Source organism: Lucilia sericata, unplaced genomic scaffold (assembly GCF_015586225.1).
Source record: "Lucilia sericata isolate MDLA Ls3-8-SP2 unplaced genomic scaffold, ASM1558622v1 Contig000501F_arrow, whole genome shotgun sequence".
NCBI lineage: Eukaryota > Metazoa > Arthropoda > Insecta > Diptera > Calliphoridae > Lucilia > Lucilia sericata.
The window spans coordinates 30,774-158,330 of record NW_023994515.1 but is presented as its reverse complement, the minus strand read 5'-3'; the positions used below and the strand labels follow the sequence as shown (position 1 = coordinate 158,330).

Genomic DNA, 127,557 nt, shown 5'->3' with positions numbered 1-127,557 from the left:
TAACAAATGCATGTACGTACACGACAGAAAGTAGAATGACAAAAATTTGCACTAACAATAATACACGCATTAACAGACGCAGTATTAACAACAACATAAGGGTATTGGAAAGTACGAACGAAAAAACAAACAAGTAATTAAACAGTCGGTGACAAAAAATATGATCTCCTCCAACATTCTCCCCCCGTTGAAAGGTCTGCGTTTCAAAGATCCTATAAATTAGGTAAAGGTCGCCGACAAGAACCATTAGCAGATTTTAATTCAACTACTCGTACATGTCCATCAGTACCAAAAATTGTTTTTGTGACTCTTGTAAGGAGCCAATTCTGTGGTGGAGTATTATCTTCATGGATAATGACTAGTTGTCCAATATTGATATTTGGTTGTGTTTTAGACCATTTCGAACGTTGTTGTAGCGATAAAAGATAATCTCGGGACCACAGTTGCCAAAATTGATTTTTGAGATACGAAATTTGTTGTTATCGATTTAATGCGGATAACTTTGAAGAATCAAAAGTTTCCTGAGGTATGGACATCAACTATGAACCAATCAGCAGGTGACCGGGAGTTAGTGCTTCTCCATCATTAGGGTCATCTGACATTGGAGCTATAGGACGAGAGTTCAATATAGCTCCTATTTCGACAATTAAAGTTTGTAGTTCTTCAAATGTAAGGCGAGCTTAAGCAACATTTTTTACTAATAGGGTTTTTGCAGATTTAACAGCGGCCTCCCACAATCCACCAAAATGTGGGGCACGAGGATGTTGAAACAAAATTCGAAACCATTTTGAGTATTATGCGTCTTGATTTCTGATACGATTTTATTAGAGAGCAATTTATCTTTTAACTCTTTGAGTTTATTGTGGGCACCTGTAAAATTTGTCGCGTTATCGCAAAAAATGCGTTGCGGTAGGCCACGTCGACTAACAAAGCGATTTAAACAAAGTATAAAATTGTTTGTGGACAAATCGGAAACGAGCTCTTAGGCGATCAACTGGTAAGTTGCCCATTATTTGTCCAATCAACTTTGGTTTGTAGTGGAAGCAATGGACACAATTGCGAACCACTTTTCGAACTACTTCTCTGGCGTTTATTATCCATATTTTTTGACGAAGTATTCCAAGCAATACTTTGGGACCAGCATGTAAGTGAAGACGACGTAAATGCTCAATGTATAGCTTTACAAAGCGATGATTTTTCGGCAATAAAGCGGGAAAGCGAGCATCATATGGGATTGGAGCTTTCGATAATCTTCCACCCACTCGAATCAAATTAATAGTTTTGTTGTCAGTTTCCATTTGATGTACAAATGGAGCCAGTTTTTGCAAGGACGGTTGTACCAAATTATTGTTTAAAATGGCGTTCAACTCTACAACGAAGTTTTTACTTTGTATATGTATGTGCTACTAGTTTCCAAAATGTGTTCTCCAACCTCTGGGGTGGGAGATGAACGATGTCATTGGCTATCAACAAAGAGTCTACCTTGCACCTATTACAAATTCGAAAAATGTATGTAAGTATCCGAAGAATTTTATAGTACGACGAATGCTTATCTATAATTTTATCTATGACGGACTCGGTGATGTCATTTGTAGCGCATTTAAGAACAGTTTTTCTTCTTTCCAAAATTTCTTCGGATTCATCAGTTATATTTCCGGGCCAGTTACTAACATCTTCGAAAATAAATTTGGGACCAATAAACCAAATTGTACTAGGAAAGTCTGTAGCGCTACAACCACGAGACACAATATCGGCTGGATTACTTTTTGATGGCACATGTCGCCATATAACGTCTTGAGCTTGTTCTTATAACTCTGAGACACGATTTGCTACAAAACAATTATGGGTTGATGAATGTATCTTGAGCCATTGCAAAACAATTTTAGAATCCGTCCAAGAGAATATAGAAGATAAAAATTTTTCGTTTTATTTTTACCAAGTTCTACTAAGTAATACGGACGTGCATAGTTCGAGACGAGGTAACAAAGCAGTTTTGTAAGAACCATTTTCTAAGACGCGATAGTAAATACACCATCCATATGAGCGTTGCGAAGCGTCGGCGAAGCCATGTATTTCGCCGAGTATGTTTTCCGAAGTAAAAACATATCGAGGTATTGTGATTTCATTAATATGTTCCAAATCTGCTTTAATTTGGAGCCACATCAATGTCAAACCATTTTTGAGGGGATCATCCCAACCGATGTTCTGGACCCACATCTCTTGGAGCAGCATTTTACAACGAACTATAATAGGGCTCAAGAGACCAGGCAAATCGAAAATTTTTGCTACTATCTATAAAATTGAGCGTTTTGTGGTATTACTTATATCGGGCAAGTTAAAGCGAAACTTGCATATATATCCTGAGTAGGATTCCAGGACATTCCAAGTGTTTTTGTAATATTTTCTTCAGTGGTTTTAATGGCAACTTCTTCGTCGTTGTTGGTTACGAAGTCTGGACAATTGCTATTCCACTTTGCGAGCTGAAGACCATGAATACTGAGAATTTTAATAATTTCAGATTCCTTGAGTTCTAAGATTTCGAGACTATCAGAGCCAGTGAGAACATCATCTACGTATAAATCCTCACGGTCGGCGATAAAAAACAAACTTCGAATAGCCAAAAACGGTGCTGCTGAGAGCCCATACGTAACGGTGTTTAGTTGAAACACGCATAGTTTGTCTTTTGAATTGGATCTCCAAAGAACCAATTGAAATTTACGATCACGTTCATCGACTAAAAATTGGCGGTACATTTTAGATATGTCTGCAGTGAGAGCAAATCTATTCAAACGAAACGAAAAGAGTGCGGTAACTAAATCTTGTTGTATAGCTGGGCCAACCATGAGTATATCATTCAAGAAATGATTCGAAGTTGTGCGAACTGACCTATCGAAAACGACACGAAGTTTTGTTGTTGTACTCTCAGGCTTGAGAACACAATGATAAGGTATGATGTAGTGTGGATGCGAAAGAGGACGATTATAGAGCAACATGTGACCAAGTGCCATATATTCGTTCATTTTAAAGTGGGATCACGTTCCAATTTACGTTCGAGCGACAAAAATCTTAGTTTACTAATTTCGAAAGGCTCTCCTAAACAATTAGGATTATGTTTAACTGGTAACCGAACTTGAATTCTTCGGTCCGAGTTAATTTGGACATTTTCGGTGACCACTTACATATTCCTCAACCTCCCAAAATTTTCTCAATGTGTTATCAAGAATTGAAGTTGAAGAATCTAGGGCCAAATTACATGTAAGGGTCGAGGGATTTTGATGAGCGTTGAATTTTCCACCGACAATCCATCCCAAAACTGTATTAACAAGGCATGCCATGTCTTAACGAAATGCGTCCTTCGAGCAACAAATCGAAAAATATTTCCGTACTAATTAACAAATCAATGCGTTGGGGCTTATAGAAAAGCGGGTCTGCAAGTTGTATGGTTTCTGGAATTGTGAACCTTGTTGTATCTATTTTTTCTCATATAGATTTCGTTACAGCAAATGTTGATGACCACTGAAATGAGCCAATTCGGGATTTTATGGTAGCATCTAATTTTTGTTTGAATTTCACTTATTCCAGAAACATCTTGACAAAAATGATGAATAGATGGCGAAATGATGACCAGAGCTGTTACAATACAAACAAGTTGTGTTTATATTCGAACTAAGAAAAGTATTTGCATTACGAGAAAGTTTGATTTTGGCTTTGTGCCACTAGAACTACTTTTTTGTTCACTTTTCTTTCCAAAAATTGACATCGATGACTCATGATGTCATAACAGGTGTCCCATAAGGCAATGATCTAAAATCTAGTTTTTCATCGTAATTCTGTTTAGAACTATCATCGATAAAACAATATGAATTTTAATAGCATTCATAATGTCTAATTCCGATCCAAGCGATAATAGTGAACCACGAATTGCAGAAACGGTATCTATGATATAACGTAATGAAACACTGTCACCTTTGGACATTTCAGGGATGTTGAAATGTGTTGTAATGTGTTCCAAGATAATTAGTACTTTGTTCCGCTCCTTCAACCTATCAAGGGCCTTCGGGTAATTCTCATCAGTCACTTGGAAAGGTTCCACATCTGATAGGGCTGGACCAGAAAGACAATTTAACAGATAATTGAATTTATCTACTGGCGTTATCGACGAATTATCATGAACCATATTATTTGAAAGTAGTGATAAATCGTTTATAATCTGCCTACTTTCCATCGAAGCGAGACAATTTTAACGAGGGCAAATGAGTTTGATTGGAAAGTTCGATCGAAGATTTGAAGAAACTTTCTTCCATTGAAGTCGAACTACGAGTTTTGTTTAAGATGGACAACAATTTTGCATTGGCTGCAATATATATTTCTTCCAAGTCACTCCTAGTGACATCGGAAGGACTTATTTTTTCAATTTGCCCTTGAATATGGGAAATCTGTTTGAAGTAGGACTCTAAAATTTCGAGCCGACATTACAAAATTGTTGTATCAGCAGTATCTCCATCTTTATCGATTTTCTTTTCTAAACAAGTAATGTCTCTTTTCATTGTGGCCCTTTGTTGTTTCAAAAAGGCCAATTCTGGCATATCTTTGTCCCTGTTGTCCATTTTTTATATAAACTTTCGAAAATTTATAACAAAATGTTTTATAGGAAATCTTCAAAAAAAAAAAAAAAAATACCTATTACAAATCTTGTATCTTTTATTTGTACCAGGTATTTCTTGAACCACAAAAAATATTGAAACACAAAAATTAACTTGTTTTCTTCTACAAAATTTTGTTTAGAAAATAAATTTAATTATTTATTTGAGCCACAAATTATTGTAATTACAAAATAAAGGAATTTATTTTGTTCTACTAAAAAATGTAAATTCAAATAAATTTAATTATTTATTTGGACTACAAATTGGTTTTGAAATTACAGAAAAAAAATTTTCTGTTCTACTAAGGAGAACTACAGCTCTTAAGTTGGCTCTAAGAATTTCTCGAAAGAAATTGCAACAGTATAACAAATTAATTCTGCTGCACCGAAAAGGCAATATTCGTGCAACTGGTCTACACAAATTCAACAAAGATTTGCGGTACATATGATGTTGCTCATGTGCAGGTTCGATTGCTACTGTCTTTAAAATTAAAAAATAATGTTTATAGACCACAAAGAATTTGCAAATTATAAATATCAAGTGGTCCGTTATCCATAAACAAAAATATTCAACTATTGTTGGAACACACATTATGCTTACTTATATTTAAATAAATAACAAATGCATGTACGTACACGACAGTAAGAAGAATGACAAAAATTTGCACTAACAATAATACACGCATTAACAGAAGCAGTATTAACAACAACAACATAAGGGTATTGGAAAGTACGAACGAAAAAACAAGTAATTAAACAGTCGGTGACAAAAAATATGATCTCCTCCAACAGATATTATATTTCGATATTTTATGAAATAATGGTTTAAATTAGCCATTTTTATTCAATATCAGTTGACCAATGTAAGAATGATCTTCATTAAAAATTATTCTCAATTTTATCTTTGTGTTTGCTGGGTTGGGCTAATATTGTCACTTGCAAATAATATTAAAAATTAAAAACAATTGAAAAATTAGTTTTTTTTTCTGAAAATGTTTTCAATAATTTTATGGCAAAAACATATGTTCAATTCACAATCGATGTTGTAGCGTTGTATGTCAGCAGCTGCTACAATGGTCATAACAATGTTGTTGGTATTTTCTATGCAAAAGCTCTATACAACTCCTACGACAATTTTTCATTAGGGTTCTATAAATCGACTTTCGAATAATCGAACAATCGACTTTTTGTCGAAAAAAGTCGAAAAGTCGAAGTCGACTATTTTGTTCCAAAAAAGTCGATAACTCGACTATCGTCTGTGAAAAAAGTCGACATTGTGAATAAAAGTCGAAAAGTCTGAAAGTCGAAATGTCGAAAAAAGGTCGATAAATCGAAAAAGTCGAAAAAAGTCGAAGAAAGTCGAAAAAAGTCGAGAAGTCGTAAAAAGTCGAAAAGCCGAAAAAAGTCGAAAAGTCGAAAAAAGTCGGAAAAAGTCGAAAAATCGAAAATTGTAGAAACAAGTCAAAAATAGTCAAAAAATTTAAAAAAGTAGAAAAAAAGTCAAAAACTCTAAAATAGTCGGAAAAACTCGAAAAATGTCAAAAAATAGTCGGAAAAAAGTAGAAAGAAGTCGAAAATAGTCAAAAAGTCGAAAAAATCTAAAAGTCGGAAAAAGTCGAAAAGTCGAAAGTCGAAAAGTCGACTATTTATAAAATACTTATAGTCGAAAAGTCTAAAAGTCGACTTTTATTTAAATGAAAAAGTCGACTTTTAAATAAATGAAAAAAGTCGAAAAGTCGACTTTTAACTAAATGAAAAAAGTCGAAAGTGTCAACTATAGAACAGAGATACAAGCCGAGACGGCTCAAATCGGCGGCGGCTGGCCGCCGGTAATATTTTGCAAGCCGCGCCGCCGCCGACTTCTTTCGGCTCAAAAGCTAAGCCGGCTTAAACGTAGCCGCTGATAAAGATTAGAATCACACATGTATTTTAGAACATAATTTCACCAGATTGAACGGAGTTGCCACTATTTTAAATTCTTATGGCAAATTGAAAAGAGTTGCCACACAATATTGTGCTAATATTAAAATAGTGAAAACTACTATAAATGTTCATTTTCTGCAGAAAAAAACTTATATAGAGACAGGTTTCTATGTAACAGACTATTATACAAAGACTTTTCAATATAATAAACCTTATAAGGCCAATTTCTAAAGAAAAAGTTAAATTGAGCCGACAATTTAGCCGCCGCCGATATTTTCTGTAATAAGCCGCCGCCGCCGATCATTCCCCATCGGCTTGTATCTCTGCTATAGAACCCTATTTTTCATATGTTTTTCAAATGTTGTAAGAAAGTTTAGTGTTGCCAATTGTTTATTTCAACATATGAACAAAAAATTCAAACGATTTTAGCATAAAACAAGTTAGAGTGCTATATTCGGCTCTGCCGAATCTTAAATACCCTCCACCAGCAAGCTACTTTTCATTGAGACCCATTTAACTATCTAATTTTTAGATAACTTGGCGAAATTTTTGTTTCCTTATTGAGGGTACTAACATTTATGCATATGTCAAACTAATTTTAATTATGTCGAGAAATATGTATGTATATTAATAGGCCAGTTTGAAAACATTTTAATATAATGATATATCTGTACACAGAACATACTCATTTTGAATTTTATCCGGATATAATCATTTAATTACGAATTAAGTGATATTAAGTGATTTTCAGAAGTATACCTTATATGGGAGCTAAGACAACCTATGGACCGATCCGGAAGAAAAAAATCCGTAGAATGATTTATGTATACAAAATAAACATTTATGTCGAATTTTATCCCGATAACTTTGATTATCAAGTGCATTTGAGTAATTTTCGGAAATGGACCTTATATGGGAGTTGTGACCAATTATCAACCGATAAAGAAAAAATTTAGTATAATGATTTAGTATAATGATTACTACAATAGATTTATTAATTAATAAAATATTTGCGTTTAGGTGATTTTCGGAAGTGGACTTTATATGTATAGGAGCTATGACCTTACACAAAACATATTTGTGTCGAATTTTATCAAGATACCTTTATTTGATAATGAAATATGTGCGTTTAAGTGATTTTTTTGAAGTGGACCTTATATAGGAGCTACTACAATATATGGATCAATCCGGAAAAAATTTGGTAGAATGATTTATATGCTCACAAAACATATTCAAGTCGTACTTCATCCCGATAGCCTTATTATTCAAAGAAATATATAAATATGATTTTCGTATGTGGACCCTCTATGGGAGCCTATCCGGAAAAAATTTCGTAGAGTGATTCATATAAAGACAATACATATTTGTGTCGAATTTTATCAAGATAACTTTATTTAACAATGGACCCGGATCGGTCCAATAATGGACCGATCCGGGGAAAAAGTGGTAGAATGATTTATATGTACACATTACATATTCAAGTCGAATTTTATCCTTATAGCTTTAGAATTTAATGAAATATATTCGTTTAATTGATTTTCGGAAGTGGACCTTATATGGGGGCTATGACCTATTATGAGCCTATCCGGAAAAAATTTCGTAGAGTGACTCATATAAAGACAAAACATATTTGTGTCGAATTTTTTCAAGATAGCTTTATTTGACAATGAAATATGTGCTTTTAAGTGATTTTCAGAAGTGGGCCTTATATGGGAGCTATGACCAATAATGAACCGATCCGTAAAAAATTTGGTGGAATGATTTTAATGTACACAAAACATATTTTTGTCGAATTTCATCCCGATAACTTTAGAATTCAATGAAATATATGCGTTTAAGTGATTTTCGGAAGTGGACCTTATATGGGAGCTATGACCAATTATGGGCCTATTCGGAAAAAATTTAGTAGAGCAATTCATATTTAGACAAAATCTATTTATGTCGAATTTTATCACGATAGCTTTAGAATTCAATGAAATATATGCGTTTAAGTGATTTTCGGAAGTGGGCCTTATATGGGAGCTATGACCAATAATGGACCGATCCGTAAAGAAAATTGTAAAATGATTTGTATGTATACAAAACATATTTGTGTCGAATTTTATCCCAATAGCTTTATAATTCATTGAAGTATATGCGTTTAAGTGATTTTCGGAAGTAGACCTTATATGGGAGCTATGACCAATTATTGGCCTATCCGGAAAAAATTTCTTAGAGTGATTCATATTTAGACTAAACATATTTGTGTCGAATTTTATCAAGATAGCTTTGTTTGACAATGATATATGAGCTTTTAAATGATTTTCGGAAGTGGGCCTTATATGGGAGCTATGACCAATAATGGACCGATCCGTAAAAAATTTGGTAGAATGATTTGTATGTATACAAAACATATTTAACTCGACTTTTATCACAATAGCTTTACTCATCAAAGAAATATGTGCGTTTAGGTGATTTTCGGAAGTGGACCTTATATGAGAGCAATGACCAATTGTGGACCGACTGAGATCTGCGTTGATAGTATGATTTCTGTTCATATTATATTTGCATGTACAAAATTTTGTGTTGATACCGATATATTTGAGGGAGTTATTAATGATAAACTAATTTCCGGGAATATATACCTTTGTATGGGGGCTATGGGAAATATTGGATGGATTGTAAAGATTTTGAACATAATTGATTACTGCCCTGAAAAAATAATGTGTGACAAAATTCATCGAAATATCTTTGGTAGTTTCCGAGAAAACTTCAAAAGAATTATGAAAAAACCGTAATTTTTTTCGAGGTAGTCTGAAATTTTTACTCATAACATTTTACATTGTGAACCGATTTTGCTGATTTTCAATACCAAACTGCTTAGGACAATAATGAATATTCTTAGTGAATTTGGCTGATTTCTTTTGCATAGTTTTAACGTGAGCGTGTTTTAACCAGACAGACAGACAGACGGACAGACGGACAGACGGACATAGCTAAATCGACTCAGAATTTCATAAGGATCAAGAATATATATACTTTGTTAGGTCTCAGGTGAATATTTCTAGGTGTTACACACGGAATGACAAACTTATATATACCCTCTATCACCACTGATGGTGGTGGAGGGTATAAAAAGATAAAGTGGTAACACTGAAATCAAAAACAAACAGCTGTTTACCAAAACAAAAAACTTAAATTTTATTAAAAACAGTTTATTTATTAGTTTAAAATGTGGAATAAAGAAAATAAAAGAATTGAAAATTCAAACAAATTAATTTGGTTTATTTCGCATGCTTAATTAATTTAATATTTTTTGTTCTTTTTTACCTATTGGCATTGTTATGTATATTTGTTTTGATTGTTTTTTTTTTTTTCATTGAGAACATAAACTTATGACTTGCTGCAAAGATCTGTTCATAATCACTGTTACTACACTTTAGTAGGTACAATATAAAGACGTGCAGTAGTACACCACAAAGTATTTGTAAAACAAATACACCATGGTGAGTACCTAATACTATAAGTATAAATGAGAGAATGAGTGTAACTGATATTGTATGCTTTTGATTGTGCTCATCCACTCTATCCACAAAAACAATACCAGTTGCTTATGGTTTTGAATTGAATACTGTATTGTATTTGTTTCTTGCTCTCAAATAACTGTTGTACTACAAATATTTTTGACTATTTGTTGTTATAGTAATACAAATAATCTATATTGATGCAGTATGTTTATTTATATCAAATAAGATTATTTCAAAACAAAAAAAAAATATGTAATAAATGAATAATAAATTAGTGAATATTTTTATATTTATTTTTAATTTTTTATTTATTTATATTTTTATTTAATATTCTAGTTCAGTTCTTGTTCAGTTCTAGTTAGTTCTAGTTCAGTTTTCAGCTTTTTTATTTAATATTTATTTAAACTGAAAAACGATTTCAATTACCAAAACCTCGTTTTCAATTATTTTATTTATTGAAGTTTCATTTTTGATTGATTTCAAACAAAATTTTTATTTGTTTCTAATTTTGTTGTTGTTAAATACGTATTTGATTATACATTTTTATGATTTAAACACAAAATGAATTGAACCATTTAAAAATTCTCAATTAATCGTTTAACTGAATTTTTTTAAAATCTGTTTTTTCTGTGATATTTTCTGATAGTAATTCAACATTTTCTGAAAATAATTCTAGTGAACTAATGAGGATATTGAAATTAAATTTTACATAAATATTCTTAGGTGGTCTCCAGAGTTATATTTTTTAATCGACATAAAATCAATAATAAATGAAAAGAAAATATATAGATATTCCTTATCATCATTTATTTAAAAGAACATTTTTTTTTTTAATTTTGAAAAATGTCTCTCAAAAAATCTCAAAAAAAGTCTAAGCCTAATATCTGATCTAAAGAAAAGTGTAACGAGAAACAGCCTTTTGTGATTTAAAGTGGGCACAAGTCTCAAATGATGTGTATTGTCGTAGTGAACTCGAAAAAAAATAAAAAATAATTTTCCCACCTATTGAAAATAATGATCTCAGTACAAATTATAAAAAAGTTTCCTACATTTTTTAGAAAAAATAATCATAAAATTGTTTGAAGTACTTTTATTCCACAGAATTACTTTTAGTGCTTCAGAATTCCTAGATAAATTAAAAAAGTCATTAAGTAAAAAGCTAAATATTTTTGTAAACTTTTCTTAAAATTACGATAATTTTTACATATTTCGAAAAAATTCAAAATCTTTGTGTCCTTTGTAATGCGCTAAATAAAAGTCTTTTTGTGGAACAAAAAAATTTTTACAAATTTTACAATTTAGGGAATATTTGAGATGAATTTCGACAAAATTTAAAAACTTATTTTTTGACAAATTGTACTGAGATCTGGATTTTCAATTAGGAAACTAAGGACCCTTTCAAAAGTTTTGTTTTGTATTTTTTCATTAAAATGTTTTTTTTTTTTTTAATTCGGATCATAAATGCATTTTTATTGATTTTAAAAAAATTTAGTCGAGGTGACCAATTTTAAGGGCCTTACCACTGGACTCCATTGGACCTACGGAGTCTACAGATTGTAAGTAGATACGCAAAGACCTCAGCTCTAACTATGTTAAATTTTGCTACGATATCTCCTATAGATCACGAGATACCGAATATACATTATAAAATAATAAAAAAATGTTTCTAAACAACTGTGTTTTTATACGCTTGCAGCATACAATAAGTTATTTGTTGTACAACCATCATTATCTATTTTATTTGTTTGGCAAAAGTATAGCAACACAAGTATGTTACTCTTATTCAGGGTTTAATATTTAGTTTTTAGTTTTATTTTTTTAAATGTCGACTGAACTGAAGAAAGTACTAGTATTTATTTTTCTCTCACAAGCTAACTGAAGTCAGTCAACTGTGTCAACGCACTGCTGCAATAACTTGCAAGTGGTTTTGTTTTTCTTCAGCAGCCACACACACAAGCAGCGGCCATGTTAAGTTTTTCAACTCAGCCGAACTGAACACAACGACTGAACAGTAAAAACAGTTTTGCGTGTGCTGCTTACGTATTGCTTAGTTCTTGGTTTCGTTTTCTTACTAAGGGACGTAAAAAAAACTGATAGTTTGACTGGTTAGTACAAATCAAGCTGACTGAACAATAAAACTTGATGGGTTGTTTGTTCAGTAAGACTTTGTTATTGTATGCAATTTGTTTTAGTATATTGTATGTTTTTGTGTTCAAATTTGACAAAAGTAAACAAAGTAATTGATAATTATTGCTAATAGAAATTGTTAATTAATTTAAAATTTATAAAATTATAAATTACTATACTTATAAATTTGGATATTTTCTTTAAATAAAAATTGATTTAAATTTAAGCATTTTGATGATTTTTTAGTGAGATTTTGTTATTGTATGTATGTATGTATATTAGGGTGGGTCGAAAATAGGCTTTTCGCTCGGATCAACATCTAATAGTGAAATTATGTTGTATTTTAACGTCAAATGGAAGACTGTAAAATATTATTCAATTATAAATTGGTTAAAAAAGTTTTGATTTATTAAAATTTCCCCCGAGAATTTTGTGATTCTGAAAACATAGGTATAAAAGTAAATATAAGAAAATTTTTGTTAGTTTTGAAAAATTTTACAAAAAAATATTATGTTTATCTTTATAAGGTTCATAAATGTGCTAGTACGAATTTTTGTTCAAATTGGATAACGCTTACTCGGTTTAGTCTGTGGTCAAAAAAGGGCCATTATTTTAACAGCATCTCTTAAAAACTCCATTTTAAAATTTTAAAAAATTTTGTTAAATGGATTATTAAAAATTAAAGTTTTCTATGCTGGATATTATAAAGGATATATATAAGAATTAAACACAGAAAGAATGAGCTTAATACCTCTCATAGTTTTACCGTACCTGCGATGTGAATTTGAAGGATTTCGGGAAAAAGGCAATTTTTGCCAATAATTAAGTAAAAATTATATTATTACCAATTGTTGCTTAATTTTGATCAATTAAATTGCGATTATTATTTCCGAGTCCATGAAAAGTTATTTCTGATAAAATTTCCGAAATTAAAAATCATTAACCCTCTAAAAACCGGGGTCAAAATCAAGTTTTTGTATATTTAATATTCTTCATTAAAAATAGCAAAATATTGTGTATTTAATTATGAATTCATTTTGACAAACTACACGAAAATATATCCAGAAATCTAGGAATCAAACTTCTTCAAAAATTAACCCTCTGTCATAATTGGGGTCAATTCAAGACCGATTTTTTAAACACTACAAAAAACACTTTTAAAAAGGAATTTTCTAAAATTAATTTTCTTAAAGATTTAATGGATATATATCCAGTATTTGGTTTATCGTATTATTGAATGTAGTAAAAATAACTTCTAAGAAGTTTCATCAATATCCATCAACAAATTAACAACATCATGCTCTTATTTCTTCAAGAACATAAAATTCAAAAATTTGATTTTGACCCCGGTGTTTAGAGGGTTAATGATTTTTAGTTTCGAAAATTTGATTAGAACTAACTTTCCATGGACTCGGAAATAATAATCGCAATTTACTTGATCAAAATTAAGCAACAATTGGTAATAATATAATTATACCCTCCACCACCATCAGTGGTGATAGAGGGTATATATAAGTTTGTCGTTCCGTGTGTAACACCAAGAAATATTCATCTAAGACCCAACAAAGTATATATATTCTGGGTCCTTATCAAATTCTTAGTCGATTTAGCTATTATCCTAAGCAGTTTGGTATTGAAAATCAGCAAAATCGGTTCACAACGTTAAAAGTTATGAGTACAAATTTCAAACTACCTCCAAAAAAATTACGTTTTTTTCATATTTCAAAGATATTTCGATGAATTTTGTCACACATTATTTTTTCAGGGCAGTCCAATATTTCCCATAGCCCCCATACAAAGGTATATATTCCCGGAAATTAGTTTATCGTTAATAACTCCCTCAAATATATCGGTATCAACACGAAATTTTGTACATGTAAATATAATATGAACAGAAATCATACTGTCAACGCAGATCTCAGTCGGTCCACAATTGGTCATAGCTCCCGTATAAGGTCCACTTCCGAAAATCACCTAAACGCACATATTTCTTTGATGAATAAAGCTATTGTGATCGAATTCGAGTTGGATATGTTTTGTATACATACAAATCATTCTACCGAATTTTTTACGGAATGGTCCATTATTGGTCATAGCTCCCATATAAAGCCCACTTCCAAAAATCATTTAAAAGCTCATATTTCATTGTAAACTAAAGCTATTTTGATGAAATTCGACACAAGTATATTTAGTAGAAATATAAATCACTCTACGAATTTTTTTCCGGATAGGCCCATAATTGGTCATAGCTCCCATATAAGGTCCACTTCCGAAAATCACTTAAACGCATATATTTCATTGAATTATAAAGCTATCGGGATAAAATTCGACACAATTCTGTTTTGTATACATACAAATCATTCTACAAAATTTTTTACGGATCGGTCCATAATTGGTCATAGATCCCATATAAGGCCCACTTCCGAAAATCACTTAAAAGCACATATTTCAATGTCAAGTAAAGCTATCTTGACAAAATTCGACACAAATATGTTTTGCCTAAACATAAATAACTCTACAAAATTTTTTCCGGATAGGCCTATAATTGGTCATAGCTCCCATATAATCCGAAAATCACTTAAACGCATATATTTCATTGAATTCTAAAGCTATTGGGATAAAATTCGACTTGAATATGTTTTGTATACGTACAAATCATTTTATAAATTTTTTACGGGTCGGTCGATTATTGGTCATAACTCCCATATAAGGTTCATTTACGAAAATCACTTAAAAGCACATATTTCATTATCAAATAAAGCTATCTTGATAAAATTCGACACAAACATGTTTTGTCCAAATATGAATCACTCTGCGAAATGTTTCCCGAATAGGCCCATAATTGGTCATAGTTCCCATATAAGGTCCATTTCCGAAAATCACTTACACGCATATATTTCATTGAATTCTAAAGCTATAGGGGTAAAATTCGACTTGAATAAGTTTTGTGTACATATGAATCATTCTACCACTTTTTTCTCGGATCGGTCCATTATTGGTCATAGCTTCTATATAAGGTCCACTTCTGAGAGTCACTTAAACTCACATATTTCATTGTCAAATAAAGTTAATTTGAGAAAATTCGACACAAATATGTTTTATCTTTACATTAATCACTCTACGAAATTTTTTGCGGATAGGCATATAAAACATTGTACCAAATTTTTTCTGGATCGGTCCATATTTGGTAAAAGGTCCACTTCAAAAAATCCCTTAAACGCACATATTTAATTATCAAATAAAGATATCTTGATAAAATATAAAATATGATGAATCACTCTGCGAAATTTTTCCGGATAGGCCCTTAATTGCTCATAGCTCCTATATAAAGTCCACTTCCTAAAGTCACCTAAACGCACACATTTCATTGATTAATAAAGCTATTGGAGTAAAATTAGACTTGATCTTTTTCTGCATATAAATCATTATATGAAATTGTTTCCTGATCAGTCCATAATTGGTCACAACTCCCATATTCTGTATATAGATACATCATTCTATTAAAATGTTTTCGAACTGGCGTATTAATATACATTTTTCTGGACCTAATCAAAATTAGTTCGACAAAAATTTTGGCAAGTTACCTAAAAATTAGATAGTTAGATGGGTTTCAATAAAAAGTAGTTTGCTGGTGGAGGGTATTTAAGATTCGGCATAGCCGAATATAGCATTCTAACTTGTTTTTACTTAATTATTGGCAAAAATTGCCTTTTTCCCGAAATCCTTCAAATTCACATCGCAGGTACGGTAAAACTATGAGAGGTATTAAGCTCATTCTTTCTGTGTTTAATTCTTATATATATCCTTTATAATATCCAGCATAGAAAACTTTAATTTTTAATAATCCATTTAACAAAATTTTTTAAAGTTTGAAAATGGAGTTTTGGAGATGCTATTAAAATAATGGCCCTTTTTTGACCACAGACTAAACCGAGTAAGCGTTATCCAATTTGAACAAAAATTCGTACTAGCACATTTATGAACCTTATAAAGATAAACATAATATTTTTTTTGTAAAATTTTTCAAAACTAACAAAAATTTTCTTATATTTACTTTTATATGTCTTCAGAATCACAAAATTCTCGGGGGAAATTTTAATAACTCAAAACTTTTTTAACCAATTTTGAGTTTTTCCATCTTTTTGGAAAGACAATTTTGTAGACATTACGATTTTGCTATAAAATGGTGCAATAATTAATACTTAAAGCCTCATTTTGTGAAAATACTCCAAAAAGTGCCATTTTTCCCATATAAACGCATTTACAAACTTTGGCGGCGATGCGCGGGCTCTTACCCTCAAAATAATTGAATAATATTTTACAGTCTTCCATTTGACGTTAAAATACAACATAATTTCACTATTAGAAGTTGATCCGAGTGAAAAGCCTATTTTCGACCCACCCTAATATACATACATACATACAATAACAAAATCTCACAAAAAAATCATCAAAATGCTTAAATTTAAATCAATTTTTATTTAAAGAAAATATCTAAATTTATAAGTATAGTAATTTATAATTTTATAAATTTTAAATTAACTAACAATTTCTATTAGCAATAATTATCAATTACTTTTGTCAAATTTAAACACAAAAACATACAATATACTAAAACAAATTGCATACAATAACAAAGTCTTACTGAACAAACAACCCATCAAGTTTTATTGTTCAGTCAGCTTGATTTGTACTAACCAGTCAAACTATCAGTTTTTTTTACGTCCCTTAGTAAGAAAACGAAACCAAGAACTAAGCAATACGTAAGCAGCACACGCAAAACTGTTTTTACTGTTCAGTCGTTGTGTTCAGTTCGGCTGAGTTGAAAAACTTAACATGGCCGCCGCTTGTGTGTGTGGCTGCTGAAGAAAAACAAAACCACTTGCAAGTTATTGCAGCAGTGCGTTGACACAGTTGACTGACTTCAGTTAGCTTGTAAGGGGAAATTTTAACTAGTTACTATTTTTAAGCATGGTACTAAATTTAGTCAAATATTTAGTACACAGAAAAAAATGGAATTCAAAATCAAACAAAAAATTCATAAACCCAAGTATTTATTTTACTAAAATAGGACCTATCACGAAATTCGTAAAATCAAGTACTCAAATTCGTAAATTCTTTATTGAAAAAATTTCAGGATTTTTCTTATTAAAATAATATACTATTTACGAAAAACATTAATAAATAATCGCAACATTTCCAAACAATTATTTTACTGAAACAATAACACAAGTTATTAGTATTTGTACTGAAATTCAAGCAAATATGTTATCTGAAACAGTTAAATTATTTATTGTATTTTGGCAATAATAATAAGCAAAATTTTTTATTGAATCTATAAAAATTTTGTTAATAAATATATACTAAAAATTTTAACAAAAATTTTACAAAAAATATTTAAAACTAAAAGTAGTAAAAAAATTACATATATACTTACAATATTTTTAAGAAAACGTTTCTAATTCTAGAAACTATTATTTTGTACTGTGAAAACTGAAACACTTATACATTAAATGTTATAAACCAAATAAGAATTATATCAATTCATTTTAGTACATTCGAAAACTGGTTTTATTGTTGTATACCATATGCTGACATAAAAATAAAACTCAAACAAAAACATTTATTGAATCAGTAAAAATATTTACTGAAAATTAAATTTATTTCAATAAAGTGTTTGTTAGAAAATATTTTCCTTCTGTGTGAACATCAAACAAATTCGTTATAAACCCAAATAAAAATATTTATAAAAATCGAAATTAAATTTAAGCAAACGATTGTTAAGAAAAACATTTTGCATATTTTTTTCTGTGTAATTTGCGACTGCAATTAGCAGTTTTTTGAAACCCTGCTCTTATTCTCTTTGTACTCACTCACACAACCTATGTTTGAGAAAATAACAATATCAACTTGTACCAGAACTACTCAACTACTCATCAATACGCACCACAGTGGGGCAGAATGGAATTTTTTTGGAAATAAATCTGGCATTTCTAAACGGCTGATCCGATCGGGATAAAATTTAGCGTGAGCGTAGCCAAGGAGTATTCGAGTTTAAGTTTTGAAGATGAACCCTGCAGATGCCCCAGGGACGGCGCTGTGGCGGCTCAAAGTAGGGTACCTACGACATGTAAAATTTTTAAACTCGTGCCATTTTTTTGTTTTTCACCCAAATACAATAATTTTTATATTTTGTGAAAGCGCTCGACGAGATCTTGAAAAAACATGCTTGGACATACTACTTATCTCTTATAATATCCGAGTTATAGGCATTTAAAAATTTAGTGATACAAAATTTACCATACCTTGGTCCGCCTTTTTTTGAATACCGGGCGTAATTTTGGACCAAATGGACTCAATTTTTCTTGTTAGTTACACAACAAAATTTCCAATAATATACAAAAAAATTTCAGATCAATATTGTTTACAGATCCAAAAATATACGTTTTTTAATTTAAAAATTCAAAAAATTTTAGATTTTTGGCGTTTTTTTTGCCAAAAATGTGTCTTAACTCTTTTATTAATAAAATAAAATTTTTATTAAGAACATATAACAATTTTATAGTTTTCTAAAAGGTATCTTTACGCAGAACGCCTATGGCGTAAAAAACTTGTCCTATTTTTTGAAAATGTTGCCACTGCGTCCTTCCGAATATGACCTATTTTTTATCAAAACTTCAACTTTGGGCGACATGTTCTAAAATCCCAAAGCTGGGATCAGAAAACTGAAAGCAGTTTTGGAAACCTCAATATGTTTTCTATTTACTCCAGAAGTATTTTCCCAGCCCTGAAAGAAATGTGGATCCTATGGGCAAAAAAGTAAAAAATCTCATTTTTGGGATTTTCATTCCTATTTTTGGGAATTGCGGGATGCCCTTTGACATTTTCAATTTACAGTACATAATAAAATTATAATTTTTTTATTTTATATACAATATTATAATAAAATAATTAACTAAATAATTTTTAAAAATTGTCCAAATATTTTATTCAACACCAAATGTATGTTCTGTCATACTTAATACTAAAATATGAAAAAGATGAAATTAAAGGACACAGGTTTAAATGAACATATTTTTGAATGTAATTGAGATATTGGCTTGAAATTTTTTGTAAAGGGTCGAGAATTTCCATATCTAACTAAAAAATGATATTAAGGGATAAATATGGACTAAATTGTTGTAGCTATCTGCGATCCTATTAAAATTTTGATATAAATCATAGTTTTAGAAATTAAACAAATATGTAATATATGACAAAATCTTTATTTATGAACAAAACTCAATGAAATTTTCAACGCTTGTTAAATTTGTCATTTCAAATAAGAATATGCAAAAAAAAAATTGAAAAGGTCAAAGGGCATCCCGCAATTCCCAAAAATAGGAATAAAAATCCCAAAAATGGGATTTTTTACTTTTTTGCCTATAGGGTCCACATTTCTTTCAGGGCTGGGAAAATACTTTTGGAGTAAATAGAAAACATATTGAGGTTTCCAAACTGCTTTCAGTTTTCTGATCCCAGCTTTGGGATTTTAGAACATGTCGCCCAAAGTTGAAGTTTTGATAAAAAATAGGTCATATTCGGAAGGACGCAGTGGCAACATTTTCAAAAAATAGGACAAGTTTTTTACGCCAAAGCGTTCTGCGTAAAGATACCTTTTAGAAAACTATAAAATTGTTATATGTTCTTAATAAAAATTTTATTTTATTAATAAAAGAGTTAAGACACATTTTTGGCAAAAAAAACGCCAAAAATCTAAAATTTTTTGAATTTTTAAATTAAAAAACGTATATTTTTGGATCTGTAAACGATATTGATCTGAATTTTTTTGTATATTATTGGAAATTTTGTTGTGTAACTAACAAGAAAAAATTGAGTCCATTTGGTCCAAAATTACGCCCGGTATTCAAAAAAAGGCGGACCAAGGTATGGTAAATTTTGTATCACTAAATTTTTAAATGCCTATAACTCGGATATTATAAGAGATAAGTAGTATGTCCAAGCATGTATTTGGGTGAAAAACAAAAAAATGGCAAGAGTTTAAAAATTTTACATGTCGTAGGTACCCTACTTTGAGCCGCCACAGCGCCGTCCCTGGGGCATCTGCAGGGTTCATCTTCAAAACTTAAACTCGAATACTCCTTGGCTACGCTCACGCCAAATTTTATCCCGATCGGATCAGCCGTTTAGAAATGCCAGATTTATTTCCAAAAAATTTCCATTCTGCCTCACTGTGCGCACTCACAGTAGTAGACACTACAAAACTTGTGCAAACAGTTGTAACTGTGCACGTCTTTAGTACAATATACAACTTGATTGTGAATTGAACAATAATTTTTAGCAATGTTATTGCAGCAGAATTGTGCTAATGCTTAAATTAACGCTTGATATAAACGATCATTATTAATTTTATAGCAGCCCAAATGTAGTCCAAATACACCCTACACCATACTAATGGGAACGGCATTTTGTTTATGTTTTAAATTTAGTAACACCTGCGTCGATGTAACGATATAATCCGTCCATATATTATCCTATTGAATTTTTTTGAAAGCGGTACATGCTATACAAGAATAGGCTATTTATAAAATTCGACTCAACAAATTTTATATATACGAAAATTTGACTATACATTGTTATATTGAGCAGTACATTCATCAATTAAGAAAACACCTAACTTCTAAATTAAAACGTAAGTCCAGTTAGCAACGAAAAATAGCAACGGCAGAGAAAATTTTGGGAATTAAGTGGCAACACCACAGGGGAAAAATAAATTGCTTAGCTAATAAAAAATACCATGGAAAACTCAATGGAAAGAGATGGGAAACACAAAATGGAATCAAGACTATATATAGTCTTGGAACTATAATTCCTTGTAAAATTAGATTCCTCTAAAAATCGTTGCTGGTGAACTGTATAGGATCTAGCGAGTGTCGCGCCAAAAACTCCTTGGAATATGGTAGGAGACATGGTAAGGATTGAAAAAATCCTTCCGTGCAAAAAATCGGTGGAGCAGATCCTTGGAAAATTGGCTTCCTCCAAAATGGTCAGTAAAATCGTTGCTGGTAAACTATATAGGATCTAGCGAGTGTCGCGCCAAAAACTCCTTGGATTATGGTAGGAGACATGGTAAGGATTGAAAAAATCCTTCCGTACAAAAAATCGGTAGAGCAGATCCTTGGAAAATTGGCTTCTTCCAAAATGGTCAGTAAAATCGTTGCTGGTGAACTATATAGGATCTAGAGAGTGTCGCGCCAGAAACTCCTTGGAATATGGTAGGAGACATGGTAAGGATTGAAAAAATCCTTCCGTGCAAAAAATCGGTAGAGCAGATCCTTGGAAAATTGGCTTCCTCCAAAATGGTCAGTAAAATCGTTGCTGGTGAACTGTATAGGATCTAGCGAGTGTCGCGCCAAAAACTCCTTGGAATATGGTAGGAGACATGGTAAGGATTGAAAAAATCCTTCCGTGCAAAAAATCGGTAGAGCAGATCCTTGGAAAATTGGCTTCTTCCAAAATGGTCAGTAAAATCGTTGCTGGTGAACTATATAGGATCTAGCGATTGTCGCGCCAAAAACTCCTTGGATTATGGTAGGAGACATGGTAAGGATTGAAAAAATCCTTCCGTGCAAAAAATCGGTAGAGCAGATCCTTGGAAAATTGGCTTCCTCCAAAATGGTCAGTAAAATCGTTGCAGGTGAACTGTATAGGATCTAGCGAGTGTCGCGCCAAAAACTCCTTGGATTATGGTAGGAGACATGGTAAGGATTGAAAAAATCCTTCCGTGCAAAAAATCGGTATAGCAGATCCTTGGAAAATTGGCTTCTTCCAAAATGGTCAGTAAAATCGTTGCTGGTAAACTATATAGGATCTAGCGAGTGTCGCGCCAAAAACTCTTTGGAATATGGTAGGAGGATTGAAAAAATCCTTCCGTGCAAAAAATCGGTAGAGCAGATCCTTGGAAAATTGGCTTCCTCCAAAATGGTCAGTAAAATCGTTGCTGGTGAACTGTATAGGATCTAGCGAGTGTCGCGCCAAAAACTCCTTGGATTATGGTAGCAGACATGGTAAGGATTGAAAAAATCCTTCCGTGCAAAAAATCGGTAGAGCAGATCCTTGGAAAATTGGCTTCTTCCAAAATGGTCAGTAAAATCGTTGCTGGTAAACTATATAGGATCTAGCGAGTGTCGCGCCAAAAACTCCTTGGAATATGGTAGGAGACATGGTAAGGATTAAAAAAATCCTTCCGTGCAAAAAATCGGTAGAGCAGATCCTTGGAAAATTGGCTTCCTCCAAAATGGTCAGTAAAATCGTTGCTGGAAAACTATATAGGATCTAACGAGAGTCGCGCCAAAAACTCCTTGGAATATGGTAGGAGACATGGTAAGGATTGAAAAAATCCTTCCGTGCAAAAAATCGGTAGAGCAGATCCTTGGAAAATTGGCTTCCTCCAAAATGGTCAGTAAAATCGTTGCTGGTGAACTGTATAGGATCTAGCGAGTGTCGCGCCAAAAACTCCTTGGAATATGGTAGGAGACATGGTAAGGATTAAAAAAATCCTTCCGTGAAAAAAATCGGTAGAGCAGATCCTTGGAAAATTGGCTTCCTCCAAATGGTCAGTAAAATTGTTGCTGGTAAACTATATAGGATCTAGCGAGTGTCGCGCCAAAAACTCTTTGGAATATGGTAGGAGGATTGAAAAAATCCTTCCGTGCAAAAAATTGGTAGAGCAGATCCTTGGAAAATTGGCTTCTTCCAAAATGGTCAGTAAAATCGTTGCTGGTGAACTGTATAGGATCTAGCGAGTGTCGCGCCAAAAACTCCTTGGAATATGGTAGGAGACATGGTAAGGATTAAAAAAATCCTTCCGTGCAAAAAATCGGTATAGCAGATCCTTGGAAAATTGGCTTCCTCCAAATGGTCAGTAAAATTGTTGCTGGTAAACTATATAGGATCTAGCGAGTGTCGCGCCAAAAACTCTTTGGAATATGGTAGGAGGATTGAAAAAATCCTTCCGTGCAAAAAATCGGTAGAGCAGATCCTTGGAAAATTGGCTTCTTCCAAAATGGTCAGTAAAATCGTTGCTGGTGAACTGTATAGGATCTAGCGAGTGTCGCGCCAAAAACTCCTTGGAATATGGTAGGAGACATGGTAAGGATTAAAAAAATCCTTCCTTGCAAAAAATCGGTAGAGCAGATCCTTGGAAAATTGGCTTCCTCCAAAATGGTCAGTAAAATCGTTGCTGGTAAACTATATAGGATCTAGCGAGAGTCGCGCCAAAAACTCCTTGGAATATGGTAGGAGACATGGTAAGGATTGAAAAAATCCTTCCGTGCAAAAAATCGGTAGAGCAGATCCTTGGAAAATTGGCTTCCTCCAAAATGGTCAGTAAAATCGTTGCTGGTGAACTGTATAGGATCTAGCGAGTGTCGCGCCAAAAACTCCTTGGAATATGGTAGGAGACATGGTAAGGATTAAAAAAATCCTTCCGTGCAAAAAATCGGTAGAGCAGATCCTTGGAAAATTGGCTTCCTCCAAAATGGTCAGTAAAATCGTTGCTGGTGAACTGTATAGGATCTAGCGAGTGTCGCGCCAAAAACTCCTTGGATTATGGTAGGAGACATGGTAAGGATTGAAAAAATCCTTCCGTGCAAAAAATCGGTAGAGCAGATCCTTGGAAAATTGGCTTCCTCCAAAATGGTCAGTAAAATCGTTGCTGGTAAACTATATAGGATCTAGCGAGTGTCGCGCCAAAAACTCTTTGGAATATGGTAGGAGGATTGAAAAAATCCTTCCGTGCAAAAAATCGGTAGAGCAGATCCTTGGAAAATTGGCTTCCTCTAAAATGGTCAGTAAAATCGTTGCTGGTGAACTGTATAGGATCTAGCGAGTGTCGCGCCAAAAACTCCTTGGATTATGGTAGGAGACATGGTAAGGATTGAAAAAATCCTTCCGTGCAAAAAATCGGTAGAGCAGATCCTTGGATAATTGGCTTCTTCCAAAATGGTCAGTAAAATCGTTGCTGGTAAACTATATAGGATCTAGCGAGTGTCGCGCCAAAAACTCCTTGGAATATGGTAGGAGACATGGTAAGGATTGAAAAAATCCTTCCGTGCAAAAAATCGGTAGAGCAGATCCTTGGAAAATTGGCTTCCTCCAAAATGGTCAGTAAAATCGTTGCTAGTAAACTATGTAGGATCTAGCAAGTGTCGCGCCAAAACCTCCTTGGAATATGGTAGGAGACATGGTAAGGATTGAAAAAATCCTTCCGTGCAAAAAATCGGTAGAGCAGATCCTTGGAAAATTGGCTTCCTCCAAAATGGTCAGTAAAATCGTTGCTGGTGAACTGTATAGGATCTAGCGAGTGTCGCGCCAAAAACTCCTTGGATTATGGTAGCAGACATGGTAAGGATTGAAAAAATCCTTCCGTGCAAAAAATCGGTAGAGCAGATCCTTGGAAAATTGGCTTCTTCCAAAATGGTCAGTAAAATCGTTGCTGGTAAACTATATAGGATCTAGCGAGTGTCGCGCCAAAAACTCCTTGGAATATGGTAGGAGACATGGTAAGGATTGAAAAAATCCTTCCGTGCAAAAAATCGGTAGAGCAGATCCTTGGAAAATTGGCTTCCTCCAAAATGGTCAGTAAAATCGTTGCTGGTAAACTATATAGGATCTAGCGAGTGTCGCGCCAAAAAACTCCTTGGATTATGGTAGGAGACATGGTAAGGATTGAAAAAATCCTTCCGTGCAAAAAATCGGTAGAGCAGATCCTTGGAAAATTGGCTTCTTCCAAAATGGTCAGTAAAATCGTTGCTGGTGAACTATATAGGATCTAGCGAGTGTCGCGCCAAAAACTGCTTGGAATATGGTAGGAGACATGGTAAAAATCGGTAGAGCAGATCCTTGGAAAATTGGCTTTCTCCAAAATGGTCAGTAAAATCGTTGCTGGTAAACTATATAGGATCTAGCGAGTGTCGCGCCAAAAACTCCTTGGATTATGGTAGGAGACATGGTAAGGATTGAAAAAATCCTTCCGTGCAAAAAATCGGTAGAGCAGATCCTTGGAAAATTGGCTTCTTCCAAAATGGTCAGTAAAATCGTTGCTGGTGAACTATATAGGATCTAGCGAGTGTCGCGCCAAAAACTCCTTGGAATATGGTAGGAGACATGGTAAGGATTGAAAAAATCCTTCCGTGCAAAAAATCGGTAGAGCGGATCCTTGGAAAATTGGCTTCCTCCAAAATGGTCAGTAAAATCGTTGCTGGTGAACTGTATAGGATCTAGCGAGTGTCGCGCCAAAAACTCCTTGGAATATGGTAGGAGACATGGTAAGGATTGAAAAAATCCTTCCGTGCAAAAAATCGGTGAAGCAGATCCTTGGAAAATTAGATTCCTCCAAAATGGTCAGTAAAATTGTTGCTGGTAAAATATACAGGTTCTAAGATGTGTCGCGCAAAATACTCCTTGGAATATGGATTAAAAGTATTAAGGATTAAAAATCCTTCCGTGCAATATATCTACCGACTAGATACTTGGGAAGGTGGAAAGTCGATAAGTGAAAATTGAAAAGTCGAAGAGTCGACTTTTCACGCACATACTGCAAAACGTCGAAAGTCGATGTTTTATTTTAATTATGGAAGTTGCAGCGTCGTATTTTTTAGTATTACGAAAAAACAGAGTTGCAACCAACGAAATCTAACTACGAAGTATATTTTGTTTGGTATGGGAAATCTAGTTAAAATCAAATAGAATTGTCTCGAAATCTCATAAGTACTAGATTTCATAGTGGTGTATTAAATAATTGCATTAACTTTTTTATACCCTTCACCTTCGTGAGAAGGGTATATATAAGTTTGTCATTCCGTTTGTAATTTCTATAATATAATTTTCCGACCCTATAAAGTATATATATTCTGGATCCTTATAGATAGCGAAATCGCTTAAGCCATGTCTGTCTGTCTGTCCGTCTGTCTGTCTGTATGTTTGTTGAAATCAGTTTTTAGAGGACCCCAGATATCGGCGAGATCCGAATCTTCAATAATTCTGTTAGACATGCTTTCGGGAAGATCGCTATTTAAAATCAGCAAAATCGGTCCATAAATACCGGAGATATGAGCAAAAATCCGAGACAACCTCTGAAAATTTCATAAAAAAGACAATTTGTTTCATATATTGATATAAGGAACAACAACACTGTATTTCGTTTCGTATGTTTGGATGTCTGTTGGTTTTACTGCCATGTGTATTTGTTTTTTTTTTTTTTGTGTGTTTATTTCGTTTAGCATTGTTGTTCGTTTTGCTATTGCTATAATAATGATATTAACGGGAAAATGAAATAAATTAAAATGTTATAGAATTGATATTTTTTAAATACACTGTGGTGAAGGGTATATAAGATTCGGCACAGCCGAATATAGCACTCTTACTTGTTTTTAAATCAACTTTTCATTAATGTTTTCCTATTATTAAATTTTGTCGATATTTTGATTTTTGCCTTTTTTAATACTACTAAAAACTACCAGATAAAATTTCGAACTAAATTTTTTTATGGAAAAATCTAGATTTGGATCGAAAAATGCTACGTTTCCACTGGATAGAAATCTACTAGATTTGCCTTCAAATCTAGTAGATCATACCCCATTTACACTACATCGAAATCTAGTAGATTTCAATCGAAATCTTTCTTCAAATCTTTACCGTTTACACTTCGTATTTTTGACATTTAGGAAGATTTCATTTTTTCTAATATTTCTCCAAATTGTGTTTAATATGAAAAATTAGAAGGAAATATGGAAAATTTACTTGAATTTCATTTAGAATAAAAAATAGATATTTAAATATACATTACCTTCTATTTTAAATTATCTTTTCATTCATGTTTTCCAATTTATTAAAATTTTGTCGCCATTTTGATTTTTCTTTGTTTGCTTTTTTTTTTTTTTTTTTTTTTTTTTTTTTTGAATGGGAAATCTAGTTAAAATCAATAAGGTTTGCTCGAAATCTCATAAGTACTAGATTTCGCTATAAATGGGGTATTAAGTAGATTTGGATATGTCAGAAATCTACATGATTTCAACTAGTTTTGCCCAAATCCACATTACCCCATGTCAATATTCGACAAATCTATGTGTTTTGAGCAAATCTAGTGGTTTAGTAGTGCAGCTCTGTTTATTCTAAATAATTCTTAAAAAATACGACGCTTTACAAGAAAAAAGACAAAAATCAAAATATCGACAAAATTTAATAATAGGAAAACAATAATGAAAAGTTGACTTAAAAAAAGTTAATGCAATTATTTAATATAAATGAAATATACCTCATATTTTTTTCTAATTTGTTATGTCAAACAAAATATTAGAAAAAACAAGTAAGAGTGTTATATTCGGCTGAGCAGAATCTTATATACCCTTCACCATAGTGTATTTAAAAAATATCAATTTTATAAAATTTAGTTTAATTTTATTTTTCCGATTATATCATTATTATAGCAATAGCAAAACAAGATGAACAACAACAACGCTAAACGAAATAAACACAAAAAAAAAACAACATACACAAGGCAGTAAAACAAACAGACATCCAAACATACGAAACTGAATACACCAAGAAAACAAAAACAATATATACAAGGTAATGAAACAAACAGACATCCAAACATACGAAACGAAGTACACAAAAAATAAAAACAAAATACACAACGCAATGAAACAAACAGACATCCAAACATACGAAACTGAATACACCAAGAAAACAAAAACAATATCCACAAGGCAATGAAACACACAATCATCCAAACATACAGAACGAAATACTCAACGCAATGAAACCAACAGCCATCCAAACATACGAATACACCAAGAAACAAAAACAATATACACAAGGCAATGAAACACACAACCATCCAAACATACGAAACAGAATATACCAAGAAACAAAAACAACATACACGTGGCAATGAAACACACAGCCATTCAAACATACGAAACGAAATAATCAAAAAAAACAAAATACACAACGTTTTTACTTATATCTCCGTTGTTGCATGTCTGATAGAATTATTGAAGATTTGGATCCAGAAGATATGTGGGGTCTTCAGAAAACTGATTTCAACAGACAGCCAGACGGACATGGCTTAATTGACTCCGCTAGGGTTGGAAAGTTATATTTCGGAAATTACAAACGGAATGACAAACTTATATATACCCTTCTCACGAAGGTGAATGTTATAATTAAACCTTCTTTAATGTCAACAAGTTAGAGTGCTATATTCGGCTCTGCCGAATCTTAAATACCCTCCACCAGCAAGCTACTTTTCATTGAGACCCATTTAACTATCTAATTTTTAGATAACTTGGCGAAATTTTTGTTTCCTTATTGAGGGTACTAACATTTATGCATATGTCAAACTAATTTTAATTATGTCGAGAAATATGTATGTATATTAATAGGCCAGTTTGAAAACATTTTAATATAATGATATATCTGTACACAGAACATACTCATTTTGAATTTTATCCGGATATAATCATTTAATTACGAATTAAGTGATATTAAGTGATTTTCAGAAGTATACCTTATATGGGAGCTAAGACAACCTATGGACCGATCCGGAAGAAAAAAATCCGTAGAATGATTTATGTATACAAAATAAACATTTATGTCGAATTTTATCCCGATAACTTTGATTATCAAGTGCATTTGAGTAATTTTCGGAAATGGACCTTATATGGGAGTTGTGACCAATTATCAACCGATAAAGAAAAAATTTAGTATAATGATTTAGTATAATGATTACTACAATAGATTTATTAATTAATAAAATATTTGCGTTTAGGTGATTTTCGGAAGTGGACTTTATATGTATAGGAGCTATGACCTTACACAAAACATATTTGTGTCGAATTTTATCAAGATACCTTTATTTGATAATGAAATATGTGCGTTTAAGTGATTTTTTTGAAGTGGACCTTATATAGGAGCTACTACAATATATCGATCAATCCGGAAAAAATTTGGTAGAATGATTTATATGCTCACAAAACATATTCAAGTCGTACTTCATCCCGATAGCCTTATTATTCAAAGAAATATATAAATATGATTTTCGTATGTGGACCCTCTATGGGAGCCTATCCGGAAAAAATTTCGTAGAGTGATTCATATAAAGACAATACATATTTGTGTCGAATTTTATCAAGATAACTTTATTTAACAATGGACCCGGATCGGTCCAATAATGGACCGATCCGGGGAAAAAGTGGTAGAATGATTTATATGTACACATTACATATTCAAGTCGAATTTTATCCTTATAGCTTTAGAATTTAATGAAATATATTCGTTTAATTGATTTTCGGAAGTGGACCTTATATGGGGGCTATGACCTATTATGAGCCTATCCGGAAAAAATTTCGTAGAGTGACTCATATAAAGACAAAACATATTTGTGTCGAATTTTTTCAAGATAGCTTTATTTGACAATGAAATATGTGCTTTTAAGTGATTTTCGGAAGTGGGCCTTATATGGGAGCTATGACCAATAATGAACCGATCCGTAAAAAATTTGGTGGAATGATTTTAATGTACACAAAACATATTTTTGTCGAATTTCATCCCGATAACTTTAGAATTCAATGAAATATATGCGTTTAAGTGATTTTCGGAAGTGGACCTTATATGGGAGCTATGACCAATTATGGGCCTATTCGGAAAAAATTTAGTAGAGCAATTCATATTTAGACAAAATCTATTTATGTCGAATTTTATCACGATAGCTTTAGAATTCAATGAAATATATGCGTTTAAGTGATTTTCGGAAGTGGGCCTTATATGGGAGCTATGACCAATAATGGACCGATCCGTAAAGAAAATTGTAGAATGATTTGTATGTATACAAAACATATTTGTGTCGAATTTTATCCCAATAGCTTTATAATTCATTGAAGTATATGCGTTTAAGTGATTTTCGGAAGTAGACCTTATATGGGAGCTATGACCAATTATTGGCCTATCCGGAAAAAATTTCTTAGAGTGATTCATATTTAGACTAAACATATTTGTGTCGAATTTTATCAAGATAGCTTTGTTTGACAATGATATATGAGCTTTTAAATGATTTTCGGAAGTGGGCCTTATATGGGAGCTATGACCAATAATGGACCGATCCGTAAAAAATTTGGTAGAATGATTTGTATGTATACAAAACATATTTAACTCGACTTTTATCACAATAGCTTTACTCATCAAAGAAATATGTGCGTTTAGGTGATTTTCGGAAGTGGACCTTATATGAGAGCTATGACCAATTGTGGACCGACTGAGATCTGCGTTGATAGTAGGATTTCTGTTCATATTATATTTGCATGTACAAAATTTTGTGTTGATACCGATATATTTGAGGGAGTTATTAACGATAAACTAATTTCCGGGAATATATACCTTTGTATGGGGGCTATGGGAAATATTGGATGGATTGTAAAGATTTTGAACATAATTGATTACTGCCCTGAAAAAATAATGTGTGACAAAATTCATCGAAATATCTTTGGTAGTTTCCGAGAAAACTTCAAAAGAATTATGAAAAAACCGTAATTTTTTTCGAGGTAGTCTGAAATTTTTACTCATAACATTTTACATTGTGAACCGATTTTACAATACCAAACTGCTTAGGACAATAATGAATATTCTTAGTGAATTTGGCTGATTTCTTTTGCATAGTTTTAACGTGAGCGTGTTTTAACCAGACAGACAGACAGACAGACAGACAGACGGACAGACGGACATAGCTAAATCGACTCAGAATTTCATAAGGATCAAGAATATATATACTTTGTTAGGTCTCAGGTGAATATTTCTAGGTGTTACACACGGAATGACAAACTTATATATACCCTCTATCACCACTGATGGTGGTGGAGGGTATAAAAAATATAAGTGTAATAACCAGGGCAACCAAAAATATGCAATATCATATTTTTTGCTGCGCGTCGTATGGACACGCGAGTTGGCTACTTATCCATTTCAGACAATTTTACGAATTTTGGCATCGATTTGTAAGAGCATATTTTTGCATATTTGTTCTTTACAGCATATTTTTGCATAGATTAAATTTTACAGCATATTTCCGCATATTTTATTCATAATCGCATTTTTTTATTGCATATTTCGTCCTTTACACCTAACTTTTTTAAATTTTTTTGTAATTGTGTTTTTAAATAAAAACAAATTGAAACATTTTTTTGGGAAATTAATGAATAGGAAATGTTTTTAATTTTTTTATTATATTTTTTTAGAAAGGTTCATTTATGATCTAAATTGATATTCGAAGGATTGAACGTTATATTTATTATACCCTACACCACTACAGTGGGGAGGATCGGCCCATATTTAACCATAGTTCCCATATAAAGCCTCTTCTAGAAATTTAGTTTTTCATCATATAGTCGGCCATGTCCGACTATACTTTCCTATTTGTTTTTATTTAGGAAGCATGTATGTAGTTACCAAATTTCTGAAATTATGATATTCTAAAAGTTTTTATTTAATTTAAATTTATCTTCTGTCGATTAATTTCCACAAGATTAAACAATTTTCTTCACAAACATGAAGATTTAAGATTTTCATGTATAAAATAATAAAATTTCTGTAATCCCGAAATCCCGTAAAATCCCGGGATTGCAATTTTCAAAATCCCGAATCCCGGGATTTGTAAAAGCCAGTCCCGTTTAGCATCCCTACTATGTATATTGGGGTCCTTATGAAATATTGAGTCGATTTAGCTATGTACGTTTGAATAAAAAGTTTTTAAATTTAGAGAATCAAATTAATTACACTATGCAACAAATTTTGGGTCTTCGAATCTTTCCCGAACAAGGCCAACGGGAAATGAAAGTAGACAATTAATAGACCCAATTGAAAAGTTAGCTTGCATTGTTATTTTATAGCCATTCTAAACTTACCGTTTTTCAGGAAAACTTTCTCATATGTTATATCAAAAAATATTTTACTTTGAAATAAAGCAAAATTATGGTACATCAAACATAATTTTCAAGAAAAAACCTTTATGAATAGAATCCTTGAAGAGTACAGATCACGTTAGCTTAAACAAGTTAGGCCCATTATTATAACTTGGCAATAACTAAAGATAGGATTTTATAACTTGTATAATTTTATAATTTGTATCTCGTTAATATATGTATACGGGAAGGTAAGCTGGCGGAAAGGTCTCCGTGTGCTTTACCGATGTCCTTTAACTAAAGTACAATTCAAATGACTAGAAATGAATTATCTGCATTATAAAATCCTACCTTTAGTTATTGCCAAGTTGTAATAATGGGGTAAATAAAATTTTAAACCCATTCCCTAAAAATAAATTCATAAAGTTAAATTACTTTTTGATGACACAAGAATGAAGATTGTTTAAAATGGTTGAAATCGGTCTACAACCGTACCCCTCGAATTGGCCTCTCGAGCTCAAAATTATGTTAAATGTTTCTGTATCTCTACAAAAATCGACAGAACTTAGTTGCGTTTAAGTCTAAATGTTACTTACAATTGTCGTAATGTTTGGGCCTTATTTCATCCTTGCCCCCATACAAAGTCCCCATCAGAAAGTCAACAAATTGTTTAAATATTAACCTACTCACTGGTGTAGGTTATCATATGGTCGGTCATGCCCGACTATATATTTTTTACCTGTTTGTCTTTCATATATAAAAGTTTATTTTAGAAATTAAATCAATGGAATGTAAAGCAAAAGAATTAGGCATCTAAATCCTTTCCTAGAAAATTATACAGGTCGGCAAAATTTGGAAGAGAAACCAAAAGACCAAAGTTTACTTTTCTGAATTATTAGCATCGCTTAATCTGAATCCAATTTCTTTGTCACATCGTGTCCTAAAAACTGAAAAATCCTGTTTTTTGGCCATATTTAAAACCTTATAAAAGAGGGAAGACACCTTCATTTATAAAATCCGTTATGTGATTCGAAAGTTCAATCTGTCGGCTTTAACCCCCGTATTCAGTATATTAGACGGACATTTTATTTTTAAAATTTGTATGAAAATTACTCAGTTATTAAATATTTTTGAGTGCTTTTCATATTAATATTGAAAATAAAATTTCCGTCCGAGATACTGAATACGGGAGTAAAATAAAAGTTTAAAAAATTGAAACAAATAAGTTTGTCATAGAATAAAGGCAACCTTGAGTTTTTGTAAGTTTATGGTTGTTCCAAGCTTTAGGTTAACATATCTCGAAGAAACATGGATATATGACGGAGGTTAAACTTTTTTTAAGTCGACAAATTAGACTTTCAGATAACATAACGGATTTTATAAATGAATGATTCTTCCCGCTTATATATGGTATCAAAAATGGTAAAAACGGTGTTTTCATTTGGAAAATGGGAAATTTTAAGTGCATATTTTGTATATTTTTAGAGCATATTTTTAGTTTTTAAGAGCATTTTTTATACACATAAAACACTTTTTTTAGAGCATATTTTTGGTTGCCCTGGTAATAACCCATTTACACAACTATGAAATCTAGCATTTATGAGATTTCGAGCCAAATCTATTTGATTTTAACTAGATTTCCCATACCAAACAAAATATACTTCGTAAGTAGATTTCGGCAAAATCTTCTCAAAATCTAAATGGTTGCAACTCTGTTTTTTCTTAAGTAATACTAAAAAATACGACGCTGCAGCTTACATAATTAAAATAAAACATCGACTTTCGACGTTTTGCAGTATATGCATGAAAAGTCGACTCTTCGACTTTCACAATTTTAACTTATCGACTTTCCACCTTCCCAAGTATCTAGTCGGTAGATATATTGCACGGAAGGATTTTTAAATCCTTAATATTTTAATTCATATTCCAAGGAGTATTTTGCGCGACACTTCTTAGAACCTGTATATTTTACCAGCAACAATTTTACTGACCATTTTGGAGGAATCTAATTTTCCAAGGATCTGCTCTACCGATTTTTTGCACGGAAGGATTTTTTCAATCCTTACCATGTCTCCTACCATATTCCAAGGAGTTTTTGGCGCGACACTCGCTAGATCCTATATAGTTTACCAGCAACGATTTTACTGACCATTTTGGAGGAAGCCAATTTTGGAAGGATCTGCTATACCGATTTTTTGCACGGAAAGATTTTTTCAATCCTTACCATGTCTCCTACCATATTCCAAGGAGTTTTTGGCGCGACAATCGCTAGATCCTATATAGTTCACCAGCAACGATTTTACTGACCATTTTGGAAGAAGCCAATTTTCCAAGGATCTGCTCTACCGATTTTTTGCACGGAAGGATTTTTTCAATCCTTACCATGTCTCCTACCATATTCCAAGGAGTTTTTGGCGCGACACTCGCTAGATCCTATATAGTTTACCAGCAACGATTTTACTGACCATTTTGGAGAAAGCCAATTTTCCAAGGATCTGCTCTACCGATTTTTTGCACGGAAGGATTTTTTTAATCCTTACCATGTCTCCTACCATATTCCAAGGAGTTTTTGGCGCGACACTCGCTAGATCCTATACAGTTCACCAGCAACTATTTTACTGACCATTTTGGAGGAAGCTAATTTTCCAAGGATCTGCTCTACCGATTTTTTGCAAGGAAGGATTTTTTCAATCCTTACCATGTCTCCTACCATATTCCAAGGAGTTTTTGGCACGACTCTCGCTAGATCCTATACAGTTCACCAGCAACGATTTTACTGACCATTTTGGAAGAAGCCAATTTTCCAAGGATCTGCTCTACCGATTTTTTGCACGGAAGGATTTTTTCAATCCTTACCATGTCTCCTACCATAATCCAAGGAGTTTTTGGCGCGACACTCGCTAGATCCTATATAGTTTACCAGCAACGATTTTACTGACCATTTTGGAGGAAGCCAATTTTCCAAGGATCTGCTCTACCGATTTTTTGCACGGAAGGATTTTTTCAATCCTTACCATGTCTCCTACCATATTCCAAGGAGTTTTTGGCGCGACACTCGCTAGATCCTATATAGTTTACCAGCAACGATTTTACTGACCATTTTGGAGGAAGCCAATTTTGGAAGGATCTGCTATACCGATTTTTTGCACGGAAAGATTTTTGCAATCCTTACCATGTCTCCTACCATATTCCAAGGAGTTTCTGGCGCGACACTCGCTAGATCCTATATAGTTCACCAGCAACGATTTTACTGACCATTTTGGAAGAAGCCAATTTTCCAAGGATCTGCTCTACCGATTTTTTGCACGGAAGGATTTTTTCAATCCTTACCATGTCTCCTACCATAATCCAAGGAGTTTTTGGCGCGACACTCGCTAGATCCTATATAGTTTACCAGCAACGATTTTACTGACCATTTTGGAGAAAACCAATTTTCCAAGGATCTGCTCTACCGATTTTTTGCACGGAAAAAATTTTTTAATCCTTACCATGTCTCCTACCATATTCCAAGGAGTTTTTGGCGCGACACTCGCTAGATCCTATACAGTTCACCAACAACTATTTTACTGACCATTTTGGAGGAAGCCAATTTTCCAAGGATCTGCTCTACCGATTTTTTGCAAGGAAGGATTTTTTCAATCCTTACCATGTCTCCTACCATATTCCAAGGAGTTTTTGGCGCGAATCTCGCTAGATCCTATACAGTTCACCAGCAACGATTTTACTGACCATTTTGGAGGAAGCCAATTTTCCAAGGATCTGCTCTACCGATTTTTTGCACGGAAGGATTTTTTCAATCCTTACCATGTCTCCTACCATATTCCAAGGAGTTTTTGGCGCGACACTCGCTAGATCCTATACAGTTCACCAGCAACCATTTTACTGACCATTTTGGAAGAAGCCAATTTTCCAAGGATCTGCTCTACCGATTTTTTGCACGGAAGGATTTTTTCAATCCTTACCATGTCTCCTACCATAATCCAAGGAGTTTTTGGCGCGACACTCGCTAGATCCAATACAGTTCACCAGCAACGATTTTACTGACCATTTTGGAGGAAGCCAATTTTCCAAGGATCTGCTCTACCGATTTTTTGCACGGAAGGATTTTTTCAATCCTTACCATGTCTCCTACCATATTCCAAGGAGTTTTTGGCGCGACACTTGCTAGATCCTACATAGTTTACTAGCAACGATTTTACTGACCATTTTGGAGGAAGCCAATTTTCCAAGGATCTGCTCTACCGATTTTTTGCACGGAAGGATTTTTTCAATCCTTACCATGTCTCCTACCATATTCCAAGGAGTTTTTGGCGCGACACTTCTTAGAACCTGTATAGTTCACCAGCAACGATTTTACTGACCATTTTGGAAGAAGCCAATTATCCAAGGATCTGCTCTACCGATTTTTTGCACGGAAGGATTTTTTCAATCCTTACCATGTCTCCTACCATAATCAAAGGAGTTTTTGGCGCGACACTCGCTAGATCCTATACAGTTCACCAGCAACGATTTTACTGACCATTTTGGAGGAAGCCAATTTTCCAAGGATCTGCTCTACCGATTTTTTGCACGGAAGGATTTTTTCAATCCTTACCATGTCTCCTACCATATTCCAGGGAGTTTTTGGCGCGACACTCGCTAGATCCTATATAGTTCACCAGCAACGATTTTACTGACCATTTTGGAAGAAGCCAATTTTCCAAGGATCTGCTCTACCGATTTTTTGCACGGAAGGATTTTTTCAATCCTCCTACCATATTCCAAAGAGTTTTTGGCGCGACACTCGCTAGATTCTATATAGTTTACCAGCAACGATTTTACTGACCATTTTGGAGGAAGCCAATTTTCCAAGGATCTGCTCTACCGATTTTTTGCACGGAAGGATTTTTTCAATCCTTACCATGTCTCCTACCATATTCCAAGGAGTTTTTGGCGCGACACTCGCTAGATCCTATATAGTTTACCAGCAACGATTTTACTGACCATTTTGGAGGAAGCCAATTTTCCAAGGATCTGCTCCACCGATTTTTTGCACGGAAGGATTTTTTCAATCCTTACCATGTCTCCTACCATATTCCAAGGAGTTTTTGGCGCGACACTCGCTAGATCCTATACAGTTCACCAGCAACGATTTTTAGAGGAATCTAATTTTACAAGGAATTATAGTTCCAAGATTATATATAGTCTTGATTCCATTTTGTGTTTCCCATCTCTTTCCATTGAGTTTTCCATGGTATTTTTTATTAGCTAAGCAATTTATTTTTCCCCTGTGGTGTTGCCACTTAATTCCCAAAATTTTCTCTGCCGTTGCTATTTTTCGTTGCTAACTGGACGGACGTAAAACTACTATATAACTTATTGCAACTTTCTCGCAATGTAGAAGCACAAAGTATACAGAGGTGTCACTTTTGACATTTAAAAAAGTCTAAAATCAGCTTTTGTTTGATTTTGAAATTGTTTGGTGAGAAGAGGTATATAAAATACAGCTAAAAAAATTATTGAATTCGTTTTGTGCGAAAGAGAGGGAAATAGTTTTTTGCTCGTGACGCCTCTGTATACCCTGTGGTAGAAGGGTATGATTTAATCGGATACATTTTGTGCTTTCATATTTTTGTTATTTTATGTAAACAAAAATAAAAATACTCAAACAAGTGTATTAAATTTACACAGAACCTGTACATGTGAAAGAGTAATATTTCTTACTGTCAGTAACAGTTCTATTTATTTTTCTATGGTTGTTACTAATTGTTACAAATTTTCACAAAAATATTTGAAATTTGTATTGAAAAAAAAAAACAATTTGTAACAATTATTTGTTATTGAGCAGACATAATATACATAATTTTTTGCGGCTTATCTAATCTATATCTATGTACAATGTACATATATTAAACTGCATGTGTGTTTGTATGTTTATATGCATACATATACAGTGAATCAATTTGCCTATGTAAAATTTTATAAATTTTAAGAAAAAACTTTATCTGAACAATTATTTTTAGCAAAATAAAGCAATTTGTTGTATTTTTTAAAGAATATCTTATATTTTAATTTTCTACAATAAAAAGTAAAATCGTGATATTAATTAACGAGATTTTTGATAGGTTTTTTGTTAATTTTTTTAATATTGCTGCATTATTTTATAAAATTTAATATTTTTATTACTCCTATATATTAGTTTGTTTTGGACATTTCTTAACCGATTTATTATCCTATATATCTATAAGAATTTTTCAATATTTGACTTAACATGAAATCTATCGTTTTTTTGAATTGGACACAAGATATATTAGGAAATCAATGGATTTGGACCTAGAAAAAAATTTTAGTGGGGTATAAATCTATAGATTATAACAAAAATAATCTGAGTTTTTGGTCATTTTGTATTGATAAACAAAAACTACATTACGGAAACCCCATCTATTTAAGAAGTACTGTGTGAATTTTATTAAGAATTGTATAATATTGATTCTTATTCAATAAAGCTAACACTAAGTACCATCCTAGCCACTCTAAGTATGGGGATAACACCGTATACCACTATAGAACTATTACATGCTAGAATCTTGATTTTCTACCTCATATTTTGAATGCTTTATTTTATGAAAAAAATACAGTAGGCGTAGTTGGATTTTTATAGTTATTCTTGATTTTTCTAACTATATATAAGAGTATGTATTAGCTGAAAAATATTGCTTTTGTGGATCTTAGGTGTAAATATCTAAATTAATTATTTTTCCGTACCACACGATAGTTCACTTTATATTGTTTTCCAGCAACCTAAGGTTTGTTTAGAGGTCTAAATTTAAACATAGTGTTCTTTTAAGTTCGTATATGGAGAAGATACATGAGGACTTCAATCAGTGATGCCAGGAGATTTTTTTCAGAAATCCCTACGCTTATGAGAAAAAATCCCTTTTTTCCCTACACCCACTTTTTATTTTCCCTACATTTTTCCCTACACTACATTTTTCCAAGTTTATCTTAAAAAAATACAAAAATAACATAAAAAACTTAAATATTAGCTCCGTTTTATAATATACATATACATATATGTATTTTTTTTTTAATTTTTAGGAATGAAATTTTTAGAATTTAAATTTTTTTTCTTTTAATTTTACATAATACAAATCTTCCAAGCCTGACTCTTCAGTTAAGATTAAAAAAACAAGACAATTGATAGATTTATGGCAGTATCACGATTCGATGTTAAAAATTTATTTTATGTTTTTTTAAGGTTTACTTTCGCGTTTACTTTTGCGTTTTCTTTTTGCGGTTTACTTTTATAAATTTTCAGAACATTAAATCTATATGAAATATTTTAGTATGTCGCATGTTTTGTAGACCTCAGTTCAAGAAACCCGAATTTTGGATTATGCCAGTCTTGTAGCGATATGTAGGTACATATATTGTAGAAATTACAAGCGGAATTTTTACTAACGATACACTTAAAACTGATTTCATTTTTAATTTTAAAGTTTAATACATGAAAGGGTATATTTTTAGTTGTTAAAAACTATGAAATTGAAAAATCCCTACAATTTGACAATAGTAAGAAATCTTTCCCTTTTTCCCTACACGTGAAATTTTTGAAAAAAATCCCTACAAAAAGGGAAAAATCCCTACACTTGGCATCACTGACTTCAATGGTTTTTGCTTGGATTCAAGTCGCTCTCCTTTGTAAGTTAAAGATTTTGAAAGACAACTCAGTGCGTTTTTTTAATAATTATTTGTGTTATTTCATCAATGTCTATATTTTTTAATGGTTGATTAAACATCTCATAATTGAATTTCATTGATTTATACTTGTTCTAAAAATCTAAACTAATTTTTTATATTGTAATTGCCTCATTATTTCCCTTTAAACATTTTTAATGCAAATAACTACACAGTTTCACACAATAAGGATATGATTTTTGAAAATTACAATTGAAAAATACTTAACACGTGTCCTTTTAACAATAAAACAATAAATTCCAAAAAGCAATTAAAAAATAATATGAAAAACCAAAACAACGAAATTAACTGGAAATTTCAATATGCAAAATACTTTATTGACGTGCAAATTCTGATGAAAAATAATAAAATGCAACAACAAATGCACCAAAATTTTTATTTTAATATTTTTTTCTTGGTTTTCCCATTCTACACAATCTCTATTTTCAATTGGAAAACATAAATTTACTTTTTACCTGTTTTTTTTAATTTTATTTATGAACAAAAAACAAAATTCTCTTAAACAAACAAAAAACATAGTTGATTCACTGTATATGTTTTTGAGCTCAACATTGGTCCTGTACCTTTAATTTGATAATTAAAACGCATTTTCAGTTTTTTCTGCGTGCTTCAGGAACACACGTTTATAAATATTACAAACATTATATGAGAGTTTTGTGCATATATTTATAAATTTAATTATTTTGTTGATATTTAGTTTAAATATTATTTTTGTTGATATTTAGCGAAATTTCAGTTGGGGATATATTTAAATTAATTAAACAAGTAAGAGTGTTATAAAATTCGGGTGTGCCGAATCTTAATACTCACCATCAAATCATAAATACGAAAACTACCCTATAAATAAACTTTGATATTTATGAATCAGTCCTTTTATTATTGTCATTTATTAGATTTATGTTGAATTTTACAATCGAGATTAATGTAAACATCAGAGTGATATTTGGAATATTACTTTTAATGAGGGCTTAAGTCAATTATTGACCGAGCTGTTTCATATTAAAATATATAAAAACTAAAAAAAAATGTTGATCTAATTTTTCTAACCATAAACTTTTTTCTGGAAGTGAGGTTATATGGGGGAAGGCCAATTACACTGTGTGACATTCGAAAACACTCATTACGCGATATAATGCTTTTTATAGACCTAGATGGGTAGATCATTTTACCATTTTTATAATCTTCAATTTACTTTAGAAATGAGAGATTTGGTAAATTTTTGTTTTTACGAAAAAATTCTATTGCCAGTTTTTATCTGATTTCAACGTTTCATATCTTTTTTTATTCATAAAAGTATGAGCTAAAATAAAAAATGATCTTGAATTGTAGAAACATTTTAAAAATATAAAAATTTGTATTTATTTTACACATTTCTTTAAAAAATATAAAAGTGTGTGTACTTTTTGAAAAGTACAAAAGAAACTTTTTCCGAGACAGTTTAAAAATATTTTCACCACCTGCAGTTATCATTTAACTGTCTACCAAAACTGTCCAATATCTTTCGATTTTAGGGTATATTGAAGACTCTTATCTACTCTACTAGACTTACAAAATTCACTAGGTCTCGCGATGAGTGTATTGGTTTTTTGTAATTTTGTCATACCGTGTTATGAATTGATCCTTATAAAATTTAGAACACAAATTTCGGTTGGTTTTAAACTTATAGTGTTTGTGTCGGATTTCATCGCCGGATTTTTAATTAATGGGTATAGGGTCAATCAAGGACCGATCCTCATAAAGTTTTGTACATAGAAGTTGATCTAATTTCGCTATACTCGTATTTTTAAGCCAGTGATGAGACTTAAAGTCAAAGAAGGGGACCTTATATGAGTGGCAGGGTTAGTGGGGGAACGATAATCATACAATTTGTTAGGGAGATTTCGGTTAGTATAAAACACGTCGATTTTCATCATTGCACCAGTAATGAGCAGCAAAATCATTTTCTGAAGTGGATATTATATGGGGTTGGGGTTAATTATGGACCGATTCTCACAAAATTTTGTACGTTTAAAATTCATCGCAGTAATGAGCGTTAAAGTAATTTCCTGAAGGGTACCTTATATAGGGTATATGGTCAATTATGGACTGATCCTAATAAAATTTTTAAGCCAGTAATGAGCTTGAAAATCATTTTCTGAAGGGGACCTAGAGTACACATATGTATATAATTTTGTGGGTCAATGATTAATCTTTCGATGTGTTACAAACGGAATGACAAATTCAAAATATGTAACAAATTATTATATAACAAATTAATTGAAATATGTAATTTAATTATTAAATTAATATGAGCAATTTCATAATTGAAATTCATTTTTATACCCTTCACCTTCGTGAGAAGAGTATATATAAGTTTGTCATTCCGTTTGTAATTACTATAATATAATTTTCCGACTCCATAAAGTATATATATTCTGGATACTTATAGGTAGCGGAGTTGATTAAGCTATGTCCGTCTGTCATATGCATAAATGTTAGTATCCTCAATACGGAAACAAAAGTTTTGTTCTTTATGTTATTTCATCAATTTCTATATTTTATATTTTTTATGATTGATTAAACATCTCATAATTGAATTTCATTGATTTATACTTGTTCTAAAAATCTAAACTTTTTTTATATTGGAATTGCCTCGTTATTTCCCTTTAAACATTTTTAACGCAAATAACTAGTTTCACACAATAACTAGTTTCACACAATAAGGATATGATTTTTGAAAATTACAATTGAAAAATACTTAACACGTGTCCTTTTAACAATAAAACAATAAATTCCAAAAAGCAATTAAAAAATAATTTTAAAAACCCAACGAAATTAACTGGAAATTTTAATATGCAAAATACTTTATTGACGTGCAAATTTTGATGAAAAATAATAAAATGCAACAACAAATGCACCAAAATTTTTATTTTAATATTTTTTCTTGGTTTTCCCATTCTACACAATCTCTATTTTCAATTGGAAAACATAAATTTACTTTTTACCTGTTTTTTTTTTTTTAATTTTATTTATGAACAAAAAACAAGGTTTATAGACTACTAAACGGCTGAACCGATTTTCTTGAAATTTTCTCAGTGTATTCCTGTATATCTGGAAGAGGTTATAGGCTACTTTTTAATGGGGGCTTGGCACCTCCCATATGAATTAATTACAGAATTTCGTTTATCTGGGAAACTAAACTAGATTCTTCAAAATTTTCACGAAAAACTTTAACATTCATCAGAACATTTTGGAGAAAAAAGGGCGGACTTTTATCTGGAGGGGCTTGGCACCACCCATATGAATTAAATACAAAATTTCGTACATCTGGTAAACTATTAGATTATAAAAATTTTTCATAGATTGCATTAAAATCTTAATTAACGTTCGGAAAAATTGGCGAACTTGCAATAATTTGCGTGGCATCTCTCATATATAAAAATTGTATATGTGGAAAACATTGTAGTATGAATCTTCCAAATCGTTAAGTGGGGTTTTTATTCATATTGCTTTAGGGTAGCAAAGCACACTGGATATAGTTAGTTTTTTATAAAAATGTAAAAAACATATATCTTAAAATTTTCAGTGTCCACTTTTTGTCTCAAAATGTTTATTAAAAACTAGCTTACCCCGTGTGCTTTGCTACACTAAAAACCATATTCCCATCAGAGAACTGCAAAAATCACCTTTTTTCTTGACTGAATCATATAATAAAATATTTAATCATATTTAGTCTTTCAATAAAACTCAATATTGAATAAAATCAAAATCGTTCTGGCAAACACTTCATTTCAATGATTGTGAATAGTACAATCAAACGTGTTTTATTCAAATTTTTGAATAAAACTATTTTTTGTTTTGGAATAAAAACAAAACGTAATTATACCCTACACCACTTTAGCGGATTTGTGCTGATGTTTGTAACATACAAAAATATTCGTCCTAGACCCACCTTACAGTATACCAATCGGCTTAGAATCGTTTTCTGAATCGATTAAGCTATGTCCGTCCGTCCGGCTGGCTGGCTGTCCATGTAAACCTTGTGCGCAAGGTACAGGTCGCAATTCTAAAGATAATTGGATGAAATTTGGCACGCACAAATTTGGCAGGACGAAGCCTATTGAAAATGGTTAAAATCGGTCCATTATTTCACCTAGCCCCCATAGAACAGAACCCCCGAAAAGGGCTTCTGAGCTCATAATTATGTTAAATATACAGATATATCGATAAAATACGGCACAACTAAGTTTTATAGAAGTCTTGATGACGCTGCCAAATTTCATAAAGATCGGGCCCCATTTGACCCTAGCTCCCATACAAAGTCCCCTTCAGAAAATTACTTCAATGTCCCAAATTAACTTATAAACACAAATATCACGATGAAATTCAGCACAATAAAATATTATGTAAATATAAATATATTCACAAAATTTTATCGGGCTTGGTCCATATTTGCCCCTAGCCCCCATATAAAACCTCTTTCAGAAAATTAGTTTTTCATCCATAAATTGCTTAAATGTATCGGAACAAGGGAATATTGAAGATAAATGCTTTATTATGAAAAATAAATCACATTTAATATTCATAACTGGTGTAGGGTATCATATGGTCGGCCACGCCCGACTATACTTTCTTACTTGTTTTATACTCATACACATTGTCAATGATTCAAAAAAAAAATTACTAAAAAAAACTGATATTGAATAACATAGAATATTACCGTAGAAGGCCAACTCTCCCGGAAAAAACCTAACTCTAAATATGTATTAGTATGATTTTCTTTAAAAGTGTTAGTGTATAAAAGCTTTTTACCACACATAACTTAGTTGTGCCGTATTTTATCGATATATCTGTATATTTAACATAATTATGAGCTCAGAAGCCCTTTTCGGGGGGTTCTGTTCTATGGGGGCTAGGTGAAATAATGGACCGATTTTAACCATTTTCAATAGGCTTCGTCCTTGGGTCAAATAAAACGGGCGTGCCAAATTTCATCCAATTATCTTGAAAATTGCGACCTGTACCTTGCGCACAAGGTTTACATGGACAGCCAGCCAGCCAGACGGACTTTAAGGTGGGTGTTTAAGTACAAATCGATTATTTGCGGTATTTTTCCTCTAAGTGTAAATCCTAATGATTTACAACTTTAGTTTACATCTTTGATGGAAAACTATTACTAATTCAACGAATAAACAGCTAACTGTATTTAAACTTTGTTAGCCTCCATACTTAGAAATAAGTAGTTGTTTAACATTCGTCATATAGAAGCCTTAAAGAGCACTTCTTGTTGTGCATACATGCTTAAGGTAATATATAAATAAAGGAAGACAAATCTTCTCCTTTTATAAAACTAATAATTCTTTGTGTTTTATTCTTTTTGTGCATTTACACTGAACCAAATCGGATTGACGCCGAAACATTGGTCGCTTCGAACCGGATTAATTAAATTGTTGCTTCGAATCGAGGATAATCTACACATCTTGATCTTAATCTAGCGGATAAAACACGAAGAAGTTCATCCTCCAGCATATGAAAGGAAGACCCCTTGCCAAGGAATTTTAAGTGCCCTTTTGTTTGGAGAGTTTTTAAGATAGCTTTTTTTAAAAGGTTAGTAAATTGATATAAAAGTGATTGTGTCAAAGGAAAAGTACATACATATACATACCACAGTGGGGCAGAATGGAAATTTTTTGGAAATAAATCTGGCATTTCTAAACGGCTGATCCGATCGGGATAAAATTTGGCGTGAGCGTAGCCAAGGAGTATTCGAGTTTAAGTTTTGAAGATGAACCCTGCAGATGCCCCAGGGACGGCGCTGTGGCGGCTCAAAATGGGGTACCTACGACATGTAAAATTTTTAAACTCGTGCCATTTTTTGGTTTTTCATCCAAATACAAAGATTATATTTTGTGAAAGCGCTCGACGAGATCTTGAAAAAACATGCTTGGACATACTACTTATCTCTTATAATATCCGAGTTATAGGCATTTAAACATTTAGTGATACAAAATTTACCATACCTTGGTCCGCCTTTTTTTGAATACCGGGCGTAATTTTGGACCAAATGGACTCAATTAGACAAGTTAGACAACAAAATTTCCAATAATATACAAAAAATTTCAGATCAATATCATTTACAGATCCAAAAATATACGTTTTTTAATTTAAAAATTTCAGATCAATATCATTTACAGATCCAAAAATATACGTTTTTTAATTTAAAAATTCAAAAAATTTTAGATTTTTGCCGTTTTTTTGCCAAAAATGTGTCTTAACTCTTTTATTAATAAAATAAAATTTTCTTTAAGAACATATAACAATTTTATAGTTTTCTAAAAGGTATCTTTACGCAGAACGCTTTGGCGTAAAAAACTTCAACTTTGGGCGACATGTTCTAAAATCCCAAAGCTGGGATCAGAAAACTGAAAGCAGTTTTGGAAACCTCAATATGTTTTCTATTTACTCCAAAAGTATTTTCCCAGCCCTGAACGAAATGTGGACCCTATTTCCATTTTTGGGATTTTCATTCCTATTTTTGGGAATTGCGGGATGCCTTTTCAATTTTTTTTTGCACTTTCTTATTTGAAATGACAAATTTAACAAGCGTTGAAAATTTCATTGAGTTTTGTTCATAAATAAAGATTTTGTCATATATTACATATTTGTTTAATTTCTAAAACTATGATTTATATCAAAATTTTAATAGGGTCGCAGATAGCTACAACAATTTAGTCCATATTTATCCCTTAATATCATTTTTTAGTTAGATATGGAAATTCTCTACCCTTTACAAAAAATGTCAAGCCAATATCTCAATTACATTCAAAAATATGTTCATTTAAACCTGTGTCCTTTAATTTCATCTTTTTCATATTTTAGTATTAAGTATGACAGAACATATTTAAATCTTATATTTACCTATTTTCTATTTGTTTGCTTATCCTTATAATTGAAAGGTCCTATTATGCTTAAATTTTCAAAAATTTATAACTATTTTTTACCTAAATTTTTTCGACAGATCATTTCGTTGTTTCGTTTATGAACATGTAGGTAAAAATATACAGGTAATGATAATTTCGATTCATTCACTAATAAGAAATATTAATGACTGAATTACAGGTTATAGTAATATAGTCCTAAATGTTAATAGGTAGACAATTCGTAATTTTTTACTTTGGTATATAAGTAAACTTCTTAGATTTTAAGTACCATATTTAATAAATCTACAATGAAGATTACATTAAAGTACGAAGAGTTGTGTTCCGTTTTATGGAGTGTATCTTCAAAAGGGCCAGAAAGAATTGAAGACATTTCAAATTATATAAAAACTACATATAGTAGAAAAGTAGACAAAACAGGCATATCAAAAATTTAAAACTTTTTAAAACTTTTTGATGTAAAAAGTAAGTCTGTGGATGGAAATCAAAAGAAATTTCGATTAAAATTTTGTAGTTGGATGGAAACTACTACGGAAATCTCAACTTACAACACATCAACAGGAGCGCCTTGCAAGTCATACGAAGACTTATGTTCAAGGTCAAAAAAAAGAGGGTCACACAAAAACTTTTTTCAATCTCAAATGAGGAAATTGCTGATACATTTAACGAAATGCTGAAAAAGGAAAACCAACCTATGGATGCCGTACATATTGCAACTATTCTTCCTAATACATCACCAAAACGACTTAAGCGAATTGTGGAAAGTATATCAACTCCAACATGACAATCAAATTTTACTGAAGAGGAAGCAATAGCGCTTATGTTGGAACTGGGTCTCAGTCGAAATAAGTACCAAATATTAAGGAAAGCTCTGCATGAAAAAGGACACAATATATTACCATCATACAAGGCGATCCAGGAAAAAAAACAAACTATCCTACCATCACCTATTGCTGTTAATGATGTGGAAGCTTGTATTGATATATCATCTTTGCTCGAAAACACAGCATCAAGAATTGTGTCAGACTTTTCAGAAGACCAACTAAGGAAAATTCATAACTGTGATGTTGTCTTAATGTGTAAGTGAGGATGTGACGGTTTATCAGCACTTCCAGAATACAAACAAGCTTGTGGAAGTCGGACATTAGCAGACTACAAAAGTGTGTTTATGTCATCATCAGTGCCATTACGAATTCGTTCATATTCCCTTAATCCATCATCGTCAAGCATCGGAAATTCATTTGAAGATATATGGATCAATACAACTCCGGGTTCAAAAAATTTTTGTAGACCCATTGGATTTGAATATATAAAGGAGTCAAAGAAAACAACAAAAGATTTAGTGGAATATTTAAAAGATGAAATAAATGCACTGGAGCCCATTTGCATAAAAATAAAGGAATTCTCTATTAACGTATCATATCAGCTAAGCTTAACAATGATTGATGGAAAGGTCAGCAATGCCATAACAGAAACTTCTTCCTTCTGGAGATGCTCAATATGTAATGAAAAAAAATCGCAATTCTCAAATATAAACAAAAGCAGAAGTATTAATGAAGAAGTCCTGTCTTTTGGAATTTCACCACTTCATGCCAGAATACGATTTTTGGATTACTTTTTACACATAGCATACGACCTCAAATATAGAAGTGTGCCAGAGAATCTTACTAAATCAACAAAAAATAATGAAGAATTGAAAGAACTGAGAGCTGTGGAAAAAAGCAGAATCCAAGAAGAATTTAAAGTTCAGATGGGATTAAACATCGACAAACCACTTCCAAGTTGCGGTAGTACAAATGACGGTAATACGGCGAGAAGGTTTTTTCGTGATTTTAAAATTACTTCAAAAATAACTGGAATCGACAAGGAGTTGCTTCGAAGAGTTAACACTATTTTAATGGCACTGAATAGTAAACATAAAATTAATGGAAATCGATTTGGGGAATATACATCTGAAATTTCTAAATTACTTGTATCTCTGTATCCATGGAGGGAACTAACACCAACAGTACACAAAGTATTGTGTCATGGTCAAATAATAATTGAATCGAATATTCTTCCACTTGGAGAGTTAACAGAAGAAGCCCAGGAAGCGAGGAATCGAGATTTTAACCATGTTCAACTATTCAGCTCAGCAATCAGCAATCACAGAATGAAGATATTTTTAATAGTTTACTTCTATCTTCTGATCCTGTTCTTTCAACTATGCGAAAAAGATGGATTTGTTATGAAACTCTATCATCTCAAAACAAGGAAGATTAAAAGGACTTATATTACCTTCTGGATATGTATACCGATATGACAGATAATTTTATAGAAAATAAGTAGTGTTAGGAATTAACTATATAAGTAGGTTGTAAGAATTAATTGTATTATGTTTAAGATAAAGAGTTCAAATAAAAATAGCTATTATACTAACTGATGATATTGTATTAAATTGTGTTTTATGTTTCGGTGGGCGGGAAAGGTGGTTTGTGTGGGGTGATTTAGGTGTTGTTGTGCGTGGCTCATAATAAAATTATAATTTTTTTTGTATATACAATGTTATAGTCTTTAATAAAATAATTAACTAAATAATTTTTAAAAATTGTCCAAATATTTTATTCAACACCAAATGTATATTCTGTCATACTTAATACTAAAATATGAAAAAGATTAAATTAAAGGACACAGGTTTAAATGAACATATTTTTGAATGTAATTGAGATATTGGCTTGAAATTTTTTGTAAAGGGTCGAGAATTTCCATATCTAACTAAAAAAAGATATTAAGGGATAAATATGAACTAAATTGTTGTAGCTATCTGCGACCCTATTAAAATTTTGATATAAATCATAGTTTTAGAAATTAAACAAATATGTAATATATGACAAAATCTTTATTTATGAACAAAACTCAATGAAATTTTCAACGCTTGTTAAATTTGGCATTTCAAATAAGAAAAATCCTAAAAATGGGATTTTTACTTTTTTGCCCATAGGGTCCACATTTCTTTCAGGGCTGGGCAAAACTGCTTTCAGTTTTCTGATCCCAGCTTTGGGATTTTAGAACATGTCAGAAAATAGGACAAGTTTTTTACGCCAAAGCGTTCTGCGTAAAGATACCTTTTAGAAAACTATAAAATTGTTATATGTTCTTAAAGAAAATTTTATTTTATTAATAAAAGAGTTAAGACACATTTTTGGCAAAAAAACGGCAAAAATCTAAAATTTTTTGAATTTTTAAATTAAAAAACGTATATTTTTGGATCTGTAAATGATATTGATCTGAAATTTTTTGTATATTATTGGAAATTTTGTTGTCTAACTAACAAGAAAAAATTGAGTCCATTTGGTCCAAAATTACGCCCGGTATTCAAAAAGGACCAAGGTATGGTAAATTTTGTATCACTAAATTTTTAAATGCCTATAACTCGAATATTATAAGAGATAAGTAGTATGTCCAAGCATGTTTTTTCAAGATCTCGTCGAGCGCTTTCACAAAATATAAAATTTGGGTGAAAAACAAAAAAATGGCACGAGTTTAAAAATTTTACATGTCGTAGGTACCCTACTTTGAGCCGCCACAGCGCCGTCCCTGGGGCATCTGCAGGAGTCATCTTCAAAACTTAAACTCGAATACTCCTTGGCTATGCTTTCGCCTTTTATCCCGATCGCTTTTTATCCCGATCGGATCAGCCGTTTAGAAATGACAGATTTATTTAAAAGTTTTAAAAAGTTTTCAATTTTTGATATGCCTGTTTTGTCTACTTTTCTACTATATGTAGTTTCTATATAATTTGAAATGTCTTCAATTCTTTCTGGCCCTTTTGAAGATACACTCCATAAAACGGATTTATTAAATATGGTACTTAAATTCTGAGAAGTTTACTTATATACCAATTCTTGTCATTTCCGATACAGGTATTCCAAAGTAATAAATTACGAATTGTCTACCTATTAACATTTAGGACTATATTACTATAACCTGTAATTCAGTCATTCAGTCTTTATTTATGAACAAAACTCAATGAAATTTTCAACGCTTGTTAAATTTGTCATTTCAAATAAGAAAAATCCTAAAAATGGGATTTTTACTTTTTTGCCCATAGGGTCCACATTTCTTTCAGGGCTGGGAAAATACTTTTGGAGTAAATAGAAAACATATTGAGGTTTCCAAAACTGCTTTCAGTTTTCTGACCCAGCTTTGGGATTTTAGAACATGTCAGAAAATAGGACAAGTTTTTTACGCCAAAGCGTTCTGCGTAAAGATACCTTTTAGAAAACTATAAAATTGTTATATGTTCTTAAAGAAAATTTTATTTTATTAATAAAAGAGTTAAGACACATTTTTGGCAAAAAAACGGCAAAAATCTAAAATTTTTTGAATTTTTAAATTAAAAAACGTATATTTTTGGATCTGTAAATGATATTGATCTGAAATTTTTTGTATATTATTGGAAATTTTGTTGTCTAACTAAGAAGAAAAAATTGAGTCCATTTGGTCCAAAATTACGCCCGGTATTCAAAAAGGACCAAGGTATGGTAAATTTTTAAATGCCTATAACTCGGATATTATAAGAGATAAGTAGTATGTCCAAGCATGTTTTTTCAAGATCTCGTCGAGCGCTTTCACAAAATATAAAATTTGGGTGAAAAACAAAAAAATGGCACGAGTTTAAAAATTTTACATGTCGTAGGTACCCTACTTTGAGCCGCCACAGCGCCGTCCCTGGGGCATCTGCAGGAGTCATCTTCAAAACTTAAACTCGAATACTCCTTGGCTATGCTTTCGCCTTTTATCCCGATCGCTTTTTATCCCGATCGGATCAGCCGTTTAGAAATGACAGATTTATTTAAAAGTTTTAAAAAGTTTTCAATTTTTGATATGCCTGTTTTGTCTACTTTTCTACTATATGTAGTTTCTATATAATTTGAAATGTCTTCAATTCTTTCTGGCCCTTTTGAAGATACACTCCATAAAACGGAACACAACTTGTAGATTTATTAAATATGGTACTTAAATTCTGAGAAGTTTACTTATATACCAATTCTTGTCATTTCCGATACAGGTATTCCAAAGTAATAAATTACGAATTGTCTACCTATTAACATTTAGGGCTATATTACTATAACCTGTAATTCAGTCATTGATATTTCTTATTAGTGAATGAATCGAAATTATCATTACCTGAATATTTTTACCTACATGATCATAAACGAAACAGAACGAAATGATCTGTCGAAAAATTTTAGGTAAAAAATAGTTATAAATTTCTGAAAATTTAAGCATAATAGGACCTTCCAATTATAAGGATAAGCAAACAAATAGAAAATAGGTAAATGAAATTAAAGGATACAGGTTTAAATGAACATATTTTTGAATGTAATTGAGATATTGTCTTGAAAATTTTTGTAAAGAATCGAGAATTTCCATATCTAACTAAAAAATGATATTAAGGGATAAATATGGACTAAATTGGTGCTTTCAGTTTTCTGATCCCAGCTTTGGGAATTTAGAACATGTCGCCCAAAATTGAAGTTTTGATAAAAAATAGGTCATATTCGGAAGGACGCAGTGGCAACATTTTCAAAAAATAGGACAAGTTTTTTACGCCGAAGCGTTCTGCGTAAAGATACCTTTTAGAAAACTATAAAATTGTTATATGTTCTTAAAGAAAATTTTATTTTATTAATATCTATTTTATTTTATTAATTTTTGGCAAAAAACGGCAAAAACCTAAAATTTTTTGAATTTTTAAATTAAAAAACGTATATTTTTGGATCTGTAAATGATATTGATCTGAAATTTTTTGTATATTATTGGAAATTTTGTTGTCTAACTAACAAGAAAATATTGAGTCCATTTGGTCCAAAATTACGCCCGGTATTCAAAAAAAGGCGGATCAAGGTATGATAAATTTTGTATCACTAAATTTTTAAATGCCTATAACTCAAGATCTTGTCGAGCGCTTTCAGAAAATATAAAAATCTTTGTATTTGGGTGAAAAACAAAAAAATGGCACGAGTTTAAAAATTTTACATGTCGTAGGTACCCTACTTTGAGCCTTCAAAACTTAAACTCGAATACTCCTTGACTACGCTCACGCCAAATTTTATCCCGATCGGATCATCCGTTTAGAAATGCTAGATTTATTTCCAAAAAATTTCGATTCTGCCCCACTGTGGAGTGGTGAAGGTTAATCTGTAATACCTGCACCATCTCCTAAGTCAGGATCATAAACGACGGTTACGTCGACATCTTCCGGATCAGTATCCGAAAGAGTGTCGCCGTCCTCCGCCACTTTCAGATAGCCGAGGAGTTCTCCCAATTGACCTGTGGTTGATTGAAAGTTCTCCCCGCCTTCTGAAACAGCGGGATCGTCGATGTTTTCATCGTCCTTCTTGGGCGGAACCTCTAGCTTAACCCTAGAGGCGGCAGCATTGCGTTTATCGTCACTGCGGTAGATACGGAGAGTAATACTATCAAAGCCATAGTATACTTTGCTTCCGCACTCTCGCTGTGGCGATACGGTCTCCTTATTAAGGACCACAATCGCCTTTCTGATCGTTCCTATCGGTTCGGAAACCTTCACCACCTTCCAGTCATGGGTAGGTAGATGAGGGTTTCCGCTCTGAAGGAGCGCCAGAATCTCCGCCGGGTCATGAGGCTCGGTCCTTATGAAATTCTGAGTCGATTTAGCTATGTTCGTCTGTCTATCTGTGAAAAACACGCTCAAGTAAAAACGAAGTGAAATGAATTATTGAAATTTGGCCAAAATATTCCCTATTGTAATAGGCAGTTTGGTATTCAAAATGAGAAAAATCGGTTCACATCGAGAAAAGTTATGAATCAAATTTAAAATGTTTACACATTATGATGTAATTTTCACGAAAACTATGCAATATAATTCCATGAAAATCATCATACATTTGTTTTTACACGAGAACTTTATTCCTGTTTAAAATTGGCGGAATCGGTCCACAATTTCTTATACCTCCCATACAAAAGTACATCTTCCCGGAAAATGAGTTTATTGTTAATAACTTCCTTCAGAATCTTCACAAAATTTTACAAATTAAAATTCTACGTCAATAGAATTCATTTAGAGAAAAAAATTCTGGATCGGTCCATCATTGGACATAGCTCCCATACAAGTTCCCTTCCCGAAAATAACTCATAACTCATTACTAAATTAACATAACTCATTGCTAAATATTGATATCGAAACATTTAGCACAAATATTGCTCTTATATACATAAATCACACTATAAATTTTTTTCACGATCGGTCCAGATTTGGCCATAGCTCCCATACAATGTCACCTCCAGAAAATCACTTGAATGCACAATATTCATTACCAAATAATGATATAGATACAGAATTTAGCCAAAATTTTGTCTTTATATACATTTATGTTAGTGTGGAATTTTTTACGATCGGACCATAATTGGTCATAGCTCCCATACAAGGTCCTCTTACGAAAATCTCTTAAAAGCACATTACTCATTGGCAAATAAAGCTATTGATGCAAAATTTTGCACAAATATTAGTTTTGTATACAAAAATTATATTTTAAGATATTTTACGATCGGTTCATAATATGGGTGCGATCGGTCCCATACGAAAATCACTTAAACACAAATTACTTATTACTAAATCACGCTATATAGATACAAAATTTGACTGAAATATAGTTTTTATATACCGAAATGTCACTTAAAGATTTTTTTACGATCGGTCCATAATCTTGCAATTGTAACAGATTTAAGCTGTTTAAATCTTGGGTTTTTTCTATTTAAGATATGAGAAAACTTATTTCTACAAATATTTGATGAATTAAAAAAGTATTAATATAAAAGTTGCTGGTGGAGGGTATTTAACTAACTTGTTGTTATCTCGATTTAACAACAAATATAAATTTTATATTTTTGATATAAAACTCGATTTGTATGGAAAATATTAGTGATTACGGATCATTGAGAGTTATTTATAGTAAATTTTTAAAGAGTTATATAAATAGAAAGGGGAGATAGGAATGATTTTCTAGATAGATTTAAGTGTTATATAAGGATCCACAGCCGATTTAAAATTCGAACTTTTGTGACAATGTAATATGAATATATTATTTACCCTATTTTAGAATCGTAGGAAACTACATCCGATTCTGATTTTAAATAGTTATTTTTTGAGGATATACAGCCAATTACAGGTTTTGAAATAAGAATAGTTTTCCGGTGGAAAATATAAGTGATGGGAGCATTATATACGGATCTACAACCGATTTTACGCTTTAGATGAAAATCGATTTTTGATAATAAATTAAATTGATTACAGATTTTTATTTTACCTAATTGTAAAGTTAATTAAGGATCTAAGAATATTTTAGAATTTTCAAATAAAAATAGATTTTTGATTAAAAATTTAACTAAATAATAATTCTCATTTACTATAACATTTAAATATCATGACCTTTAGCATTATAAATGTAACAAAAAGTGGACGGAAAAAGGTCATTGAATTTCAATAAGATCACAACAGGCCTGAAATTAGTGGTATAGGTGCATTTATTCGGATTTGATGTATTAAACATTCTCTTCTTCAAACTAACCTAACCTTCCACGATAGAACTATTGTCATGTTTAGTAGTTATGTAGTGAAAGTGTAAAAAAGAGTCTCATATATATTTATTACTATATATTATACGTTTTGAAGATGTAATGTGTCATACGGTTCATTCCACAACATTCATTATAACATGAAAATCGGATAAGTAGTTTTTTGTAAATTTGGTATAATAATTGTTTTACAAAAAGTTGACGTAAAAAGCGGCGTGGTGTTCGATCCAGATCCTGAGGTCAGACCTATCGGTATACCAAATTTTATGTAAATCGGTTCAGAAGTTTTCTGTAAGTCTCGAATGAAAATTTTGTACAACAATTATATAGAAAAATGTGAGCATAAGAAGGATCGTGACGTCCAATCATGATTTTATATAGCCTATTCCTCTTTAGAATAGAACTATTAGTGTTCTAAATTTCATGTAAATCGGTTCAGTAGTTTGGCCGTGAAAGCGTAACAAACACACATTCTCTATCATATAATTATATGAAAAGATATAGGTAAGGATAGTTTTATAAAAAGTGGGCGAATAAAGGCGAGGGCATCGGATCATTATCTTATATATAGCCTATAGTTATTTCCAAGCTTATACCTATCGGTATGCAAAATTTCAGGTAAATCGGTTTAGTAGTTTTTGCATATTGTGATTGCTAAATTGGTGTAATAATAATTTTATAAAAAGTGGGCGTAAAAAGGGGCGTGGCAACCGATTAAGATCTTATATAGCCTATTGTTCCTTTTGGGGTTAGACCTATTAGCGGTCCAAATTTCATGTAAATCGGTTCAGTAGTTTTGTCGTGAAAGCGTAACAAACAAACACACAAACAAACAGTCTGTTTTATATATATACATATATAGGATTCTTCATTAAAAATAGCAAAATATTGTGTATTTAATTATGAATATATTTTGAAAAACTACACGGAAATATATCCAGAAATCTAGGAATCGAACTTCTTCAAAAATTAACCCTCTGTCGTACTTGGCGTCAATTCAAGACCGATTTTTTACCCAAAAAAAATTACTTTCAAAAAGAAATTTTGTAAAATTAATTTTCTTAAAGAATTAATGGATATATATCCTGGATTTGGTTTATCGTATTATTTGTATATATTAAAAATAACTTCTAAGAAGTTTCATCAATATCCATAAAGAAATTAATAACATCATGCTCTTATTTCTTCAAGAACATAAAATATTCAAAATTTTAATTTTGACCCCGGTTTTTAGAGGGTTGGTGATTTTTAATTTCATCAATTTTATAAAATAACTTTCCATGGACTCGGAAATAATAATCTCAATTTTCTTGATCAAAATTAAGCAACAATTCGTAATAATATAATTTTTACTTAATTATTGACAAAAATTGCCTTTTTCCTAAAATCCTTCAAATTCAGATCGCAGGTACGGTAAAACTATGAAAGGTATTGAGCTTTAATTTTTTACAATCCATTTAACAAAATTTTTTAAAGCTTGAAAATGGAGTTTTGGAGATGCTGTTTAAATAATGGCACTTTTTCGACCACATACTAAACCGAGTAAGCGTTATCCAATTTGAACAAAAATTCGTACTAGCACATTTATGAATCTTATAAAGACATAATATTTTTTTGTAAAATTTTTGAAAACTAAAAAAAATAATTTCTTTTATTTACTTTTATGTGCCTTCAGAATCACAAAATTCTCGGGGGAAATTTTAATAACTCAAAACTTTTTTAACCAATTTTGAGTTTTTCTATCATTTTGGAAAGACAATTTTGTAGACATTACGATTTTGCTATAAAACGGTGCAATAATTAATGCCTAAAGCCTCATTTTGTGAAAAAACTGCAAAAAGTTCCATTTTCTTCCATATAAATGCATTTACAAACTTTGGCGGCGATGCGCGTGTTATTACCTCAAAACTCAAAACTTTTTTAACCAATTTAGAGTTTTTCTATCTTTCTGGAAACACAATTTTGTAGACATTACGATTTTGCTATAAAACGGTGCAATAATTAATGCCTAAAGCCTCATTTTGTGAAAAAACTGCAAAAAGTGTCATTTCCTTCCATATAAATGCATTTACAAACTTTGGCTAATTGAATAATATTTTACAGTCTTCCATTTGACGTTAAAATACAACATAATTTCACTATTGAAAGTTGATCCGAGACGAAAGCCTATTTTCGACCCACCCTATTTTACTGGCCTTTAATGTCTACTTAGTATCCAGTGTCCGGTTATCGCTGCCATCAAACTCGTTACATCCAACATATTTCTTATGATTTCAACATTTATTAATTCTTGATGTTCGTTATATATAGAAAAATAATATAAAATCATACTTGACGGACTGAAAAAGTAGTTCGTAATAACAAAAATTCGTTATAACCGAGTTCGTTTCAAAAGGATATGGCTGTATACTAGAGTGGGTCGGTCTCTATGGACAAAATAAAGTTGTGTACGATAGAGTACGAACAAGAAGAGCTAAGGAGCTGAAAATTTGCATAAATATTTTATTTTTTTATATTATAGAGATCGGCCCATAATTGACCCTACCGCCCATATAATGTTCCCCTCAGAAAATTACTGTAAAGCTCATAACTTTCTTCAAAATCCCAGTAAATCAACGAAAGTCAACATAAACAAGTTTTAGAAGAACTAAAAACTCTCTGCCAAATTTTATGAGGATCGGTACATAATTGTCCCTACCCCTTATATAAGCTCCCCTTCAGAAAATGACTTTAACGCTTATGACCAATATTAATAGGATCGTTCCATAATTGATTCTACCCCCATATAAGGTTGCCCTCATATAATGGCTTTAATCCTCATAACCAGGGCAAGGATTTCTATGCAAATGCATGTTTGTAGTCAGTAAATCAAAATAACAAAATGGCATCGATTTGTTGTTACATATGTTGTTATAAATGCATAAATTGCATATTTTGCTTAAAATGCATATATTTTGCATATTTCTAATATTTCATAGCATATTTTTTAATTTTTCGAACACAAATTATATTTAAAGTAAGAGTGTTATATTCGACTATGCCAAATCTTACATACCCACCATCAAACCATATGCCGTAAATAGAATGCTCCTAAACATTGATATTTGAAATAGGGCATAAGTCAATTATGGACACATCCCTTTCGTATTTACAAAATATTAATTATTAAAAACAAAATATTTTTGTCCAACTTTAGGGTCAATTATAAAATTTGGTAGACAGACTTTGGCTTGTAAGAAACTTACTTCTGTATATCGAATTTCATAGCTATACTCTCATTTTTAAGCCAGTAAGCGTTAAAGTCATTTTCTGAATGTGGGGGTAGGGTCAATTATGGACCGATTCTTATAAAATTCGGTAGAGAGATTTGTGCTTGTAAGAAACTTACTTTTGTCGAATTTCAGCGCTATATTCGCATTTTCAAGACAGTAATGAGCATTAAAGTAATTTTCTGAGAGGAATTTCAACTATTTACCTCTTTCTGTTCGGACTCTATCGTGCCTTCAACAGACAGACGGACAGACATGGCTAGATCGTCTTAGAATTTAATAAAGACCCAGAATTTGTTAGCAATAAAGAATAAAGAAAAATGAATATATATCTAAACTCCTTTTTGCAATTTTTGCTAGGACCAATAGGTGAAAAGTTACAATAGTACTAGTGCAAATTTCATCCAAATCGATTTATTGAGTTGAGTCACTTGACTCGTGATCGTGATTCTGTAAAATTGGTATTAGAGTACATAAAGCGGTATCTCTGTCATATATATGTATATGTTGTCAAAAACTAAAGTTCTAAATATCTATATAAATTTACTCAAATATGATAAAAGGAAAATTATTGATAACAAATAAATTTCACAAGGAAATATTTTTTGGTGCATATTTTCCACATATTTAGTGCATATTTTCCCATTGTATAGTGCATGTTATAAGCGCATATTTTTCATTTTTTTTTGTGCATGAAATCCTTGCCTTGCTCATAACTATAACTTGCTTCAACATTACAAAATAGCAACGAAATTCGACATAAACAACTTCTTCAAAATTATAGTAAAGCATTGAAATTCGACATAAACAAATTTTATAGGAACATAATTCTAGCTGTTTTTTGAGGATCAGTCCATAATTGACCTTTGACATTATCGGCCATAACTGGCTTAAAAATACCAGTATAGCGATAAAATTCGCCATGAACTAGTTTTATAGGATCTAATATCTTTCTGTCAAATATTATGAGCGTCGGGCCATATTGAATCAAAGCATTCATATAAGGCTTAGAAAGCATTGATATTCGACATAACAAGTTTTATTGAAACCAAAATCTTTGTAAAATCTTAGGAGGATTCGGTCCAAAATCGGTCCGTCCATGTAAACCTTGTAATCAAACTACAATTCGCAATTTTCCAGATAATTTGTTGAAAATAGTTTCATTTTACCCAAGGACGAAGTTGTTTGGAAATGGATTAAATCGGTCCATTATTCCCCCTAGCCTTCATACAACCGTACTCCCCGAATAGGGCTTTGTGAACCCTTAATTATGGATTCAAGGTCGTTAATTCCCTTTTAAACACTACCATTATGATGAAATTCTGCATATCTAACTCCCATATGAACATAAATAAATCCCTCCACCAAATTTTGATAATACGCCCACATGTAGCTAGTCTCTTTTTAAATTTTTCATCAATAAATTGCTTAAATAGTATATGGAAATTAAGACAAAATTCAATATAAATGCTATATTAAAAAGAAATCATTTTAGATATACTCATAACTGATATCATATGGTCGGCCATTCCCGATTCCTTTTGTATTAGTTTTAACTATTTAAAGAACTTCTTTAACAAGTAAGAGTGTTATATTCGGCTATGCCGAATCTAATATACTCACCATCAAACCGTATACCAAAGTATAACAAGTAGTCCGACTCTCACGTACACGAAATTCCACCTCAACATTTACGGGTGCTCTGTGAATTCAACACCTTGGTGAGAAATATTATTGTGTCAAAATACTTCAAATCTCTACTTACATTTTCGAATTAATAGCGGGTTCTACGCGATATTTCACCTATCCACATAAAAAGTAAAATTTTTTAAAATACTTTTACGAAATTTTTTCTTTAAAATTCCGTTTATTTTGAGCAAACTGAAAATTTTATTTTTTATTTATTATTGACATTTATTTTTTGTTGTGGTAGAATTTTAATTTAGAAGCAGAGTTACATTTTTTTGTATTGAAAATTCAAACAAATAAAATTTTATGAATTTTTATAAAACTCTGTATGTCTGGTGAAAATTTTAAATGCTCAAATACATGTACATTTTTGTTACTAATACAAATTTAGAGTTAGGTACTTTTTCACTAACACATGCTTAGAGTTAGGTACTGCTGTCAAAGAGTCGGACTACTTGTTATACTTTGCCGTATACCTCTTAAGCCGGCTACACACTATAATATTGTCAAAATTTTCAAATAAAATTGAAAATATTATAGTGTAGATATAAAATGTAATAAAACTTACTAAAAATACGGATGGAAAATTGAAAATCGTATGATTTTTAAAAATTTTTGAAAAATTTCAAAACGATTGGATTTTTTCGTTTTACTGGAGTTTTATTATTATTTAAACAAAGAAAAAAATAACAAGTAAGAAAGTATAGTCGGGCGTGGGCGACCATATGATACCCTACACCAGTTATGAATATTAAATGTAATTTATTTTTTATAATAAAGCATTTATCTTCAATATTCCTTTGTTCCGATACATTTAAGCAATTTATGGATGAAAAACTAATTTTCTGAAAGAGGCTTTATATGGGGGCTAGGGGCAGATATGGACGGAGCCCGATAAAATTTTGTGAATATATTTATATTTACATAATATTTTATTGTGCTGAATTTCATCGCGATATTTGTGTTTATAAGTTAATTTGGGACATTCAAGTAATTTTCTGAAGGGGACTTTGTATGGGAGCTAGGGTCAAATGGGGCCCGATCTTTATGAAGGGCAGGGTCATCAAGACTTCTATAAAACTTAGTTGTGCCGTATTTTATCGATATATCTGTATATTTAACATAATTATGAGCTCAGAAGCCCTTTTCGGGGGGTTCTGTTCTATGGGGGCTAGGTGAAATAATGGACCGATTTTAACCATTTTCAATAGACTTCGTCCTTGGGTCAAATAAAACGTGCCGAATTTCATCCAATTATCTTGAAAATTGCGACCTGTACCTTGCGCACAAGGTTTACATGGACAGCCAGCCAGCCAGACGGACGGACATAGCTTAATCGACTCAGAAAACGATTCTAAGCCCAAATCCAATATACCCTCCCCACTAAAGTAGTGTAGGGTATAAAAACAGAAACAAATTTCAAATAAAGAGTGTGTGCCAATCGGTAACAATTTACTTGAAAATGAAAATTTTTGATAGATATGAGGTGAATAAAATTTTACTAGCTCATAGGGCTATATAAATTTTTGACAAATGAAAAGAAAAATTTGAAAATACAAAAAATAAAATATTTTATAATTTTAGTTTATAATACATTTGCGATTGTAGAAATTTATTTTAATAATAAAAAATCAATAAAAGTGTTTCTTTTATTAAAATAAAAGCAGATTTTCTTGTAAAATTAGTGACAATTGTAAAATTACATAGGAAAATTTCAATCCACCATAGAACTTTACTATCATTTGGCACGCTCAAAAACAGAAACGAAATGAAAAATTTACGTTTTTTCTTTGAACTTTTATACCCTCCACCACCATCAGTGGTGATAGAGGGTATATATAAGTTTGTCATTCCGTGTGTAACACCTAGAAATATTCACCTGAGACCTAACAAAGTATATATATTCTTGATCCTTATGAAATTCTGAGTCGATTTAGCTATGTCCGTCTGTCCGTCTGTCTGTCTGGTTAAAACACGCTCACGTTAAAACTATGCAAAAGAAATCAGCCAAATTCACTAAGAATATTCATTATTGTCCTAAGCAGTTTGGTATTGAAAATCAGCAAAATCGGTTCACAATGTAAAATGTTATGAGTAAAAATTTCAGACTACCTCGAAAAAAATTACGGTTTTTTCATAATTCTTTTGAAGTTTTCTCGGAAACTACCAAAGATATTTCGATGAATTTTGTCACACATTATTTTTTCAGGGCAGTAATCAATTATGTTCAAAATCTTTACAATCCATCCAATATTTCCCATAGCCCCCATACAAAGGTATATATTCCCGGAAATTAGTTTATCGTTAATAACTCCCTCAAATATATCGGTATCAACACAAAATTTTGTACATGCAAATATAATATGAACAGAAATCATACTATCAACGCAGATCTCAGTCGGTCCACAATTGGTCATAGCTCTCATATAAGGTCCACTTCCGAAAATCACCTAAACGCACATATTTCTTTGATGAGTAAAGCTATTGTGATAAAAGTCGAGTTAAATATGTTTTGTATACATACAAATCATTCTACCAAATTTTTTACGGAACGGTCCATTATTGGTCATAGCTCCCATATAAGGCCCACTTCCGAAAATCATTTAAAAGCTCATATATCATTGTCAAACAAAGCTATCTTGATAAAATTCGACACAAATATGTTTAGTCTAAATATGAATCACTCTAAGAAATTTTTTCCGGATAGGCCAATAATTGGTCATAGCTCCCATATAAGGTCTACTTCCGAAAATCACTTAAACGCATATACTTCAATGAATTATAAAGCTATTGGGATAAAATTCGACACAAATATGTTTTGTATACATACAAATCATTTTACAATTTTCTTTACGGATCGGTCCATTATTGGTCATAGCTCCCATATAAGGTCCACTTCCGAAAATCACTTAAACGCATATATTTCATTGAATTCTAAAGCTATCGTGATAAAATTCGACATAAATAGATTTTGTCTAAATATGAATTGCTCTACTAAATTTTTTCCGAATAGGCCCATAATTGGTCATAGCTCCCATATAAGGTCCACTTCCGAAAATCACTTAAACGCATATATTTCATTGAATTCTAAAGTTATCGGGATGAAATTCGACAAAAATATGTTTTGTGTACATTAAAATCATTCCACCAAATTTTTTACGGATCGGTTCATTATTGGTCATAGCTCCCATATAAGGCCCACTTCCGAAAATCACTTAAAAGCACATATTTCATTGTCAAATAAAGCTATCTTGAAAAAATTCGACACAAATATGTTTTGTCTTTATATGAGTCACTCTACGAAATTTTTTCCGGATAGGCTCATAATAGGTCATAGCCCCCATATAAGGTCCACTTCCGAAAATCAATTAAACGAATATATTTCATTAAATTCTAAAGCTATAAGGATAAAATTCGACTTGAATATGTAATGTGTACATATAAATCATTCTACCACTTTTTCCCCGGATCGGTCCATTATTGGACCGATCCGGGTCCATTGTTAAATAAAGTTATCTTGATAAAATTCGACACAAATATGTATTGTCTTTATATGAATCACTCTACGAAATTTTTTCCGGATAGGCTCCCATAGAGGGTCCACATACGAAAATCATATTTATATATTTCTTTGAATAATAAGGCTATCGGGATGAAGTACGACTTGAATATGTTTTGTGAGCATATAAATCATTCTACCAAATTTTTTCCGGATTGATCCATATATTGTAGTAGCTCCTATATAAGGTCCACTTCAAAAAAATCACTTAAACGCACATATTTCATTATCAAATAAAGGTATCTTGATAAAATTCGACACAAATATGTTTTGTGTAAGGTCATAGCTCCTATACATATAAAGTCCACTTCCGAAAATCACCTAAACGCAAATATTTTATTAATTAATAAATCTATTGTAGTAATCATTATACTAAATCATTATACTAAATTTTTTCTTTATCGGTTGATAATTGGTCACAACTCCCATATAAGGTCCATTTCCGAAAATTACTCAAATGCACTTGATAATCAAAGTTATCGGGATAAAATTCGACATAAATGTTTATTTTGTATACATAAATCATTCTACGGATTTTTTTCTTCCGGATCGGTCCATAGGTTGTCTTAGCTCCCATATAAGGTATACTTCTGAAAATCACTTAATATCACTTAATTCGTAATTAAATGATTATATCCGGATAAAATTCAAAATGAGTATGTTCTGTGTACAGATATATCATTATATTAAAATGTTTTCAAACTGGCCTATTAATATACATACATATTTCTCGACATAATTAAAATTAGTTTGACATATGCATAAATGTTAGTACCCTCAATAAGGAAACAAAAATTTCGCCAAGTTATCTAAAAATTAGATAGTTAAATGGGTCTCAATGAAAAGTAGCTTGCTGGTGGAGGGTATTTAAGATTCGGCAGAGCCGAATATAGCACTCTAACTTGTTTTAATTCGAGTTTTATGTAATAAATTTTGGATTTAAAGACATTCTGAATATAGGGATTTCTTAACCTAAATATTATTACTGAAACCATATATTATTAATACATTCTCATTGAGATTTATTTTTAAATGCTCTCTTTTGGAATTATACTTGTGAGAATTGACTAATTTACCAATTTTGATCATTTAAATATTTTTTTTTGTTTATTTCCAAATTTATCGTTAAGATAACGCATAATCGAGATTTTTGTAAATGATGATTGTCGTTTATTTACTTTTATGCCTACTTAACGATTGGTGATTTTTTTTGTATTATTATGAGATTTTTGCATAAGTTAATTGTTATTTTTGCAAACTTATTAATGATACCAAAGATTAAATTTTATTTTTTTTTAAGTTTAAATTGAAACTTATTTTTTTACTTTTATATTGACTACCCTTTTACACCTAAACTTAGTAATGAAATTATAACTTAATAATATTTTATTAATAATTTATCGTTAAAATGCCTATAACCAGAAGTCGAGAGAATTTATCTAACATTGAAGAACCTACAAATGTCAGTTTCACTGTAGATATCGGTACAAACAATACTCCTCAGAGAGTACAGAACAATTCTGATAGGGCCACGAGTAATAACACAACTAACACAGTCAATCTCTCAACTCAAGTGGCACATTGTACACGTTCTAGAGCACAGTGGGGCAGAATGGAAATTTTTTGGAAATAAATCTGGCATTTCTAAACGGCTGATCCGATCGGGATAAAATTTGGCGTGAGCGTAGCCAAGGAGTATTCGAGGGACGGCGCTGTGGCGGCTCAAAGTAGGGTACCTACGACATGTAAAATTTTTAAACTCGTGCCATTTTTTTGTTTTTCACCCAAATACAAAGATTTTATATTTTGTGAAAGCGCTCGACGAGATCTTGAAAAAACATGCTTGGACATACTACTTATCTCTTATAATATCCGAGTTATAGACATTTAAAAATTTAGTGATACAAAATTTACCATACCTTGGTCCGCCTTTTTTTGAATACCGGGCGTAATTTTGGACCAAATGGACTCAATTTTTTCTTGTTAGTTAGACAACAAAATGTTCAATAATATACAAAAAATTTCAGATCAATATTGTTTACAGATCCAAAAATATACGTTTTTTAATTTAAAAATTCAAAAAATTTTAGATTTTTGGCGTTTTTTTGCCAAAAATGTGTCTTAACTCTTTTATTAATAAAATAAAATTTTTATTAAGAACATATAACAATTTTATAGTTTTCTAAAAGGTATCTTTACGCAGAACGCTTTGGCGTAAAAAACTTGTCCTATTTTTTGAAAATGTTGCCACTGCGTCCTTCCGAATATGACCTATTTTTTATCAAAACCTTAACTTTGGGCGACATGTTCTAAAATCCCAAAGCTGGGATCAGAAAACTGAAAGCAGTTTTGGAAACCTCAATATGTTTTCTATTTACTCCAAAAGTATTTTCCCAGCCCTGAAATAAATGTGGACCCTATGGGCAAAAAAGTAAAAAATCCCATTTTTGGGATTTTCATTCCTATTTTTGGGAATTGCGGGATGCCCTTTGACCTTTTCAATTTTTTTTTGCATATTCTTATTTGAAATGACAAATTTAACAAGCGTTGAAAATTTTATTGAGTTTTGTTCATAAATAAAGATTTTGTCATATATTACATATTTGTTTAATTTCTAAAACTATGATTTATATCAAAATTTTAATAGGATCGCAGATAGCTACAACAATTTAGTCCATATTTATCCCTTAATATCATTTTTTAGTTAGATATGGAAATTCTCGACCCTTTACAAAAAATTTCAAGCCAATATCTCAATTACATTCAAAAATATGTTCATTTAAACCTGTGTCCTTTAATTTCATCTTTTTCATATTTTAGTATTAAGTATGACAGCACATATTTAAATCTTATATTTACCTATTTTCTATTTGTTTGCTTATCCTTATAATTGAAAGGTCCTATTATGCTTAAATTTTCAAAAATTTATAACTATTTTTTACCTAAATTTTTTCGACAGATCATTTCGTTCTGTTTCGTTTATGATCATGTAGGTAAAAATAAAAATACAGGTTATAGTAATATAGTCCTAAATGTTAATAGGTAGACAATTCGTAATTTTTTACTTTGGAATACCTGTATCGGAAATGACAAGAATTGGTATATAAGTAAACTTCTCAGATTTTAAGTACCATATTTAATAAATCTACAATGAAGATTACATTAAAGTACGAAGAGTTGTGTTCCGTTTTATGGAGTATATCTTCAAAAGGGCCAGAAAGAATTGAAGACATTTCAAATTATATAAAAACTACATATAGTAGAAAAGTAGACAAAACAGGCATATCAAAAATTGAAAACTTTTTAAAACTTTTTGATGTAAAAAGTAAGTCTGTGGATGGAAATCAAAAGAAATTTCGATTAAAATTTTGTAGTTGGATGGAAACTACTACGGAAATCTCAACTTACAACACATCAACAGGAGCGCCTTGCAAGTCATACGAAGACTTATGTTCAAGGTAAAAAAAAGAGGGTCACACAAAAACTTTTTTCAATCTCAAATGAGGAAATTGCTGATACATTTAACGAAATGCTGAAAAAGGAAAACCAACATATGGATGTCGTACATATTGCAACTATTCTTCCTAATGCATCACCAAAACGACTTAAGCGAATTGTGGAAAGTATACCAACTCCAACATCATAATCAAATTTTACTGAAGAGGAAGCAATAGCGCTTATGTTGGAACTGGGTCTCAGTCGAAATAAGTACCAAATATTAAGGAAAGCTCTGCATGAAAAAGGACACAATATATTACCATCATACAAGGCGATCCAGGAAAAAAAACAAACTATCCTACTAAATCAACAAAAAATAATGAAGAATTGAAAGAACTGAGAGCTGCGGAAAAAAGCAGAATCCAAGAAGAATTTAAAGTTCAGATGGGATTAAACATCGACAAACCACTTTCAAGTTGCGGTAGTACAAATGACGGTAATACTTCGAGAAGGTTTTTTCGTGATTTTGAAATTACTTCAAAAATAACTGGAATCGACAAGGAGTTGCTTCGAAGAGTTAAAACTATTTTAATGGCACTGAATAGTAAACATAAAATTAATGAAAATCGATTTGGGGAATATACATCTGAAATTTCTAAATTACTTGTATCTCTGTATCCATGGAGGGAACTAACACCAACAGTACACAAAGTATTGTGTCATGGTCAAATAATAATTGAATCGAATATTCTTCCACTTGGAGAGTTAACAGAAGAAGCCCAGGAAGCGAGGAATCGAGATTTTAAGCATGTTCAACTATTCAGCTCAAGAAAATGCTCCAAGCAATCACAGAATGAAGATATTTTTAATAGTTTACTTCTATCTTCTGATCCTGTTCTTTCAACTATGCGAAAAAGATGGATTTGTTATGAAACTCTATCATCCCAAAACAAGGAAGATTTAAAGGACTTATATTACCTTCTGGATATGTATACCGATATGACAGATTATTTTATAGAAAATAAGTAGTGTTAGGAATTAACTATATAAGTAGGTTGTAAGAATTAATTGTATTATGTTTAAGATAAACAGTTCAAATAAAAAAAGCTATTATACTAACTGATGATATTGTATTAAATTGTGTTTTATATTTCGGTGGGCGGGAAAGGTAATTTGTGTGGGGTGATTTAGGTGTTGTTGTGCGTGGCTCATAATAAAATTATAATTTTTTTTATTTTATATACAATATTATAATAAAATAATTAACTAAATAATTTTTAAAAATTGTCCAAATATTTTATTCAACACCAAATGTATGTTCTGTCATACTTAATACTAAAATATGAAAAAGATGAAATTAAAGGACACAGGTTTAAATGAACATATTTTTGAATGTAATTGAGATATTGGCTTGAAATTTTTTGTAAAGGGTCGAGAATTTCCATATCTAACTAAAAAATTATATTAAGGGATAAATATGGACTAAATTGTTGTAGCTATATGCGATCCTATTAAAATTTTGATATAAATCATAGTTTTAGAAATTAAACAAATATGTAATATATGACAAAATCTTTATTTATGAACAAAACTCAATGAAATTTTCAACGCTTGTTAAATTTGTCATTTCAAATAAGAATATGCAAAAAAAAAATTGAAAAGGTCAAAGGGCATCCCGCAATTCCCAAAAATAGGAATGAAAATCCCAAAAATGGGATTTTTTACTTTTTTGCCCATAGGGTCCACATTTCTTTCAGGGCTGGGAAAATACTTTTGGAGTAAATAGAAAACATATTGAGGTTTCCAAAACTGCTTTCAGTTTTCTGATCCCAGCTTTGGGATTTTAGAACATGTCGCCCAAAGTTGAAGTTTTGATAAAAAATAGGTCATATTCGGAAGGACGCAGTGGCAACATTTTCAAAAAATAGGACAAGTTTTTTACGCCAAAGCGTTCTGCGTAAAGATACCTTTTAGAAAACTATAAAATTGTTATATGTTCTTAATAAAAATTTTATTTTATTAATAAAAGAGTTAAGACACATTTTTGGCAAAAAAACGCCAAAAATCTAAAATTTTTTGAATTTTTAAACAAGTAAGAAATTATAGTCGGGCGTGGCCGACCATATGATACCCTACACCAATTGCGAATATTAAATGTGATTAATTTCAATAATTAAGCATTTCTGTTAATCTTATATAGGTTCCAAATAATGTCTGTTCATGTTCTGTTGTATGCTGACTAGGAAAAATAGAAGACCGATTTTAATCATTTTCAACAGCCATCGTCAGTGGATCAAGAGAATAGTATGTGACACATTTTAACAAATTATATTCAAAATTGCGATCTGTTGCGTGCACACAAGTTTTACACGGTCACAAAGACGGGCATAGCTTAATAAGGACAAATATTTTTGAGTGCTACAAACATCACCATATTGTGCCGACTTTTGGATAGATAGTAGTATATTAGACGTAGTTAAAAGATAAACGACCGAAATCGGAAGGTCCGGATGTATGGAGGCTAAGGCAGAAATTGAGCCGATCCTTATAAAATGTATTATTGGGAATTATCTATATACATATATAAAAATGAATATAGACATATATAAAAATGAATGTGTGTTTGTTTGTATGTTTATATGTTTGTGTGTTTATATGTTTATATGTTTGTATGTTTGAACGTTATATACTACTAAACGGCTAAACCGATTTTCTTCAAATTTTCACAGCACATTCGTATGTCTGGCAATAGGCTACTTTTTATTTCCGATCATGGCGAAAAATGACAGTGTTATTTATAATTACATATCAAACTTAGTTGTGCCAATTTTTGTGAAGATAGTAGTATATTTATCGTAGTCATGAGCTAAGAGGCCCTAATCGGTAGGTCCGGTTGTATGGGGGCTAGGGCAAAAATTGGTCCGATCCTTATAAAATTTAATGTCGACATTTTATATAAAATGTTTATATAAAATCTATTTGTGGAAAATTTCATATTGATACTAGTGTTTATAAGTGAATTGTGGACATTCAAGTCATTTCCTGAAGGGGATTTTGTATGGGGGATAGGGTCAAATAATGCCCGATCATTATAAAAATCGACAGTGTTATTTATAATTATATCCAACTTAGTTGTGCCGATTTTTGGAGAGATAGTAGTATATTTGACAAAGTTATGAGCTAAAAGGCCCAAATCGGAAGGTACGCTTATATGGGGGCTAGAGTAAAACTTGGTCCGATCCCTATAAAATTTATTGTTGGGAATTATGTTTATATAAAACTCATTTGTGCCAAATTTCATCGTGATACTACTGTTTATAAGTGAATTGTGGACATTCAAGTCATTTTCTGAGGGGGACTTTATATGGGGGCTAGGGTCAAATAATGCCCGATCTTTACGAAAATCACTAGAATTATTAAGACATATATAAAACTAAACTTTTCCAATTTTTGTAGAGATAGCAGATCATTTAACATAATTATGAGGTCAAAAGCCCTATTCGGGGGGTCCGGTTGTATGGGGGCTAGGTTAAATAATGGACCGATTTCAACCATTTTCAATAGCGTTCGTCCTTGGACCAAGAGAACTGCATGTTCCAAATTTCATCAAATTATCTCAAAAATTGCGACCTGTAGAGTGCGCACAAGGTTTACATGGACACACAGACAGACAGACAGACAGACAGACAGACGGACGGACGGACGGACAGACGGACATAGCTTAATCGACTCAGGAAGTGATTCTGAGTCGATTGGTATACTTTAAGGTGGGTGTAGGACCAATATTTTTGGGTGTTACAAACATCAGCACAAACGCATAATACCCTCCCCACTATAGTGGTGTAGGGTATAAAAATCTTTGTATTTGGGTGAAAAACAAAAAAATGGCACGAGTTTAAAAATTTTACATGTCGTAGGTACCCTACTTTGAGCCGCCACAGCGCCGTCCCTGGGGCATCTGCAGGGTTCATCTTCAAAACTTAAACTCGAATACTCCTTGGCTACGCTCACGCCAAATTTTATCCCGATCGGATCAGCCGTTTAGAAATGCCAGATTTATTTCCAAAAAATTTCCATTCTGCCCCACTGTGTAGGGGTAGACAGCAAGTGGATTTAGGGAACGTACAGTGTGATAGAGACGATACGATATTTAGACAAATGATGACAGAATCCTTAAGTAGTTTTAGAAATGAAATTCAAGGTTTTATTTCAACTGAATTAAGAGCGATAATGCAAAATATGACAATTTCTAATAACGCAAGTTCACCAGCGATTAATAATCATAATACGAATAGTACTGGAAACAACTCTAATAGTTCGAATAATGGAGTTTCAGATACACCTAATTCCTCTTATCACGGAACTTCTCAGGATCCCTTTTATGCGGAAAAGGTATTGAATATTATTCGAAATTGGCGCATAAAATTTTCTGGCCACGATAGTCAAATATCCGTAGATGAATTTATTTATCGTGTCAATATTCTTACAACAAAAACTTTAGGTGGTAATTTTAGAATTTTGGATGACTATGCTCATTGCCTATTTGAAGGTAAGGCCTTAATGTGGTATTGGAGGTATAACCGTACACATCTTGACATTAATTGGATGTCATTGACTAATGATTTACGTAATGAATATAAGATCGACCATAGTGATTTTGACATATTAGATGACATACGAAGACGCAGACAGAGACCAAATGAGACATTTGACGAGTATTTTGAAGCGAATTCGGAATTAACGGACAAATTGAAATTTCCAATATCAGACAATGACTTATGTGAGACGATGTTAAGAAATTTAAAGCATGATATACGTCACGAATTATTGCATTTACAGATAAATAGTGTTTCACAACTTCGTAAAGAAGTTAAAAAGCATGAGAAATTCATGAAAAATCTATTTGCTACTGAAAGTCGGAAATTGACAAATGCTCGTGTGGCTGAAATGACTGAACAGGACGAAAGTTTAAATATGACAGATACTGAGGTTTGTACAGTTCGACATAGTTTAAAATGCTGGAACTGTGACAAAATAGGGCATTCGTACATAGACTGTATGGAAACAAAAAGAATATTTTGTTATGGCTGTGGAGTCAAGGATATTTATAAACCTACATGCCCCAATTGCAACCGGAATGGAACGGGAAATGGACAGAGGGATGTCCGACGGAAGTAGTACGGACATCCGTAGATAACAATTCGGACAGTAAGGATAAGACTAGTAACTTTGTACACCCTTTAATGAGGCCTACCACATACGTTTAAAAGAGTACGAGAAAACACGTGCAAGGATTTTTGGTCAGAATAGATCAGTTTCTAGGTCATCTAAACGTATACGTGATTATTATCGTAAACTGAAATCATATAAATCATGCGTTATTTCATCTATAGTCAATAGAGATTTGGATAGCAGGCCATATATTAATTTGAAAGTAGAACAAACTTTTTATTTAGCTTTACTAGATAGTGATGCTAATAAAAGTGCAATAGGAGGTGAATTAGCTGTAAAGATTCAGAGTAATAGTGGCTTTGAGAGATGTGTAGGCAATGTTAAAACAGCGGACGGTAAACGGCAAGGCTTATTGGGAACTGTTAAATTAAATATAACTTTTAAGGGACAATCTAAATTATTCCAATTTTTAGTAGTACCAACGATTCAACAAGACATTATTTGCGGTTTTGCTTTTGGAAGACATTTGTACTTAAAATTAAAGTTAACGACATTGCAGAAATTAATTTTACAGAGACAAATACAGATCCAGACAAACTTAAACTGACTCTCGCTTGGGGTTATAGAGGAGGCACCAAGTTCACCGTGGTCTTCTCCAACAGTAGTAGTAGTTAAACCTGGCAAAGTGAGGATGTGTGTGGACAGCAGGAAGTTAAACTCAGTGACTGTTAAAGACGCTTATCCGATTCCGAACATTGACGGACTAATAGCGAGACTTCCTCCAGTTTATATTATTTCAAAGATAGATTTGAAAGATGCCTTTTGGCAAATAAAACTGGAGGACAGCTCTAAACCAAAGACTGCTTTTACAGTTCCTAATCGGCCATTGTATCAATTTATAAGAATGACGTTTGGACTGTGCAATGCACCGCAAATGTTGTGCAGACTGATGGACATGTTAATTCCGTTTAATTTAAAGACGCACGTATTTGTTTACCTTGACGACCTATTAGTAGTTTCTCAAAATTTTGAGGAACACATGACTCATTTATTGGAGGTGGCAAGCCAGCTTAGGAAGGCTGGTTTAACTATTAATGTACAGAAAAGTAGTTTTAGATTGAACAAAGTCAAATACCTCGGATATGTAGTTGGAAATGGACATTTACAGGTGGACGAAGACAAAGTTAGGGCCATACGTGACTTTCCCGTACCAAAATCCATCAGACATTTGCGACGATTTCTTGGAATGACCGGATGGCACAGACGCTTTATTCAAAATTATTCCAGTTTGACCTTTCCACTTACTGAACTGCTGACGAGAAAAAAGACATTTACTTGGAACAGTGCACAAAAGGCTTTTGACGAACTTAAAGACAGACTAACATCTGCACCACTACTCATCCATCCAAATTATGAAAAACCATTTATCCTACAGTGCGATGCAAGCACATACGGGGTGGGTGCAGTTTTGGCGCAGAAAGACAATGACGGGACTGAAAGACCAATTGCCTACATGTCTCAGAAATTGAATAAAGCCCAAAGAAATTATACGATTACAGAATTAGAATGCTTAGCTGTAGTCTTGGCCATAAAAAAGTTTCGTTCATACATCGAGGGACAAGAATTTAAGATAATTACAGACCATGTAAGTCTGAAATGGTTGATGAATCAGAGAGACTTGTCAGGGCGACTTGGAAGATGGTCACTGAAACTGCAGGATTTCAACTTTAGCATTGAACACCGTAGTGGAAGAGAGAATGTTGTGCCTGATACCTTGTCTCGTATGTATGAAGGTGAGGAATTTGTAGAATCTATCGAAATAGAGAATATTCCAGCCATTGACTTAGAATCAAATTTTTTTAATTCTGAAGAATATGTGAAATTAAGAGAGAACTTTCAAAATTCAAACCTGCCGGATTATAAGGTTGTCGATAAATATATTTACAGACGCAGCGACTTTTCATCTGGTTCCATAGACGAATCAGATTCATGGAAATTATTAGTACCTTCAGAATTGAGACACAATGTAATTTATTCTGCACATGACATTCCGACATCTGCACATGTTGGTATAGATAAAACACTCGACCGGATTAGACGTTATTTCTTCTGGCCTAGAATGGTAACGGACGTTAGGGAACACATTCAAAATTGTGAGTTATGTAAGACATCAAAAACACCGACTTCTATACTGAAAGCACCATTAGGACAAATGGTTAAGACGGACAGACCTTTTCAGAAACTATATATTGATTTAATAGGACCATTACCGAGGACTAAGACAGGAAACATAGGAATTTTGATAATACTTGACCATTTTTCTAAATTTACATTTTTAAAACCTATAAGGAAATTTGACTCCAAACATATAATAGAATACCTTCGGACCGAAATTTTCAATTGTTATGGAGTACCACAAATTATATTATCGGACAATGGGACACAATTTTGAAGTAAGGAATTTGAAAAGTTCTTACAAAGAAATGGTGTGAAACATATTCTTACTGCAGTTTATAGCCCACAGGCTAACGCGAGTGAACGTGTGAATCGCTCTATAAACGAGGCACTACGTTCATACGTGAGAAAGGATCAACGTGATTGGGACAAATATTTAAGCAGTATAAATTGTGCATTACGCAATAAGGTTCATCAAACCATCAACAAAACTCCATATCAGATTATTTTCCGACAAACAATGATAACACACGGAAAGGACTACGAATTATTAGAAAAACTTAAAATTTTGGAGGAAACGGACACACAAATTGAAAGACAAGACGAATTCACTTTACTGAGGGACTCAATTAGAAAGGCAATAGTAGAGGCTTACAACAAAAACAGAAGACAATACAATTTACGAACCCGAGAAAACGATTTTACTATTGGCCAAAAAGTAATTCGTAGAAATTTCGTTCAAAGCTCAAAGACAAATTATTTCAACGCAAAATTAGCACCAGTAGGTATAAGGGCAATAGTCATACGTAAATTAGGGCATGTTAATTATGAACTCCAAGATTTGAATAGCAATAATAAGGGAGTTTATCATGCTAAGGATATTTGGACTTAGTAAAAATATTATACTGCAAATTTTTAGCCTTTTACAGATCCAGTTTTTGGAGATAACATCTCAAAACTTTATCTGTTTTGTGAGGCATGTTTAAATAATTAAATCATAGTGGCTATGAAATTTTGATTATTTGCTTCAAAATTTTTAAAATCAAATTTTTTCATTACGATAAAAATATTCATACTTATAATTTGTTAATTTTAAAATACGTAATAAATTTGGTACAATTTTTGAATCGGGATAATATTTGATTTTTTTGCCTTGAACGGCGATTGTATTTGTTAACTGGACATTTATGTATATTGTTTTGATTTATAAGAAAGGTAAGAATTTCGCATTAGAATGTTGGATATTTGGATAGTTTTTAAGGAATATTTTGTTTTAGAATAATAATAGTTGGCAATTTTAACGAAAAGGAAGCGAATACCGCATTTATGGCTATTGCTGAGGCTGGTATCAGTAAAACTCGAATATAACAAGTCACCAATCAAAACCAACCTACTATTATCCTGGCAAGCAATCACACATTACAACAATTAACTCGACAACAACAATTAACTCTGAATTTTTCGAATTGTACATAAATTTTCTCACAGATTCGTCCATATATTTTTTTTATAAACCAGACTTACCTATCTTTCGGGAAACTATAAGCTAATAACCAATAATATCTTTATTATACCACAATAATTCTAAGAAAGTTTATATATTATATAACGTTACTTAAGTTTTTTTTTTGTTGTTCATCTTTTCGCGTTTTGATTTTTTTTATTGTTTAATATTTTCGTTAATTTAAATAGTAATATTTCAATAATTTGCAACATTTAAATAACACAATTACACAAATTCTAATTTTGAGTGAATATAACTAAAACCTTTGAAAAAAACTTAACATTAAACTTCTTCGAGGATCAGGCCTGTCGTCGTTAGAGTATGTAAAAAAATGGTGAGTTAAGAAAAATTTTTAAAGTATTTAAAAATAAACACTCAAAACCAGAAACACTCAAAAATAACAAAAAATAAAAAAATTAAGAAACATATAAAATATACTTTAGTTCAATAAAAAAAAACCTTGATATATAAATATATATAAAAGAAAATGTAATACACAATAATAATATATATTTTTTTAACCAATTTATTTAATTTTTTTTGATTATAATTATTTTTTTTTTTTTGAGAACAAATATTTATATATCAATTATTAATTTTGCTACACTAACCACTTTGTTATGCAAGGAACATAAATCTAATTATTTTGTGACAAAGAACCATCCCCAATTTCCCTGAGCACGACCGGAACATAGGTAGCCCGTCTCAGAATAGTTAGAACCTTTAAGGTCCGTCCGTCACATGGCTATCCGAAAACGTGGACCGATGTTCAATAGAGAACATTTGTGGAAAATTTCAACCCTCTAGCTCATTCCGTTCGGACTCTATAGTGCTTTCAACAGACAGACAGGCTGGCATGGCTAGATCGTCTTAGAATTTAATAAGGACCCAGAATATATATACTCTTGTGGGCCTACAATCGTCTTAGAATTTAATAAGGACCCAGAATATATATACTCTTGTGGGCTTACAATCGGAATGGCAAAATCAATATACCCCCATCTTTTTTGATGGTGGGTATAAAAATATGTAACTATGTACATATTTAAAAGAAAGGTTAATTTATCATAAAATAAATTTATCACATTTTATAAAAAATAATATAAACATTTTTCGAAATTGTTAGAAAAAAAATATGCAAGTAGTTGTATGGAAAATTCTTAATTTTTTCATCGAATTTTGAAAAATAAAATGTTTAGTTTTTATGTACCTACGTGATTTTGTTATTAATTAATAAAATTATCTTTATCTTATCTAAAATAATCTTTCTTGTGTTAATAAGATAGGGGTGGATGCAATTTTTGTATTGTAAATTATTTTGAAAAAATTGTTTTCGACAATATCCCTAGGAAATTAATTGTTTGTAGTTAGAATGCGACGTCGAATTAAAAAATTGTCTAAGAGTGAAATATAGCTACAGTCAAGCCATAAATATTGATATGTATATTATATGTTACGATTGGACTTAAAAGGGCGACGTAATATATAAAAAACAAAAAGGGCGGCATTTCTAGGCGTGATAATAAATATTTTTTATATTTTTAGAAATGTTATTAACATATATTTAATCGTGGGGGTGACTGAGTCATTTTTTTCGACCCACCCTACTGTATACCCAGCAAAATATTTGCTTACAAATTCACTGGAAAAAACACCAGAACTCATCAAGTAAAGTACTTACAATTCTACTAGAAAAAATACTTATTTCTGTTTGAGATGTAAATCAATATTATTTGGTCGGAAATTAGTTGTTTTGTTAGTAGAGTTATTTACAGAATATTTATGTAAAAATAAAAAAGTGACACAGACTGGGATTGAACTCAGCACCTTCCGTCTGCCAGTTGAACGTTGCACTCACTACACCACTGCTTGTTTTGTTGTGCATCAACTAATAGTTTTCACACACAAATACTGTTTTCTGTTTGTCTAAAAATAGACATACATATAAAATAGAAAAAGTAACTGTTTTATTTTTTTTCTTTATTTGGTTTTTTTATACTTCCCCCTTATTCACAAACAAAATTTTTATTTTATAAACAGTTTATAAATTAGATTTTGTATGGAAATTTTGTTTTATAAACCTTTTATAAAATACAAATGTTGTTTGTGAATAAGGGGATTGTCTACAAAGCAAGTTATTAAAAAAGTATATAACGGTAGTCATTGTAAGCAAAAATTTTGAAGAGAATTTTAGGGTATGAAAAAGTGTGACATTTTTTTGATGACACTTAATGTCCTTTTATACACGTGTTGACTTTCTCTCAACTATGCCTAAACTATTCGCGTGAAAGTTTTTCAAGAAGTTATTGCGTTTTTTTAAATGTTTCCTAAAAAATTGTCAAGAATAAATTTCTCAATATTACTAAAGACTAAGAAATCGATAATACACACTTAACTAGGGCTAGAAACCTGTGTAAAAATCTTTTTCAAATTATGTAATAACATTTAGAGATAGAATTTTTATAAAAATAACTTGGAATTGCGAACTTATTGTGCACAGTATTCAGAAAAAATAATTAAACAAGTTAGAGTGCTATATTCGGCAGAGCCGAATCCTAAATACCCTCCACTAGCTACTTTTATACTAATATTTTTTTAATTGATCAAGTATTTGTAACATGAAAAACCCCAAGATTTAAACAGCTTAAATCTGTTACAATTGCAAGATTTCTTGAACAGTACAAACGCCATTTTCTTTTATATTTTTATAGTGATATTTAATAATTTGCATGTATGCATGTGTGTGAAAGATTTAAGGAAATTCGAAATATATATAATATTATTCTACACAAATTGATAATGCAACTAGTTAAATACGGTTAAAGTGATTTTCGGGGCAGGATCTAATATGGGAGATATGACCAATTATAGACCGATCGTAAAAAATTCTTTAAGTAACATTTCTGTACATAAAAGATATATTTCATATTTTTTTGTCTATCTAATCTATATCGTAATTTAGTAATAAGTAATGTGTGTTTAAGTGATTTTCGGAAGGGAACCTTGTATGGGACCGATCGCACCCATATTATGAATCGATCGTGAAAAAATCTTGAAATATAATATTGTGGCACAAATTTTGTATCAATAGCTTTATTTGGTAATGAGTAATGTGCGTTTAAGAGATTTTCGCAAGGGGACCTTGTATGGGAGCTATTACCAATTATGGTCCGATCGTAAACAAATTCCACAGTAGCATTAATTGTATATAAAGGCAAAATTTTGGCTATCTATATTATTATTTGGTAATGAATATTGAGCATTAAAGTGATTTTCTGGAGGGGACCTTATATGGGAGCAATGTCGAAATATGGACCGATCGTGAAAAAATTTCCGTATACAAGAGCAATATTTGCACCAAATCTTGTATGGATTTTTTAATTTATAAATGAGTTATGTATGTTTATGTGGTTTTCGGGAGGGGACCTTGTATGGGAGCTATGACCAGTAACATTTTTGCATATAAGAGTAATGCTCGTACCAAATTTTATTTGGATATCTTAATTAAGTAATGAGTTATCTGCGTTTAAGTGATTTTCTGGAGGGGACATTGTATGGGAGCTATGACCAATTGTGGACCGATTATATGGATATTTTAATTTAGAAATGAGTTATATGCGTTTAAGTGATTTTCGGTTAGGGACCTTGTATGGGAGCTATGACCAAATATGGACCCATCGTGAAAAAAATTTAAAATAACATTTCTGTATACAAAGGTAATATGTGTGCAAAAGTTTGAATGAATATTATTATTTGACAATTAGTTACGTACGTTTAAATGATTTTCGGAAGGGGACCTTGAATAGGAGCTATAACCGATTATGGACCGATCCGGAAATTTTTTTCTTTTGGTGGATTCTACTGACATAAAACTTTAATTTGTAACATTTTGTGAAGATATCGACATTCAAACGGAAGTTATTAACAAAAAACTCATTTTCCGGGAATATGTATGGGAGGTATATGAAATTGTGGACCGATTCCGCCAATTTCCAACAAGAATAAAGCACTTGTATAGAAACAAATGTGTGATGATTTTCATGGAGTTACATTGCATAGTTTTTGTTCGGAGTTTTTCAAAAGCGATTTTGCTCATTTTCAATACCAAACTGCCTAGGACAATAATAGATATTTTGGGTGAATTTCATTAATTTTTGTTGCTTCGTGTTAGCATGAGAATGTTTTATATAGACAGAGAGATAGACTCAGAATTTCATAAGGTCCAAGAATATATATCCTTTGTTGGGTTTCAGTTGAATATTTCTGGGTGTTAGACACGGAATGACAAAGTTATATATACCCTCTATCACCACTAATGGTGGTGGAGGGTATAAAAATCTTAAATGGTTTAGAAGATAATGAAATTTAAATAGGAAATTCCTAATAAAATTAACATAATTCTATATGAAAAGCTAAGCATTTTTTAAATAAGAAAGGAAAATTGTATATATTAAAAAATTAAAGCTGCTGCTGCTGCAACTTGAAAATTAATTTGACGTGCCTTTAAGATAAAATTTGATAACGAGTAATGATTATCGCGCACTTTCATCATTTTTAATTTATAAGTTCTGGTGCAAAATTTAAAAAATCTAAAACTAAATTTTATCAATTCTTTTGCGAATAAAATTTGAAACATGTGGCATCGATTTTAAATAGGAAATTAAAAATATCACCACTGACAGGCTAGCACACTACCAACTAAACTACCGGGCACCCAATAAACAATTTGTTATACCCTACACCACCATAGTGGGGAGGGTATTATACGTTTGTGCTGATGTTTGTAACACAAAAAATATTGGTCCTACACCCACCTTTAAGTATACCGATCGACTCAGAATCACATTTTGAGTCGATTAAGACATGTCCGTCCGTCCGTCTGTCCGGCTGGCTGGCTGTCCATGTAAACCTTGTGCGCAAGGTACAGGCCGCAATTTTCAAGATAATTTGATGAAATTTGGACCAAGCATGTTTTTTGGCACAAGGACGAAGCCTATTGAAAATTTTTCAAATTAAAAAAAAAAATATTTGATGTTTGTAACATACAAAAATATTCGTCCTAGACCCACCTTAAAGTATACCAATCGGCTTAGAACCGTTTTCTGAGTCGATTAAGCTATGTCCGTCCGTCCGTCCGTCTGGCTGGCTGTCCATGTAAACCTTGTGCGTAAGGTACAGGTCGCAATTTTCAAGGTAATTGGATGAAATTTGGCACGCACGTTTTATTTCACACATGGACGAAGCCTATTGAAATCGGTCCATTATTTCACCTAGCCCCCATAGAACAGAACCCCCGAAAAGGGCTTCTGAGCTCATTATTATGTTAAATATATAGAGATATATCGATAAAATATGGCACAACTAAGTTTCATAGAAGTCTTGAAGACCCTGCCAAATTTCATAAAGATCGAGCCTCATTTGACCCTAGCTCCCATAGAAAGTCCCCTTCAGAAAATTACTTGAATGTCCCAAATTAACTTATAAACACAAATATCGCGATGAAATTCAGCACAATAAAATATTATGTAAATATAAATATATTTACAAAATTTTATCGGGCTTGGTCCATATTTGCCCCTAGCCCCCATATAAAGCCTCTTTCAGAAAATTAGTTTTTCATCCATAAATTGCTTAAATGTATCGGAACAAGGGAATATTGAAGATAAATGCTTTATTATGAAAAATAAATCACATTTAATATTCATAACTGGTGTAGGGTATCATATGGTGGGCCACGCCCGACTATACTTTCTTACTTGTTATGCAATAATTACGTCAAATATACTATTATCTCTCTAAAAATTGGCACAAATAAGTTTTATATAAGTATAAATGACACTGCAGATTTTCGTAAATGACACTACAAACCCCCCTTCAAAAAATGTCTTAAACGTCTAAAATTGACTTGTAACCATTTGTATCGCAATGAAACTCAACATAATTAACTATTATTTAAAAATATATCCTTTTCCCAAATTTAATGAGGATCGGCCCATTTTGACCTATACTCCTATATAAAGCCTCATTTAGAAAATTTGGTTTTTATAAATAAATTGCTTAAATACTTTGGAATTAAGGAAAAATTCAACATAAAAGTTTCTTTGTGAGAAATAAAAATTTTTAATATATACTCATGGTGTAGGGTGTTATATGGTCGGCCATGCCCGACTATACGTTCCTACTTGTTTTTTGTTAGAAATTTTTAAAATTTTTATTGTGTTCATTAAGAAATAAAATTATAAATTTCGAAATTCGAAGTCTGTATAAAAATCATGTGTGCCCAGCAAAAAAAGTGAGGAAAAAGAAGTAGAATTTTCACCACAAATAACATACATGTACTTCAAATTTTGGTGAAAAACCTATGAATTTTACATTAGCGTGTCATTGGAGGGATGTTGTTCATTTTTGACAACTTTGAACTACATCTAATCTTATTCATAGATGCAGTAAAAATCGGATATTTGGATGTCAAAAATAATCCACATTCTTTCAATGACACGCTATTGTAAATTTCATTGGTTTTTCACAAAATTTGATGTACTTCAAATATGTTAGTGACTTTTCAACATCTCTTTCCTCACTTTTAACTCGGTTTTTATTTGTAAGGAAATATTTGGTTTATAGAAGCGAAAAATATGCAATCGCATTTTTAGATGTGATTAAGATGTCGTTTGTAAATTATGACATCAATTATTTTTTGCTGGGTGTGTATTATTTTCCTAAAAATTGATTTTCTTGAGATCCCTTCATTGTCCCACTCTGAAGTTTTGGTGAAGAAAAACAGAAAATGTAAGATATCTTTTTTGAGTTATCCTTGATTAAAGGACGTTTTTTGATATAATTATCCTTATGTTAAAACTGTAATATTTTAAACAGGGTATGGTAAAATCCTGTTCGAAAAATCTTGTAGTTCCCCTTTATTAAATAATATCACAGTAAAAAACAACATTCACATACTGAAAAGTGTGGATTCGTTAAGCGGGTTTAGTCTCCTTAAATCTGTTTAGTTTGCACCGGGTTAGACTATTTTTTAATGCCAAATATTTGGCATTTACAAAGACTATTTATGAAAAATTCCATCCCCAAGGATCAGACGATGAACATCGAATATTTGTTCCGAATTTATCACTCTTAGGCCTATTATGCTCTCAAAAATCAGGCGGAAGTGAAAAAAACAGTATATAATTCCACTATTTTGAACATTTATAAATATAGTATGTATGATGAGTTCTCCCTTTATTTTGCTATGTCGTTGGTGTAAACATTTATTTAGCTGTTAAGTATGATTTTAGTGTGTATTAATATTTATGACTAAAATTGTAGAATTCTAGCCCCTCGTGCAGTGTTAAGAACAAATCTGATACACGTATGTTAATATGATAATGTGTTTATGATTTACGTATCATTAACATATTAAAGTTGGAGGATATGTGCGCGTCGCCATGATAGAATACTCGTCATATTAAACACTGTAAAATAACAACGTATTTTGTGACACATATTATAAAATTATCATTCTTTTCAAAATCTCAATTTTGAATATTTGCCTTTTTGTGAAAAATTAGGTAGAACGTATTTGACTGAAAAGTGAGCAGTAAAAGCAGCATATTATTAATTCTGTTTTTTTCTTTTTCTTCTGCTTTATTGATGATTACAGCCAATCGAATAACTTTAAAACGTCGTCGTTTGTTGATAGACTGACATCAATCATATTCTTTACATACAATTGTATATTTATCAAATAAAAAGTACGTCTCGACGAACACGTATAAAAGCTTATGTAGAGAATGAATTACGACCAGTTAAGAATTTAAACTTTTCAAAAAAACACACGCAAGTAAGCGCTACATTCACCGACAAGTGAATTGATTAAAGAAAATCACTATTTTCGGATATAAACTATTTGTTAGAAATTGTGTGTAAAGAAGTATTTGAAATGTTAACCTTACCCCTCGTAATGATTATAATAATTTTGTCCTATGTTGTGGGACTATACATTCGGATGCTGTACAATTTTGGAAGGAAAGTGCGCATTGTGGATAGTAGTAAGGAAAATAAAGTTATTATACGAGAATACAAACAAGCACCTGGTCCGGTTCCTTGGCCTATAATTGGGAACTTGACATTGTTGGCACGGTTTAGAGTGCCCTTTGAAGGTTTTACAGAGCTGTCAAAAGAACTTGGCGATATTTATACCCTAACACTTGGATCGACACGGTGTTTAGTGGTCAATAATTTGGAACTTATACGTGAAGTACTCAATCAAAATGGAAAATTTTTCGGAGGTCGGCCAGATTTTTTCCGTTACCATAAATTGTTTGGAGGAGATCGCAACAACTGTAAGAGGTTTTATAAAGTTGTAAGCAATGGTATTACTGTTATTAATATATCATTTTTATTTATTTTACAGCTCTAGCATTGTGTGATTGGTCGTCGCTTCAACAAAAACGTCGTAATCTAGCACGTCGTCATTGTTCGCCCAGAAATTCATCATCATATTTTTTAAAAATGTCCAATGTGGGTTCATTTGAAGCTAGTGAACTAATGGAAAAAATGCATGAAAAAGTTCCTCCTGGCGAGGAGTTCGAAATTAAACCACTAATTCAACAGACTTGTGCTAATATGTTCACGCAATATATGTGCTCTATGCGCTTTGACTACGATGATACAGATTTTCAAATGATTGTCAAATATTTTGATGAAATATTTTGGGAAATTAACCAAGGATACGCTTTGGATTTTTTGCCCTGGCTGTCACCGTTTTACAAGAAGCACACAAACACTATAGTTGGCTGGTCTAATAGTATTCGAAAGTTTATACTGGAACGCATAATTAATGAGCGTGAACAAAATTTAGATTTAGACGAACCAGAGACAGATTTTACAGATGCTCTTTTAAAAAGTCTGATTGAAGACAAGAATGTTTCACGAGACACTATTATTTACATGCTGGAAGATTTCATTGGTGGCCATTCGGCAGTCGGAAATCTAGTTATGATGGCATTGGCCTATATTGCCAAAAATCCATTAATTGGAAAGCAAATACAAATGGAAGTTGATGGTGTATCTAACAACGGCCAGAGAAAAATTAACCTATATGACATGGAAAACATGCCGTACACAATGGCTACAATTTTTGAAGTTTTACGTTATTCTTCATCTCCTATTGTACCTCATGTGGCAACAGAAGATACGGTAATTGCAGGATTCGGAGTTACTGAGGGTACAGTTGTATTCATAAATAACTATAAATTGAATACGAGTTCTCAATACTGGAAAAATCCTGAACTATTCCAACCTCACCGATTTCTGGAAACATTAGATGATGGAGAATTTGCAAACACCCAAGCTTCAACAAAAAGTTCAAAAAATACCACTGATAATACAAAACGACGCAACTCAGAAGGTTCCGACTCTGGTATAGAATATGACAAAGAAGCCTTAACTATCAGCTCATCGGTATCAGAGAGTTCCGTATTAAATTCATCCACGAAATTTCAAAATGTAGCAAAGGCTAAGCATTGGCGTAGTGAGAAGGTGCAAATTAAAAAAAATATACCACACTTTCTTCCTTTTAGTATAGGAAAACGGACTTGTATAGGACAAAATCTTGTGCGTGGTTTCGGCTTTATATTGCTGGCAAACATTATACAGCAATACGATGTTACTTCCAAAAACTTGTCAAGCATTATAACAGTTCCAGCATGTGTTGCCTTACCAACTAAGACTTTTCCTTTAGTATTTATCCCTCGCAAAAATCACAAAAATAATTAGAAAAAAAAAATTTGCTAGTTAGGAAGATATAACAGGTTTTATTTAATTTATTTGGTCTTTGATAGTGGTCTGGACATTTTTTCATTTTATCATATCTATTTATTATTTCATATTATATAGTCAGAACGATTTCATTCACTCATTAAATATAATTTAACAGTATATACTCTTATAGTCTATGAAGCCTTTGGATTTCTGTAAGACAGAATTTTGGTTTATGTATGTGTAGGGCTACGATATTTTATTTATATAAGCTATTATTAACTTAGAATTTTCTTTTCTCATGGCAAATATTTTTTTCAATAAAAACCGTTAATCTCTACTTTTAGATCGCAATCTGTCGGTTTTCACATATAAGACTGAAAATGTATCCATGTAATTTATACTTATTTTATAAACTGTTATGTATACAAATTTAAAAATAAAAAATACAATTGAAACGAGTATTTATATAAAGCACATACTTCAAATTAAATTAAACCATTAAGTCATGATACAACCATAGAAAGGTAGAATCAGTAGGGAGAGTTGTCAATTCTCTGCCTTGTTAAGTCAAACAAAAAAGAACTAAAAAGAGAAAAACTTCAAAATCTTCAAATGAAAAACCACGAAAAATACCATGAAATGTTTATTGAACGGCACACGCCATTAAGTAATACCTAGGCGTCTGTTAAAATTATTTGGAAACTCTCAATATATCTTTACGAAAAAAAATAATAAGAACTTTAAGTTGAATAATAACGCTAGTTTACAAATTGATGTTTTTGTTTGTTCGTGAAACAAGACATATACATTAGGCTTCACGCAATATTTTTGAAATTGTAATATCATACCTTTTATGACAGTTTTTGGAACAGCGCTAATATTGGCGTAATTATTTTGTTAAAATTTCAACTCCTTCATCTGGATATCTGCGGCCAAAATACCGATTTTGGGCGAAATTTTTTTATAGTCCGAAAACTGCTGTACATATTTCAAATCTGACTTTAGTATACTATTCTACAGGAAAATTTAAGATATATAAACTTAATTTGACAGAATTTAGATGCACTATAAATGCATAAGAGCAAAAGAAAAACTGCAATTAAAAAAAAATTCAAAACCTGATTTTATCATTCGTAAATATAATATTCAATGCCCTTAACAAAATAGTGTTAAAATTTTTAATTTATTGTAATCCCTTTAGGAGTTATGATGGTTATAATGTTGGCTTGTGGTTTAATAATTTCCCATCAAACGATGGTGTTTTTCATCATCATCTCCGAATTTAATAAAACTCCATTCAATTAATGTTCCATATATAACATGTATAATGACAAATTTTGGGTCTTATAACTTTCGTGGTTTTCGAAAAATAGCGTTGTAAAGTTTAAAATCTGAAAATTTAAAGTCTCATCACATCTAAAGGGTTAATGATAAAATTTTTGTTTTTGCACCATTTGTCTCAGCAAAAAGCATACTTTGGTTATGCACAAAGAACAAAATTTTTTGAAATATTTTTTGAAAAAAGTGCATCTTTGGATAATACTAAATGCACTTTTGAAGCATTATAAAAGTGTGAAATTAAGCTCATTCTTATTGATTTTTCCTATAAAAGCATGATTTCCTACAAATTCTACAGTTTCTGCTCTGTAAAAAATGTCGCTCAAAATAGAGGAAGGAGTTGGAATTTTGAAAAAATTATTACAGCATACTAATTACTGATACAAAAACCTTCTAAAAAGTTGTGATATCACAAAAACGGGAAACATTTTATTTTTTGAAACGAAGCCTAATATACATACATGTTTAGTTTTGAAAAGGGTTATGCCCCATGGTAATTTAACATTTTTGTTTTCTTATATGTACATATGCCCAGCTAGCATTTTTTGAAAATGTTGATCACATTCAAGTAATTTATAACTCTTCTGCACGATTAAAATAATCATATATGCTTCATTTTCTGATCATAAATGATACTTTCGTCGGGAGAAAAATGTGCCCTATCCGCTTCTAAAATAGTATTTTATGATCACGTACAACTCATTTTTTAATCTTTATTTGAGTCATTAATGAGTCGAATTACAGGTCGTTTTATAGTAATACTTTAGTAATTTTTTAATCTTTTTATGTCTTTTACAGACAAATTAATAATACAGAAAACAGTTTTTGATCTTCCGACTATGCGAAATATTATTACGAAATAAATGTATAAAAAATCATATTTCGAACACCTCGATGACCTATTTATGATTGTTGTCCATTTTGTGACTAATCACTAAACTTAGTTTAGAGAGTTGCAGATCTTGGTAATCTATATATATATATATATATATATATATATATATATATATATATATATATATATATATATATATATATATATATATATATAAATTAATGTGTGTTTGTATGTTTGTTTGTTAGGACTTTATTGACAGCTAAACTGACAGCTGAACCGATTTTTCTGAAATTTTCACAGTCTTTTGGAACTATAGGCTACTTTTTACTTCAATATTTTAAGTGGGCGACGTGCCACGCCCACATACAAAATAAGTATTAAAAGTCGCATATCTCAGAAACTGCAAGAGCTACAGTCCTCAAATGAACTGCAAGAGCTACAATCCCATATAAACACATGAGCCTAGCTATAGTGGGCGTGGCACCTCCCATATAAAGAAAATCTTGAATTAGTATATCTGAGAAAATATAACAACTAGAGTCCTCATTTTTTTCTGAGGAACTTTAGTATCAAATTGAATGTTTAGGACAAAAAATGGGCGGACTAGCAAAAGGGGGCGTGATACCTCCTCCGTCGTTGATCTGGGAAACTATTGTAGATAGAATCTTAATCTTAATTTTTCACAAGGACCTTTAACATCCACGTGAATATTTATGAGAAAAATGGGTGGACTTTCATAAGGGGGTTTTGGTACCTCCTATATGGATCTATATGTATAAAATATTAACATATGTATAAAATTTAATATTAAGTGGTGATAGAGGGTATATATAAGTTTGTCGTTCCGTGTGTAACACCAAGAAATATTCATCTAAGATCCAACAAAGTATATATATTCTGATCCCTTATGAAATTCTAAGTCGATTTAGCTATGTCCGTCTGTCTGTATGTCTGTCTGTGTAAAACACGCTCACGTTAAAACTAAGCAAAGGAAATCAACCAAATTCACCCAAAATATTTATTATTATCCTAAGCAGTTTGGTATTGAAAATCAGCAAAATCGGTTCACAACATAAAAAGTTATGAGTAAAAATTTCAGACTACCTCGAAAAAATTAAGTTTTTTTCATAATTCTTTTGAAGTTTTCTCAGAAACTACCAAAGATATTTCGATGAATTTTGGTACACGTTATTTTTTCAGGGCAGTGATCAATTATGTTCAAAATCTTTACAATCGATCCAATATTTCCCATAGCCCCCATACAAAGGTATATATTCCCGGAAATTAGTTTATCGTTAATAACTCCCTCAAATATATCGGTATCAACACAAAATTATGTAAATGCAAATATAATATGAACAAAAATCATACTATCAACGTAGATCTCAGTCGGTCCACAATTGGTCATAGCTCCCATATAAGGTCCACTTCCGAAAATCACCTAAACGCACATATTTCAGTTAAGAATAAAGCTATTGTGATAAAATTCGAGTTAAATATGTATGTTTTGTATACATACAAATCATTCTACCAAATTTTTTACGGATCGGTCCATTATTGGTCATAGCTCCCATATAAGGTCCACTTCCGAAAATCATTTAAAACTCATGTTTTATTGTTAAATAAAGCTATCTTGATAAAACTTGACACAAATATGTTTAGTCTAAATATGTTTTGTATAATTAGAAATCATTTTTACGGATCGGTTCATTATTCGTCATAGCTCCCATATATATAAGTCCCACTTCCGAAAATCACTTAAACACACATATTTAATTGTCAAATAAAGTTATCTAGATAAAATTCGACACAAATATGTTTTGTCTTTATATGAATCACTCTACGAAATTTTTTCCGGATAGGCTCCCATATAAAGTCCACTTACGAAAATCACTTAAACGCATATATTTCTTTGAATAATAAAGCTATTGGGATAAAGTACGACTTAAATATGTTTTGTGAGCATATAAATCATTCTACTAATTTTTTTCCGGATTGGTCCATATATGGTAATAGCTCCAAAAAAATCACTTAAACGCACATATTTCATTATCAAATAAAGATATCTTGATAAAATTCGACTTGAATTTTTTATTTTTGGCATATAATACATTATACGATATTTTTCCTTATCGGACGATAATTGGTCACAACTCCCATATAAGAACCATTTCCGAAAATTACTTAAATGCACATTGACAATCAAAGTTATAGGGATAAAATTCGACATAAATGTGTATTTTGTATATATAAATCATTCTACGGAATTAATATACATTTTTCTCGACCTAATTAAAATTAGTTTGACATATGCATAAATTTTAGTACCCTCAATACAGAAACAAAAATTTGCCAAGTTATTTGAAAATTAGATAGTTAAATGAGTTTAAAGTAGCTTGCTAGTGGAGGGTATTTAAGATTCGGCATAGCCGTATATAGCACTCTAACTTGTTATTTGTTTGTTTTGGCCTTTATAGACAGCTAAACGGCTGGAGCGATTAATTTTTATAGTGTCCTTCTGTACGTCTGGAAGGAACTATATGGTACTTTTTACTTCAAAATTTAAAGTGGGCGACGTGCATCGCCCATTTACAAAATAAGTATTAAGAGTCGCTTATCTCAGAAACTGTAAAAGCAAGAGTCCTCAAATTTTGTATGGACAACAACAAATTAGCAGCCTAGATACAGTGGGCGTGGCGCCTCCGATATAAAGAAAGTCTTAAATTAGTATATCTGAGAAAATATAACAGCTAGAGTCGTCATTTTTTCCGGAGGAACTTTAGTATCAAATTGAATGTTTAGGACAAAAATGGACGGACTAGTAACTTTTAGGCAGTCTTGGTACCATATGAAATAAGTACAAAAATTCGTGTATATGGAAAGCTATTAGAGCTAGAATCCTCAATTTTGCATTAAATGCAAAAATTCGTGTATCTGGGAAACTGTAAGAGCTAGAATCTTCAAAAATCGTAAAGGAAGTTTTTTAATTATTATAACTTTAGGATAGCAAAACACACTTGGTATAGCTTAGAGATATGAAGATAAAGAAAATACTTAAATTAATGTATCTTGGAAACTAAAAGAGCTGGAGTGTCAAATTTTGTGAAGGTCACTTTAGTAAGTATTCATATTATTATTTAGAGCAAATTACCAAGATCTGCAACGTGAAATGGGTTACAATCCACAAGATTTTGAGAATTTGGTGGCAGAAAATTACCGCATCTACAACTAGAGCAGGAAATGGCATACAATACAATAATTCCAGCAATTACAAGCCAACAAGGAGGATTTTACTTCATTGATGCGCCAGGAGGAACCGGAAAAACCTTTCTTATCTCATTAATTTTAGCTAAAGTTCGATCACAAAAGAATATTGCCTTAGACATTGCGTCATCAGGTATTGCAGCAACACTTTTAGATGGAGGCAGAACTGCACATTCTGCACTCAAATTACCATTGAAAACTCAATTTTCTAAAGATTATGCATGTAATGTTAAGAAAAATTCTTCAATGGGTAAAATCCTGCAAACATGTAAAATAATAGTGTGGGATGAATGCACCATGGCCCACAAAAAATCCTTAGAAGCACTTGATCGCACTTTAAAGGGCATCAGAAGTAATTCTAATTTATTTGGAGGTGCAATAATTGTTTTAGCGGGTGATTTTCGCCAGACACTTCCTGTGAAACCTTGTTCAACACCGGCTGATGAACTCAATGCTTTCCTAAAATCATCATATCTCTGGCAACATGTTCACACGTTAAAATTGACAACAAACATGCGTTACAGTTGCAAAATGATGATTCAACTTCAGGTTTTGCAAAACAATTGCCAAATTTAGGAAATGGAAAAATGCCAATTGACCCAACTACAAATTGTGTAAAGTTCAGCATGATCACACAATCAAAGGAAGAGTTAATAAATTGTGTTTTTCAAAATGTATTACTACCTCGGATCCCAATCATAACATCGGAAATGCCATTCGACTTTAAACGGTTGCAATTCCCTATACGTTAGGCAAATCTCAGGGTCAATTCCTGCAAGTGTGTGGAATAAATCTCGAAAATCCATGTTTCTCACATGGTCAACTTTATGTTGCATGCTTGCGATTTGGGAAACCTTCAGATTTGTATATCTACGCGGGTAAACGAAAAATATTGTATATCCCAAGGCTTTAGAATAGGAAATAATTATTAAGAAAAATTTTAATTGTGAATATTAAGTAAATTTTATTTTTAGGAATAAGAAATAATTATTAAGAAATAATATACATAAATCAATAAAATACTTTAAATATCAAACTTTCTTTGTCTTATTACTTTATGGTTTTTGAGAGTGACAAACAAATATTAATAAAATTTTCCTAAACAAAAAATGTATTTCAATATATTTTGACGGGTTTTAGCTAGTTTGCTCAAAATTATAAGAAATAATTATTAAGAAATAATATACATAAATCAATAAAATTAGGGATGCCAAACGGGACTGGCTTTTACAAATCCCGGGATTCGGGATTTTGAAAATTGCAATCCCGGGATCCCGGGATATTTCGGGATCCCGGGATTTTTCGGGATCCCGGGATTTTTCGGTATTTCGGGATTTTACGGGATTTCGGGATTACATGAATTTAATTATTTTATATATGAAAATCTTTAAATCATCATATTTGTAAAGAAAATTGTTTAATTTTGTGGAAATTTAACAGACAGAAGATATATTTAAATTAAAACAATCCAATTAATTCCAATTTTTAAATAAAAACTTTCAGAATTGCATAATTTCTGAAACTTTTTAAATACATACTTACTTCCTAAATAAAAATAAATATCAAGTTCCGAAATTAGACATAAGCTCTTTTTAAAACCTCATACTGTTCCATGTGAACTAATAATTATAACAGATACCAATTCAATTATTCGAACATCAATTTAGAACCTATTCTTTGAAAAATATTTGGAATTTTACTCAAAATACATATTAGTTTTGGAACATATTATTATATTCGTAGTATTAATTTAAAATTTTAGGTGCATTCAGAACAAGGTAATTTACCTTTACCGGTATCATTCAGATTTGTAGAAATTTAGAAATGTAAAATCCTCTAGTATTGAAAAATAAAGTTTGTATTCGACTGTGCCGAAATTAAATACCCACCATCAAAATATTGTAATGTATTGATATTAATATCAGCATCAATGTGATTTTCAGAGGAGGTCCAATTAGGTTTTTTTGTGTCAATTTTGGTCCACAATTTTTGGCTCGTGTTTTCAGCTTACAGACACAGAATGTGTATACTTTTTGGGTCGGTCTACGACCAACATTGCAATGTGCTAACAAGTAAAAAGTTATAGTTGGGCGAAGCCTACCATATAATACCCTACACCAGTTATAAAAATAAAATGTGATTTATTGTTCATAATAAAGCATCTAAGTTGAATTGTACCTTGCCTCAGATATAATTTAGCTATTTTTTGTTGAATAAAATTGTGTACATTTAAGTCATATTTCGAAGGGGGCTTTGCATAGGGGCTAGGGTCAAATGAGGCCGCATCATCAGAAGAACTTGGTTTTGCAGCTTTTTGTCGAGTTACGAGTATATTGAACATAATTATGAACTTAAAAACCCTATTTGGGGGGTTCAGTTGTATGGGGGCTAGGTCAAATATTGGACCGATGTTATCCATTTTCAATAGGATCCGTCTCTAGTACAATAGAAGATCATGCAACATTTCATTGAATTATCTTCAAAATTGCTGTAGTTTGATTACAAGGTTTACACGGACGGACAGACGGACGGACATAGCTAAATCGACTCAGAAAATGATTCTGAGCCGATTGGTATACTTTAAGGTATAGGACCAATATTATTGTGTGTAACAAACATCAGCACAAACCCAATATACCCTCCCCACTAAAGTGGTGTAAGGTATAAAAACGAAGTGAATAAATAAATTTATATGTGCTATGTGTATGGACTCATACCACTTTAAAAAATAAAAGGTTCAAATATGTATAAAATTAGCTCTGCGGAATTTTGTTTTGCATGAGTCAAAAATAAGAAAAAAAAGATCGTAATTTTCAAATTAGTGAAAATTATGGCTCAAAAAAAGAAAATAAAAACAGTTTTTTGAAACAAATCCTAATCCCGAAAAAATCCCGGGATTTATTTTCCAAATCCCGGGATTCGGGATTTGCCAATCCCGAAAAATCCCGGGATTTTCGAGATCGGGATTTCGGGATTGGCATCCCTAAATAAAATACTTTAAATATCAAACTTTCTTTGTCTTATTACTTTATGGTTTTTGAGAGTGATAAACAAATATTAATAAAATTTTCCTAAACAAAAAATGTATTTCAATATATTTTGGCGGGTTTTAGCTAGTTTGCTCCAAATTATAATATGAATTCAGTGACCTTCACAAAATTTGAGACTCTAGCTGTTTTAGTTTCCAAGATACATTAATTTAAGTATTTTCTTTATCTTCATATCTCTAAGCTATACCAAGTGTGTTTTGCTATCCTAAAGTTATAATAATTAAAAAACTTCCTTTAAGATTTTTGAAGATTCTAGCTCTTACAGTTTCTCAGATACACGAATTTTTGCATTTAATGCAAAATTGAGGATTCTAGCTCTAATAGCTTTTCAGATACACGAATTTTTGTACTTAATTCATATGGCACCAAGACTTCCTAAAAGTTGCTAGTCCGTCCATTTTTGTCCTAAACATTCAATTTGATACTAAAGTTCCTCCGGAAAAAATGACGACTCTAGCTGTTATATTTTTTCAGATATACTAATTTAAGATTTTCTTTATATCGGAGGTGCCACGCCCACTGTATCTAGGCTCCCATGTATTCTGGATGTTAATGTTGTCCATACAAAATTTGAGGACTCTAGCTTTTACAGTTTCTGAGATAAGCGACTCTTAATGCTTATTTTGTAAATGGGCGTGGCACGTCGCCCACTTTAAATTTTGAAGTAAAAAGTACCATATAGTTCCTTTCAGACGTACAGAAGGACACTATGAAAATTAATCGCTCCAGCCGTTTAGCTGTCTATAAAGGCCAAAACAAACAAACAAAAAATAAATAAACATACAAACACGCATTCATTTTTATACATATAGATCCATATAGGAGGTACCAAAACGCCCTTATGAAAGTCCACCCATTTTTTGTCCTAAACATTCAATTTGATACTAAAGTTCCTCAGAAAAAAATGAGGACTCTAGTTGTTATATTTTCTCAGATATACTAATTTAAGATTTTCTTTATATGGGAGGTGCCACGCCCACTATAGATAGGCTCATGTGTTCATATGGATGTGAAAGTTTTGCATACAAAATTTGAGGACTGTAGCTCTTGCAGTTTCTGAGATATGCCACTTTTAATACTTATTTTGTATGTGGGCGTGGCACGTCGCCCACTTAAAATATTGAAGTAAAAAGAAGCCTATAGTTCCTTTGAGACATACAGGAAGAGACTGTGAAAATTTCAGAAAAATCGGTTCAGCCGTTTAGCTGTCTATAAAGTCCAAACAAACAAACATACATTCATTTATATATATATATATATATATATATATATATATATATATATATATATATATATATATAAATATATATAGATGTTCCAACTCTACCGTTACTTTAGTGAGAGAAAAACACATAAAAAACCAACAAAATACGGAAAACAAAGAAACCAACATACAACCACACAAACACTTTTTCAATAAGCGTATGTTGTTGTTGTTTTTTTTTTTTTTCAAAGTATACACTAAAATTCTCTTCGGATTTTACTGATTTTAAATAGGAAGATTTTGATCTCGAAGAACATATACACAGACACACAAACGGATATGGTTAAATCGACTCCGCTATCTATAAAGATCCAGAATATATATACTTTATAGGGTCTGAAAATTATATTGTAGTTTAACAATATATATGTAGTACTGTATCATAATCACAATAATTTGAAAATTTCCATAAAGCGACAGCCAAATGTCCACAACTGTGTAAATTCCAATTAATCAGGATTTTCTGTTGAGGTACTTTCCCTATAAGTACATACCGTCATATGAAATCCAAAAAGCCCTAAATTACATTGAACAAATCTTTCAGGAGAAGCAAAAAACTTTCTAAAATGATAAATAATCCAAAAATGTTCAAAATTTTCTAAAGTTAAGCTTTTTTTTGGGGGGGTTCTTGTTTTACTTACGGAGATATGAAACTTATGCCCTTGAGAATTTGTTTTTTCTAAAAACCAAAAGAGCGTAAGTTACATTACAAAATAGTAAGTTTCAACATTTTTAACTAAATTAAAATCGGGTTTTGTTGGCCAAATATGCCGAAACATGGAAAGCATAAGGCTTCTTTGTTTTCATAAAGATTTTCGGAAATTGGGATTTTTCTTTGAAAAAATTCTAAAGCTGTTAAAAAAATCCACAAATCGCAAGGATTCGCTTAAAGTGCCATTTATGTTTTATTTGATGCCAACTTAAACATTTTACAATTTCGATGTTAAAAATTCAAAAGAATTTAAAAATTTTCATGTATTTTAAGGTATTTTTAGAAAATACATATCTTTTAGAATTTCGAAGATAGGGACGTTGAATTTAACTGTAGGAGTGTAAAATTTAGCAGGAACATGTATTTTGAACATCGATTTTGATTTTTTTGTAACTTAGGGCCTTTTGGATTTCATATGACGATACATATGTATGATACTAACCTAATTGTTTCATATATTACATAAAATATATTTTGGTACGGTTAATCAAAAATTGTGATAAATTAAAATTACAATTGGAGCTAGGGTCAAATGGGGCCCGAACTTTATGAAATTTGGCAGGGTCATCAAGACTTCTATAAAAATTAGTTGTGCCGTATTTTATCGATATATCTGTATATTTAACATAATTATGAGGTCAGAAGCCCTTTTCAGGGGGTTCTGTTCTATGGGGGCTAGGTGAAATAATGGACCGATTTTAACCATTTTCAATAGGCTTCGTCCTTGGGTCAAATAAAACATGCGTGCCAAAGAAGTCTTGATGACCCTGCCAAATTTCATAAAGATCGGGCCCCATTTGACCCTAGCTCCCATACAAAGTCCCCTTCAGAAAATTACTTGAATGTCCCAAATTAACTTATAAACACAAATATCGCGATGAAATGCAGCACAATAAAATATTATGTAAATATAAATATATTCACAAAATTTTATCTTTCAGAAAATTAGTTTTTCATCCATAAATTGCTTAAATGTATCGGAACAAGGGAATATTGAAGATAAATGCTTTATTATGAAAAATAAATCACATTTAATATTCGTAACTGGTGTAGGGTATCATATGGTCGGCCACGCCCGACTATACTTTCTTACTTGTTTTTAAATATATTTTCTGGATTGGTTGGAGTGTTACTATAAAGTAAATAAATTCACTTTCAACAATTATTAACATTTTTTTTCTAATTGTTTGCCCAAAAAAATCGCTTTGAATCCATAGTGCAATCTATGGTTCAGAATATGTTTCATGAATGCGAGGTCCGACTTCTAAATGAAATAGATAAAAGACTAAATATAACTAAGATGGATTTAAATATAGGAAAGAGTCGAGTCATTGGAAAGCCTAGTCCATGAAGTGAAAAATATGGCGAATACACACAAAAAATAATAATCTGATCCACCGATTATTATAAAGTTCAAATCTCCTTATGAACGGAACTTTGTCCTAAATCTATCACTACATATATTAAAACTACAAAAGATGTTTTACGCCCTTTTATGTTAATGAGAACCTTACGCCTGAAAATCATCGGATTTTTGTACAGGCATATCGCTTGAAAAAACAAGGCCTTATTACGGCAGCGTTTACTAACCGGGGGTTAGTTTATATAAAACAACCTAGTGATGATGAACCGAAATGCATAAATGATGTCAAAATATTGTGCCAGTTGTTTCGAATCAACAACGCAAACGATGAAATTATTCCTAACACAAATAATGAAAATATATCTATATGCCATGATAAATCTCAACAAAACGATATTCACCAAGATAACTCTTCAAGCTTTTCAAATTAAATTTATAAATTCATGTATCTTTATTTCATGTATCTTCATTTTTTCTCTAATATGTTTCTTAAATTATTACACCGTGTAGCAGTCATTTTCACACATGAAAAAATCTATGGGTACAAGAAACTGTGAACCATTAGTATTAACCCTGTATACTCAGTTTTTCATAATCAGCTCTTATGCCCCTGTAAAAGGACCTTAAAGTTTAAAGGACATACGATTTCAAAAGATGGAATTCCAAATTTATATAAAAAAGTTGGTATTATTATTATTAATATTAAACGAAACTGAGAACCTCTGCTTCAAAATAATGTTATTTATTTAAATTCATCAGGATTAAAAAATAAAGGGAAGCTTAAAGAAATTTTTTTACAAAAAAGTAGTTAAAATTTTTGTTTCGAAAATGAGAACATTTTTAAATTTAATTTGTTGTTCGATTTTTTGTCTAAGTTAGTTAAATAAATAATATAGATAGAATGTGCAGATTCCTAGCTTTCATTTGATACTAATATAAGCATCATAGAACATACATACATATGTATATAAATATTTAAAATATTCGTTTGAAAATGTAAGTCCTTTAAACTTTGAAGCCCTTTTATACGGGCATAAGAGCCGATTATAAAAATCGGAGTATGCAGAATTACTCTAAATGGACTCTAGTTTTACATACATATCAACTTTTCTAAGTTTGAAAGCTTTTTTTTCAAAATTTTTACAGGGTGTTATAAAATATTTATTACTATATTAAATTTGTTTACGAAAATCTGTATTAATGCTTTAGCTACCTCTAATCTAGGTATTATTGGATTAATAGATGAATATTTGACAATATTCCAGCACTATTTTTAGGCAATTTGATGACCAAATGATGGCCAAAATAATTTTATTTTCCTTCTTCATAGTGTATAATAGGGCATTCAAACGATTAATCGCCGATCGGTTAATCGATAAAATTTTAACGATTAATCGTTCGTAAAGAAAATTTATTTGAAGATTTCAGTAACAATACTTCAGAAATATTTTAGTAATATGTTCTGATTTACCTACTTCTAGAATGTTTTCATAAAGAAGCACTTCAGATTCTTGAAAAGCAATCTTAGAAATCGCCTTTACTTCTACAACCAGTTTTGTGGAACATTGTTGTGGTTTTTAAGAATTTCTAATAAGTTCTTCAGCAATTAGTGTATAATTAAATGGAACGTATGAATTCTGAAACTCGTTGAAAAATCTCAAAAACATAAAATTAATTAACTTAAATTCTTTATATAGAATAGGATGTCACATAAAAAGAAGTAATATCGAATATTTGAGAACTCAAAGAAGTGGAGAATTACCCAGCAAAATCTTTACTTACCCGGTAAGTAGGCAAGTAATACTGGAGCAAAGTGTAAGTACTTCCTTTTTGGGTGAATAACTACTTATTTTAGTTTGACGATGACCAAAAAATAACTGGTTGTAAATGTGCTTACCCAACTTTTCCGGATTTAAAACCAGCTTTACAATTATTCTCTGTGTTTATTAGTCTATTCTATTACCCAATGCTCATATACCAATTCCATTTAGTTATAGTCCATAGAGTACGAATATATTTTTAATTTTTCCCGATCACTTCGTTTAGTTGCTTTTTAAGAGCAAAATATTTAAAAAAGAGCTAAATTTGAAGTTGCAAACTATTGGTAGTTTGCAACCGATTTTCAAATTGGATATTTTGTTTTAAAGATACAAGTGTTGCCTTTTAATCCAAAAAAATAAATCCAAAATTTATGATCAAATGTCTGAGTTACGGCCATTTAAGTAAAAAAGCTCACACTTTTTTCACAATTTTATACAAAAGTGAAGAAAAATAAAATGCAGGCGTTCTCATATACCATTTCCATTTCGTTATAGTCCACAGAGTACGAATATATTTTTAGTTTTCTCCTATCACTTCGTTAACTCACTTTTTAAGAGCAAAAGATGCGAAAAAGAGCTATTTTTGAAGTTTTAACTTTGAAAAATCATAAGTTTAGTAGTTTTCAACCGATTTTCAAATCTGTTTATTTTGTTTTAATTATACAAGTGTTGCCTTTTAATCAAAAAAAAAAAAGAAATCCAAAATGTATGGTCAAATGTCTGAGTTACGGTCGTTTAAGTAAAAAAACTCATACTTTTTTAGCAATTTTTCATTTCCATCATGCTCTACTTTAGCCATGAGGCAGTAAGTGCATCTTTTATTACCTTCATAAAGAACCACATAAAGGAAGGTTTCTAAAACTTGTCATTTCATAAAAATTTATGAGAAACTGGATGATTTATGCTAATTTTTCTAATAGGATGTTCTTCGAATTTTTGGTTTTTTCCGTACTAATTAATTTTTGTATAAAAATGTTTATACACATTTTTTAAACTTGTTATAAACAAAACCAGAAACATGAACGTTTTTGTATGGAAAAAATATGCAATATTTGTATTAAACTTAGCACAACTCATAACTTTTTTCATCGATTTTTATAAATTGACCAGCATTGGAAACTCAAATTAATGAGCTTTTTGTCAAAGGTAATAAAAGCTAAAGTTACTGCTTCATGGCCAACGTAGAGCATTATGAAAAATAAAAATTGTGAAAAAAGTGTGAGTTTTTTTACTTAAATGGCCGTAACTCAGACATTTGATCATAAATTTTGCATTTATTTTTTGGATTAAAAGGCAACACTTGTATCTTTAAAACAAAATATCCAATTTGAAAATCAGTTGCAAACTACCAAACTTATATTTTTTTTAAATTAAAACTTTAAATTTAGTTTTTTTTTTAATATTTTGCTCTTAAAAAGCAACTAAACGAAGTGATCGGGAAAAATTAAAAATATATTCGTACTCTATGAACTATAACTAAATGGAATTGGTATATGAGAACCCCTGCATTTTTTTGGTGTATCACTGTGTAATTTGTGATCTCGCTTTGAAATTTTAAAAATATGTAAAAATTGTCTAAATGTATATACAATTTTGAAATTCCTTTAAGTGCAGGATAATTGATTTCGTTTTAAAGCCAAAGATATTCGCTTGTATTTACAAAAAATCTTATTTTGCTTTTAATGCACACAATAGTTAAAGCACACTTTAGCCTTAGAAACCATTAATAGAATTGTGATATTCATAAACAAATAATAAACCTATATTTACTAGTTTGCTGTAAACGAAAATTTTTAATACAAAATTGAAAAATTAGGAAAAAAAGAAAAAGGAAATTGAAAAACGAAAATAGGAAAAAGGGAAACAAAATATTGAAAAATTGAAAAATCTAAATAAAAACTTGTAAACTGCAGCAAGATTTAATAGATGCTAGATTTTATCGATGTTAAAAGTTCATATTTTTTAAGATTTTTTTCAACAAGCATTAATTTTGACATGGTATATTTTCTAAACTAAGTATCTTTGCGATTTTAATCCTTTAAGTCCCTAAATAATTCCAATGTCTTGTAGTTAAAAAATCTTGTTAAAATAATGTAGTTTTAAAATAAGGATAATGATATTAAAAAATTTCCTTGAGCCAAATATATCTTAAAAACTGTATCTCCATTTTCTATATTTCTTCACCAAAAACAGTTTATAGAGTACTCAACAAAATATAAAAAAATTAGATTGGGAAAATTAGGGGGTCTCTTGTAAATCAACTTTTAGTAAAATAAACCACTTAATTTCCATAAAATTTAACAATTTTGAACTCTTTGATGAACACAAAAATTAATTGCGTTATTATATATCGGGCCATTTCAAAAATTTTCGAACGGATTTTATACCCTACCCTTTGCGATTTTGATGAAACTTGGTAAACATTCTTTGTTATAAAGTTATATGTAACAAAATTCTCCAAAATTTCGAAATTCATTACGGTTTAGATCTTATTGAGGTTCAAAATTCATATTTTTTTAAATTTTTTTCAATAAGCATTAATTTTGACATCATATATTTTCTAAACTATTTATCCGATTTAAGTCTTTTTAGACCCCAATGAAAGAGTATGTCATTTAGTTTGACCATTTTTTATTTAAAATATTATAGTTTTAACATAAGTATAATGATATCGAAAAACGTCCTTCAGTCAAGGATATCTCATAAAAGGTATCTTCCATTTTCTTTATTCCTACTCCCGAAAAAGCTTATAGTGTTCTTAATAAAATATGAAAGTTTCAGAAAGGGGTTCTCAAGTAAATCAACTTTTAGTAAAATAATCCACATTATTTCCATACAAATTTCAAAATTTATAATTTTTTTCTTGATAAACAAAATAAAAGTCTGAAAATTTCAAAGAAAAAATGAATATTTTATTAACAAAGACTTATATTTTTTTCTTTATAAATTTGTATGGAATTGAGGTGACTAATTATACTAAAACATGATTTTCTTGAGATTCCCTCATTGTCCCACTCTAATTTTTTTATCTTTTGTTCATGACACTATAAGTTACTTTTGGTGAAGGAATACAAAAAAATGGAAGGCACTTTTTTTGAGATATCCTTCATTCAAGGACATTTTTGAATATATAATTATCCTTGTATTAAAACTATAACATTTTAATAATATAACTAGTAATATTAAACTACAAGATATAGGCTTTTATTAGAGACTAAAACGATTAAAATCAGATAAATGGTTATAAAATATACGATGTCAAATTTAATGCTTGTTGAAAAAAGTTCTAAAAATATTAATTTTGCACCTCGATAAAATCTAAACCGTAACGAAATTTTAGAGAACTTTAAATTTTATATTCATAGGAAGAATGTATGTACCAAATTTCAGCGAAATAGGAAAGGGTCATGTTCAAAATCCAACTTTTGTGTTCGAAATTTTTTGAAATTACCCTATCTTTAACATTATATATGCAATATATAATATAATTTTAAATGTTATGCTTCTTAAAAAAAAATTTAAAAATATAAACTTTAATCCTCGATAAAATCTAAATTGTATTGAATTTAGAAATTTTGGAGAACCTTAAAATTAATATTTATACAATGAATGTGTGTACCAATTTTCATAAAAATCTAAAAAATCGAGAATTTTTGAAATGTCCCGGTATTTTAACTAAAAACTAATACAAAATCTTCAAAAAGTTTCGATTTTCATATCAAATATTGCGTATTGTCATCAAAATCAAGTAAAATCGTCACTACCAAAATATACATATACTGACCGAAAAAAAGTACCCCGCCTCCAAACGCTTGAGAATTTATTAGATACTATTTGATAAAATTTTATTAATCTTAAGATTATATTCCAATTACATTTTTATAAATACAGCCGATTGTCTTTAAAATCGTGTAAATAGAATATTTACTTCGAAAAGGTTAAAGGTCAATTTTCATAGTGTATAATTCAATGTCAAATAGGTCAGTATGGGGATACCTAAACTCTCTTCTCCATTTCTAGTTAAATTTTTTCGATGGAGACTCGTTTAGTTCAGGAGTTATTCACCAAAACGTAATTTAAAGGAAGTTTTTTTATACAAAATCGCATGAAAAATTACACGAACAGAAAAAATACACAGTGGAATAAATTTCAATTTATATGGAAAATATTATTTATCTATTTAACCGCAGGACCAATTTAAATAAAATGTACAGGAAAATTATTAAGGACAATTTAGCTTTACTGAAAATTTACTTTGTTACCACCCGGTTAAAATACAAGATGAGGTACGTGGTGTTAAATGAAAGTACTTCGATTATAAAAATATATTAAAGCTATACAAATCTGCAAATAATGACCGATTTGGCTGAAGTTGAATTTTTCTTGTAGTAGACATCGCGGGTATTATAAAACTTAATGGTAGTACTAAATTATAAATAAAATTGAAAAATTATTTTAGTTTAATTGTTTAACTTTTGTCCACTACTTTATTTAAATTATATCTCTGAAACCCTTAAATTTAATTAGTATTGCAATATGGATTTAGCTTTGCTGTATTGTATAAATTGCGTAATGCTTATGATCAGTTCAATTTGATCTCATTTATAGATGCTAGAAGCTTAAAATAATTTTTGAAGTCGAAGAGTTACTTCTAACATGCTGTTTTCCACCTTTTATTTTAATATCGTGATTTTTTTTTTATTTTTATTATTCTGCGACTAGTCTAATTTGACTAACTAGCAGATTTTTTCGATTAAATACAATGATTAGTAGTAAGAATAAGATATAACACTAAATATATCCAAAATACTGTTTTATTTAAACCAGATGATGTGGTTTAATGCGTTGGAGTCTATTTGGTTGGCTTCGGATGAAGTAAAGTCTGCTGGCTTCACTGTTCACATGTGTTGATAATTTTTGGTGGTGTGATATTGCAAATTTTTTCACTACGTCTCTGACAAACTCTACGCCTAAATCACGGTGAAGGTCATGATTTCGAACGTACCATGGTGCATTGACCATGTGTCTTAAAACTTTATTTTGAAAAACTTCAATGTGTTTAATTGTTGAATTTTTGGCACATCCCCAAAGCTGGCATCCATACGTCCAAACTGATTTCAGGATTTGTTGGTAGACAAGTATTTTATTTTGTATTGACATGGAAGAAGTTTTACCTATGAGCCATTTCAGGCTTCTGTACTTAATTTCAAGTTCTTGCTTTTTCTTTAGTATATGGTCGAGCCAAGTAAGTTTATAATCTAGCGTAAGACCGAGGTATTTTGCAGTTTTTGATAATGGAATTGTGGATTCTTGCATTTTGAGAGGAACATAAGTTGTATTTTTTTTTAGTGAAAAGTTTACATGTATAGATTTTGAATTGTTGATTTTTATTCTCCATTTTGAAGCCCAAAAAGAAATATTTGTTCAATTCACAATCGATGTTGTATGCGTTGTATGTCAGCAGCTGCTACAATAGTCATAACAATGTTGTTAGCATTTTCTATGCAAAAGCACTATACAACTCCTACGACAATTTTTCATATGTTTTTCGAATGTTGTAAGAAAGTTTAGTGTTGCCAATTGTTTATTTCGACATATAAACAAAAAATTCAAACGATTTTAGCATAAAAAACGATAAAGTGGTAACACTGAAATCAAAAACAAACAGCTGTTTACAACTAAAATTTTATTATAAACTGTGTATTTATTAGTTTAAAATGTGGAATAAAGAATATAAAAGCATTGAAAATTCAAAGAAATTAATTTGGTTTATTTCGCATGTTTAATTAATTTATTATTTTTTTTATTTTTTCTCTTTTGACATTGTTATGTATATTTGTTTTGATTTTTTTTTTTTCATTGAAAACATAAACTTATGACTTGCTGCAAAGATCTGCTCACAATCACTGTTACTATACTTTACTAGGTACAATATACAACTTGATTGTGAATTGAACAATTATTAATAGCTGGTTGGATATATTTGGCTGCTTCTGTAGTAGATTTTCCAATCGCAAGTACAGCTGTGTCGTCGGCAAATGTTGCTATTGTAGTGTTTGGTGTGTTAGGAATGTCATTTGTAAATAACAAATATAGTAGAGGGCCAAGAATGCTCCCTTGAGGAACGCCCGCTTTCATATCCTTCAGCTCCGAGAACTCATTTTCGAGTTTTACATGGAAATAACGATCTTCAATGTATGATTTTTTGATTTGTAATACATTGTTGGAAATATTTTGGACAGCTTATATAACAGGCCTTCGTGCCATACCTTATCAAATGCTTGAGCTACGTCTATAAAAACAGCAGAGCATATTAACCTTTTGTCGAAAGCGTTTTCAATTTTTTCAATAATACGATGAATTTGCTCAATCGTTGAATGTTTTTCTCGAAATCCAAATTGGTGTTTAGGGATACAATTGTTTATGACTATAAACGGATAAATACGTTTTTATATAATTTTTTCAAATATTTTTGATATTGCAGGTAATAGCGAGATTGGTCTATATGATGAAACATCATGTGGATTTTTGCCTGGTTTTAGTATCATGATTATGGTGGATACTTTCCAATAGGATGGTACATATTGTAGCTGTATAGCAGATTGGATTAATGTTGTTAGAAATACAATTGCCTTATAAGGTACTTGTTTTAGTATTTCAGCTGTTAAAAGATCATAACCCGGGGATTTTTTATTTTTAAGCTTGAAGATTTCTCGTTTAACTTCGCTTACAGAGATTTTAATATTCGATGAAGATATATTGTTTGCTATGTTACAAGAGTTGTTAGTATTACATAAATCGGGTACATTTGGTTGAAAGACGTTCTCTAGATGGCTTGAGAAAAGGAGAAGTTTTTCTTTGTTCGATTTGGCTCATTGTCCATTTGGTTGTTTAATGGATGAGAATGGTTTTTGGGTGGGTTTATGGTTTTTGTCGCCTTCCAAAGGGAATGGTAGTTTTGTTTGGTACTTGAAAGGTTTTGAAGATACTTTTCCATAGTTTGATTTTTTATTTGTTTGAGCTTACGCCTTAAATACTGTGAAGCTCTATTGTATTTATTTTTGTCATCTGGACATCGGGTTTCATGCCATTTTCTCCTAAGTTTTCTTTTATGTTCCAGCAATATTTTTATTTCTTTTGGGTAATTTATACCTGTTTGTTTTATTTTAATATTTGGCGTACTAGACCACGCTGCGTTTTGGATGTTTTCCGTAAAATTATTAATATATTTTTCGAGTTCTTCAATAGAACTAATAATATTTGGCACATTCATTTTATTGAGGTTTTGTCTAAAGTACTTCCAGTCAGTATTCTTATTATAACGAAATGGATTGCTTTCTGGTTGAATTATATGTTCACATACTGTTAGAAGAATTGGAGAATGGTCAGAACTTAAAGCTATACAATCTTCAATGTTTATGAAGTTTTTTGATATTTTATGAATAATAAAGAAATCAATGAGATCGGGTATCTTAGATTGGTCAGTGGGCCAATATGTAGGTTTACCAGTGGAAATAAAATCACATCCTAGGGTATTTGCCGCTTTATACAATTCTCTGCCTTTTGTTGTTGTGAGACGGGAACCCCAAAAAGTATTTTTGGCATTAAAATCGCCTCCAATTATGAATTTATTTTTATACAATGTCAAAAATTCATTGTAATCGCTAAATTTGATTGAATGTCTCGGTGGACTGTAGACCGATGTTATAGATAGAGGTCCATTTGTTGTTTGTACGGTTACGGTTGTAGCTTGAAACATTTCTGTACAAAACTTTTTATCTTCTATGTGTTTAATACCATTTCTGATTATAACAGCACTACCTCCTCTAGCTTTATTTTGTGGATGAATAGTATGATACATAATGAAATTTTTTATATTCATATAGGATTGTGTTGTAAAATGTGTCTCGGAAATTAGGCAAATATCTACTTTTTAGTTTTTTAATACGAGCTCTAGTTCATTTTTGTGGTTTTGCAATCCGTTTGCGTTCCATTGTAATATTCTTTAAGTGTGGGCCATTTTTTATTGTTTAAGAATGGAGTTTTCCAAACGCTCTAGTCGGATTTCTAGGGAATTGTAAAATGTTTCTTGCTTTTTCAGCATTTCCATTATCTGGTTCATGAGGTAGCTTTCGGAAGTGGCAATTTCTTTGGGTCCAACATTATTGATAGTTTTATTTTTTACAATATCTGCAAAGCTAGCTCCTGAGGTAGTGGGCTGAGGTTCTTTATTAGTTTCTGGGACCTCTTGTAGTGCTGATCCATTTCTTTTCATTTTAAGTTGTTCAGTTCTTTTCTTTTGTAACTGTTTTGCAACTTTACATCCTCTGTAGTTCGCTGGATGAGAGTTTCCGCAGTTACAACATGTTGGTTGCGTTTTGGGGTCTTTCTTGCACTCTATAGTTGCATGGTCTCCTACACATTTGACGCAACGAGGGAGTCTTGCACAAAAATTACGTGTATGTTCATACGACTGGCAATTTTTACATTGTGGTATTAAATTCGATTGTTTAAGTGGTTGAACTTTTATTATACAATTTAATATAGATTTTATTGCATAAATTTTTTCTATATTTTCAGTGGATTCGAATGAAACCATAAACATATATTTTAGCTTAGGATTTACAGAAATTACTTTAAAACCTTGTGATTTCAAATCTAACTGAATTTCAGACGGTTGACAACTATGGTGAATATTTTTTATCATAACTTTAATTGGCCGTGATTGCTTATTTTCGTAACTATACCATGGAATACATTTTTCGGATAACATTTTTGTAAGGTTTCTGTAATCTTCACTATTTAAGGTATTTATTTTTATTCTATTGTTTGGTAACACTTTTACAAGGGGCTCTTTAGTGCTATTAGTTTTCAATAAACTTAAAAAATTATTAAAATTTTCTATGCCAACTGCCATAATGGGGGGTGGCTGACGATTTATGGTAGTTTTATTAACTGGAGATTTTGTATCATTAATTTCATTTTCTGGTGATGTGTTTGCCTTTCTCTTTTTTCTATTTCCTGATTTTTGAACAATCCATTCTGTTTCTTGTACCAACTCCTCCTCGTCGGTTGCATATTCATTTTGTTCATATACGGTTTCATCGTGATGACAAAAGATACTTTCAGTAAGGCCTGATCGTTCTAAATAATTTTCTCTTACATTTCATTTAAATGGGATCAGTGGTTTATGAGATACAATGTAATTTACCATATAAATTGAAATTGATACTAATGTGTATTTTTTCTGTTTGTTTAATTTTTCATACGATTTTGTATAAAAAACTTGCTTTAAATTACTTTTTGGTTAATAACTCCTGAACTTTATGAGTCTCCATCGAAAAATTTCACTAGAATTGAGAAGAGAGTTTAGGTATCCTCATACCATGTATTTTTATAATTTTTAACACGGAGCTGTCTGACCTATTTGACATTGAAATATATACTATGAAAGTTGACCTTTAACCTTTTTTCAATTTTCAAATCATCAGAATTTGCAGGTCAATAAAGTATTTTGCATTTTTAGAATTCGAGTTAATTTCGTTGGGTTTTTCAAATTATTTTTTTATTACTTTTTGGAATTTATTGTTTTATTGTTAAAAGGACGCGTGTTAAGTATTTTTCAGTTGCAATTTGCAAAAATCATATCCTCATTGTGTGAATCTGTGAAGTTATTTGCCTTAAAAATGTTTAAAAAATTTGTTTAGATTTCTAGAACAAGTGTAAATCAATGAAATATAATTATGGGATGTTTCATCAATATCATTAAAAAATATAAAATAGAGTAATTGATAATATATATGATTCAAAGAATTATTAGAAAAACCGTACTTAGTGGTCTTTCAAAATCTTTAACTGCCAGAAGGGAGGCGACTTGTATCTAAGGAAAACAATTGGACTCCTGATTTATCTTCTCTAAAATCCATATACGAACTAGGAGGAACACTATGTTTAAATTTAGACCTCTAAACAGACCTTAGGTTGCTTGGAACCAATGTAAAGTGAACTGTCGTGTAGTACAGGAAAAATACCTAATGTAGATATTTTAAAATAGAGGAGGTTATCATCACCTTAGGTTAACAAAAGCAATATTTTTTAGCTAATACATACACTTATACATATTTAGAGCCCAAATCAAGAATAACTATAAAAATCCAACTACGCCTACTGTATCTTATTCATAAAATAAAGCATTTAAAATATGAGGTTGAAAATCAAGATTTGAATTGTTCTATAGTGGTATACTAAAATATCTAAAAAATGTTATTCTAATATATAGGAGTAATAAAATATTAAATTTTATAAAATAATGCAGCAATTTTAAAAATATGAACAAAAAACCTAAAAAGCAAAATACTTTATTGACCTAAAAAATTAACAATACGTTCACATTTTATCAAAAATCTTGTTAATTAATATCACGATTTTACTTTTTATGGTAGAAAATTAAAATATAAGATATTCTTTAAAAAATACAATAAAAAAATTGCTTTATTTTGCTAAAACAGAATTGTTCAGATAAAGTTTTTTCTTAAAATTTATAAAATTTTACATAGGCAAATTACTTAATTGATTAGGTGTAATCATGTCTATAGACAAATATTCTATAGAATCGCTATTTAAGGACTTCAAAGATAGTTTGAAAGTGAATGTACTAAGCTCAAAAAGGCAAATTCGACTATAAGAGGTTTCGATGCCTTTGTCATGCATAAATTCAAAATGCTTTAAAGTTATTAAATTTTGATTAATATATCACTGTAATGAAAATTTTTAATAAATTTTCGGCATAAAAAAGTCTGCAAATGTGAAGGACATGTTTGAATGTTTAAATGGTCCGTAATGCTCGGTCATGTAGGTACCTATTCGATAGCTTTATCCAGTCCCTCTGTGAACGATTTTTAAACAACCATTCTTATTTTTCGTAGCAGGGTGGCTAATTTTTCGAAAATGAAGTATCTGAGGATGTTGGAAGAATGACAAATTTGAATAACAGAGTAAAAGTTGTAACGTTTTTGTAACAGTTAGAGATAGAGAATTTTTTTTATTTTAGTGGATATTTTTCCATAAAAAGATATCAAACATATGTTCACAACAAATGGTTGATATTTGAAAATGTAAACAAACCAAACGAAACAAAAATTTGGGAAATTTTAACTTTTTAAAGAAAATACATATATAAATTAATAGCACACTAATATTAAAAAAGATTTGTAATTGGATTAATTTTATTGTCATAAATTAGTTTTATATAAGTTTTTTGTTAAAAATCATAACAAGCAATGTCAATCTAGCGTTTTTAGAACAATTTAATGTAATTAAAAAAAAAACATTGTATTGCTTTTTTAACTACGATGTAAGTTTTTTGTTGATTTCAAATCTGGCATCAAATAAACTGCTATCATTCCATAATTAGCAAAACTAAGTTTGATATAATTATAAATAACACTGTCATTATTCGTAATGGTCGGCCCTCATTTGATCCTAGCCTTCATACAAAGTCTACAGAAAATGAATCACATTTAATATTAGTAATTGGTGTAGGGTCGTCCAAGCCCGACTATAGTTTCTTACTTGTCTTTTTTTTTTACTTTGTATTTAAATATAATTTTAGCGCGTTTTGAGTGAATGGACGGCACGTTTAGGTATAAAATAGTTGACAACGCTGCATTTGAACCCAACATACGACGTTATCAAAACGACAGATAGACCGCATGCACTGTTAGTTTTTTCCAATGAGAATGAGTTAGCTTTTTTGTACATACATATGTATGTATGATTCATCCAACTGAATTTAAAGTTAACTCAAATTGTTTATCTATATAAAGGGTTTTTCATAAATAACCGGCATTTTGTTCATGACATTTCTTAAATATGATTGAAATGGGCTTCTTATTCTTTCACAATTTGAAACATTAGTCTATGTAATTTGATTATGGAAAGATGCACGCTTCAAGAATATTTGTAAATTATTAAATATTATTATCTAAATATTATTATCTATTATCGAAAATATGTACATATGTATGTACGTATGTACATTAGGATGGCCCCATAATGGAAATGGCTGATGTTCCGAACGAAGACTTAGTTCTGAAAAATTTTGTCCTGACGTTAATATTTAATAAGATTTTTGATTTTTTTCATATTTCTGACAAATAAACTATGTGTATGGAAATTTAGTATCGTATGAAATGTCTTTGAGGCGCGATTTCAATGACATTACACAATTTCGTATATAACTCCAATATTATTACAAATATTGTAATTTTTCTGAAAATTTTTAGATTTTTTAAATTTTTGCATAGAATTATATAATGTGATTAATTGAAATTATTATATTATAAACCTCATATTATTTCTCCAAAACAGTTTTTTCTGTTTTTCGAAATTCGATATGTTTTGTATTTTATTTTATAACTTATTTTTCCCCGACATTGTGCTCGATATATTTATCTAACGTACTTAATATGTACAGCAGTATACGTGTAATTTCATTAAAAACAGTATAAAAAAAATGCACTTTCAGATTTTTGAAGATTCTATTTCTATTAGTTTCCCACTTGTACGAATTTTTTATTTAATTCATATGGGAGGTACCACGGCCCATATTGCTAGTCCGTCATTTTCCCCCAAAATGTTCACATAGTGTTAAAGTGCTTTGTGCAAAATTTAAAGATTCAAGCTCCAATAGTTTCCCAAATAAACGATTTTTTTATTTAATTCATATGGGAGGTGCCACTCCCCCTATTGCTAATGCGCTAATTTTTTGTCATAAGTATTCATGTTGTTACTAAAGTGGCTCCAAAAAATTAGAGGACTCTAGCTGTTATATTTTCTCAGATATACTAATTTAAGGTTTTCTTTATATGGGAGGGGCCATGCCCACTATAGCTAGTCCGCCCATATTGTCCCCATATGTTTATGTGGATGTTAAAGTTGTCCATCAATAGAAATAAAGCAACTAGCAAAATTACGAACGTATAGCAAAAGCAATGTCGAAAACCCCTCAAATTACGATTCGTGCGTGTTTTGCTACTTTCCTTTCTTCTTTTCCCCCTTTGCCTACAAACTCGACATGCCTGCGTGCTCACCCTTGAGAAAAAGTCTCGATGTAAACCGGCACTAGCAAAAAGTTTGCCGATTATTCTGTAAAATGTCTAATTCACCATTTACACATACACGAAATCTAATAGATTTCATTTAATATCTTTTTACAAATCTATACCGTTTACAACTGAACGCCAAGAAATCTCTCTCTCAAAACGTCAAAACTTTGTCGCGAAAATTTGTGACTTATAGAACTTTAAAGTATTTTTTATAACATAACGTTATATTTTATTATTTTTTGTACACTTTAAATACATTTAACATCCCTGCATTACATTGTAGTTAGCAAAGTATAACAAGTAGTCCGACTCTTTGACAGCAGTACCTAACTCTAAGCATGTGTTAGTGAAAAAGTACCTAACTCTAAATTTGTATTAGTAACAAAAATGTACATGTATTTGAGCATTTAAAATTTTCACCAGACATACAGAGTTTTATAAAAATTCATAAAATTTTATTTGTTTGAATTTTCAATACAAAAAAATGTAACTCTGCTTCTAAATTAAAATTCTACCACAACAAAAAATAAATGTCAATAATAAATAAAAAATAAAATTTTCAGTTTGCTCAAAATAAACGGAATTTTCAAGAAAAAATTTCGTAAAAGTATTTTAAAAAATTTTACTTTTTATGTGGATAGGTGAGATTTCGCGTAGAACCCGCTATTAATTCGAAAATGTAAGTAGAGATTTGAAGTATTTTGACACAATAATATTTCTCACCAAGGTGTTGAATTCACACAGCACCCGTAAATGTGGAGGTGGAATGTCGTATACGTGAGAGTCGGACTACTTGTTATACTTTGGTAGTTAGCTTATAGTCAGTCTGTAAAAGTAAACTAGAAGTGAATTTTTCTTGTAGTCGACTACAAAATTGCTTTCACTTCTAGTTTACTTTTACAGACTGACTATAAGCTAACTACAATGTAATGCAGAGCTGTCCCGAAATTTTGTATTTGGCAACGTAAAGAACCGACTTTTAAATACTAACTACAAGCTAACTTTAATGTAATGCAGAAGTGCCTCAAAATTATCTGGAGAGAATTAATTGTATTTCAACATGTTTTCTCTTGTTTCCCTATTATTATGATTTTATTTGTTAACTTTAGTAGACTGACTATAAACGAACAACAATGTAATGCAGAAATGTTCCAAAATTTGGTATTTATTAACGTAAACAACCGACTTTTAAAGACTAGCTACAAGCTAACTATCATATTATGCGGAAGTACCCCAAAATTATCTGGAGAACATTTTTTTTCGACATGTTTTCTCATGTTTCTTTATTATTTGGAATTTTATTTTACATTTTTGTCATTTTGTTGTATACGTTGTGAAATTAGAGTCAGTAAATTGGAAAAATTAATCATAAAAGGTTTAATATTTCAAAACTCGGTCCCTAAATTATAAATTCTGCTGATTAATACTGTAAATATAATACATTAACAGTTAACATTACACATAACATTTTAAATTTTTTTTAGATTTGGATCAATGGGAATCATGGAAATAATGAACAAATCATTCATAATTTTATGGATACCGGTGTTATTATTAGTTCCCCTGCAGAAAACTGATGTCTATTAATATTAACGAACTAATATCATAACTTGTATTAAAGCGAAATGTAATTTAGATAAGTAGTAGTGAAATTTTAAATATATTTAAATAAAATGTAATTAATTATTACAGTAGGGAATACAAAAGAAAACTATAACTTGACTTTTCTTCAACTAACTTTTTAATAATTTTTTAGTAACTAAATTTAAGCTAGTTGAAAAGTCATGCAGAGTCGGACAATTGACTACTGCGTAGGACATCGCCATGTTAAAATAGTCAGTTGGCTCCATTAAAAATAATCCAAGAATCAACCATAACTAGTTGATGAAAAAGGCGGCTTATAATGCATTTAAAGTTAGTTGAGTTGCTGGCAGGGAGAGTCCACCCGCAATCATGAGAAATGTCATCATTTCATTAAAATTTCGAAAACTGTGGCAACCCAACAGCTTTAAAAATGCTTTAAATTTTTTTAAAAAATGCCATAACTTTTTACACGTTGATCAAGTGCATTAAATTCTTCAAAACAACCATTTTGTTATATTATATAAAAAATTAATTTAAAATTTTAAATTAAATCATTTAAGTTTTTTAACATTGTGGTAAATATATATTGACATTTTTGCACATATGTGTCTTGAAAACTAGTAGGATTTACAATTTCAAATTTTAAGGAAGGTTAGAAAACCAATGTTTTTTCTTTTATATGATTTTTAATTTAGTTTTTAGAAAAAAATGTAAACAATTTTTTAAATTAAAGAATTTTATGCAAAAATAAAATTAAATTTTAAGTTAAAAAATGCTAATTATCGCCCTCGTAGACCTAACTTTTCGTGTTTACAAATGTTTTTCCAAATAGGTGCCTATGGAAAAAATCTTTTAATTTTAAAATGGAATTTCTTTATAATAACATTTTTTCACTTTTTAAAAAATTTACCATTTCTGAAAGTTTATTCAATTTAAACAAACAGAAATTTTGCCAGTTGGGTTGAAACTGCTGATAATCAGCTGTGTGGAAACAGTTAACTACTATCCATCCATTGAATGTTGGAAAATTTTTATATTTTTTCAAAAATAGTTTCATTACACATTAATATGATTCGTATTTCAGCCCATATTTTTTTCTTTTCTTTTGAGAGTTTTGGTTTTACATGGTGGAGTACCAAAAACACATTTAATTAGTAACATAAGCTGGTCGTACTTGCAATAATTGAAGTTGTGATTATATAGACCAAATGATTCCAAAGCAAACAAAGGAAATTAAAATTGAACAAATTAAATTTAAATGCAAATAGTGGGTAAAGAAAGTTAAAAATGTTAATGTCTAATCATCATTTATATCAGCTATAAACTATTTATAGAAAAAAGAAAATCTATTTTTCATGGCAGGTCTAATGCACATGTACATATGTATGTACATACATAGGTATTAATGTACGTACATAATATTTTATTTATCAATAGATAGCGCATTTAACGTATTGTTTATTAGTTTATTTTTTTGATATTAGTTTTTACAAACATGATAACTATAACATTCTTAAAATCATATCTATTTGAAATACCAAAAAAACTTTAATCTAGTATTTGTTCAACAGCCAAAACTAAAAGACATAATATCGCAAAAGAACATAAAGTTCGCTTTTTATAAAATAAGTTGCAAAATATTACAAAAATAATAAAAAGGCATATTAAAAAAAAAAACAACAACTAATCTAAACAATACGTATGTGCATAAAACGTGATATATGTATGTATTAAAGTGCATTTTGATACATGTGTACATTATAATTACGGGCATTTTGCATTTCCAACGAATCAAATCATTGAAATAAAGTAGCATAATTTTATATGTATATATGTGTTTAAAAAACAGGACTATTTAGGAGAGCTTCAAAGGTTAGTATGTACCGTCTACATATATATAACATACATACATATGTATGTATGTATGTAAGGACATTTAGAATAACCGCTGATTAATCAGCAATTCACAGGTAGTACTTGAATATAAAAACAGCGACTGAGAACTGTCAAAGAGAAAAAATAATCAAAATAAACTTGGAAGAGTCAAGAGACTTTTTATTTATATCTTATCTTTGTAATGATGATTAATCTGTTTCTTCTCTTTGACAGCAAAATAACTTATAAAAGCATAAAGAAATAACCACAGATGGCAACAAAACTCTCTTAAAATAAGGGACCGTAACTGTTATGACTTTTATTATAAAAAACACAAAATAAGTGTTATTTTTATTTCTTTGAGCAGAAATAAAATTTTTTTACTTTTATTTTTTCGGGCAGAAATAAAAGTTATTTTTTGACTTTTATGTTTTCGATCATAAATAAAAGTTATTTTTTGATTGAGCAAAAATAAAAGTTAGTTTTTGATTTTTATTTTTTCGATAAGAAATAAAAGTTATTTTAGACTTTTATTATTTTGAGCAGAAATAAAAGTTATTTTTCGCGCAGTTAAAAAGTTATTTTTTGATTGTAGGAAAATAAACTATTCTATAAAGAAAACTTTTTTCTGCTCAAAAAATAACTTTTATTGCTGCTCAAAAAAATAAAAGTAAAAAAATAACTATTTTTTTTTTAATGCCTTTATTCATAATAATTATGTACAAAGTAGTAGAATAATTAATAGAATGTTCATGTGGTAGAACATAGGGCACCAACAAATCCTCTCCAATTTACAAGATCAGCTGCAAGTGCTTTGATCTGGTTCCAAGATTTATTTAGTTTTTGGCACTCTCTAAACGTTATACGTTGCCAGTTGCGGCAACGGCAGGGCGACGATGACCTTGGGGGTTCCATTCCAGGGCATTTCTTGCGATGTCATATATTGGTCTACGAAGTATGTGGCCTATCCAAGTCCATTTGCATCTAAGTATCTCCGTAGCAACAGGAGACATGTTCGAGATCGCTAGTAGCTGTTCGTTTGTCATCCAATTGGGCCAGAATATTCCGTATATTTGCCGGAGGCAGCGATTAATGAATGTTTGTACCCCAGGTAGTGCAAGCGTATAGCAGTATCGATATGACACTACAGTTGAATAGGCGTATTTTCGTCCTTCTAGTTATATGTCTAGAACGCCATACCTTATATAAACTGTTGAATGCCACTCTCGCCTTATTTATCCGATTGTTTATATCATTCTCAGAGCCCCCATCTTTGTCCAGAATACATCCGAGGTAACAAAAGGACTCGACGTCCTCGATAACCTCATTATATAATGTGAGGGGAGATGTGTTCCTTGAACCGATACGCATTATTTTGGTCTTTCCGATATTATTTTCAGACCCACTGCTGCGGCGTTAACAGCGAGTTTTTGGAGTTTATCTTCGATATCGGAGAAACGATGGGCCAGTAAGCATAAATCATCCGCATAATCAATATCGTTGAGAGATTCATTTAAATTCCAGCGAATACCACGGGGGGAGTCGATATTGGTTTGTCCCATAACAGAATCAAGTAGAATCAGGAAAAGTGTAGGTGACAGAACACAGCCCTGTTTTACGCCACAGGTTGTTTGGAAAGGTTGGCTCTCATGTCCATTAAAACGGACTACGGACTTTGAATCTGTGTATAACTCCCTGATTATGTTTATTATTTTCCCTGGTATTCCTTTCATAGCGAGCGCACTCCAAATAGCGCTATGAGATACCGTGTCGAAGGCTCGTTCGAAATCTACAAAAAGAAGGTACAGTTGTGAGTTGTGCTCAATGGATTGTTCTATAATTATGCGCAGTGTGTTAATGTGATCCACACAAGAACGGTTCGGTCTAAAACCAGCTTGCTCCTTACGTAACATTGGTTCAATAACCGGGCTGATTCTTCTAAGTATTAATAGCGACATAACCTTACAGATGACATTTAACAGTGTTATGCCTCTCCAGTTCCTACATTGGGATAGGTCGCCTTTTTTTGGGTATTGTTATAACTACTCCTTCCTTCCACTAATTGGGTATCGTGTCAGTCAACTTGAAAAACAAAATCAATTCAGTTGCTGATCAGCACTTGACATGTATGTATGTATGTATGTATGTATGTATGTATGTATGTATGTATGTATGTATGTATGTATGTATGTATGTATGTATGTATGTATGTATGTATGTATGTATGTATGTATGTATGTATGTATGTATGTATGTATGTATGTATGTATGTATGTATGTATGTATGTATGTATGTATGTATGTATGTATGTATGTATGTATGTATGTATGTATGTATGTATGTATATGTATGCATATATACTAGAGTTAATCACTTTGCACTTTCTTGTGAAGGAATCGTAATATGGACATAGTAAGCATTTCAGAAAGATATAAATAGAGTTTGGGAATTCCCGAACTTTATATATAAAACTTAATTTTTAACTATAATAATAACAACGTTTTTTTTTACAAAAAACAGACTACTCTTTTTATAAATTTAGCGAAATCAAACCATTTTTTTAAATTTTGCCAACGAACAATTTTTAAACATATGTACTTATTTAAATTAAGCCTGTAGGGTACTACATGATCTCAATATTCGAGGAAACATACATTCTTTCACTAAGAATATTCGCAAGAATGATCAGTCCTTGCTTTGTTTGGATCCCTGTGCATAGGGGCTTTTATGGAAATGAATAGCAGATGAGTTTGCTAAGTATAACGGGATATCTATATATATATATATATATATATATATATATATATATATATATATATATATATATATATATATATATATACATATATAGTAGCAACTCCGTTAGGTATTAAAAAGAGCAGAATCCTCACATTCTTCCTTCAGAATGCTGAAGATAGATGGAAGGCATTATGGCCTTCTTTCAATGAGAAATGCACAAGAAACATTATATACCCGAAATACACGGTTGATAGCAGTAATAAGACACTGAGTGTTAGGCAGATATGCAAGTCGGCTTGAGCTACCCTGCAATGAGTACTGTCGCAGTTGCAGGGAAAAGGAAGAAACTGTACTCCATCTTCTCTGTGAATGTCCTGCTCTAGCCGCTAAGAGAAACTGTTTCTAGGCAGTTACTTCATAGCCAACCTTGGTGAGATAGTTTGCATACAAAGTGCATTTTGGCGACACCCTCAAACTACTTTGTTTACGTGCTGCGTATTGTCAAATTGTGAACAGCTTTGTGGTAATAACTAACGATTTATTACATAATAAGATATCGGTGTGGTTGTTTTTAAAAACAGTTATTGATGACCTAAAGTCTAACAGTCTTATGCAAAAAAACTTACAACATGCTTACTAACTAGGGTTGCCAGATTCCGATTCACAAAAAACTGGACATTGGGTTTTAAAAAGCTGGACAAAACAAAAAAAAGCTGGACATAAAAAAACTGAGAAAATGTTAATTTTGGTTTTGTATAAATAATTTCACAGTGATACACCAACATACTTTTGTCATATCGCGACTCATCACTGTCTATATCTCTGGACTTTTTGATTTTTATGCAAATATACTATTTGACATCTCTTAATCAAAAATTCTATAAAATATAATTTGTTAATAATTTTTGTTTTGACCATATCTCCGATTCTTATAGACCTATTTTACTGGTTTTAAACAGCTAAATTCTTAAAGGTATATCTAATTAAGTTAGTTAAAATTTGGATTCCCGAGATTTATGGAGCGTAGTTTCTCACATTTTTTAATGGTCTATTCGACTATGCTATGCCAATTTGCATATATGCAACAAATGTCAATATTTATATTCCTAATATACATATCGTCCCTGTTTTGAATATTAGTACTATGTGAATTTTAACAAAGTTTTCAGAATAACAAAAAACGCTTTAATTTAGCTATTATTTTGACATATAGCGATACTTTAGAAAAATATGCCTCTTCGCTGATTTGTTTACTAATATATTTAATACGTATTTTGAAAAATTACTCAATTGTTTACGCGCTTTAGCGCAATTCAAAAAAAAAAATTCCACATAGGACTTTTTGGAAAACAGTTTTTATATTGAAAATTTTTCCCATTTAAGCACAGATTTGAAGATTTCTTTCGAAATATGAGTTAAGAGACTTTATGGGGTATATTTGACCAATTATAATAACGTGTAGCGAATGTAAGCATTGCATCCATAACTTCAGGGCTAAATCTTTGCATGTATCGCGATTATTGATCGTCGTACGATTTTAAATGTTATTACAACTTTTGTAGGGAATACAATTTCCAATATTTTGGTAATGATTATTTTCGCGAGTCAGCATTTGATTTCGAATTATTTTGATTTAATTTTCCTTAGCTATGTTACTTAAGAATATCAGTTAGATTTATACTAATAAATATATTTTGCTTTATCTCAGAATTTCGACTTATTATCACAGCATCTGTTTATTCAGAATTTTAAATTGGTATAGAAATTGCAATTTTACTTTCAATTTGAAATTTAATTTTCTGGACTTAATTTACTCCCACCAAATTTCATAAAAATCGGAATGGTAAATATAGCATACTTCGTTTTTTCATATAAGTTCCATAAGTGCTTTAACTAACAAGTTCCTATAAAAATATTAACGGAAGGACGGACAAGATTTGTTCGCCCCATAAAGTGATTTTAAGCTGATCAGTGCACCAAAAGGTAGTAGTAATAATATTTAAAACAGGGACGATATGTATTATTATTTACAAATATTACAATTAAATGAATTCATTGCATTCTTTAAAATTTAATTATCTAAACTTAAATTTTTTCGGTTCAGTCTGTCACATACATATTTGCATCTGCATATGTATGTAAGAATTAAAATTAAATACTAAAAACCAAACAAAAAAAAACAATTTAGTCTAGTTAGAGGGAAATCATAACGTAGTTGTATAACATAAGTACAACATACAAATTATTGCCAAGTTATTGTACTATACTAAAAAATTTCTATTTGGCTGGACAAATTAAATTTTAGCTTGAAACTGGACAAGCACCAAAAAAGCTGGACAATCCAGCCAAGTCCAGCCAGACTGGCAACCCTATTACTAACCGTTGTTAAGCTAAATTCGATAAAAGTATATCCAAAAACGATAATTAGCTTAAAATACCTGTAGTAAACCATTGTAAAATATACGAAAGTTAATAATGGTCCAACCGTACTTTAAACCTATATTAAAGTCAATTGTCATTATTTTATTACAATTTATAACTGTTGACGTTTTGTGAAAAATATTGTTGTGTTAATTTTTTAAATAAATTATAAAAAAAAAAAGTAAATAAAAAAAATAAAAAACAATATGAATACACTTGTCCTTTTATTTTCAGGCTTTTTCTCCATATTTTTATACCCACCATCAAAAAAGATGGGGGGTATATTGATTTTGTCATTCCGTTTGTAACACATCGAAATATTGGTCATAGACCCACAAAAGTATATATATTCTGGGTCCTCATTAAATTCTAAGACGATCTAGCCATGTCTGTCCGTCCGTCTGTCTGTCTGTCTGTTGAAAGCACGATAGAGTCCGAATGGAAAGAGCTAGAGGGTTGAAATTTCACATAAGTATTTCTTATAGGTAAGGTTTGTTTGGTATTGAAAATGGGCAATATCGGTCCACGTTTTCGGATAGCCCCCATACAAGTGGCCCCTCGAAAAGCAGCTTTAACAGTCAAAAATCTATCTAAAAAATTTTATAAGGATCGGTCCATGATTGACCCTACCCCCCATATAAGGTCCCCTTCAGAAAATGACTGCAACGCTCAGTAATGACTTAAAAATACGAGTGTTGCGATAAAATTCGACACAAATAAATTTGATACGAACCAAATTCTATCTACAAAATTTTATGAGGATCGACCCATAATTGACCCTACTCCCCTATTTAAGGTCCCCTTCAGAAAATTACTTTAACGCTTATAACTGGCCTAAAAAGTATATAGATGAAATTAGATATAAGTAAGTTTCATCCGAGTCAAACGAGGCTTGATGGTGGGTATATAAGATTCGGCATAGCCGAATATAACACTCTTACTTGTTTCTTTTCTTTTTGCCAAAAATATAAATTTTGTTTATAAAATAGTTTAGTGATGTGTAAAATATCAATGCAAATTTAAAGAAAACGTTACTCGATTACTTTCTTTAATCAAAATATAATATTGCAATTACAATAGTTGTTTTATTTGATTTATACGTTGTTTTTATTAAATAAACAAATACAACCCCATTTTTATGTTATTAAAAACAATTATTTTATATAAAAGCATACAAAAATAATATTAGACACGAATACCAAATGAACTAATAATCGTTCATATACAACATTATGAAAATATTGACAGAATAAAATAATGGTATTGCCTGCATCAAATCTAAAAAAAACATTAAAATGTATTTTAGTTAAAATACTGTTTTTGCATATACTTTTTTAATAATGGATTATTAAGCTAAAAGTCGTGGTTAACTAATGTACACTTTAAGGTCATATAAGGTTTTTTTTTTTTGCATAAGACTGTAAATACCCCAATTTGAGAAAAATTACGACTTTTTCAGATGGATGCGCAGCGCAATTTAAAAACAGGTTTACCTTTTCTAGTGTATATTATAGTATGAAAGACTGGGGAGTTAAAATTGAGTGGGCTTTTTTTGCCACTAGCCATGGAAAGGGAGCAGTCGATAGCTTGGGGGCAACTGTGAAAGGTAGACTCTGGAGGGCAATAAAGTCTCGATAAGCTTTTCTCAACACAGCCAGGGACTGTTATACCTCCAAAAGGCGTTAAATAGCATTTTGTTGACCAAATGGACATTAAAAACCGTGAGCATGAGTTACTTAACCGATGGAAAAATATAAAATCTTTACCTCAACTACAAAAACATCACTATCATCACTACTTAGGAGGAAATCAAATATTGTATACTCTTACCGGCAGTTTAAAGATTCAAAAATGTCTTTTGGTCAGATTCAGAAAGCAAATAAAAAAATCGTCAAAAAAATTAGAATAAAAATAAAATCTTAAAAAATTATTAAATAAGACAGTATTAAGATTGAGCACATATAAATAAATTTTTTACAAATATAAACTAAAAAAATATTAAAAATTTTATTCAATTCGTACTCGTAATGACCGTCACAAAATTTGTAGCAACCGACACAAAATTCTCTTATAAAAATAAAACATAAAGAATAAAATATCAACAAAACACTTAGCATTATTAAATATGATGATTTGGTTGCTATCTATATAGATATTTAATTTGCGACAAAAATGTCTGGTTTAGCTAAATTTTGATGATTTCTTAACAAAGTCGTACATTTGGTAAAAGTACTCGTAGCAACCGCCACATAGTTTAAATTCCTTATTGCATAAAAATGGTTGACAAATTTAATTTTTTTCTTTAAAATCTTTAAAAGGACTATACATAGTACGCTTTGGAATAAGCTTAAACTGTATTAATTTCTGTTTTCATTTCGAAATTATAACAGTTCTAATGTGTACAAATGAAACGACCGTCACCGTGGAATGACCCCTAAACAGATCATATACTCCATAGGCGGAAGAATAGTTAAGCATTAAATTAATAAGATTCATTCATACTTCTTAGTATTAATCCATCTATATATGTATATAAAAATGAATATGTGTTTGTATGTATGTTTGTTTGTTTGTGCTTTATAGACAGCTAAACGGCTGAACCGATTTCCTTGAAATTTTCAGAGTGTATAGCTATGTCCGGAAGGAACTATAGGCTACCTTTAGTTTTGGAATTTCAAGTAGACGAGGTGCCACGCCCACCTACAAAGTAAGTATTAAAGGTCGCATATCTCAGAAATTGCAACAGCTACAGTCCTCAAATTTTGTATGAACAACTTTGACATTCATATGAACACATGCTGACAAAATGGGCAGCATAGATACAGTGGGCGTGGCACCTCCCATATAAAGAAAATCTTAAATTAGTATATCTGAGAAAATATAACAGCTAGAGTCCTCAAATTTTTTCGGAGTATCGACATGAATATTTAGAACGGACTACCAATAGGGGGCGTGACATCTCCCATAGGAATTAAATACCAAAATTCGTAAATTTTGCACGAAGACCTTTAACATCCATATGAATATTTGCGAGAAAAATGGGCGGACTTTCATAAGCGGGGCTTGGCACCTCCCATATGAATCTATCTATCTTCTATATATATATAAAAACTAGTTAAACCCGGCGTGCTTTGCTACTCCTGTCGATATAAAATAACAAATTTTCAAAATATATTGATATACATTTTTTGTTTATAAAAATTTAATTTTTATTTGTTTGTCACTATCCAAAATATTATTTCTTACAAGGAGGATTTTATTTCATTGATGCGCTAGAAGGAACCGGAAAAACCTTTCTCATCTCATTTATTTTAGCTAAAGTTCGATCACAAAAGAATATTGCCTTAGCCATTGCGTCATCAGGTATTGCAGCAACACTTTTAGATGAAGGCAGAACTGCGCATTATGCACTCAAATTACCGTTGAAAACATAATTTTCTGAAGATTATGGTTAAGAAAAATTCCTCAATGTGTAAAATCCTGCAAACATATAAAATAATAGTGTGGGATAAATGCACCATGGCCCACAAAAATCCTTAGAAGCGCTTGATCGCACTTTAAAGAACATGAGAAGTAATTCTAATTTATTTGGAGGTGCATTAATTCTTTTAGCGGGTGATTTTCGCCAGACACTTCCTGTGATACCTGGTTCAACACCGGCTGATGAACTCAATGCTTGCCTGAAATCATCATATCTCTGGCAACATGTTCACACGTTAAAATTAACAACAAACATGCGTGTACAGTTGAAAAATGAAGATTCAACTTCAGGTTTTGCAAAACAATTGCTGGATTTAGGAAATAGAAAAATGCCAATTGAGCCAACCACAAATTGTGTAAAGTTTCCCTCTAACTTTTGCAGGATCACAGAATCAAAGAAAGAGTTAATAAATTGTGTTTTTCCAAATCTTCAACGTAATTTCAAAAATAGGCAGTGGTTATGTGAGCGTGCTTTACTGGCACCCAAAAACATTGACGATAATTGTATCAATAATATTATTTTGAATAGAATCGATGGTAATTTAAAAACATATAAATCCATCGATACTGTTACAAATAATGATGATGTCGTCAATGTATCCCCACGAATTGAAGTTGAAAATTGGCGTTCCAATTATTTTATTGCGAAATATTGATCCACCACGTCTTTGAAATGGTACTCGATTAACAGTTAAGAAATTAATGAACAACTTAATCGAAGCAACGATATTATATTTTAGTAATTTTGTAATATTTTGTAAATTTATGCTAATGAATAGGAATAAGAAATAATTATTAAGAAATAATATATGTACATAAATATCATTAATTAATAAAATACTTTAAATATCAAACTTTCTTTGTCTTATTACTTTATGGTTTTGGATAGTGACAAACAAATATTAATAAAATTTTTATAAACAAAAAATGTATATCAATATATTTTGAAAATTTTTTATTTTATATCGACAGGAGTAGCAAAGCACGCCGGGTTTTAGCTAGTATCATATATTTTTTAAACCAAATCCGCGTCCATGAGCATTTAAGGGTTAAAATATGTACTTTTCTTTGGAAACTATAATAGGAAGAGTGCTCAGTGTATCTTCTAAAATACAACCTGTTTTTTTAAAAATACTACATATTTATTTTTTTTAAATGAGGACGCAGTTCATTTTTTATCACACAATTAAATTTGTTTAATTTATATATGTTTTTAATATGTACTTTTCTTTGGAAACTATAATAGGGAGAGTGATCTGTGTATCTTCTAAGAAACAACCATTTTTTTTAAATACTAAATTTTTTTTACAAAATTGAGGACACAGTTCATTTTTTATCACAAAACTACATATATTACATATTTTTTAAACCAAATCTGCGTCCATGAGCATTTAAGGGTTAAAATAAAATGAAAAAAGGTAAATTAACCCTTTGAGGCACTTGAGAACAATTTAACACCAAAGTTCAAAAATTTCAAAAATAATTAGAGGAATAACAAAAATAAAACAAAAAATTTTATACATTTAGTATAAAAACATATGAATTAACCCTTTTTGACCATATAAAGTTTGTAGTTTTAGACATATTATATTGAAAATCGACCGTAAAAAATTATTACATAAATTATCAGTTTTAAAACAAAATTTTTCTTTTGAAAATGTTCACCTCAAGTTTACTCCATAGTCAAAAAGGGTTAAAGTATAATTTTTTTTACTTAATATAAAATTTTTTGTTTTATTTCTGTTATTCCTCTAATTATATAGAGCATTATTAAAATAGATAGTGTTTTTTTCGAATTTTTGAACTTTGGTGTTAAATTGTTCCCAAGTGTCTAAAAGGATTAATTTACCTTTTTTCACTTTATTTTAAATATCGGACTATATACTATAAATTCCAGTTATTTTTGGTAAATATGGCCGACAAATAAATATTAATTTGATATGGTACACTAAGAATTCCCAAAAATTGCAAAATTTGACTTTTGAACTCCACAGTTTATGGGTTAAGAATGTCCGATTTTAATAAAACTTCGGATATATATTTAATATTGTCTGGACTATAATACTCTGAAAATACTTTATTTAAAATATACAACAGTAAAGAATTAATACGTATTCTCTAAAATATTACAAAAAATGACCATTTTCCCGAAATCTGCTGAGTTCAAGTCGCAGGTACAGCCGTTTAATAGCCTTATCTGTTGTCCATAAATCCCCATAAGATCTCCTAAAATTTTTGAAATTTGTTTAATAAAGTCCCAGAAAACCTGAAATTGGACATTTGAAGCGGCCGTTGAAAAAATCAAACTTTTTTGACCCTAGCTGAAAACTAGTTTGCGTTATCTTATAAAGTCAAAAACTTATAGTTGAGTAATCCTAATATATATTATAAATCTCTTTGTAAGTCTGTTCGTTTGTTTGTTTGTTCGTCAATCACGCCTAAACGGCTGGACTGATTTTTCAAATTTGGAACATAGTTAGATCTATACTTGGAGAGTGTTATAGGCAATATATTTTTTTAGAACTTGGACTAGGAGGGGGCAAAAATGGGGTAAATGGGCGAAAATGGGCAAAATGAGTACTTTTGATAGCAAATACTGATTTTGTCTATCCTTAAGCAAAATCATTTTCGATTAAACTACTTAATTTGTTAGAAATATATATTACCAAAGTGCCGTTGCGAAAATATGACAAAATTAGTACTTTTGTGCGTTAAGAACGATTTTTTCTATC

The 127,557-nt window shown here is 31.0% G+C and overlaps 1 protein-coding gene across 2 annotated transcripts; it reads left to right on the top strand.

The window, feature by feature from the left end:
* Window positions 1-9,920: 9,920 nt before the first annotated feature.
* Window positions 9,921-86,408, top strand: LOC119605615 (cytochrome P450 307a1-like). 2 transcript variants are annotated; one of them, XM_037958828.1, is made up of 3 exons: window positions 9,921-10,050; window positions 83,869-84,550; window positions 84,622-86,408. In XM_037958828.1, exons 2-3 carry the CDS (start codon window positions 84,148-84,150, stop codon window positions 85,983-85,985), a joined length of 1,767 nt encoding a protein of 588 aa, XP_037814756.1. In that variant the 5' UTR covers window positions 9,921-10,050; window positions 83,869-84,147; the 3' UTR covers window positions 85,986-86,408. The 2 variants fall into 2 exon arrangements, with proteins under 2 accessions (XP_037814756.1, XP_037814757.1); XM_037958829.1 differs by lacking the exon at window positions 9,921-10,050 and adding an exon at window positions 44,947-45,476.
* The last annotated feature ends 41,149 nt before the right edge of the window (window positions 86,409-127,557 follow it).

Bases quoted from the DNA above. Each gene is read 5' to 3' on its own strand.
- LOC119605615 (XM_037958828.1), top strand. From the start codon at position 84,148: ATGTTAACCTTACCCCTCGTAATGATTATAATAATTTTGTCCTATGTT. The intron at 84,551-84,621 runs GTAAGAGGTTTT...TTTATTTTACAG, and splicing joins TGGAGGAGATCGCAACAACT to CTCTAGCATTGTGTGATTGG.